This window comes from Sorex fumeus, unplaced genomic scaffold, assembly GCF_029834395.1.
Source record: "Sorex fumeus unplaced genomic scaffold, SorFum_2.1 ptg000008l, whole genome shotgun sequence".
NCBI classification, from domain to species: domain Eukaryota; kingdom Metazoa; phylum Chordata; class Mammalia; order Eulipotyphla; family Soricidae; genus Sorex; species Sorex fumeus.
In genome coordinates, this window is record NW_026606065.1 from 78096899 (window position 1) to 78222512 (window position 125614).

The 125614-nt window shown below is 43.3% G+C and overlaps 2 protein-coding genes and 1 non-coding gene across 4 annotated transcripts; 1 reads left to right on the top strand and 2 right to left on the bottom strand.

Annotated features, from left to right (window-relative positions):
* Positions 1 to 30611: 30611 nt before the first annotated feature.
* TRNAE-UUC (transfer RNA glutamic acid (anticodon UUC)) lies at positions 30612 to 30683 on the bottom strand. Its single transcript has one exon. It is a non-coding gene; the product is annotated as a tRNA-Glu (tRNA).
* Positions 30684 to 52447: 21764 nt separating this feature from the next.
* NUFIP1 (nuclear FMR1 interacting protein 1) lies at positions 52448 to 87407 on the bottom strand. Its single transcript, XM_056109862.1, has 10 exons — positions 86993 to 87407; positions 85823 to 85905; positions 83765 to 83863; positions 82198 to 82260; positions 81492 to 81568; positions 70430 to 70522; positions 68040 to 68233; positions 61354 to 61470; positions 56063 to 56301; positions 52448 to 53266 (listed from the first exon to the last, which is right to left on the bottom strand). Exons 1-10 carry the CDS (start codon positions 87393 to 87395, stop codon positions 53111 to 53113), a joined length of 1524 nt encoding a protein of 507 aa, XP_055965837.1. The 5' UTR covers positions 87396 to 87407; the 3' UTR covers positions 52448 to 53110.
* A 109-nt stretch (positions 87408 to 87516) lies between these two features.
* On the top strand, positions 87517 to 117655 carry GPALPP1 (GPALPP motifs containing 1). Of its 2 annotated transcripts, none has more exons than XM_056109864.1 (9): positions 87517 to 87698; positions 90852 to 90984; positions 94422 to 94538; positions 99931 to 100039; positions 103059 to 103193; positions 103814 to 103978; positions 107134 to 107232; positions 115258 to 115476; positions 117414 to 117655. In XM_056109864.1, exons 1-8 carry the CDS (start codon positions 87611 to 87613, stop codon positions 115474 to 115476), a joined length of 1065 nt encoding a protein of 354 aa, XP_055965839.1. In that variant the 5' UTR covers positions 87517 to 87610; the 3' UTR covers positions 117414 to 117655. The 2 variants fall into 2 exon arrangements, with proteins under 2 accessions (XP_055965839.1, XP_055965838.1); XM_056109863.1 differs by lacking the exon at positions 117414 to 117655 and adding an exon at positions 117241 to 117308.
* The last annotated feature ends 7959 nt before the right edge of the window (positions 117656 to 125614 follow it).

Below are 125614 nucleotides of genomic sequence, written 5' to 3' on the forward strand. Positions count from 1 at the left end.
CATCCCATATGGTCCCCTGAGCACAGCCAGGAGTGATTACTGAGTAGAGAGCCAGGAGTAATCCCTGAGCATCGCCAGGTGTGGCCTGAAAACAATCCCAAAAATAAAATAAATAAATAGCATGTTCTCTGAACTTCTCTAAACTCTTTAACATATCTTTCAAATTCAAAGAGAGAAGAAGCAGTCAACAGATGTATTTTCATGATCATATTCTTTGATCTCGAAGAATACTCACACAAACCTAATTTTCTCCCTTATACTTTATATCACTTGATCACTTGACTTCCCGTTAATCGTCGATTTGCTCAAGCGGGCACCAGTAATGTCTCCATTTGTCCTTGTCACGTGCTAGTGTAGCCCAATGGCGTCTGTTCACTCTAGGAACACGAAGAGCCTCAAACCGATCATTCATGATCTCGATGAAGAAGTCTGACCATCTGGTAGGTGGGCAGCCACATGGTCTTTTGAAATCCCGTGGAATCCACACTTTATATAAACACTGTGATTTACAAAATTGTGCATGATGATATCTTACAGGCATTCAATATTCTAGCACCAATCCCACCACCAATACACGTTGCCTCCACCATTGTCTCAAATTTTCCCAACCAACAAACCTAATTTAAATTCAGATGGTTCAGGAAAATTAATTTTGAGGTGTAGAGAGGTCAACAGGGGTTATGGCACTTGCCTTGTCTGAGGGCCACCACAGTCAGATCCCTGGCCCTGCCAGGTTTGACCCTGAGCACAGACCCAAGAGTAGTCCCGTGAACGTCTCCAGGTGTAGTTCAAAAGTTCCCACAAAATTAAGAAAATAAGTTTTCAAAACCACCTTCCATAGTTTTTTCCCTCCCATTTCACATATACGCTTTTTATCAGACAAGGGCTCTACCCTGCTCCACACTTTCCCGTCTGACACATGCGCGGGCTAAGAACAGAGGGGCAGCAAGGGGCTGAAGGGAAGCAGAAAGATCCTTGAAGATTTTGAAAGCCTCCTCTTAGCATGAATCAAAGCTTATTTGTATAAACTTTATGTGAGTTTTTCTTAAAAGAGTCAAAATAATCTTCACTAACTCGAGCTAATCATAGCCTCCTACTCACTTAAATTTCACCACTTATATGTGTATGTTCACAGTGAAAGAGGATGCCACAGTTACCAATACACTTGAGGGCCAGAATCAAAGAACACAAATGTGAAAACAGAGACAATTAAAACTCAATAATAACTACAACTGGGGCCCTGGGAAAGCTCAGTGCTTCAGTGACTGCTTTGCAGACACAGGAAGATTCTATCCCATCATCACTACATATTCCATTCACTGAGATTCCAGCACCACAGTTAACGGAGCCACTTCAGGGGCACCTCAGACAAGTGTGTAGAGACAACACAACTAGAGTGTGTGAATCGCAGTGAGCATGGCATGGCAACCCAGTGTGCAAGCACCAGTCAACACAGCAAGAGATGAAAAAGTAACACTGGTTCTTGGGTAGACAGAGAGTACAGCGGCTAAGCCATTTACTTTTCATCCTGCTGACCCTAGATTAAATCCCTACCACCACATATGGTACCCTGAGCACCACAGCATGGTCATTCCTGAACACAGATCAAGAGTTAACTGTGAGCACTATAGGGTGTGGCCCAAAAACAAACTAAAAAAGATGACTGGTTCTCAACCAGGAATCATTTCATTCTTTTACACCACACACCACACACACACACACACACACACACACACACACACACACACACAGAGGGGACATTTGGTAATAATACAAAAGTATTTTGATCCAACCAGAATCAAAGTTCTAATCATTGGGAAGTGAATGGATATGCAACAACCTCCTAGTGGTGAGCTCACACCATGAATGCATACCCTTCTTTCCCTCTTCTGACTTACATGTGAACAGTGTAGGATTGACCATGCCCAAAGAAAGCAGAACAAGGCAAAAAGAAATTGGAGCAATGACCTCATAATTGCCCCGAACTGCCTCAAGTCTGAGTTTTGTTTTGTTTTGTTTTTTTTACTAAAAAATAATCGGTCTTGTTTCTTTGCCTGTTGTGTAGGATTTTGTTCCAAATGCTGATCTGATAGCCTTGCCTTACCTTTCTTCCAGGAAAGACTGCAATGCCACCCACATATTGCCAAACTAGGGTAAAGAGGATGGTGCCCACATCATTTATTATATTCAGCAGAAAACTAGTGCTGAACCAGCAATTCCTGAGACATAGCTTTCTCAGTCTCCTTGTCACCCAGGCTTCTCATTACTGCCCATCCTTGATATTCTCTGACTCCTGCCAAACTTGGCCTGGGGCGCTGATCAGGTGGTTCAGTTTGATCTGAATCAAGGGATATTTTGAGAGACCCTAAACCCTGCCAGCACTGCTTTGACCTTCCCACGTGGAATTTGCCCCAGTCCTTTGACTCAGCTTTCCCCGAGGTTTCACTGTCTGCACCAAGATGCAGGTACAGTTCCTTCAGGGTAGAAATGTCTCTAGAACTTGTGATCTGAGTCTGGGGCTAAGGATTGTTTTCAGGTTATCAGAGGCCCCTCAAACATTAATATTTGATATCAGAGTGCTTCTTTCCAGAGGTCTCCATTCACCTCTCCCGCCCCCGCCCCTATTCACCGTTTATTGAAAATAGATGATCTTAGTGTCCTGCATGTTTTCAATGAAGGCTACCAAGAAAGAAAGTAGAGTAAGCTAATTTGTGTATCAGATACCTACCAAGTACCCTCCTGAACACTAAAAAATACGTCACTGAGCAAGACAGAAAATGTCCCTGCCTCTTTTTTTTTTTTTTTTTTATAATTTATTTATTTATTGAATCACTGTGGGAAAAGTTACAGAGCTTTCGGGTTTAGGTCTCAGTCATGTAGATACCGAACACATTTCCCTTTACCAATACTCATTTTTAACCCCGAACCCCAATAGACCCCCACCTCCCACCCCTCCCAATTCTTGTGAGGCAGATGAGTTCTAGTTAATACTCTATCTACTTTGACTAGATAGATTATTTCGATAGAAGATGCACAACTATTGTTTAGAGCTTACGACCCCCCCCCCCCATCAGACATGCTGAAACAGCGTTGTGAAATGATTTGCTTTCTACAACGTGGTTTAAGAATAAAATGATGGTTTTGAATTTCTGCTATTTTACTTATTGACCCTGGAAGAATTTCTATTAAAAGTTAGCTAGTTAAGAGATTGGTTTCTGTGCCCTGGAGTCGTGGCCGTGCCGGAGAGCCGCTCGTGGGGGGCAGCTGGCGACCTTGGTGGGGCGTGGGGGACGGCCCACAAAGCCCCCCTTCCCATGAGGTCCCCGCCGCTCCCCCGAGCCCGGCTCAAACCCGCTTTCCACAAGGCTCCCGTGCGACCGCCATCTTTCTTTCCAGAGAGGAGCAGGCGGGCTGGTCAACGCCCTTCCCCCTCCGGGCAGGCTTGGTGGCGCGGATCAACACAAGTCCATTTGCTTTTCTGCTCCAAGCGGCTGGTTCTCTGTGCTAAGTCCTTGTGCCTCCGGGGCCGTGGCCGTGCCGGAGAGCCGCTCGTGGGGGGCAGCTGGCGACCTTGGTGGGGCGTGGGGGACGGCCCACAAAGCCCCCCTTCCCATGAGGTCCCCGCCGCTCCCCCGAGCCCGGCTCAAACCCGCTTTCCACAAGGCTCCCGTGCGGCCGCCATCTTTCTTTCCAGAGAGGAGCAGGCGGGCTGGTCAACGCCCTTCCCCCTCCGGGCAGGCTTGGCCTGCCTCTTATTTGTGGGGAAGATAAGGAAGAAGTGGTGGCAAAGAAAAGAGAAAGAAGAAGAGAGAAAGAGAAGACTTTAAGTAAATTTTTTTGTGGAAACACTTGGGACTGAATCCAGGCTTCCCACAAGCAATGCATGTGCTTCAGACACTGAGCTATCTTTTGGCCCCAAAAGCCATTTTATATTGACATAAAAGGGCTATGAAGTAAGTATAATGGGGGAGGGGTTCAGAGAGCAAGCTATTCTTTTTTTTTTCTTTTTGGGTCACACTCAGCGATGCACAGGGATTACTCCTGGCTCATGCACTGAGGAATTACTCCTGGCAGTACTCGGGGGACCATATGGGATGCTGGGAATCGAACTCGTGTTGGCTGCATGCAAGGCAAACGCCCTACCCACAGTGCTGTCACTCCAGCCCCAGAGCAAGCTATTCTAAGTGCATGTTTTGAATGCAGGCGTGCAAGTATAATCCTTGATTAATTAGAAGATTCTAGAAATCTGAATTGGGAGCGATAGCGCAGCGGGTAGGGTGTTCGCCTTACAAGCGGCCAACATGGCCGACCCGAGTTCGATTCCTCCGCCCCTCTCGGAGAGCCCGGCAAGCTACCGAGAGTTTTCGATATGCCAGACACAGTAACAACAAAGTCTCCAATGGAGACGTTACTGGGCCCGCTCGAGCAAATCGACGATCAACGGGAGGGCCTTTACCTTTACCTTTACCTGGTCATCTCGGTGTCCTTTAAAAATGCTCAGTATTGGACATTGATTAGATGGATAAACTTCAATATTAAATGGATCCTCTTTTCCAACCCCCATAAAATTAGCACAAATGGCAAATAAAATTTCCTCTTCTACCAAGCCTAAATAATTAATGGAATGTAGCCCATTCTGAAAGTCGGGCCTAGGGCATGAGAAAGAAAATTTTGGCCTTGAAATATTATTTTTCTCCCATGTACTTAGGATACTGCAGTCCAGATGTCCCCATCTCAGCCTCTGTAGCCCAGAGGCTCCAGGAGAACTGTGACAAACTTACTTGACTCACTTTATATCTTAAGCTCTTTGTTTTATCTTTGAAATGACCATAAGTATCTCAGGGACTAGTGTCAGCTAGTTGGTAAATAGATTCTAGGACCGATCTTTTATCTTTTCCGATATATCATGACTTCTGCCTCCTCTGCGGCATCCCTCCCTTTGTTTATAACTTTACAAATGTGACTGCTGGCAAGTTTAAGGTCAGTAATTTACTCATTACTGAGTGGACAAGTGGAATACTCTGCTAGATAGGAGGGGATAGTCCCTGTCTTTGAGATGTTTAAATCTAGTGAGAAATAAAGATATTATCAAGCAAATAATTCTAGAGTGTGAGAACCCTGGAAAAGAGACCCAGATCTCTTGAAAACAGTCATCTGCGATGTCCAGGCCTGGGCCCTGATAACTAGACTCTCCGTGAAGATCTCATCCAGCTTGAGAAATTAATTCTATCATTTGAAGACTGTTCTTTCTGCTGAAGCATGAAGAAAATATAAGGGGAACTAGTTTCTCCTTCTATCTCTGGTTTGCATTGTACTGCCTTCCCACGCATGCCAAGCCTCTAACCCCCCTTCCACACACACATAATTTTCTCTAAATATACTTTTGAGCAATGTCACTGAAAATGATGTGGGTGATAGAAAGACCCAGCATTTGGCCTGAGATGATCTGGGCTCAAATCCCAGCTTTGCCTCTGAGAAGTCCCCACACACTCAGGATAATAACTCCTACCCCCTCCTAGGATTATTGTGAGGATCTATGGGATCATTTACATGAAAATGCTTTGCAAACTATGGAGCATTATTCTCATGTCAGCTGCTGTTTCACAAGTCTTAGCATATTCTGGACTTCAGTTTTTCCTGACACTAATATACAGATTCCTGCTATTCTTTTGTGTCACCCTTCATTACATGTCCCTCCTTCCAGCTTTTGTTTGTGTTCATTTAAAATCAGAGCTATAATGGCTTTCCCTCATGTCACCTTTTCTTCCTGGTGATTTTTGGGGAATAGCACACACAAGATGTCAATAACAGTTTCATAACTGTCCTGGGTCTTTCAGAGTATTCCTCCAATACAGAGTATTCCTCCAAATCCCAAATGTTTCCAATTCCATTTTGCCAACTAGGAAAGTTGGGAAAGTCTTTATAATCCTAATATTAGTTCTCTGCCTCAGCCTGGTGTCCAGAATAGATCGGGTAGTCCTCAGTGGGCCCACAAACTCTGTCTTGCCTAATGCTGAACCTAGAGGCACTAACTAACCCTGGAAGCCCTGGGCTCAGCAACATCCCCTTCTAAAATGCTACTTTGGACTGTTTCTGTGGGTACTTTTCAAATCCTAAAATTTTGTAGAGCTCCCGGGGGCGGGGGGCGGCAGGGGCCTCTTGGGAAGGGGGGCATTCTGGGCCGTCCTTCACGCCCGACCGAGGTTACCAGCTGCCCCCCACGAGCGGCTCTCCTGCATGGCCACGGCCCTGGAGGCACAAGGACTTAGCACAGAGAACCAGCCGCTTGGAGCAGAAAAGCAAATGGACTATGTGTTAAACCGCGCCACCATGCCTGCCCGGAGGGGAAAGGGTGTTGTCCCGCTCGCCCGCTCCTCTCTGCAAAGAAAGATGGCGGCCGCACGGGAGCCTTGTGGACAGCAGGTTTGAGCCAGGGGCAGGGGGCAGCGGGGGCCTCATGGGAAGGGGGGCGTTCTGGGCCGTCCTTCATGCCCGACCGAGGTCACCGGCTGCCCCCCACGAGCGGCTCTCCGGCACGGCCACGACTCCAGAGCACAGAAACCAATCTCTTAACTATCTACCTTTTAATAGAAATACTTCCAGGGTTAATAAGTGAAACAGCAGAAATCCAAAACCGCGCGGCCGCTATTGCGGCCGTGCGACATCATTTTATTCTTAAACCAAGCTGTAGAAAGCAAATCATTTGACAATGCTGTTTCAGCATATCTGATTGGGGGGTGGGGTCATAAACTCTAAACAATAATTGTGCATCTTCTATCGAAAAAATGTATCTAGTCAAAGTAGATAGAGTATTAACTAGAACTCATCTGCCACACAGGAATTGGGAGGGGTGGGAGGTGGGGTTCTATTGGGGTTCACAGTTAAAAATAAGTATTGGTAAAGGGAAATGTGTTTGATACTTACATGACTGAGACCTAAACCCGAAAGCTCTGTAACTTTTCCCACAGTGATTCAATAAAGAAATAAATTATTAAAAAAAAAATTTTGTAGAGCTCCAAGACCCACTTCCAAATGGGCTTCGTCAAACCAAGAGACTGAGTCCATGTTCAAACAGAACATCCTCTCAGTGTCCAAGAGTAGGTGAATGGATAAAGAAACTATGTCACATCTACACAATGGAATACTACGCAGCTATTAGAAAAAATGAAATAATGAAATTTGCCTATAAATGAATGCACAGAGAGAGTATCATGCTGAGTGAAATGAGTCAGAAAGAAAGGGACAGATATGAAATGACGGCACTCATTTGTGGTATAAAAACAATATGTATAGTAGGAGACATAACCATGGCCAGAGAAAACAGGATCTAGAAAGACTGGTCAGTGATTGGAATCAACCACAAGTATGTGTGGTTACGGAGGGTAGGGAAGAGGGTAGGTAAGCACAGGATGACAATAACTGAAAATGGTCATGCTGGACAAGAACTGAGGGTTAAAAGTAAGTAAAGGGATATACCAGATAACCTTTCAGTAACTGTATTGCAAACCACAACACAGAGAGAGAAAGAGAGAGAGAGAGAGAGAGAGAGACAGAGAGAGACAGAGACAGAGACAGAGGGAGAGAGAGAGAAAGTGAAAGTGAAAGTGAAACTGAAAAGGAAAATATCATAGAGGCAGACTGGGAAAGGGAGAGATGATGGGAGGGAAATTGGGGACTTTGGTGATGGGAAATGTACACTGGCGGAGGGATGAGGATAAGAACACTGTATGACTGAAACCAAACTATGAGCAGCTTTGTAAGGGTTCTTTGAATCTCACAGTGATTCAATTATAAAATCTTAATTTAAAAAAAAAAGAAGAACATCCCCTCAGCCTTTCAGACACTTTTTGGCAGGATGGGAGACCCATGGGGTGCCACATCACATGTGGTCTGGGAGGCAGAAGATTGCCCTCTTCTTTCAGGCCGGCCACCACTGCTCCTGGGTGGCAACAGTCGCTCTTTCTGTTCCTCGTAATCGCAGAAGGCTGTGCTCAGGGCATTGAGTGCCTTAATCCCCCCACAGGGGTAGCTGCCCAGGTTGCAGGTGACATCATAGTGGGGTTTGGGGAGATTCCTGAGGCAGGCTCTGAATTAATCTAAGGTTCAAGAACAAGCATGTGAGAACCCCCAAGAGGATATACAGATGGCCAATGAGCATAAGAAAAAGTGTTCTTTACCACTTTGTATTGGAGAAACACAAACCAAAATGTCCTCTCAGCTCAGACCAGTGAAAATGGCATATATCAAAAAAGAACAAAAACAACCATCTGCAGGAATGTGGTGAGAAAGGAACCCTCAGTCACTGTTGCTGGGAATGTCGTTTGATCCAATCTCTATGGAAAATGATATGGAGATTAATGATAATAATTATATATATATTTATAAAGAGGACTAGAGCAATAGCACAGTGGCTAGGGTGTTTGCCTTGCATGTGGCCGACCAGGCCAACCCAGGTTCTATTCCTCCGCCCCTCTTGGAGTGCCCGGCAAGCTACCGAGAGTATCTCACCCACACGGCAAAGCCCGGCAAGCTACCCGTGACATATTCGATATGCCAAACACAGTAACAAGTCTCACAATGTTACTGGGCCCACTTGAGCAAATCAATGAACAACAAAAGGACATGACAGTATTTATAAAGAAGGGAACTCTCAGTGAGATTTCACTTGGCCTCTTCAGAGGCTGTGAGTGAATTTCACCCAGGGACATTTCAATAAACACATTTCAGCCTGGAAAAAAAAGAAGAAGAATGGAACTTCCTTTGGCCCAGCTCTTCTGCTTCTAGGTATCCTCTTCCCAAACACAGAAACATTAATTCAAAAAGATATCTGTACAACTCTATTCATTGATGCTCTTAGTACAGTAGCCAAGATGAGGAAGCAACCCAAATGTCCAACAACAGATGAATGGGTAAAGAAATTATGACATATATATATATATATGAACACTATTCAGACACAATAAAAAAAATAAAGCCATGCAGTTTGCAGAAACTTGGATGGACTAAGAGGGTATCATTCTGAGTGAGATAACCCAGAGGCAGAAAGACAAATACAGGATAATCTGACTCATCTGTAGTAGATAGATAAACAAATCAAGAGCATGGACAATATCAACTGGCAATGAACCTTGGACACTGGGTTCCAGACTTGAGAGTACCAGATTGGGGGAAGGAATGGAAGGAACATTGATGTTGGCCGAAAGTAACACAAGAGCATAAGTGGAGGAGCTGAATCTGGCTGAGGGAGGAAACAGTATGCACCCAGAACCGGAACTATCACTATCACTATCCTCCTGTTGTTCATTGATTTGCTCGAGCGGGCCCAGTAACATTGTGAAACTTGTTACTGTGTTTGGCATATCGAATACGTCACGGGTAGCTTGTCAGGCTTTGCCATGAGGGCGACATACTCTCGGTAGCTTGCCGGGCTCTCCAAGTGGGGCGGAGGAATCCAAGGTGGAGGAATCGAACTCGGGTCGGTCATGTTGGCTGCGCACAAGGCAAACGCCCCACCCGCTGTGCTATCGCTCCAGCCTGGAACAGTCAATCAAAAAATAGTAAAGGTATGGGGAGTAAAGGAAGGTCAGACTAGATGTTTCATGGGGACAGCAATGTGGTAAAGGGGCATGGCAGTTAGGTGACAGTGGTGTGCAATAATTGTGAGGGTTTTTTTTTAATTTTATTTAACTTGCAGGCTATCGAATGTAGCCTGCCCACAGGGCAGAGTCTGGCAAACTCCCCTTGCCTTACAAATATGCCAAATACCAGTAACAATGATGGGTCTCATTCTCCTAAAGAGCCTTGAATATAATCTCAGGGCTAGGATGAAAGAGACGTTACTGGGGCCTGCTCGAGGCAATCGACGAATAACAGGATGATGAATGAATGAATGAATGAATGATTTATTTTTAAAAGTTGTTCACAATAATTTGTTACATTTAATATTCCAACACCAATCCCACCATCATTACCCCTACACACCACCATATTTCGAATGTTTCCAAACCAACCCCAAAACCCTGCCCCCAAAGCAGGACCTAAATAATTTATTTTGTATTGCTTGTTATGAATAATCCACTAAAAATGATCCAAAAAGGTTTCCTTAGAGAAAAGTGTGTGAAGATTGTATCTCATCCTAGTAAGCCCTTGTAGAAGAGATTACCAACATAGAAAATGTCCAGGAAATCTAAACTTTTAAATACTGTTATACAGCTGAGGTTAATTTAACTTTTTTTTAACTGGATGGTGACTTTGGGGTCCACAGACATCTCTGCAGCATATCATTCTGTGTTGTTCTCTTTTGAGAGCTTTATTTGAGCATCTCTGGATCATGGCCGTTAATGAGCTTAGAGGGCACCAGAGGCAGGTCCTGACATGAGAGCCAGGCTACCGGAAGCACAGGGAGATGGGGAGAGGTCACCCATTCCCAACTCCATGTATGCCTGAAGATTTCAGTCACAAATCCTGCATACCTGGGTTTTTCAGCAGATTCACTCATGGATGAGGCTGTCCAAGCCTTCAATAACTTTGTACATCAATTCTATACATTAAAACACCTTGATACCTCATTGCTGAAACTATAATTTTTTTTAAAATTAGCTATATAGAACTCAAGCACACAGATGGGAAATAAATATCCCTTTTCCCCATTCCAGTAAAAGAGTTGCTGGCTAACTGCGACTCTGACGTAATGTCTTCAGGGCAATTGTGCTCTGCCAATGACAACTGGCAAGGAAGCAGGTGGGAAGGATGTCAAAGCCCCGTGTGGTTCTCTGAGGGTACAGAAAGCCTGGTGATGCACTGCTCTAGAAACCCTCTTCCAAATGGTGGACAGCTCAAGCTAGGCTCATTGGAACCCACAGCTCACACCCCTGGCCAGGCATGTGTGACTCCCTGGAAACACAAGGAAACATACACAACAAGATTCACATCCAAGAGCCTGCAGCCTTTGGACCTGGGAGATCGCACAGAAGGTATTGTGCTTGGCTTGTGTGCAACCCATTGTTATTCAATCTCCAGCACAGCACAGTTCTCCCCCACTCGTATCCCCGCATCAAATGTGACCCCCATAGAAGCCCAGGAATGGGGTACAGAGGCCAGTGACTGGGCTGTACTCAGGTTCCACCTCTGACCTCTGCTTGGCCAGGCAGCAGCATCTTCCTCTGCAATGAATTAGAAGAGTATGGAGGGGGTGTGATCCTTCCCAAAGAGATCAACGCCCTCACTACTGGGCTGGACCAAGTTGTTACATGAATATTCTTTCGGTTGGAGGCACAGAGATAAAACACGTGAGAGGACTGTGAAGAGCATGGAGGGCCGAGGCGCGTTCTGGCTCCAGGCAAAGAACGATTGCCAGAGGCCACCTTTTATTCTATTTTTTTTACCAGTTACATCCTAATGACTTCATCGCAGAGAAATATTCACTAACGAGAGTACAAACAGTTATAGAATGAGCATTCGTCAAAGGAACATTGTCTTGTCAAAGCTATGCTGTCAAAGCTATATTGTTATGATTAAAAACATCAGAGAAAGATATGGAACTGAACATGTAGGCTCTACAGATTGATATAATCCCACATCCTTATGGTTGGTTGCACAGAGGGCAAAGAGAAGGCTCATACTGATACTTGAAGGTCAATCCAGATTAAGGATGTGTAAGAGAGGAGGAAACTGCTGCCTTGTACTGCCAAGATAATGTTTGACTAGGTGGGTGTATGAGAGCATGCTGTACTCCTCCAGGTCATTGGATCCACAAGCTTTAAGCTTGCTCACTTAGTGAGAAGTGGGGCCTCAGTTCTGCTTCCTGCTTGCAGGGCAGTGTCCAGAGGCTTGTCCTAATGTCCTGACTTAGCACCAACACCAAGTCTCCCTTCTTCTTTCCCTTTTTTCAAAAGCTATCTTTAGTCCATCTATCCATCTTCCACCATCTTCACCAGCAGCCTCCGAATTGCCCATGTCAGAAACAAGTCCTGTTTGCTTTAAACCCAGGTTTGCTTGCTTTTATGCTGCAATCTGAGATGTGGTCAATCAAGAAACGCTCTGAAAAATAAGTAGCACTGTAGCACTGTCCTCCTATTGTTCATTGATTTGCTCGAGCAGGCACCAGTAGCGTCTCCATTGTGAGACTTGTTGTTACTGTTTTTGGCATATCGAATATGCCACGGGGAGCTTGCCAGGTTCTGCCATGCGGGCAGGATACTCTCGGTAGCTTGCTGGGCTCTTCGAGAGAGACGGAGGAATCAAACCCAGGTCAGCCGTGTGCAAGGCCATCAAACACCCTAAATAAGTACAGGCATGAAAACGCAGCATAATTTTATATTGTCCCGACACTGCACTGGGAAATACTTCATTTTCACTCACTGCAGTCAGAACCACTCCTAGAACTTGGCTTTCAAATTTGAAGAACTTTTAAAACCATGCTCTCTTTTTGGACCTGGCATGAAAATTGACAATTGTCACTGCTTGGTGAAGACTGTCGGAGGGTTTCTTGAAGCTGTTTAAGAGAGTCCTAATTTTTTTCTTCTTTCTTTCTTTCTTTCTTTCTTTCTTTCTTTCTTTCTCTTTCTCTCTCTCTTTCTTTCTTTCTTTCTTTCTCTTTCTCTCTCTTTCTTTCTTTCTTTCTTTCTTTCTTTCCTTTCGTTCTTTTATTTAATGGAGATATTGACCCATGGGGATTTACTTAAATCCTCCTTGGTTATGGGCCTCCACTGACAAAGCCATATCCATGGCAACCACAGGCCACCCAGCAAAAAAAAAGAGGACACACATCAGACAGAGCATAATGGCCCTGCTGACTGATGACTCAAATCCTGAAAGCACGCTGTCCACTCTGACTCCCAGCCACGCTGCAGGCTGCCTGCACGCTCCTCAGCAGAGCAAAGGCCTTTCCCAGCCCCGGTGTTCCTCCTCCCTGCGGGGAGGGATGTGCCACTTCTCCCAATTCTCTCAAAGGATGGTCCCTTTGGGGAGGACACAGAGGCCAGCAGGAAAGGAGACAAGGCCAGAACAACTCAAGTGTGAGTGGCTGGGTGGGTGGGTGGGCTGTGCTAGGGCTTTCCTGCCAACACAGCCTCTGGGCTCTCCTTGAGGGTGCCATCTCTGGAGAAGAGGCTCTGCCTGCCTGAGCAGGTCCTGCTGGTGCCCAGAACTCAGCCAAATGGTTTTGCTTTGCTCCTGGACCCCCTTCCTGACCCCACAGGCCTAATTCCAGTTGTCTTTTCCATGAGTCCTTACAGAGCTGTTAAATACATAAGGCCCAAGGAAGGGCTGTAGACACCAACACCTCACTGCTTTCTGGCACATGGTTGTCAATACAGAGGGACCTGGTGAGTCTCTGGTGAGAGTGGCTTCACCGAACACTGGGTACCAGAGAGGATTCAAAGTTGCAAAGGAATGAAAGTTTGTTGAGAGTAAAGATAGGAAGGACTTCCATTTGAGAGAGGCAGGGGAGAGAGAGAGAGAGAGAGAGAGAGAGAGAGAGAGAGAGAGAGAGAGAGAGAGAGAGAGAGAGAGAGAGAGAGGAGAGTAACAAGGTTTCCATCTTGGAGGTTTCTGTCTGTGTGGTGTTCAGGTATCAGTCCTGGCCATATGTGGTACTAGGGATAGACTGGAGTTGATCTCATCAGCAAAAGTGCCTTAACCCCTGTGCTATCTCTCTGGAACCCTGTCTAGGGGTGTTTTAGGTTCTCTTCACAATAGCACTACCTCTGGTCCACTACTTGGCGACTAACGATGCTCTCTGTTTTTCTCTTAGTTGCCTGATTGAGTTAGAGTACCCTGACACCTCCAGATAGGAGTTTTGAGAGCAGCTCCAGCTGTTAAAATTGTTCAAAGATCACAATTCTCAGCCAAGAAACCAGGGAACAAGAAGATGAGGGGAGGGGAAGGAATGTCTGTGGTACCAGGGCTGCTTACTCAGTCATTGTCCCCTCCACCGAGCAGGGAGATTCGGCATCGTCTCTTCATTTATTTCTTGGTTGCAGGGCATGTGAAGTCGCTGGGCCCCCACAGGTGACTTATATGAGGCAGAGAGAAGAGAAACGGTCACTTTCTCCTGACCTGCCTCTGTCACCCTGGGACCTGCTAAGATGATCCAGTCTGATAAAGTCAATAGATGATCCCCTGCGCAGCACAGGGCAGAGCCCACCAGCCCCTTGTGGTAGCCATCAAGCCACAACTGACCGCTTGGTCTCTGCTTGGTCTCATTAATCCCCACCACCTGATTTCTCAGGGAGCCGAGGACTCAGGAGCGAGGAAGTGCTCTTTGCAGAAAAGGAAAACCAGTCCCAGGCCTTACCAGGCCATTCAGGTTCTTGTCTGTTTCACAGAGAAGAATTTCAGGAGGAGGCACAAGCAGTGACGAAAACAACACATTTTACTTGAAGGTTTTGAGAAAAGGGAAGGAGGGAGGGAAAAACGAGGGTAACATGTTCAACAGGAAGAGCCTCACACACATCTCAAGTGGGGAGATGTGGGCAGCACATGTGCTCAGCCACGTGGGTACAAGCAGTACATGGGCTCAGGCAGAATATGCACGTGCTTCATTTGTTCAAGTTGGCTTTTCTAGGGTTTTTCCCAAGCTGCCCCATGTGGGGCTTCTACTTAAAATAAGAGTTTGATGGTAGGTCATGCTAAGCGAAATGAGTCAGAAAGAGAGGGATAGATATAGAAATGATATAGGCAGGTAGATAGGGAAAGGCCCTTTGCGATCAAACAAAGTTTCTTGGAAGAAGAATTCTAGGAATGACCCACCTTATGGATACAGAAAACAAAGGCCTGATAAGACCACCATCCGCAGACCCTCAGGATATAGGCCTCCCCATGAAATTCCTCTTTTTGGACCTCCCTGGTAACCTCCTTAGCAACGAACTTTTACCTGGAAAGAAGCCCCATGTGGGGGCAGGTTGGAGAAACCCTATAAAGGCCACCTGGAACAAAGGAAGGGCGCGCATATGCTGCCTGAGCCCATGTGCTGCTTGCGCCCACATGGCCGAGCACATGTGTTGCCTGAGCACATGTGTTGCCCGCATCTCCCCTCTTGAGATGTGTACTTTCATGCTTTTGTGTCTAATGCTAGGATGTGGGTAAAGGCTCTCTCCACCCTCGGAGAAGCCCGCGTTCTCTCTGGACGCGTTACTCTCTCTCTTACTCTCCATTCCCCCGCTTATCTGCTTATCCCTTTCTCTCCCTCTCCAAAAATCCTCCAAGTAAAATCTATTTACTTCACTGCTTGTCTACTCCTGAAATTCCTTTCTGCGAGGCGAGACAAGAACCCAGCAACCCTGGGTCCCGGGTGGCAGAGGCGGGTGGGGAGAAAGTGACTGTCTTTCTCCTCCCCGCTTCACATAAGTCACCCGTGGGATTGCATTCATCTGGGGAACATAAAGTAACAAAATAGGAGACTAACACCCAAGAATAGTGGAGATAAGTACCAGGAGGGTTACTCCATGATTTGGAGGCCAGTCACACATGCTAGGGGAAAAGGCAGCTCAGATAGAGAAGGGAGCACCAAATAAAGGGTATTGGGAGGATCCTCCCAAGATGGGAGAAGCATGCTGAAAGTAGACTATAGACCGAACATGATTGCCACTCATTGCCTCTTTTGCAAACCACAGCACCCAAAAGAAGAGAGAGAACAAAAGGGAATGCCCTGCCACAGAGGCAGGGTGGGATGGGGGGGGATGGGGGGTGGGAAGGATACTGGGATCCGTGGTGGTGGAAAATGGGTACTGGTGGAAGGATGGGTACTTAATCATTGTATAATTGAAACCCAAGCACAAAAATGTGTAAGTCTACAACTGTACCTCTTGGTTTGTCACTAATAAAAATTTTAAAAAAAAACATTAATCTATGGTCAGAAAACCTGTAGAAAAAAATTCTCTAGGGAAAATTTTTGGAATAAAGTCAGAATTATCTAAAAAAAAAATAATAATAAGAGTTTGATGCTATGGTGGTTGCCGAGGAGGATAATTGGAATGGCCTTCTTTGAAAATTCCTTTTCTTGAACTTTTTTCCTGCCGGATCTTCTGTTGCAGGGTAGGTTCAGCCTTCTCTGGCCTGGGCTAGCTCCAGGTAAAGGTCTGACAATCCTAGGACTAGGTGGTTTTACTACACCCCAGGAATTAATTCCATTGCGTGGGGGAGGTGGGGGTGGGGGTGGGACTTCCTAGTCTACCTGCCTACATCACATGAAACCCAGGGCCTTGTACATGCAAGTCAGGTACTTGTCTGTTGAGCTTCATCCATGTAAGCTTTGCTTGGAATCACCCTGCCTCTTCCCCCCTAAAGGAGGACAAGAGGATATTCCACCAGGCGGCATTCCATCCGCCTCCCATGGGTAAAGGAGTGCCAGGCCAACGACACCATTCTTTCCTCCCTCCCACCAAAGAGCACACCTTCCTTTTGTTGCCTTTGTGCCAGAGAAACCACTTTGTTCCCCTTCACACCAGAGACTTTAAAAAAGCCCTGCTGGGGCTGGGGAGATAGCACAGCAAGTAGGGTGTTTGCCTTGCACGTGGCTGATCTGGGTTCGATTCCCAGCATCCCATATGGTCCCCTGAGCACCACCAGGAGTAATTCCTGAGTGCAGAGCCAGGAGTAACCCCTGTGCATTGCCGAGTGTCACAAAAAAAAAAAAAAAAAAAAAAAAAAAAAGCCCTGCTAAGCTCTCTCTCCCAGCAGCCATGGTCTTTTCCACCAGAGGTCAATTATGGCTTGCCCAGGAGCATACCCCATAAACCTTTCCTGTTTCTTCACTTATCTTGTCTCCAGCCCTCTTTCTATACCAGGTAGACTCCTCAAACCTATCAATTCATGGTCCCTGATTTCTATTTTTTAGATAAAAAACTGGGATTTGAAGAAAATACAGAAACCCTCTCCTCTGGGTTTCAAAGTCAAGGATCAAAATTGAAACTACAGGGCCTGAAGAAATAGGACAAGGGGTTAAGTCACTTGCTTCACACACTACCAATGCTGGTACAAATCTCGACACTGCATCTAGTTGGCCAACCACCACCAGGAGTGATTTCTGAGCTCTGCGCCAGGACCAAGTCCTGAATACCAACAGGTGTAACTCAAAAACTAAACTACAAAAAACAAAGCCATGGGGCTGGAGCGATAGCACAGCAGGTAGGGCATTTGCAGCCAACCCGGGTTCAATTCCCAGCATCCCATATGGTCCCCTAAGCACTGCCAGGAGTAATTCCTGAGTGCAGAGCCAGGAGTAACCCCTGTGCATCACCAGGTGTGACCCAAAAAGCCCCCCAAAAAAACAAAACAAAGAAAAAAATGCCATGAAGTCATGCCACAGGGCTCTGTGTTCTCTCCTCCTCCTAGTTTTACCCCCTTAGCGATAGCACAGCGGTAGGGCGTTTGCCTTCCACGCAGCCAACATAGCTGACCCGAGTTCGATTCCTCCGCCCCTCTCCGAGAGCCCGGCAAGCTACCAAGAGTATCTCGCCCGCACGGCAGAGCCTGGCAAGCTCCCCGTGAAGTATTCGATATGCCAAACACAGTAACAACAAAGTCTCCAATGGAGACATTACTGGGCCCGCTCGAGCAAATTGACAAACAACGGGAGGGCCTTTACCTTTACCTTTATCAAACTATCAGCTGTTGACATAAGTTTATAGATAACAAAAATAAAGAGGGACCCGAAAAACAGTACAGCAAATGGAGCATTTGCCTTGCACATGGTCAACCTGGGTTTGATGCCTGGCACCCTCTACGGTCTCCCGACTCTGCCAGAGGTGATCCCTGAGCACAGAGCCGTGAGTAAGCCCTGAACACTGCCAGGTGTAGCCCAAAAACAAAATCAAACTTAAAAAATCAAAATTAAAGAGATCAATTAGGCGATCTAAGACAGCTTTGTCAAAAAACACAGTATTTGGAGACCTGCTAAAGTTGCCACAGGACTCCAAGTGAAGGCGTCAGCGTGACCAAACCTTTCAGAGCCAGTGTATTCCAAACTAAATCCCCAGCACTAAGAACAGGACTCTGCTTTTTGCCATCAGCGCCCCAGGTACTTTAAGTTTCAGATCTCGGGCCTTTGGAGATCTTTGGGCTGCTTCCTCTGTGCCATTACAAGACAGAACTTCGTAGAATTGCTGGGAAACGAAGCCAGCTCTCTATGGGCCGGGAATTTTCCACTGCCTCCTTGCCAGAAAGGGAGAATGAGCTCAGGTTACGAGGCAAAGTGAAAAGGATTTTCGAAAGGCCCCATTCAGAGCTGTGGACTGGGCAACCACTTACTGGGCTGAACCAGCTTTGGAGCTCAAAAAGGCTAGTGGAAGTAGCCAACATTCTCTGGCCAGATCTGCTTAAGCTTGGGGCTGGGGGGGACAGAGAGGAGGGAGACCTTGTGCTGATTGGGAATTGCCCTAGAGAAAGTGGGGTGTCGCTCCAGACTCCCACACAGAGACCCAGTGTGCAGCGCCTTCAGCTGGGCCTCCCGTCTTTAAGATCATTCACTCACCCATGGCTTGTGGCCCAAGCACCGACACAATCAATCCATGCCCCAAGCTCCAGTAAAAATCTTCATTGGCTGCCACTTGAGCCCTGAGAACATCAGCATGAGTTGTTGAATGGGTTTGACCCGAATGGGCATGGAGCTAAGCAAGCGATCAGCCTCCGCTGAGCAAAGGAACAGCAGATCTCCACAGCAATAGCCGGGGCACAGGTTCTCCCTGGCTCCAGGAAAAGGGAGCAGCCCCAAGCAAACTAAACACAGGCCCAAGGACTTGCTCTCACAGCTCCCCTCTTTCTCATCCCTATTCCTCGCCCCGCCCCTCCAACGCAATTATTAATTATTAGTTTAATAATTATTATTAATTTAATATTATTATTAAATAATTCAATATTTAAGGAAATACATCTATGGCCTCCTTTGGCAGTGCGATAGAGGGACCCTGGGCTTCCTCTTCTAGTCTCTGCATCGTCCCTTCCAACTTCAGAAGCCCGCCCATTCACCAGCATCTAACTTTCCTTTCCAGCAGATACTGCAGAAGGTGCAGAGGGGCAAGCCCTGAGCACTGAACGTCCACAGCCCTGAGGCTCCTTATGTTTATTTCTCACCTCATGACTTTTCACTTCCTATTTGAAATTACAGACCCACAAGAAATTGCAAGAGCATTGAAAGCTTAATCGCGATTAGCCAGAAGGAAGCACAGTAGTCTTCCTGGCTGTGGCCATCTGTAGAGGGTTCTTGACCCTCAGGCCTGAGGAAAGGAAGACTTGGATAGGAACCAGATATCAACTAGATATTCATTAACTCAGAAGGTGTAATTTTCTATATGCCTACATGCAAATGTATAGTTATGTCATATCCTCAGAAGATCACATTTAAAAGGTAAAGAGTTCTCTCTAAATATACAAGCTTTTATTATGCTTTTATTGTGTCAAGCCTAAGATGGAACAAATCCTATTCTCCCTTTCTGTTATTTTATTTGTCATAGCTGACATTGGCCTCTTTCCAGCACGTCAAAGTACTGGTTATTTCTGCTACCCATCAAATAAAGATTTAAATTGTTGTGATTCTCAACATGGAAATTTCAGTTTGATCAATCTCCCCAGGGCCTTCCACGTCCAGCTAAAAATCAAAACTCCAACTGGAAAGAATAATTTTTTTTAAATAAAACTTTCAGTTTCATTTGCAAAAGCACAAGAAGAAGAAAAGGCAATCCTCTGACAAGGGGTACGTTGGAAGGAGTAAAGGGACTATCTCCGCCATACTTAAGTCTTTCAGTGCAAGAGGACTTTTGATGAAAAATGACAAACAACCCCAGTTCCCCGACGGACTGTCACACAGCTGAAATGTCACTTCCCATGCAAGACCCATGTCGATAGGTTACATTTCTGGACAAGACAAATTCACCACCTCATCGAAGTCTGAGCACATGGGTGGCATAGCTGACCTGCAATCTCATCCCTCCATTGCCAATCCTGTTATGACTGCAGTTAACTCAGGAATCCAAGTCTCAAGGATGAGAGCAAGAAAGCAAGATGCACAGAGAGAGGGGTCTGGGGGGTGAGGGGGGACACTCAGTGGCCTGCCTTATAACTTAAGGTAAAATCAATGCCCCCATGCCTCCCACATGCTGAGTAAGATTCTGTGCGCTCTGCAATCTGTGATCTCAGCATCACCACCCCACCTCGACTGAACCCCACACCACAGCCAGTGCAAGCACTGCAAGAAGGGAAGCACTAAGACCAGGAAGTGTGGGGCACAGCGGCCAACCAGGGTTCGATTCCCAGCACCCCATATGGTCCCCCAAGCACCGCCAGGGGTAATTCCTAAATGCATGAGCCAGTAGTAACCCCTGTGCATTGCTAGATGTGACTCAAAAAGAAAAAAAAAAAAAGACCTGAAAGTGTGAGACCTCCACCCAACCCCGGTGACCTCCTCCTGAGCACTACAACCAGAAAGTGTGTGAGCACCAAGACTAAAGGAGTCCAAGCTGCAGGGAGCACCGCAACATAAGCACCACTAGGCTATGTGTGGTCACTTCTGGCAGGGCTCAGGGGAGTGGTGTGTTCCTTCGGGTGATGTGGCTCAAACCCAGATGGGCTTCCTGCAAGGCAAGTGTCCTACCTGTTCGCTGGACTCTCTCTCCAGTCCTAACCACGACTAATTTTTTTTTAAGTCTTGCAAGCACCCTGGAGCTCCTGCCTTTGCACAAAATAGAAAAATTCCCACCTTCCTTAGGACACTTGGCTGCCACCTGCCAGAAAGTGATGATAGTGATAAAGAAATAGCCCGTGACAAGTGCAGCAGACGTGGAGGCCCTCTGAGCGCTGCGGAGCCTGCAAGCTGGTGCTCCCGAGGTTCCCCACACGGTGGTAAGAAGGGTCAGTCCAGGTGTGTTTGTGGAGCCGCTGGCAGGATACACCAGCAACCTCCCGCAGTGCCTGCACTCAGCGTGCCCTACCCCTTCTCCGCCTACTCAGCCTGCCAGCACCAGGAGCGGCTCCCGGAGAAAACCCCTCCGCCCCCGGGCTGTGGAAAGTGACAGTGGCCCTGGGTGAGAGCTTTGTGCTTGCACAGGTGTTCCGGACCCGGGTCCTGCACGCTCACATTGCTCCACTTAGATGTCCCTGCAGTGCCTCGGATCTGTCAGAGGAGACAAATCCCATTCTCTCTGCCCCACTTCTCTGTCTCTCTGGAGAGGCTTACCATCTTGGGGTTGTCAACAAATCATCCCTTCCCTTCACGCCCACCCGGGAGCTGTTGCCAAATTCTGATGATTCCTCCTTCACTTCACTTCGTGTGTGTTCACACCGCCTCCCCTGAATCCATTAACCCCAATCAGGACATTAACGAGCACAAGTTATGGAAAATTACTCCCGCTTCTGATCGCTGTCAGGCTGTGCTGTCAGGGACTCAATGAGCACGTAGGTCACTCACTGAACCTTCTGCTCCCTCTACCGCCCCCCCCCCCCCCCAGAAGTGCTGAGAATAGAAAACAATGCTAGTGAGGCCCAAAGGCTATCAATGGAAGTCACTGCTTTGGGAAGATTGGTTTGCTTAGGCACAAGGAGGGAGCCTGGGAATGAAGGGGAGTGTGGAACTGGAGCCATAGCACAGCGGGTAGGGCGTTTGCCTTGCATGTGGACGACCCAGCTTCAATTCCCAGCATCCTAATGGTCCCCTGAGCACTGCCAGGGAATTCCTGAGTGCAGAGCCAGGAGTGACCCCTATGCATTGCCGGGTGTGACCCAAAAAGCAAAGAAAAAAAGGGGCTGGGGGAATGTACTTGCATTGCCTCAAAGGAATAGCCCGGGAATGAGATAAACTCCTTTAGAGATAGTACAACCTGGAAGACCTTTGCTTTGCATGCAATCAACCCCTGCACTGGATACAGCCAGGTGTAAGCCCTGAGCACAGCCAGGTGTGCCCTAAACCCAATCAATAAATAAAAATAAGATTAACTCCCCCAGTTCCCTCTCAGGTGCTTCAAAATTCAGACAAAATCAAAAGCCTCTTTTGCGCTCAATTCTGTAACTTTGCTTTTGTGCTTCAAGTGGAAATCCTTAGGCAAGTACCAATCTTTTCGGCTGACTCACACTTCTCCTGAGGCAGAAATCCCCCTTCCATACACCTCAGAAACTCCCTAACAGCCCACCACTTCCATTTTAAGATCAGAGCATTATGCTGGGAGAATCCAACTGGAGTATGGGTGGGCCTCAGAAAAACCCTGCTACTCCCCAGAACCCTCTCTTTGCCCCTCCTCTGGGAATGTCTGGAGGAAAAAAAAAAAAACAGAACAGCACTAATGGACTGCGGCCAGGGGCTCCTGCCTGGGGTTTTGGTAAATAATTTCTGGCAGTGTTCAACCTTACTTCCTCCATCTCCATTAAAAGGGAAATCATGGGGGGGGGGGGGGGGAGAATGGTGCTCTTTGGTCATATCCAAAGAGATCTGGTTTTGACTTTCTACTTTGGGGACCTTCTATTTTACAATCACCTCTAGCATGGCTGTTGGGGATGCTTCTATTTAGGGCAAAAACTCATCACAAAACCTGCTAGTCAGGGCTGGAGCGATAACACAGTGGGTAGGGCGTTTGCCTTGCACGCAGCCGACCTGGATTTGATTCCCAGCATCCCATGTGGTCCCCCAAGCACCGCCCGAGCACCGCCAGGAGTAATTCCTGAGTGTATGAGCCAGGAGTAACCCCTGTGCATCTCTGGGTGTGACCCCAAAAAGCAAAGCAAAACAAAACAAAACAAAAAACCTACTAGTCTTAGAGAGGGACCTAGCTGTGCCAGAAAGATCAGCCATGGGACTTATTCTGGGCGCTTGGCTCTCGGTCCATCTAGCAACTAAGATCCGCCAAGTGAACCATGAAGCTGTTAACCAGGACTTCATAATGGAGCTCAAGTAGAAACCCCGACATGAGACAGAGAAGTTCTACCATAAGTAAGGGGCTTTCCTTGCTCATAGCCTAGTTTGTGCCCCACCACCTCATGTGGTCCCTCTAAGCACCTCCAGGAGTGAGCCCTGAGCAGAGTCAGGAGTAAGCCCTGGCCAGGGAGGCCTGCCACTCCTTTCCAACGAAAGCTCAGATGAATTTCTCTGATTGTTGCCGTCCATCCGTCCATCTGTTGCATGTTGCTGCACATCAAAACTGGGAGGATAATGAATTTCTATTCCAAGGCTGGGGGTGGGGGAGGGCGGGGGAAGAAGTGAGGCAGGGGCATGGGGGCAGGACAAAAGAAGTTTGGAGCTTGGCACCCTCCCAGACTCTGCCCTGTGTACATGCCTTTTCTCTTTAATGGATCTGTATCCTTTTCTATAATAAACTGTATCTGGGTACCACAGCTTTCAAGGAGTCTTCTTCTTTGGGCATTCTTTGAGAATTCTTTCCCTCTTCTTTGAGTACAATATCCAACCTGGAAACTGCCCCTTCCCACACACCGCCCAAATGAAGGTAGTGCTGGGGATTGTGCCTTAAAACGTTGCAATTTGGGGCTAGAGAAATAGAACAGCAGGTAAAACCTTGGCCTTGCTCATGACCAACCCACGTTTTACCCTTGGTCCCCCAAGCTCCACCTGAACACAGAGCCAGGAGCAAGCTTTGAACACCGCCAGGGGTGGCCCCTAAACAAAAAACACACAAAACCAAACCAAAAACCTACAATTTGGCCAATTATGGGCAAATATACAGGAAATTTATTTTAAGACAAAGTTGTCAAATTCTGCAAATTAGTTATGGATGCCATCTCAAAAGACTTTATGCATTCTCAGTTTGGACCCAGAGTTCTCTCAGTGGTGGAAGCAGCTGCCTAGCAGATAGGAGACTGAGAGTTGAATCCTTAGCAACATCCCATGAGCTGGTACAAGCCCAGTGGCACTGCTAGGTGGAGTCCCGGAAGTCACGACATTGCACACCATAAGCGAGTGTGTTCTCTCTACCTCCCCTGTCCTCGTCATCACAACAGTAAAGGGAAATAATAAACTCATCTCTCTGGGAATGACAGTCAGTGCAAGGACCAGACGAGCTGGTTTAAGCTCTATCCTTAAACCATTTGAGACTTTGCGTCATGTTTCAAATTAAATACACTTCATGCCCGCCTTATTTGTGTGCTTGCATTGTGTGTGGATCCCCCAACTAACAATGGAAATCAAGATCTGAGTTGGCATATTATGGGCCTACTATATATTTGTTCAACCCATGGCTAGATCGAGTAAAAAAAATATTAAAATGCTTATTTTTACCAGAAAGATGTTATCTCAGGCTTAATTTTGTGTGTTTTTCGCTTTGTGTATGGAAGAATGTAATTCAAAGATGACAAAATTCAGTCTTGTACAAGTTCCAAGTTTTCAGTATGTTTCCAGGTTTGTGCAACTTTCATCACTATTTACTGTCTCTGACTTCATTTTAACTAAGTATCTCCTTTCTGTCTACCCTGTGGTCCTAATGAGGGCTGTCAATCATCATTCCCCTGACACACAACCATTGGAAGAACCCAGGGCCCAGATTCTATCACATTCCTCCCATAACTTTCCCAAAGAAAAGAAGAAAAGAAAGGCCTTCCTTCTTCTTGGGGGAAATGTGAGGAAGGAGTAGGGAACTGGTAGGGCCCAAATCCATTTGCCACATAGAAGCAGCTGGTCTGGATTTAGGTGAGAACTAATCTGATAGAATAAGGAAACATTGGTTCCAGTGATTTCCAGGGGAGGCAGGCCCACCACCCACTTCCTACAGATTGATGTTATAAGCCAATGACATTCTCTCAGGTCCAAGCTGCTTCCAGTGCTCTCTGTAACTGAGAAAGTTAGGATGGTAGAACCCTGTGCAGCTCATACGTCCCATCCACACACATTTATTTATTAAGTAGTGCTCTGAGCACTGGCTTGGGTGTGAACTACTGGGTCCAGGACGAGTGTGGCAACTACAAGAGGGAAACATGTGGAGCATCTCACTCATTGTCAGGAGCAGGAGCAGGAACTTGACAGGAAACAGCCCTGAAGCTGAGGCTTGAAGGTAAAGAAGAGACATATTAGGAGTTCACAGGGCAAGGCAGGGAACAGCAGAGATTCCCTGAGGCTTGAGGGGCTGGGGAAGTTCTATGAAGGATGTGACATTCAAATTGAGTCTTAAGGGATGGATGAAATGCATATATTTAGAAAAGGAATGAAAGGGCATTTCAGGAGAAGGAAAAATGAACAAACACCAGATAACGGACAATAAAATAATAATAATAATAAAATAATTAAAAATAATAATAAAATATAAATAATAATAATAAACTGGCTTCTCTGGTACATACTGGGAAGGAGGAGGAATTTGACTACAAAATTAGGCTGGAAACAAAGGCAGGCAGGTCAAAGCCCTGAAAGATTAGGATTAGGGGAACAGTTTACTCAGTTCTAGCCTGGGACAGGCAGTAGAAAGTGAGGGGGCCAGAGAGATTGTACAAGAGTTAAGGAGGTTGCTTTGTATGCCACCAACACCGGTTTGATCCCTGCATCATATGTGGTTCCCCAGGGCCATCATGAGGGACCCCTGAACACAGAATCTGGAGTAATCCCTTAGCACAACTAGGCAAAATAAATAAATAAATAAAAGTGTGTGTATGATATAGAGGTTGAAAAGTCTATAAGAGTACCTACTGTTATAATCCAAGGAGCCAATGTGATTTGACCCAGCACAGAGGCAGGGGAAAGGGGAAGCCCGTGTGTTAACATCTGAGGAGGAAGAACTGATCAGATTTACCTTGGGACTTAGCTGGGGTAGAAGGGGAAGAGAAAGAAAAGCTCCACACCCTACCCATACTCCAAGAGTACTGTACCACATTTGATGGGATTCAAAATACGAGGAAATCAACCTTAGAGGGAAATATTATATAATTTCGGTTCTGCTTTGGGTTACAGATTGGTGTGCGGGATGGAAACACCCGAAATATGGTGGTGGTAAGGTGTAATGATGGTGGGATTGGTGTTTGAATATTAAATATTCAATAGAATAAATAATCAATATCAAAATAATCAAATTATTAAATAATCAAATATTGTGAACTACTTTATAAAACAAAGAAATTTAAAAAAAGAAAGAAAAAGAAAGAAATGGTCCACCCAGAAGAGGTGATGAGTTCCTGGCCTCGAACTCAGTCCAGGACTTCACAAGCATTAGCTCATCCAGTCTTCACAAGCCTATGAAATAGGTGGGCTATTACAGGGAAACTGAGTAAAAGGGAGATGAAATAATTTTATAAAGCTATCTGAAGGACACTTAAAATAAGGAATTGAGGCAGTAGAGACTTAGGAAAACAATGCCATAATTTACACAAGCTGGGTGAAGCTTAGTCTTTGTTTTGAATGTGTGACTACTAAAAAAGCATGATAGCCAGGACCAGACAGAGTTCAGCAGGTAGGGCATTTGCCTTGAATGACTGGCCCAGGTTCAGTCTCTGGAATCCCGTGTTGTTTCCCAAGTTTGCCAGGGTGTAACCCAAATGCCTCCCCCCCCAAAATGTAGGCATTTCTGACCATTGTCAGGTGTGACCCAAATGCCTAAAATAATTAAATAAAAGTAAAGGGCAATAGTCTTAGCTGTATTTCTTTGTGAGTACATAACATAGTACAGAGTGCTAAGCTTTCTGAATCAGGATCAGTAATTTGACTTCTCCATCTGCCTTGCCTATCCCTCTGTGACAGAAGGAAATTAGATTCATTTGATAAGCTTTGTTTTCCACAAAGCTATGTGGGATGATTACTCAGTACCCTGTGGTCTTCTAGGTATTTGCAAATTAATTTTTGATTATTTGTTCCAGTGATTTTCCAAGTATTGAGTATTTTTCCAAGTTATTCAGCTTTATAATGTGGATAAGATTCTAGCTTGCTTTCTCTCTCTTGGACTAATATAAAGTTTTAATATTCTGATTATTTAGTATTTTTGTGCGACATCTGAGGGAACATGCTACAAATCTATGTAACTATACATGCACATGTATGAAGTGATACTCATAAAGACTCCCAAATATCAATATTTTTGTTCTAACCCAAAATATTGACAATCTATGAGTAACCCAAACATTTCAATAAAGATGATCACTAGCCAGAAATGTTTATGTGGCCAGTTAAAAAAATTCCTCAAACCTTCAACCAAAAAAAAGTATCACAACTGTGTTCATGCGAATGCCAGTCAAAAGCAAGACCCCCAACAAAAATGTTTAAATTCATCTATTCTGCTTACAACTTTTTTCCCCAAAGCCAGGATTTATAAGGAAAAATATGTGTTCAGGACATCAGGCAAATATTCCTTTCTGTTGTAGTATTGGTGGATATAATCAGGTACTCCAAAGAATAAAATCCTGACCCAGTCCAACACTTCAAGGGTAAAATGAGAGGCTTGATTAAGTGACTGCTAAGGGCCTTTACTGCTCAAACAGCCTAGTAATCTAAATACTGATTATGAATATGATTAATAAGAATTGCAGTTAGATGTTTTTGCAAAAATGTAAGGCTGGGGGCTGGAGCAACCGCACAGCTGGTAGGGCATTTACCTTGCACATGGCCAAACTGGGTACAATTCCCAGCATTCCATATGGTCCCCTGAGCACCACCAGGGGTAATTCCTGAGTGCAGAGCCAGTAGTAACCCTGTGTATCGCCGGGTGTGACCCAAAAAGCAAAAAATAAAAAAGCGAGGTTAGGTCAGAGCTGGGGTTATAGCTTAGCAATGAGCATATGTGTTGCATGTATAAGACCCTGGTTAGATTCCTGGGAGAGCAAACAAAAATATTAAAAAAGTGAAGCTTGCGCCAGAGAGACAGCACAGGAGTTAGGTGTATGTGGTCAACCCCAGTTGAATGCTCAGCAATTGCATTTGATCCCCTGAGTACAGCAAGTGTGGCCTGAGCCACCCCTGTCCCAAAATAAATGGCTATGTACACAGAATGGACTATTACTTGGCTATTAGTCTGTGAGAGAAATGAGAACTCAAGAAGCTTCTACTAGATGATTTTTATTTGTATGTGAAATATAAACTAACAAAGCAAGGGCTGGAGAAATAGTACAGCAAGGAGGGGTTGCCTTGCATGTGGTCAACCCCAGCTTCTACCCCACACACCTGCTATGGTTCCCCCAAGCATGCCAGGAGTGATCCCTGAGCTCAAAGCCAGGAGTAAGCTCTGAACTCCTCTGGGTGTGGCCCAAATGCCCTCCCTCATGATTCCCCCCAACCTACTGGCAAATTTTAACAAGACAAAGAGTGGTCAAAACAAAAAGGAAAAAGCATTTTGGATTCTGACATCAGAACTCAGATTACAGGGGACAAAGGAGAAGAGGATCCATGGACCAGAATGGACTAGATTGGACTGGACTGACTGGATGGGGGGTTATTAGTTAGCACTTTGATGGCATGGGCTAACTCACATGAGAAAATAAGAAATTTAGAGGGAGGGGTTGTGGGGGGAGGGAGGGAAACTGGGAACCCTGGTGCTGGAAAATTACACCGGTAGAGGGATGGGTGTTGGAATATTGAAAACCAATTATGAATAGCTTTGCAACGCTCTATTTCACAGTGATTCGATTTAAAAAAAAGAAAGAAAAGGAACTCCAGAAGAAAAAAAAATAAACTTGTAATCCTAAAGCATACATGTCAAATGTTTTGTGATATAAAACAATGTTACTTTAGTTTTTTAAAAAAGACTTTAAAATAAATGCCTGACATAACTAAAGCAACCATCTCCCCTCGAAGGTCAACTTTTATTAAGCCCTCATCCCTAGAATGAAGTTCTGGGTATCTTTGGTATCATAAACATTTAAGAAAAGCTTTTGTTGTCAGAGAGACAGGACGGTGGGTAAGGCACTTGGGTTGGGTTTGATCCCCAGCACCTCATAAGGTTCTCCTGAGCCACACCAGGGGCCCAGAGTAAGCCCTGAGCACAGCCTGGTGTGGCCCCCAGACCAAAAAAAAAAAAATCTCACTTATTTGGAGGCTAGAGTCATAGTACAGAGGGTAGCATGTTCTGAGGGAGTTCAAAAACCAAAAATAAAACACAAAGCTTTTGTCAAATCCTTGAAGCCAAAAATTCATTTTATAAAAATGATTGTTAGGATGAGTAGTAGGGTTGGTGCTTCAGATGAATGGAACTCACCTACTGGATGAAAGTAAATTAAAAAAAAAAAAAAGAATTTCAAAGCAATTGGAGAGAAACACACAGCTCTTCCACAGCCATTCCTCCACCTGCTACCCCACTTCCCAATGGCAGGTGGAAATATTGGAGCCTTCCTCCTGAATTCTGCCTCCTTCCCCTCCACCCTAAATAATCCCTCCTCTTTCCAGGAAAGGTCTCTGCTAAGACTGTGTAGGTGATTTCCTAGTAGGCCTTGGACTGATCCATGATAGTATCTAATAACCAAATAAGGATCACATTGGAAAGGTTGGAAAGGAGCTCTTAATCTGCTTCAACAGTGCAATGCTCAAGACAGATCACCTATTTTTTAAAATACGCTTTTTTCTTTCTCTGCTAATTCAGCCTTGCTTGATTTTATAAAAACTAATTACCTGCTGGTTTGATGGATTTCCGCCCCCCTCCAAACTTTTTTTTTTAGGAATTTTTGAATCATTTAATAGTTATTCATAATTTTTAAATAATAGCCTAGAATTTTTCTCATGAAAAATGACGGTTGTTTTTGCGCTCTTAAAGTCCTGAAGGACCTGGAAGGGAAAATAAAATAATAAAATCAAAAAGTTTCAGGCAGTCATCTGGACGCCAAGTCTTTTCAAAGTCCCTTCTTGGTGTTTTTGGCAGCCAGTTGAAGAAGTTTCAAAGGGTTCCATACCCGTGGGAAAGACCTGGTGAGGCTCAAACATCTTTGAGTTTTCGCCTAACGGCAAATGTTTGCAGAGGTAAGGTACCGGGTACAGGATTACAGCGTTCACTCATCTGCGTAACATTTAGAAACTGTCTTGCCACACATCAGCCCAGAGAGATCTAATTCCAGTAGAGCCTAATAATGAATTCTTCCAGTTTTCTTCCACGCAGTGTGTCAAGTAAGTGGCACGGGATGAGAAAAAAAGTGATTTTTTTTTTGTATTGCCAACCACGATATTTGTCATAAACTGCTTTCCCCCACCCCCTTTCTCCCCGACGATTGGTTTCTTGAGCTCTTTGAATCGCACACAATAGACTGATTGTACACCCAAGTACTTTGCTCCCGAGAATATGTCTTTTATGGAAATCTGTTGTCCTTTGCAAATGACTGGCGTGAGGCAGCTTAAAAGGCAACTCGTCAAGTCCTGCAATGCGTATTTAACTTTCAAAGAGCGGCACTTTGGCCAAGGAGCAATTACTGCGGACAGATCAGCCTCGGGCAGGTGGGCTCCCTGTTTTTCTTCAACATAAAATGCAATCCCTTCTTTCAAAAGCTAGATTCCCATTGCAGCGAGTCTGGCATCTCAGCCGTACAGAGTTTGGGGGAACGACTTCGATCTCACGCCCGCTGCAGGGGAAGATCCTGGGTTCCTTTCAGCCCCGGTCTCTGTGGGCTGCTTTCAACGAACTTAAAGCATATTTAAAAAGCAAAACATAAAAAGAAAGCAGTCTTAGCCTTGCTGTCGGGGCCCTGAGTGAGATTCAGTTTCCTAGTTAAAAATAAAAGGTTTGGCGTTCCCACACCGGGAGTCGAACCCGGGCCGCCTGGGTGAAAACCAGGAATCCTAACCGCTAGACCATGTGGGAGACGACGAAAGTAGATGCAAGTCTAAGCTAATTGAGTCCTTTGCATTGGCTTCCGCCCGTCCTGCCCAACCCGCTCTCTGGCCTCAGGTCCGCTTCTGCGCCTGCGCAGTAGGTACTATTTAACCCCTTCGGTCCCACACACGTTTTCTTCTTTCCTTTTCCTTTCTCCCGGTGGCATATCCTGGCCGCTTTTTTTTTTCTGATCTTGAGAAGCCAGCTTCCTACCCCCGAAGCAGGTTCAGAACTGTTTTGCGCCCTTTAGTCTCAGCGCGTCCCTAGGATACCTGCTCGAGCACAAAAAGGATCGTGGATCGTGGTTTTCCTTACTTCGGAGTAAGGAAGAAGTGCCGAGTGGACTCGAGGGACCCGCCACGCAGAGGCCACAGTTGGGTTGGCGCCACAGTCCCTGGCCTCCGACCGAGCTATGCACCCGGCAGGCGGCAGCCGGGCCGTCGCTCCGAGTGCCTCAGACCCTGGCCAGGGAAACGCCTGTCCCCGCGGCCCCAGAAATTTCCTTTCCCATGCATAAAACTCCAAGCGGAGTGGGGGTCGCTTGCAAGGCTGAAACCTTCCAGGATCTGTTGACTTGATGACCCATCGCAGTGAACGAGGAAACCTTGTTTCTGCCAGTTCAATTTTAGCTGTAGATGGCTACGGCTTTAACTTTCTTGCAAAATTCCTGGATTCCGTCTCTGAACCTGGAGAAGTTTACAATTTCCCATTGACCATAAATTCTGCCCCAGACCTCGGGCTCACAGGAGACCATGAAACAGTGGAGCAAAAATTGGGCAATAATATGTTGAAGTCTAACACTTAAAAGGCCTTAACTAGACAGTGCCCACAGGCCCCAGTGGGAATGCAAGATGTTAATCTTTTCTTTGCAACATAAATGGACCCTAAACTAACAAGGCACCCCTGGGAAACAAATGGGAATCCTCTGAGACTCTTGGACGAGTAACACAAAGACCAGTTTTCCTGCAAAATCTCCCCAAAAGGAGCCACACTTAATCCTGATACCAAGTTCCTCCCCCTTCTGGGTTGCTTCTTTCTCGTGCACTTTCCAATCAACTTTTCTGTTTTTTGAGTCTGAGCCTCTTTAGGGCACAAGATTCTCAAGACGTTGAAGCGCCCGAGAACCGTGGACGCACTCGCAGTCGCAACTTCTGCACCCAGGCGTGGGTGTGTGTGTCCCTGCGAGTGGGCTGGGGTGAAGCCCTGGCCCAGGGTCCTTCCCCGCGGCCCTCGGACCCGGGTCCCCGCCGGGCTGCGTCCCTCGGCGGCGGGGGCCTGCGGCTGTTTGCTGTAGCTAAGGACAAAGAATCGGTTACTCTGGGAAGCGCGTGGGAGGGGGGACCTCCCGGCGGCGTCAATCACGCACACGTGCAGGTGGGGTGCAGCCGGCCCCGGGAGCCCGGTCCACACCCTGGTTCTGGTTCTCGTGATCCCGAGCGAACGCGCACCACGTGCTCTGGGCTCCACTCCCCACCTGCCCGAGGCTCCCCTGGGTCCTCACTGGCCGCCTGGCATTAACACCGCTGTCTCGGGCTTCCGGGGTGACTTTCATCAGCCAAATGAAATTTAAAAAACTTAAGTTCCTTGCGCTGAGTAGCTCATCGAATCCAACACGATGCTTTGAAGGCACTGGCTGCAAATCTGTCTTAGGCACCTTCCTATTTCTGGGCTCCTTAGATCCTCATCTTGGGTGGTTCTCCCTGAACTGTCAGCTCCCATGATGAACAGTTTCTTTGTTTTCATTTTAATCAGCGAAACCCGCTGCCGCCTGTTTGAAGGACATCTGCTTTGGAACACTAAAGAAAAACTCTCCAAAACAAACTTCAGCTACCGGATACCCTACTCCATGACTGCAGTTCTTATTTTGGGGGCCCAAATTCAGTTTCAACTTTTCCAATTGGTAGTTTTTGTTTGTTTGTTTAATATACCTTACCTGCTCTAAAGATAGGTTCCCAATATATAATCCATACATTAGACAAGTACCATCCTTACTTAGGACATGACCAAAATGCACCTTTTATCTTTTGCTAGCCTCAAATTGAAATTAGTTCATTTTCCCTTTTTGCCACTACATAAAATTTCAACAGTGTGGAATCCAGAAGATCATTTTAAGTGAGTAGAGGAAACTACTGTTCAACCACTCGTCTTTCTTATCCTTATCAATCACTCTTCCTCGAGTTCCAGCTCAGGCATGAATTTCAAGGGCAGGGTGGTAAGGACTCATGGGAGTCTTTCCAGTTAACATGATGTTCCTACCCCATGCCCCACCCTGTCCTCAGTGGCCCCAGGAACACAGGTTAGTGGTTACCCCCCTGGACTTTCCTGCTGGGAACTTCGGTGGGCCAGGGTCTGCTGTGCAGGATGGTGATCCACTTCTCATGTCTGTGAACTGCTTCTCTTCTCTGTGATCCACATTTTGTTTCTCTGACTCTCTTCCCTTCAAGCCCTTCAGGATAGGAGTATAGGGCTGGGTCAAAGGTCATTCACAGAGCACTTGCCTTGCATTGGTGACCCTCCCCACACACCAGCACACACACTCACAACACACACACCTCGGAGTGTAGCTCAGACCAGAAAAAAAGGGCACAGAAAATATCTTCTCCCTGCCAGGCCAGGCTGGCTTCCTTGTCTCCTGAGCCTGAGAGTGGCAGCGCTGACATGGTCAGTGGTTCTCTGCAGCTGTTGTCCTTCAAGCAGGCTCCCCTCAGGCTGTCCCTTACACATGTTCTCAGGGGCCCAGTCAGGTCCCCTCAGTGTGGGCTCTCAGGCTGGTGGGAAAGATTACTAGTGGCTTTGTTACCCATCTCCCCCAGATCTTCCAAAGGAAAACAGCTGGGTGCAGGGTTGGGGGGGAGGGGGAGGGAATCTGGATCTTTTTGTTTCTTTGTTTTCAGGTCACACTCAACACTGCTCAGGGCTTATTCCTGGCTCAGCACTTAGAGATCACTCCCTATGGGGCTTGGGGGACTCTATGTGGTACCAGCTTTGTGCAAGGCAAGAGCCCTACCCGCTGGACTCTCTGGCCCCGCGGATGTGAGCTTTTATAAACATTCTCCCTCTCTCCAGTTACCTGATCTGAGTGTCCCCAGAGCTTGGGAAATGCTGATGCTCACATCCATGAGTCCTTCTCTCCACCACCATCACTGCAGCAGGGCGCCTGGCTCTAAAACCTAGGGGAGAAAATGGCTTCTGGTTGCCCGTTGAGGAAAGTCTAACTTTTTCAATCCCAGCCTTCAAGGTTTTTCACAGCCCAGGCCTCACCCAAGCAGCTGCTCTCCAAGACCTCTCTTAAAGATGCCTCATTCATGGGGCTGGAGCGATAGCACAGCAGGTAGGGCATTTGCCTTGCACGTGGCCGACCTGGATTCAATTCCCAGTGTCCCATATGGTCCCCTGAGTGCAGAGCCAGGAGTAACCCCTGTGCATAGCTGGGTGTGACCTCCCCCCCAAAAATAATAATAATAAAATAAAGGAATTTAAAAAAATGCTTCATTCCAAATCACCCCACTTTCCTCATCCCACATGTCTTGCCACAATCCTTTGCGTCTTTTTCTAGGTTGCCCTCACCACCAGTCTTCTCTCATCTCAACCACTCCAAGGCCGCTGATGCTGCCTCAGGTTCTTCTTTTCCTCTGAATCGCAAAGCACAGATATTAAAAAAAAAAAAAGTGAGGCACTTCAGTTATTCCCTAGGACAGCACATAAGCCCAAATGGATTCTTACAATCCTCAACCCCAGCCCCTACACTGGAATCCCACCCTGCATTCAATTAATCTCCAAGTAGTTCTTCCCTTTATATAACTTAAATAACTCCTGCTGTACTTCTATGTGAAAGCTGTCACCTTTTAGCCACCAACATGGACAAAATGTTCCTGGGGAGAGGTGGGGGGTGGGGGGGCACAGATTTTTGAAGTTTAGCCAAACCAGTAAGTGAGCTGCATTTCTTTAGTTCCACCACACACAAAAAAAGCCTCTTGTTGACACAAGGAACAGCTATTCCTGTTCCCAGGCATCTGAGGCTATTCTCACTGGGCAGCTCTCCCACTTCATCCACTCTTTGACACTGGAAAAAAGCCCCAAACATATTGTACTTGCTGGGCATCCACATTAGCCAAAGCGATGGCTGTGAGTCAGGACCCTGGCTGCCACTCATGGAGGGGGTAGGATGGTTTCCATTTCAACGGACCCAACTGTCCCCCTGTCTCAGGGCATTGAAAAATAAGTGCCCATTGAATCCCACTCTCCCAGGGAGAGCTCTGGCCAGCACAGACCCAGCCTGCTATACTGTCAACCTCAAAACATTTTTGGTAACAGCATTTGCCTCTGCTGACCACTTGAGATGAGTCCATCTTCATGGACTAACCCTAGGTCTAGTTCCTAAAACTTGCTCTGAGTTCAGAAGGCTTCCACAGGGCTTGTTTAAATCACAGAACTCTGTCCTTCTCCTCTACTTTGAATCTGGCAGCTCCTACCTATCCGATGACTCAGGGAACACAGCCCAACTTTATGCAAAACTGGGTTAAGTGCTGTTTGTGAGTGCAGTTGGACTTCCCTGTGTGTCTCTCCAGATAGACGCACTACCTGATGACTGAACTGGGGTCTTACTGTCTTGTCTTTCTAGATTCTAGCTCAGTACTCAGCACACATAATTATTTACTGAATGAATTAAGTTCCTGAAATATCTTTCTCTGGAAACTCTCTGATAAAAGCTACCTTTCCTCTCAAACATGCCAGTCACATAAGGAATTATCCCTCATCCAGGTAAAAGTGAATGAGTATTGGAAGACTCCTCTGACACGAGCAATTGCTCGAGCGGGCCCAGTAATGTCTCCATTGGAGACTTTGTTGTTACTGTGTCTGGCATATCAAATACTCTCGGTAGCTTGCTGGGCTCTCCAAGAGGGGTGGAGGAATCGAACTCGGGTCGGCCATGTTGGCTGCGTTCAAGGCAGACGCCCTACCCACTGTGCTATCGCTCCAGCCAGCAAATATTTAAGTGATTGCTTTATTAGTTTATTCAATAATGAATACATCTCAGAAGAATTGTCAATTGACAATCATGTCCTTCACCGTTTATAGTTCTCATTTTCACCTTAAGGGAAAGAGATTTAATTCTTCTCCATCTTAATTCATGTGGCACCAGAGCAATATACAGAGAGCAGGGCCCTTCCATACATGCAATGGACCCAGGTTTGATCCCAGAACTACCTATGTTCTCTTGAGCCCTTCCAGGAGTGATTCTGAGTGTAGAGCCTGGAGTAAGCCCTGAGCAAAGCCGGGTGTGGGCCAGAAAAACAACAAAAGGTAGTTCATATAGGGGATAAGGGACCATGGGACAGACAGGCAGGTCACTAGTGGTAGAGGGGAAATCCCATTGCAAGTACTAAATAATAACATGAGAACTGTCATGAGCCCTGTTACCTTGGTAAAAATGGGGGAGGGGGAAGGGACTATTTCTGGTTCATTGTTCATTTCAGAACTGCCTGCCAGCAGTCCAGAGTTGAGTGAGCTTTCGGAACTCATTTCCCTCTTTCCCTGTGAGATAATCCATCTCAATTACTCTCAGTGAGTCCACGGCCAGGGATTATGTCAGATTCAATGTTCATCGCCAGCACCCAGTTCATAGCTGACAGTATTTGCTATAATAACTATCACATGTAGAATTCACTGTGCCAGAAAATTCTAAACCCCTTTAATATATTGATTTTATCCTCACAGTGACTCAATGAGATAGGCACTAAAGTTATGACCACTTATACAGATAAAATAATGAAACACAGAGTATGGTGGGAGTCTTACAATTGATAAGTTGTAGAATCAGAATTCAAAGCCAGTCAATTTTTTTTTCTTTTTGACTTTTTGGGTCACTCCCAGCAATGCACAGGAGTTATTCCTGGCTCTGCACTCAGGAATTACTTCTGGCAGTGCTCAGGAGACCATATGGATGCTAGAAATTGAACCCAGGTTGGCCGCGTGCAAGACAAATGCCCTACCCGCTGTGCTATCACTCCAGCCCCAAAGCCAGTCATTTAATTTGTCTCTAGAATCTAAACTAAAATTAGCTGACTGTCTCTACTATTATACATATTGTATAAACTAGGGGACTGTCATTGGTAATAAATATTGATAATGCCTCACCCACAATGACAATATATTAACCCAAGATCTGACAGCATCTCCAGGGGAGAGGGAATTATCATTATGACTATTTTAAAGCCAATGACAATATTTCTCTTTGGGAGGGGCCTGCTCAGCTGCTCAGGAACCAAAGCCTGCTGGAGCAAGGCTCAATAAGAGCCTGAGGGTGAAACCTGCTCAGGCCCTGCGGGGTCAGGGACTTCCTGGTTACGCCAGTGGTCATTGGGAGAGCAAAACCAGGTCATTCTCATGCCAGGCAAGTGCTCTAACCACTGTACTATTTCCGAGTCCCTGCCAATAAACATTTCACCTCCCAAGACTTCACAGATACTAACCTTGAGACAAAGAAGACACGGGTGACCTCTTCTTCCTCAGTCACCCATTACTGACTTGTCTTTCATGATTGTCCCCAAATTCGTTACTGTCTTCCCTCTCCCAACCCAGTCGAGCGTTAGATACATCCAATCTTTTCTCCTACAGCCATTGAGGAAACAACAGAGTTTGTTCCTCTGGTGGTTGATTCATTCATGCAGTCAAACTAGGCACAAAATTCATGGAAACTTAAGGAGCATTCTATCCTTCTGAAGTTACAACCTATCTGACACCTGTACATGAAGATTAATGATACATCAAGCTTCATATGTTTAAACTAAGCTCTTGAGGCTGGAGTGACAGAACAATTGAGGTTAAGGCGTTTGTCTTGCATGCTGAGCCTGGGTTGATCCTGGCAGCATATACGGTCCCAAGCACTGCCAGGAGTGACCCTTGAGCACAGTTCGTGGCTGCCCCTGTCCCTAATGTTTTAACTACAAATAAACTTTGCCTTAAACCTGCTCCACTGTGCTCCACTATCTTTCCCCGTCAGTTCCCTTCTCCCAAGTGCCTCATCCCAAATCCTGTTTCACCTTTGACATATATATATATATATATATATATATATATATATATATATATATAGGGCTGGAGCGATAGCACAGCGGTAGGGCGTTTGCCTTGCACGCAGCCAACATGGCCGACCCGAATTCAATTCCTCAGCCCCTCTCGGAGAGCCTGGCAAACTACCCATGACATATTCGATATGCCAAACACAGTAACAACAAGTCTCACGATGGAGACGTTACTGGGCCCACTCGAGCAAGTCGATGAACAACAGGAGGACCGTGATATATAATTTTATAAAGTAGTTCACAATATTACATTGAATATTTGAACACCAGTCCCACCACCATTACAGCTTCCCACCACCATATTTCGGATGTTTCCATCCTGAACCCCAATCCCTGCCCCAAAGCAGAACCAAAATAATATATTTTGTATTGTTTGTTATGAAAAATCACTGGAAATGCTACAAAAAAATACCCTTAGAGGAAAGAGGGTGAGGATTGTTGTATTCCACCTAGGGATGATTAAGCCCTTCTGTGAAAGATCACTAACACGTTGTTAGAAGTTGCATACACACACACACACACACAGACACACACACATATATACACATATCTGTAAAAAAATATTTCCCTCTAAGAATTGTTGTCTCCTACTTTGAACCCTATCAAATGTGGTGCAGTACTCTTGGAGTATGGGTAGGGTGTGTGGTGTGAAATGTCCAGGAAAAGGTTCACTCAAAGGTGAGGCTCCACTTAAGTGTGTGGAGAGCAGATGAGAGCAGGGCTGTGACTGAGTTCGATTGCCGGGGCTGGGTCCCTTGGGGTGGGGAGGGGTTTCATCCAGCCCCCTCCAGAGCACCCCGAGTCAAACAGACTGGTGCGGAGTCCATGGGAATGGTTATGGCAAGTATCATGCTATGCTCCCTTCTGGGAGAGAAGGACATGTGATCTAGATGGTGGCCGATGACAAGGTTATCTGGCACCAAACAGAAGTGGCTTATGGGCATGACTGCTGAGTCACTGAAGACAGCAGGATACAGGCAGGGGATCTCCTTATGGGTCCCATTGAACCTAGAGTTCTCCTCATGGGTAAGGCTCAGCCTGAGCGTGTGGAGAGTGGCTGTAACTGTGGAAGCGGTTGAGTTCTGGAGATTTTTGGCTGCTGGGGCTGGGTCCCTTGGAAGGGGAGAGCTCTCACCTGCCTCTCTGGGGCGCCCCAAGTGAAACAGTCTGGCGGGGGTCCAGCAACACGGTTATGGCGAGCATTTGACTTCCTTCTTTCTTCTCTCTCTTCAGTCAGTCTCTCAGGAAATAACATTGACCTTTCATAAAAATCTACACCAAATTTGATCATTTTCTACCCATTTCTCTGGGTCAAGCCAATACTAAGTCTCATCTATACTACTGATATGGTCTCACTCCTGCCCACAACCAAATGCTCAACACTGCAGCCCTGGAGACTCTTTGAAGACAAACTGGGTCATGTCACTTCTCAGATCTTCCAATTAGTATCCTACAGAAGAGAAGTTAAAAATCCCAACTAAAACCTATGAGACCATTGGCTTGAGAAGGCTAAAGGTGGGATAACTAGAAGTTGTGATTGGGTGATTGGTTCCTTCTCTCGAGGGGTCCTTACTTGGAAGAGAAGCTGGGGGCCTGGGTGACAGCATAGTAGGTAGAGTGCAAATGGCTGCCGGCACCCCATAAGGTCCCCTAAGCAGAGCTAAGAGTGATTCCTGAGCGCAGAGCCAGGAGTAAACCCTGAGCATCACTGGGTGTGGCCCAAACTGCTCCCCCACCCCAAAATAGAGAAGCTGTCATTTATAAAACCCAGCTCCTGGAAGAGAACAGCACAGAGTCTCCTGCCTCCACACCTGGCTGTCCTCACCGGGGCCCCTTGGAGGGGGGTGGGTTGAGTTTCCCTCCCCGCCCCGACCAGAGCTCCGGCAGCCGAAGACCTCCAGAACCAGCCACAACCATGCCGAGACCACTCTCCACACACATGAAGGTACCGGCAAAGGAACAAAGGCATGTGGGTCCCGGGGCTGAGATCTCCAAGCCTGCTCAGATCGGAGCTGAGCATCTTTCACCCAGATCCTCCATCTTCCAGTAGGCAGGGGTCACACCCACCAACTGGCCCCCTGGCGGCCGTGTAATCCCATCAACGGCCAAGACCCAGAGACTATAAAACCCAGTTCCCGGAAGCGCACGGCTGCAAATGAGACATCTTATTATCTCATTCTTGCTTTGGACAACCTGGCAGGCTCCCGAATGTGACCTGCCCGCATGGCAGAGTCTGGTAAACTCCCCGTGGCATACCCAATATGCCAAATACCAGTAACAATGATGGGTCTCATTCTCCTAACCCTGAAAGAACCTTGAATATGGCACTTTTTAAAATCTCAGGGCTAGGACGAAGGAGACATTACTGGTGCCTGCTCAAGGCAATCGACGAACAACAGGATGATCATGATTGTCATTTATCAAGCCTTTGCTATGGGTGTAGTTGTTGGTCACAGAAGCTATTCTTTTGTTTCCTGGGCAGTTAGGAGAGAAAGCTGCCTGATTTCCTATGAGCCTAATTTACAGAAGACTGGTCCCCCCCGCCCCCCGCCCCCTCCAAGCCCTGCAGAAGTGATCCCTGAGCAGAGCCAGGAGTAAACCCTGAACACCCTTGGGTGTGGCCTCCCAAAACAAAACAAACAAACAAAACAGGATAAAACAAAGCAATACAAACAAAACTAAAGTCACATGGAAACCAGGCCTTCTGCATACACAGTCTGAATGACAGGATCAAGTGGATACAGATAATAAAGGCTGACAGAAGGGCCTGCCAACATGACAATGCCTCTCCCGAGACACAGTTCCACTCCTCACTTATCCCTCTTGTGGCAGAGTGTAAGTAATTTCCATTAAATTAAAATGCAATTAAAATAGGTAATCTTGAAAAAATATGCAACCCTTATAAAACCTTCAAATACTTCTATGATCAGAGTTAGTCACTGCTATTTTAAAGCAATGACTACTCTTGAGATCATTGTCGTCTTCAACTCGGTTCAAATCCTGGCTCTGAAAAGAATAGCCAGGAGGACAACTATTTGTAACACCAAATCTTTCTGTTGTTCCTTTTTGGGGGGTATCAGTTGATGTTTCTGGACCATGGTCCTATGGTACGGGTACTCCCAGCAGTGCTGGGATGCCATGTGGTATCAGGGATCAATTCCAGGACTTTGGCATGAAAAGCACGAATTTAAGCTCTTTGAGTCAACTCCCCAGTGCTAAACACCAAAACTTAAAAAGTGTGAAACCATGCTGTTAATTTAGTAAGTTCTGAACTTTTGCACTTTAATCTCTTTATCTCTTCTGAAAGCCTCCCTTGAATACAGAAATTCACCATCTCCCTGGAACTCGGTCAAGGACCAGAAAGGAGACAAATAATAAATAGCAGCTCTTATCTGTACCATGCTTCTAAGTTTATAAATCAGCTCATATTCTGAAGTCTTGTGAACCACAAATTGTAGGTACGGTCATAGCAAATATTTGTGGTGTTCTCTCTCTTAAACGATCTCAATCCTTACCAGGTTTGAGGCTCATGTGGGGATTTTCACAAGCTCTACAAAAGCATAAAATTGTATGCAATTTAATAGATGCCAATGAGCACATCTAACTGGGTTACATGGACATGATTTTGCTGCATCCATATGGTTTTGCCTGCCCCCCCACCACAAAAAAAAAAAAGGATTGTCCATGATACCAAGAAAGAAGATAGATTTCCTCTATCCTATAGTTTGGTAGATTGTTTTCAAGGTCTGGGAATGTTAATTTTTTTCATACAAAGTAGTGGTGATGGTATTCCCATAGCCCCCAAGTAACCTACCAAACCATACCAAACAGAAGCATTCTACTTTGTGGAGTGTGTAGCAATCTTTCCCAAAGTTTGGCCACGGCCACTGCACACTCCTCCATCCTGGCAGTAGTCCTTGCTTCTACTACTTCCAGACCCAGTCCGTCCCTTCCCCAGACCCTCTCCCTGCTCAGAGAACTAGCAACCAATCCGTCTCCAGCCTCCGGAGGCCAGAGTGCCAGCCCTACAGCCTCTTCACGAAGTTCCTGAGAAACCAAGACTAGCCAGAGAGCATCTCCTCCAGCCCAGAGTTTAGAGTTGGTTTGTAGGGCCTTGCTCTAAGCTCCCAAATACTAAAAAATCTCAGATTTTCTCCCTTTTATTGGGGGAAGGGTGGGAGGAAACGACCCTGGCTTTTGTTTCTCAAGCTCTAGAGGTGATTGCTGCCTCTGATCAATCTTACCTCTGTGACACCCCAGGGTCTCTTCTTCGCTTTTCTCTTCCCTTGCTAATATTTTGCCCCATTTAGTTCTTTGCTAAAAGATCTGTAGTGTTTTCTGTCTCCTGACTGGACTCCGAATGATCAAACCCAATTTGTCTGGTTTGGTATTCGCCATTTCTTAAAAACAGAGGTGCTGTTTGCTCTCTTCCAGTCTTTGATTAATTCATGATCCAAAATCGGAGACCAGTTCTTAGTTTAGTAGATTCAGAATTGACTGCCAGCACATCTAAGCCAATCTGCAGCACATGTTACTGCCCCAAGGACAGAGACATCTGGCCAGCAGGACCACAGGTTAGCCTGCCAGTTTCATGACTGCTGAAAGACACAAACTCCTGGACAGAGACAAAGGACTTTTCTGCTCATGGCCATAGCGACAGCCAGAGGCCAGCTTTGGCCCTAGCTCTTCAAGTCAAGTCCCAAGACATTAGGTGACAGTGCACACTCAGTGGGTTGCGAAAGACTCCCGACCCCTGGAACCTGCATCTTTGGTAAGTGTGGCATCTCCATGTTCCAGAGACTCCCTTCTCAAGGCTTTTAATATAGCCCAAAGATGGTCTAGAACAGAAGAAACATTTTCGAGAAGGTCTCCCAAAATTCATCTGAAGCTTAAACATAAATGTAGACAGAGAGCAAGGATTATGATTAGCTGATAACTGAGTGCTTACATTTCCACACCAGCAATCTACAAGACCTGGAATAGTTCTTTGGGCCACAGTCCTCTCAATATATTTGGTACCATTTTGTCTCTCTGAAACTCTATTTTTCTAAATTACAGGCTGCTGATTTCTTTCTTCTTTGAATGTCGTTATCTATAGTATACACATATACTACAGTCTTAGGTGGATAAATAAACCATCCTTTATTACTGGAGAGCATTCTCCAGCTGTCACCCATCATGAGATTTTATTCTACTGGGAAGGCAGTTATTCCTGCAAATAGTTGGAAATTACCTTATACTCCTTTGTTGTATCCATGCCCAATCCCATAAACCAGTAATATCTCTATAAGTCTGAGCATAAACTTGCTTTCTGTTGGCTTTTCTTTTCATTACTCATTTCTGCTGATTTTATCTTTACAATAGTTTTTTTAGAATCTCAGAAAAGGTAATGCCCTATATATCAGTACATTAATACCTAAATCAATGTCAAGTATAAGATTACAGCTGATGACATATACAGGAGCATTCAAAAGTTGACCACATTGCCAGGGATCTAGCAGATAATACAAACCAATAAGGACAATTGTGCCAAATGGGGAATTTACTTATTAGAATAATGAGTGCCTTCTAGAAACTCACAGGCAGGCACACAGCCAATTTCTGAATGCCTCTCCGATCTCATCACTATTTGGGATAATGAGATTCTACTTATTCAACAACTATAAGCCAGGCACAGTGCTAACAGCTGGAGCACAACAAACTAAGTTGATAGTCTGAAGCTCCAGAGCATAGAATCCAGTGGAAGATCATCACAGAAGCAGTGTTACCCTGCTGCTGTGGAGGCACCAAGGGCAGGTATGCAGTGTGTAGGGTACCCCGCAAAGGAGCACCTGACCTACTCAGGGAAGAGAGGAAGGTGAGGAAGATTTTCCCAAGGAAGAGATGAAGCAAGCAGATTTAAATTTACAGAAGCAATAACAGGACATGAGGGAAAAGGGAAGTATACTGCAGACATGAAGTGTACATTTTGCTTGTCAGGAAGCCTGGTGAGGAGCAGGGCTGAGCACTGGACCAAGCACCCAGGCTGAAAGGCCCAAATCCCCATCAACTAGGGCTGAGAATGGGGCTGTGGGCCAGTCTGCACAACTCCTGCCACCTGCCTCCAAGTCATCCTGAAAATCAAACATCTTTGCACTCACTGCAAACTTTCCACTGGAACTGAGGTCCATCAACTCAAGTTCACTGCAAATAAGAAAATCTGCCTATCATCTACTCCACCAGCATGATAGCTAAATAAGTTCAGATCAACTTTTAGCCATATTTTTATTATGGTCTAAAACTGTTCTTGGAAATGTCTCTAAGTTTCCAAATATCCAAAAAGGCAAACACCCAGTCTTGTCATACAAGTATGTCCCCAACAGGAAACACTTTTTTTTTTGTTTCTGCAAGGAAACAGATTTTCTGTTGTTATGACTAAGCACTGTTTTAAGTAAACATATAAATATGGGAGGAACTGAGACAATATTAAGTCAAAAACAAAACCCAGAAAACACTTTGAGATGCAAGAAAAGTTATCCTAGATTTACTTTCAAAGTGTTTTCCAGCATTTTCCCAATGTACAGTTCTTTCATATTCTGTGTCTTATGCAGCACATCTGTAAATATCGGTGTGCCTATCATGGATTTTACATGTCTCAGCTCTCAAACAAGATAAAGCTGTAAGATATAAGAAGGCTACACTTACAGTGAGCAATAGAGGCCTCAATTATTGGTTATCTTCAATTTAGTGGTTGAGGTCAACAACCTTTGATTGTGCAAAATCAAAATCCAGTAAGTAGCTGCTGCCATCACCAAAAAACAGGAAGCAGCTTCAGTAGTTAAGAAAATGGAAAAGAGACACAGCAGTGAATCCCGGAAGACAGCATCTTGCCAGAGATCTCTCCAAGCCCGTTCCGAGACAATTCCACCAGGGCACCTCAGATGGGGTGGGTGTGCCCTCTCCTTCCACTCCAGATGAAACCCTGGCAGCCACAAGCTTCCAGAAGAAACACCCTGGGTTCAGAGACTAAGACTCCAGGATACATGGCGGCAGCAGAGATAGGTGTCGTCCCTTCCCATCTCCCTACCAGTGTGGGGTCCTGGTTGGCACGCCCACGAACTGCCTCCGAGTGCCATCTCAGTGCATCAACGGCCTTGATCCAGAGACTCCCAAATGAATCTCAAAATGGGTTAGCTCCCTACAGAGATGTCTCTGGACCCCAGCCATTTTCAGTTTTAGAATTTCAGAAGCGTGTGGCTGCTTTCGCGACCGTGCAACCTCTCATGATATTATAATAGGCAATAGAAAATAAATGATCTGGCAGCTGCCTCTGGCAGGCAGGCTTGAATGGTGATGGAAAAATTCAAAATAATGGTGGTGAGGTTGGTGTTGAAATATTGAATGTAATCAATGTGAACAACCTTATAAAAATATTTAAAAAAATAGAAAAAAAATGAAAATGGAAAAGCCATGCTGAGGTATAGCTCAGCGGGAGGGTACTTGCTGTGCAAATGTGAAGGCTTGGGTCTGAGCTTCTATACCACACACAAGAAATGGGAAAGTGCACCGGAAGAAGATAACTGATCTGATAACTTTCCTTGAAGGAATCAAAAAGAAACTACTAACCGTAAATCCGTGCAATAGTGTATCTGTAACCCATTATGTGGCATCATCATCTACACTGGAAAAAAAAAAAAGACACTTTTCTACAGAACGTAATACTCAAAAAAAGCTGTATTAAGGTGAACTACTGGCTGTAAAAATAAACCTTTCCCCAAAGTGCAGAATACTTTTACATGATAATATATTCTATCACATAACAAAAAAGATTAACGACCAAAATATAAAAAGCACAAAAGGATTAGAAAGAGGAAATCATATCTGCATTTGGGGATGGCACAAAATCCAAGTCATGAAAGGAAAAACTGAATCCAGAGAGATCAGGGTGTGGCCAAAGGGCAGACCAGACACCAGCATGGAGCGCTGCCTCGAACAGCTCCACTGTGGGGTCTATCTAAACAGAACTAGCAAGTTCTGCAAGTTTCAGCACTGGGGGCTCCTTTACTCACTGCTGTTCTGGTGTGGGGGCTGCTGATGGAGTCAACACACAAAGCTGTGGGTATTCTGAAGGGAAGCCTGGCACCAAACTCTACTTTCCAGTTTCACATCTCCCTTTGCAACCTGAAGGGTAAACCTAGAGCAACTTCAGGAAAATATTTACCTTATTTTAAAAACAAGGAGTTAAGGTGCTTGCCTTGCACATGATCAACCCTGATTCGATCCTGGGTATCACTTATGGTCCCCTGAACCCCACTAGGAGAGATACTTGAGCACAGAGCCAGAAGGAAGCCCTGAGCACTGCTGTGTGTGGCCCCCGAACCAGAACAACTAAGAGCTGGGTAAGTCTTACACAAAATATGCATCAACAAACCTAGTTGAAAAAGATTTGAAACACTTTGCGAAGAATAAAGATAAGAAATTCTTAAATATTTGTCAAAGAATAATTTTCAAAAATGTTGCAAAAAACATTATTACACACAAGTCAATAATAGATACATTACCAAGGATCTGGACAAAGGTAGTTAAAAGAATGCTAGAATAAGATTGCAAAACTTATGTTAAAATGACTAATGTCACAGTTGACAAACTAACACATTTTCCAGTAGAGAAAAATTAACAAATTAAAAAAAAATAAGTCATTTGTAGGTTCTTAGTATTGTAAAAATGAATGTCTGGCTTTACAGTGAAGGGCCCCAATCAATCTCAAAGCACAAGGATGAGATGACCATGGAACAGGTGGGCCAGCGCTTTGTCTAGACTCCTTCACACTCCTAAAAACAACTGGGGTAGGATGAAGGAGAGAACTGGAGAGAAAGTACAGTGGGTAGTGCTTTGCATTCAGCTGACCCAGGTTCATTCCCTGGCGTCCAATATGGTAAACTAGGCACAGCCAGGAGTAATTCCTGAGCACCACTGGGTATGGTTAAAAACAAAAAAAATGGTTCGGGTTCATCCAGAAGTTTTGCGCATGTGAGTTAACTCTTACTATTCACATCCTTAGAAACTAAAGAAAGATATGAACATATTGATTCATTTAAAAACTCATTTACATATTAACTATTTTCTTAACCCATTTTTCCAGTACAAAAATATTAGGGAGTGGCGTCATTTGAAAAGCAAACATTGTGATTTCAAAAATACTACTGACAATAATTACAGAGTTTAGAGATCTTTGGTAAGATAGTAAGGGGACAGCATAAGGACTGAGAACAGCCTGAGTTAACTCTGCAAACTCACAGTTTATCTTTATTCTATAAAAATTTCAGAAAAGGTCGTGGCCAAGCACATGGCTCCTGAGCTGTCAGAGTGGTGAGGATGCAGTTTTGGGAAAACTTCACTGTGCATTCTTCTAACTGAAAAAGGCAAACATCTCCTAGAATGAGGTAATAGTTTTTTAACTTCACAGACCCCAGGAAAAATCTTGAACTCCTGAGAGGTACACTTTGAGAACCACAACTCTAGGGAGACATTTATAAGGGCATGGGATAATCTATTTTCATTTCAAGCTTTGACAGTGGAGGGCCGGAGCAACAGTACAGTACAGTGGGTAGGACGTTTGCCTTGGTTCAACCCAGGTTCAATCCCCAGCAACCTATATGGTCCCCCAAGCACCATCAGGAGTAATTCCTGAGTGCAGAGCCAGGAGTAACCCCAGGGGCATCACTGAGTGTGACCAAAAACCAAAAACCAAAAAAAAAAAAAAAAAAAGAATGTAATTTGGCATAGCCTTATAAAGGCCACTGGAGCTCTGATCCTCAGCCTTCTGTTCATACATTTAGATAATGTTTCTGTTTATTCAGTAGTGTTCATTATAGTAGCATTAATATTAGAAAACACTGGAAACAAATTTCTCCATAGGGAAATGATTTGAAAAGAGAAAGCAAGTATGCACACATGCATGTACACTTACACACACATTTATACACAAACACAAATATTCATAATGTTTTCACTTGATAAAGTGAAAAAATTTGCAAAGCATTAAATGTAGACTTTTCTATTTAAAACAAATCGATATGAGCAGCTTAGATATTTTTTAAAGCTGAAAATACAAACCAGGCTGTTAATAGTGTCATCTCTGGGGAATAAAAGAACAAAGGATAGAGCAAAACAACCTTCTCTATTTTATATATGATTAATTCTCATAAAGGGCACAATTCTGTTGTCATTTCTTCTTAAAAAACAAATTAAGAAAAGATTGAATGCCTGTCATAAGAATTAGTCATATCTTGGATTAAATGACCAGAAAGACATTTATGGGAAACTGATGAATTAGCCTGGGTTTGCTCAGCACCACATGGCACCAAGCACCGCCATAAGTCATTGGAGCACTGAGCTGGGAGCAATCTCTGTGCACTACCAGGCATAGGGATAGCTCCAAAAACAACCCTAAATAGTAATGAGTCAAATAGAAACTGCAGGAAACACACTTCCCTGCTCACAACCAGAGATAAGACTGCCATTCACAGAAAGGCAGACGTCTTCACAGAGCCCATGGTCAGTCCTGAAGTGAAGAGGTGGGTGTGGACAGAGATGGATTTCAATCAACTGGTAAAGATCAATAGAAGACATTTGTTGATCTCTTTGAGAAGCCCCCTGCACACATCCCAGTTTAGCCATAAGCAGGGTTCTGCTGGAAGCACTGCACTGCAGGGCAGGGTGTACCCAAGAGCCATGAAGAACACAACTCAGCCTGGCGTCTTCTCTTCCCTGTACACTCTGAGTAGCCGAGTATCTGTCTTCACTCTTACTTCATTTATTCACTTTCACTGATCTTCTCCTCTTCTCAATTTTGAAGAAACAATCATTTATCCCATTTGCCACATCCAAGAGGCCAAAGGGAGATTGTTCTGGGCACGTCAGCTCTCTGAAGCTTGGTTCCCCAGTCCAGGCAGATTCTCCTCTCCAGGGACCATCCAGTCCATTTAATTCTGGTGGATCAGTAAAATCACTGCTGTAAGGAAGCTTTCAAACACTGGTTCAAAGAAGGGGTGTAGCAGGTAAAACAAAACAAAACAAAACGAAAAAACCACTACTAAACCGGCTGCGGTGCTCACTGAAGCTCAGGAGAGAGGGAACTCAGCCTGTAAGTTTCTGGGATCCATACTCTGGCCCTGAACAAAATAAAGCCCCCCCCCCCCCCCAAACCAAACCATAAGAAGAAAAACTTCCCTGGTCCAGATTATGAATGGAGGTTTCCCTGTGCCTAACCACTGGGAAGCAGCTTTTTGCTGGCAATACCATTTCCACGTTGAAATAAAAATATATTGTGCATTTCAGAATTTAGGTCTAGGTCTTAAGGGAAATGAGCTCTATGATGAATATAACAAATAGGCTAAGTTTTAAAATATATTCAAATATAGTTTTTCCAGTATGGCAGCTTTGAGTTACAAGGCACAAGAGAAGTAACTAAAGGAACAGAAAAATACCATTTTTAAAAAATCAATATATATAAATTGCCCTTAGTTTATGGAATCATGAAGTTCACTGCAACCTGGATGGACCTGGAAGGTATTGTGTCAGTGGAGTCAGCCGGAGGGAAGACAAATACCAGAGGCTCTCACTTATCTGTGGCACATATCAAATGAAGGCAAAACCTTGGCCCTGGATCACAGAAATGGGAATGCCAAGGCAGGATTGTGGGGTGGTGGGGGGAGTGTGGGGAGTGACAGTGAGGAATGAGGAGGCACTGGTCAAGGTTCTCAGACAGTGTGGGAAGGGAGAGAAGCTGGAAATAGAAAGGAAAAGGGAGAAGCTGCCTTACTTCAAGAATGGTGTGATTCTTCAGTGTGGAAGGACCACAGGACGAGCCTAATGAAAGACAAATATTCGACATTCCCACACACAAAATGGTAGAATTTTACAACTCTAAGCATAAACAAAACAAAAACAGATTATTTTTCACAAACAAGCCTGCTCATTCTTTTAACTACTGAAGAAAAAAGAGAATCTGACTGATGTCTGACTTCTAATTAGTAATACTGGATGTTAGAAAAAGTTCTGTTGATAGCTTCAGAACTCTGAAAGGAAGTTTTGTTTCATTCTGCAGCCACACCCAGCAATGCTCAGGGGTTACTCCTGATTTCTACACTCAGAAATTATTCCTAGCATGCTTGGAGGACCATATGGAATAGCAAGGATTGAAACCCGGTTGGTCACGTGCAATGTAAATGCCCTACATCCAGGTCCAAGGAATGGTTTTGAATCCAACACCCCTAACTCAATAAAAAAAATTTCAAGAGGAGGATTGAGCATTTGACTACTTGAAGACAGGCTGGAGAAAAAAACAAAAAACAAAAAAATTTAAGAAAACCCTAATCTGGAGTGCAAAAATAGCAGTGTAAAGGAAACAGTAAATCCAACAGTAGCCTAAGTGACTGTCTAATGTTGAAATACATGCAGACACACAGGAAACACAGTGCAAACAGAGTACTCCAAAACAAAGCCCAATGATCACACCAAGAAAAGTTGATAAAACAGGTAAAGAAGGTGGAGGCCTCGACTTCAGGGGGAGATAACGGAAGGTACAGACACTGCTGAACTCTTGATCAGAACGTGTATTCACCAAGAAAGGACATCAGGCTTGTGAAGAAAAAGCAAGAAAGAAAATGAAGATAAAACAATGTTCAAGAAAACAAAGTGCTGATACAAACAAAAAGCCAGGTATAGAAAACAAGGTGCAGGCATAGCCTAAATAACCCAACAATTTCAATTAGCATAAATGGATTAAATCCCCAGGTATCCTAGCTTGAACTCTGTCAAAAGCTGTTTTGACTACATTAAGTGGGGGAAACACAAGCCAATGTATAAAGTATCAGGACAAATAAGGAGTAGGTGAGTTATAAAAGGCATAATATCAATATTCACATAATACTTTTACATCTCAGAAATAGATCAATTAAATGAACAATAAGGTAAGAATGTGGAAGTTTGAATAATACGCTAAATACAAAAACCCTTGTAAAAGCCCAGACAGGCAATCCTCCCTAAACTCAATGAATATTTAAAAATAATTCATGCATTCTCTAAATTAGAAAGCATACAGGCTACATTTTATCTGCTTGGAAATTCTGAACATATTAAATAGTTCCTATTTAGTATAAAAGGGTATTTAGTTAAATCGTACAAACAAACGAGTCACCACATCTAAAGTCTCAAACAGCAAAGGCAGCAGCAAAAGAACATTTTTACTAATGCATTTATTAAAAAACAAGAAATATTAAAAATAAAACTTTGTACAATACACCTTACACCTTATTACCATCTCTGGAGATCAAATAGTCTGTGAAAACAAGAAGAATCTTCAATTTACATGTGTAAAAATGCAAACTAAACTGTGTTTTAGAAAACCAACTCAATGTCTAAGATTGGTTACATCAACCTGATGAAATGAATTGAGCTTAGTGTTAAATCTTTGAAAAGTATCAGAATTAATCTGAGTTCTTGACATCAGGCAAGGCATGATTCACTTTTCTATCTCTAATTCCTATACAACAGTGCCATGTAGGCACACAACAGTACTTCATGAATGAAATTAACGTACTGGATAGGTAGTTTCCCAATACAGGCCTCATCAGTGGAACAGAGTAAATCATAACTGAGTGTTTTGAATGGCTACAAGACTGGGCAACACTCACCAACCCAGGTCTGTGATAGAAGAGTGGTGCTTGTCAGGAGTTCCAGCATTCGAGAAAGGACCTTCCACACAGGAACAGAGTCTGTCCTGAGAGCCACACCCATCCTTCTTAGAGGCAAGTCATAGACTTCAACAATCACAGTGTCAGTGAACATGTTTCAAGTACAATAGACTAATTTTTAAAAACATAGCTCCCTCTTAGCTTTATATTAAAGCAATAAAAGCTTGAGTTCTTAGTATAAGCACAAGTGACAAGGGCATGAAATCAAAATCTCTGGTATTAATGGGAAAGCTAAACAACTTAAGTAGTTTTTATTTATCTATAAAGGGCTCAATTATGCTCTTTAAAGGATGAATTTTTAATTTAATTGCAAAAATAAATAATCAGCACTAATTTACTACTGTCTGTTATAAAAATCAGTACTTGAAGGAGGTAAAGGGCTATACATGATTACCTCACCTCAGGCCCTGTACCACAAAGGGTGGTGGTGGGGAGTGAGGGGGAGAGGGAGTGTGTGTGTGTGTGTGTGTGTGTGCAGGGAGCGGAAAGGGAGAGAGAGAGAGAGAGAGAGAGAGAGAGAGAGAGAGAGAGAGAGAGAGAGAGAATGTCTGCTAGAGGCAGGTGTGGAGGATGTTGATGGGAGGCAAACTGGGGACACTGGTAGTGGGAAAAGTGCACTGGTGAAGGATGGGTATTGGAACTTTATATGATTGAAACCCAATCATGAACAACTTTGTGGATGTGCATCTCACGGTGATTCAACTTAAAAAAAAAATTAGCACTTGAATTTATCAAGTACTTTACATACTTTTTCACAGGAAAATGAAAAAGTCCATTTTTAAGCCATCCCCCAAGAAGCAATTCAACTAAATCCAAGCATGTACAGAGGCCACACCTGCATTAATACTTCAAGAGGTGAAATATTATTATTATTTTTAGTTGCCATGTTGAGACTCAAACCCAGGGACCCAGACATTCAAGGCAAGTCATCTAGACTAAATCACGTCCCTGACCCTCTTGTATTAATATTTCAAAATTCAGTATTTGAGTATCATAATGCAGAAAGATGAATTTCAATATGTGCTTCAAAATAATGTAGGAAATTTTAAGACCTCTTGATTATATATGATCTAGACGATTTTTAAAACACTGTATCCTCTTGCCAGCTAGGGGTCAGTGCTATTTAGAATGGCTCTCTTAATTAAAACAAAATGATTACATTTCTCTCCCCAAACAACTGATTCCTCAGGTGAAAGGTTTTTTTTTGTTTTTGTTTTTTTTTCCCCTTTGGGCCAAACTTGACAGTGCTCAAGAGCTTGTGCTCTGGGACTGAACCCAAGTCAACACATGTTCAAGGCAAGTTCCTTACCTGCTGTACTTTCTCCAGCCTGTAAGTCACTAAACTAGAATTTTCAATAATGGCACCAAAGCATACTTTCCAGGTAACAGCAGTACATATAAATAAATACAAATAAAAAAAATTCTGCCAGCAAATATCCTATGATCCAGATAACATAGTCTTAAAAACTAGTCATATTTATTTGCATAGGATGGACTTTAAAATTCAACATCGTATCTTCTGAGGTTTACGATTTAATTCCTAATCCATTTTTTTTTAAAGCTTTTCCTCTGCCAACTTGAGGACATAACTATATTACACTGCTTCAGTTTCATGTGCTGAAACATCAGGCACTACTACATCCTTAGTCTTTACAGAATTAGTATTAAGTCCAAAAAAGTCTTTTTTGATGATGTACCGAACACACTGCAAAATCACATTTCTTTCATGTCGGATGTCCGGAGCTAAAAGCTAAAACAAAACAAAACAAAACAAAACAAAAACACACAATAAATACAAAGATTAGCTGGTAGATGAAACATAGCCAAGAAACATAATCTAAAAACATTATGTGTCCTCCCTATATAAACACAGTAACACTGAAGATCAAATATACTATTTTGCTATAGTACAAGGCAGGAACATTTTCTTTTAACTTATACCAAACCAGCTGTTTTAGACAGTACAAATGTGCATGTTTAGAGTATTCTCTAAGGGTATATGGAATAAGAAACAGATAAAACAGGCTTAAAAGCTTGAAGTTCTTGGGGTCAGAGTGATCAACAAAAGGGCGGAAGTACAAGACTTACACCCTAGTGCCACACCAAGGTGTGTAGCTTGGCCCAGAGGCCCCCCGTATGATGCTGCTGATCTGAGCTTTGAATCATCTGTTAGCCCCATACATTATCCAGCGCAGCACTGCTTAGGGGCATTTGGGGGAGCAATGCAGTGCAGCAACACTGCACAGGAGCAGCCTCACCACTGTCAAAAAAGTAATACATAAAATAAAAGGCGACAATTTTGAAATTCAAATTAGGGGGTCTTAAAGGCCCAATAAAATCAGCAGTAGAGCACCTATCTTGAAAGGGTGAAGGTGTAAGTTCGATCCTTAGCACTGCCCTACATGCTGAGTATAACCCCAGAGGCTCAGCTGGTTAGGATCCTCAGTGTCAAATCACGGCATGCACATGACCGTCAGGAAATCACAACCCAGTGTGTTCGAGCCCACAACTAAAGTTCCCGCCCTCTACTGAGCCCAGAAAACAACAAAGGACAAACTTCCTGACCCTGTGCTAGGCTGTTGTCACCAGGACAACTCAGAGGGGGGGTGGGCTGAGTTTCCCTTCCCACCCCTGCAGAACCCTGGCAGCTGAAAACCTCCAGAACCCAACTACACAGCCATGCTCAAGGCCACTCTCCACAGGCTCTGACAAGCCTTACCTATGAGGAAACCTGTAGAAAAACCCAGGTTTGCGGGACCTGTGACTGAGATCTCCAAGCTTGCTCGGAATGGGACTGGGCCTCCTCCCCCAGCTCCCCAGTTTTCCAGTAGCTTGGCAGTCACACCCACAAACTGCCTCTGGCACCATATAGTCTCATCAACAGCCAAGATCCAGAGACTATGAAATAAAGCTCCTGGAAAAGAGCTGTATAGAATGTCCTGGAACTTGCAGCCGCATTTGTGGCCATGCAACCTCTTATACTCTAGCCCACTGATGTACCAATAGTAGCACACATTTGTATGGATTTAACATACATGCTTGTAGTCTCTTATACAAGGACTTTAATGGCTCCAGGACAAAATACAACAATCTTCACACATTTTTAACTCTTGTGGTGGTGGGATTGGCATTTGAATATTAACTGTAATAAACTATTGTGAACAACTTTATAAAAATAAAATTAAATTAAAATGTTAAAAAAATTTAAACAAAACAAATTTAAACAAAAATGATATTGGAGAGTTTCAAACCCCACTCTAGGAACAGTTTAAAACTTGGTAAGGAGATAAAGTAAAAAAGGTAATAAAACCAGTAGTTCAAAAACAATATATCAACATTCCTGGGCTTTCACAGCTTCCCATTTTTGTGTTTACTGAAACAGAAAAACTGTAAAAATAACTATATAACCAAGGAATCACACATTATTTGACAAAAAAATAAAGTGACTACTGAATTTACTTTCTGATGTCATTAATAAATTTCAGAAGCAACTCACATAATCTGTGGGTAGAATGATAATTTACCAATCATAAGATGTTTAAAATGTATATTTACTTTATAAAGTGCTGAAACTTATAACAATAATACATTTCACATCAATTTTAATTAAAGCAACTATAGGGGGTCAGAGCCAGAGTACAGTGGGTGAAGCACTTTCCTTGCACACTGCCAACCTGGACCCTACGAGGAGAGAGCCCTGGGCCTCCAATGGCCTGTGAAGAGAGAGAACTGAACAGGAAGCCAGGAGTAAACTCCAAGCACTGCTGGGTGGTCACTACTTTAACACTTGAGAATGCAGCCACAGAAAACTTTAGCTACAACTTAAGTACTTACCTAAACAAGACAAAAATCAAACTCCTTACAGAATGTCAACAGTTTTATAACTCCATTAAAATAATTGGAATTGTTCTATCATAAGAAAGTCTTCCAATTTATTTTTAAAATAGCTTCATGCCCATTCCTTTAGCACTTGAATATAATGCATTTTAAGCATATTTCACTATAAATAAGGTGATAATGCACAAAATAAAAACATAAATCTCTTCCTCCCTCGTTTGCCCTTGTATGTCAATAAAACTTCCAAATGACCTTTATAGAGCTCAATATGAGCTTCCTTTCCACTAGTTAAACTCAGATTATTTATTTTTTTTTGCTTTTTGGGTCACACCCAGCGATGCACAGGGGTTACTCCTGGCTCACCAACTCAGGAATTACTCCTGGTGGTGCTTAGGGGACCATATGGGATGCTGGGAATCAAACCCAGGTCGGCCTCGTACAAGACAAACGCCCTTACCCACTGTGCTATATTGCTCTCAGCTCCAAACTCAGATTATTTTAATCATTAGTCTTCTTTATATAGCAGCTATATCTATGTACCAAAGCAGCTACAGAGTTACCATACAAAAAAGGCATCGAGATACCAAGCATATAGTTCCAAGAGCTTTAAAACGCATGAACGCACATATCCTGTCCCACATAACCCCCAAGCTCTATCTTCGTGACACAAGAAGATTTGAAAAAACGCATGAGAAGAAAAAACATTCACCATTTCCAGGAGGTATGGGTGGTGTGTCCTCGGTTCGAATAATGTTTTATAGTTGGGACAATTTCTTTTCCTCTTAGGGTTTGTCTTTTTAAAACTTTTCTTTGGGCTCTCATTCTTTGTTCCTGAGACATTCTTAGCAGTCCTGGCCTGCTGAACCTCTTGATCTGGATTCTGAGGAGCACTGCTATGAAGAATCTGGTCTTCCACGAGAACATCAGCTTCAGTCTTGATAGGAACTTCTAGATGCGATTAAAAAAAAAAAAAAGAAGACAAAAAAAACAAGGTAAAACTTCCAAAAATAACCCCTTACCCCAGTCACAATACTGAGTAATTAAAACTAGGCACTCACAAGTACTACAATACTTTTTGAAGATCTGACATAACTGAATGACACTGGCAGTGATGAAGGAAAGAGATGAGGAATACAACCATAACAGAATGAAACAAAGAATTCACAATGTGGTTTTAGATTTTAAACCTAAAAGAAAGGGGGCCAGGAAAATGGCTCAAAGGGCAGGGCTAGAAACATGTTTTGCAAGCAAGAAATGAAGACATACATAGAAATGTATTAAATGTTGTCTTAGAGAACATTTCTACAGCTTGTTTTTATGGGTTAGAATAATCAAGCAATGCTTTCTTCACTGATACCTGTCATAAATACAACTGATAAGCTGGAAACAAAATATGTGTTTAAAGAATAACTCTACTTTTACATCACTGTATTGGAAACAAGAGTAAAGAAATAAAATACTGTTATTTTTCAACTAAGAAAAAAAAATAGGTAATCATGTTAGGTAATAACTCTGATAAAGCCAAAGTAGTTTCTATTTCAAAATTCAAGTATCACTTAACTAGCCACCACAGACTCCTTAATTAAATAAGAAAATCCTGTTACAGACTAAACATCTTTCATACGAAAGCTCAACTACCCCTCCAACCTTTCCCAACGAAACAAACACTGATTTTCTGTAGCTAGTCAATGCTAAAAGTACTACCAGTGTCACCCAGTTACATGAGGTCTTCTCTTCATTCTACAATTAAACTTTTAAGCCCCCAATTCTGCAGAACAGCCACTATTGTGATTATACACCATGCCTTGTACCTACATACCAACTTCTCACAGCTGGTAATACCAAAATAAATTACCCTGAAAAGTCAACTGCCATAACAATAGAACACATGCCTATTTACTAAATTAATGTCATAAACCTTAGGTTAAGAACTGCCCATGCTGACAGACTGCACTCATTTGTGAAATATATATACATATTAAAAAAAAATAGTGTACCAAGACAATAAAACTGTAAGTACACACAAAGAAAAAAAAATAGCATAAGACTAATATCCAAGGCCAGAAAAGACAGAGGCCAGGAGGACTGGTCAACGGTTGGAAGAATGCCACGTGTGTGTGTGTGTGTGTGTGTGTGTGTGTGTAGGACTAGAGGGGAGCTGGGACAGGGGAGGACGGCAAAGGGCAGTCAGGAGAGAGAAGGACCAATATGACAATAACAATTATAAATGATTACTGGATTATAGTTCTAAGCATTCTAGGTTTAACTTTGGTTTGTCCTTTCTCCTCTAGCAGGGAGCTTAGGTGTACTGAGTCACTCCCACCACAGTGCTCCCGAAACACACCCAATTCCATCAGGCATTCCCAGTCCTGTGTTTATCTTTAACCTCTCCTTTGTGCTCTTTTCGTCCTATCTGTTAATCATTTATATCCTCAAATCAGAACCTGTTACTTGTAAATTCAAATTCTTCTGAGGGCTCTGGATTTTTTGTATGTAAGTGAAATATTGCCTCTCTCTTTCCTTAATGCCCTTTGCACACTTTATTTTAGAGCAACGTCCTTTTTGGATAGACACAGGACGACAGTTAATCCTGTGCTTTTATAACATGGAAGTTAATTGACTGCAAATAATATTTACTCCTGGGCACCCATCATATTTACTTGACTTAAGCCTCCGTTGCCCTTAGACTGACCTTCAGTTCCTAACACCCCAAAAGGTGGGTCCCAACTGGGACTTGGATGAACCTCAGGCAAGCCGTAGGCTACCTGGCTTCAAAAGGGACAGCCCAAGCACCAGAAGAAGCATGATAAATTAGCATGGTCATGAGAGCTCTATCCTGACCTTAAAAAAAAAGAACAACTGAATAAGGAATTTGATGGGGTGAGGGAAAACTAACCTGGCTTGAGGACTGCAGTCTGGGAAATACAGTGAGGTGCCCTCCCACAGGAAAACCCACACCCTTTACCATGAGTCCAGAGAGACCATTTACGCTTAATTTAGGGTATAGATAAAAGCCTCATCTCTGTTTATACAAAATGATTAGAATTATTATTAAGAACAGCGATAACACAGCGGTAGGGCGTTTGCCTTGCACGCAGCCAACATGGCCGACCCGAGTTCGATTCCTCCGCCCCTCTCGGAGAGCCCAGCAAGCTACCGAGAGTATCTCGCCCACACGGCAGCCCCTGGCAAGCTCCCCGTGACATATTTGATATGCCAAACACAGTAACAACAAAGTCTCCAATGGAGACGTTACTGGGCCCGCTCGAGCAAATCAACGATCAACGGGAGGGCCTTTACCTTTTAAATTTAGTATGATTGCTTAAATGGATCACCAGCAAAAGAAAGAAGAATGACAAGTGATCATTCTGGACAAGAACTAGGTGTTTAAAGTCGGTAAAGGGATATACATGATAACCTTTCAGTATCTGTATTGCCAAGTCATAACGCCCAAAAGGGGAGGGGGGGGAGAGAGAGAGAGAGAGAGAGAGGGAGACGGAAAGAGGGAGTCAGGGAGAAGGGGAGAGGGAAAGGAAGAGAGCGTGAGAAAGCATGAGAGTGGGGGGGGAAGAGAGAGAGAGAGAGAGAGAGAGAGAGAGAGAGAGAGAAGTATCTGACAGGCAGGCAGGGATGGAGGGACTAGAGAGGGAAACTGGGGACATTGATGGTGGGAAATGTACACTGGTCAAGGGATGGGTGTTGGAACATTGTTTAACTGAATCCCAATCATGAACAACCTTGTAACTGTGTAGCTCACTGTTATTTAATAAAAAAAATTTTTTTAAAAAAAGGAAAGAGGAAAAAGAGGAATGGACCTAATCTCTTATTTAAAGGTACTGGAGAAAACACAACACAACAAAACAAAACAGGAAGGCCTACGCCAGGACTGGAATGATAGTAAGCAGGCACAACATTTGCCTTATGGATGGCCAACCTGGTTTTGATTCCTGGCACCTCCATAGTCCCCCCAAGTCCACCAGCAGCAATTTCTGAGTGCAGAGCCAGGAGTACACTCTGAATACCACTGGATCTGGCTCCAAACCCAAAACAAAACATGCTGAGTGACAGTACAGCGGATAGGGTGCTTGCTTTGCATGTGGTTATTGCACGTTTGAACCCTGGCATTCGATAGGTCCCAAGCACCCCCAAAAACAATTCCTAAGTGCAGAGCCAAGAGTAACCTCTGAGCATCGCTAGGTGTGGCCCCAAAACAACAGCAACAAAAAATACTGTCCAAGCTACTGATGAACAATCTATCACAACTCTTGTAGGTGGCCTTAAGAGATGTTACAGCTCTAGAATCTGGAAAAACCCTGAATGCCCAAGAACAGATGACTGGTTGAAGAAACTTTGGTACATCTATGCAATGGAGTACTATGCAGCTGTTAGAAAAGATGAAGTCATGAAATTTATATACAAGTGGTACTACATGGAAAGTATCATGCTAAGCGAAATGAGTCAGAAAGAGAGGGACAGACATAGAAAGATTGCATTCATCTGGGAAACATAAAGTAACAAAATAGGAGAGGAACACCCAAGAATAACAGAGGTAAGTACCAGGAGGTTTACTGCATGGCTTGGAGGATAGCTGCACATGCCAGAGGCAGCTCAGATAGAGAAGGGAGGACCAAATAAAGGGTGTAGGGAGGATCCTCACAGGATGGGAGATGCGTGCTGAGAGTAGAATTTAGACCGAATATGATTGCCACTCAATGCCTCTTTTGCAAACCACAGCACCCAAAAGGAGAGAGAGAACAAAGGGGAATGCCCTGCCACAGAGGCAGGGTAGGATGGGGGGATGAGGGGTGGGAGGGGTACTGGGATCAGTGGTGGTGGAAAATGGGCACTGGTGGAGGGATGGGTATTTGATCATTGTATAATTGAAACCCAAGCACAAAAATTTGTAAATCTACAACTGTACCTCATGGTGTTTCACTAATAAAAATCTTAAAAAAAAAAAGATACTACAGCTAAGGTCATCATCTTTAAATGAAATATCATTCAGTAATGGGCTGGAGTGATAGCAAAGCGGGTAGGGCGTTTGCCTTGCACGCGGCCAACCCAGGTTTGTGTCCTTCGTTCCTCTCAGAGAGCCTGGCAAGCTACCAAGAGTATCCCGCCCATACGGCAGAGCCTGGCAAGCTCCCTGTGGTGTATTCGATATGCCAAAAACAGTAACGAGTCTCACAATGGAGATGTTACTGGTGCCTGCTCAAGCAAATCGATGAACAACAGGATAATGCTACAGTGCATCACCCAGTAACCTGAAATTTTCTGACTTCTTCAAAAGATTCTTTGAAGGATTCCATCCCTTCCAGTCTTTGAAACACAGGACTAATGGAAACACAAGGATAGGGCTGCTACTCTCCCCATGGAGGCATTTTGGAGCACACACCAAATATGCTCCATAGAGATCTGTGCCCAATCTACACAAAAGGAATTCTTTTTCTGCCTACAAAAGGTGACAGAGGGGCCAGAGCACTAGCACAGCGGGTAGGGCGTTTGCCTCACACGTGGCCGACCTGCGTTCAATCCCCGGCATCCCATATGGTCCCCCAAGCACCTCCAGGAGTAATTCCTGAGTGCGGAGCCAGGAATAACTCCTGAACATTGCTGGGTGTGACCCAAAAAGCAAAAAAAAAAAAAAAAAAGTGACAGAAAACGTTGGGAAAAGGTTTGTGACAGGAGGAAAGAAATGAATTTCCTCTGCTCCATTCTTCAGTATCATTAGTGGATATTACCTCCTTCCTATTGCTTAATGGTATTATTTTTGCCCTTTGCTCCAGAGTACCAAACACATTCCCCACAGTTTTTAGTTTTTCTCTAGTCTGCGTTGATTTCTGAGACAAAAGAATTATCACTGGGAATTCCATTTGAGAAGATCAAATAAAGAATGCACGCACAACAGTGTGTCGTTAAAGGTATCCACACGAATGGATGCCACTAAGGCCTCAGATACATCAAGGGAGGAAACAAGTACCAGCGGAGGCCATGGCTTACCTTCTGGCTCACTCTCTGACCCGGACAGGTCGCCATAGCTGCTCATAAGAGAGCACAGGGCTGGTGTCACCTCCTTGGGTATGACAGTACTTTGGGGTTTCTCCTCTTTGTCAGACTCTGAAAGAGAAGAGGGGAAAAGACCATCAAAAACACTCATCTTATAAAAGAAAGCTGGCAGCCCTGCAGTTCTTTGCGCTAGTGGAAGTTTATACAGTCACTTCCTGAATCTTCCCTTCTCCCACAAATGAGATCCTGGGTCAGTGTTTCTCAAACTGGGTGACGTTCTGATCCCCCCCGCCCATAACAGGGGACAATAGAATGATGAGGGGGGACTGGGGACTGGATGAGGAGGTGTTAGCAGACTCAGATGCAATTTAAACAAAAATAAATAAAAACAGTGGCTGTACTTTCTCACAAGGGGGACAGTAAGTCAAATAAGTCTGGAACACTTGGGCCTAAATCTTCAGTCAGAAGTTATTTGTTTCAAAGAGAAGTCAGAAGAACAAGTGAAAGTCATACACAACTCAGTGACTTATGAGGCGTCACAAATTAGGCCTTTTTGAGATGAAGTAAATTTAAAATACTTTTACTGATGCCACCTAATTTTAGTAAAGTTACAGGCAGACTAAAAAAGTTTATTAACCATTGAACTGAACTAAGGATTACTAATTCTGAAAATCAGATTTAAGGATAAATAAAATATAAACATCTTCACCTTGGGGTGAGAGTGACAGTACTGCAGGTCAGGTACACGCCTTAAATGTCACCCACCCAGGTTCAATGCCCTGCATCCTGCAATGCCTCCAGAGCACCTCCGGGAGTAATTCCCAAATTCAGAACCAGGAGTAATTCCTGAGCACCACTGAGTGTAACACACACACACACACACCTTTTTTATGTCTATGAGATGGTTCAAGAGTAATTCTGGAGCACCACTGGGTGTAACACACACACACACACACACACACACACACACACACACACACAACCTTTTTTTTATGTCTATGAGATGGTTCAGGGAACATGAATGTTTAAACTATTCCAGAAAGCCTCAGTCAAAAAGCTCTGCTGAGATGCTCCAAGCTTTATTACTTAAGACTTCGAAGAACTTAGGTAAATAAGCCAAGCATGAGTATTTAGCAAGTACTAACTAGAGAGTCTGCCAGAGATAAAGTGTTTGATCAGGGCCCAAAAGCATAATTGCAGCCAAGAGACACCACCTTTACATTTATTGTTGGCAGCTTTACATCTTTTCTAAACAACCAATAAAAATAAAATCTGGCTTAAAAATAAAGAGAATTAAGTAACCTGTCTGTATAATAAACTAACTCAATGCCAGATAAGAGGAACCACTTAAGACTACTCAATGTTCACCATGGTCATGCAGGGGAAAAAAAAAAACACCAGTCTGTTAGAAACACAAAGATGCTTTAATGTAGACACGAACCTACCATGTTGTGGAAGACAAAGCTCAATTCTCCCTCTTCTACTGACCTACACCACTACTACTTCAGCATACATCACACCCTGCAAAAACTGCTCCTTGTTAATTTTTAACATTGTCTCTGTTATCAGTCAAAGGAAAGCAAAATGGGCCACTTTACATACATGAATTACTAGTGAGATAAATAGGATTTACAACAATGACCACAACCCGGGATCTTGTGTGCTCATCACCAGGAGGAATAACATGGGTTGAGACCCTAACAACCTCTCCCTCTGCAAAGGCGAATCAGGCTCACATAGTTCCAGCAGTGGCACTGAATGAAGAGCTTTAGCAGACACACACAGACACAGACACAGAGACACAGACACACACACACACAAACCCAGAAAGATCTAATTTGTAGGACAACTCTTTCCCTATTTTGTTCCCCCACAGTTTTGTTCTGGGGCCTCACCACATCTAAAGTAACACTTTGAAAGGGTCACCATTTTGGGGGCACAATGTCATGTTTGTCACATCCTCTATGTCAACTTTTTATCAAAAAAAAATACAAAAACCCCAAAATATTATTCCCAAAGCCCCTTGGATTTCTCTAGCATGTCTCTCACAGACACTTCTAGTCGCTACTTTAGAAAGACTACACTGCAGGCATTATGCTGAATGAAAACAGCCCAGGCATCTCCCTAACTAAAACAATAGTTGCAGTGTAAATGACAAAATCAAACTGTTAAATGTTTATAAAATACCAACTCATCTTATCGAAGTAAATCTCGCCCCTCTCTCATACATGCACATCATTTCTCACCAACCCAAACAACAACAAAGTTAACTTTTTAAAAGCGTTTATTTCATTCAAAACAGTATCCAAAACCATCAAGTATCTAGAAATCAACTTTAAAAAGAAGTGGGAGATCTCCACCAGGAAAACCTGAAATCACTTAAGAAAGAAACAAAAGACCTTTAAAAAGGAAAAATACTACAGGCTTGTGGAGTAAAGAATCAATACTTCAAAATGATCATCCTACTTCATTACAGAAATCCAACTCAATTCCCATCCAAATTCAGACCTTTTTTTCAGCTTAGAATAGTCAGTAATAAAGTTCGGAAGGAATCATAAAAGAACCCAAATGGCCAAAAACCAAAATGAAAAATAAGAAACTGGGAGATATCTCATTACCTAACATGAAACAACATTCCAAAGCTACAGTGATCAGAACAGCATGGTACTGAAATAAGGAGAGGATCTCTGACCAATAGACTAGAATCAAGTTCCCAAGGACAAATCCCCATATTTATGGACAGCTGTATTTCAAAAAAGAGGCTGAGAATGTGAAATGGAGTAGATAGCCTCTTCAACAAATGGTGCTGAGCAAACTTGATAATTAGATGTAAAAAATTAAAGCTGAATCCAAATCTCACACTTCACATAAAAGCCAACTGAAAGTGAATCAAAGATCTTGCGATCAGACCAAAATCTATAAAGTTCATGGTGGAAAATATAGGCAGAATGCTCCAAGGTTCAGACCTCAAAGGGGTCTTAAATGTTACGATGCCATTGGCAGATGCAATGGATCAAAAAGAAACAAAAGGAACTACATCAAATTAAAGTTTCAGCATGACAAAAAAGCTTGAGCTAAAACTAAGACATTTGTTGGTGGAGGGATGGGTACTTGATCATTGTATAACTGAAACCCAAGCACAAAAATTTCTAAGTCTATAACTGTACCTCATGGTGTTTCACTAAAAAAAAAAAAAAAAAAAAATCAAAAACAAACCTAAGACATTCAATTAAATGGGAGAAAATACTTGCACTCATCACAACAGGTACAGGGTTAAAATCCAGGATATATAAAGTACTTACAAAGAATAACAAACTTCAAAACCCTATCAAAAAATGGAAAGAGGAATGAAAGGTACTTTTCTGAAGACAGACGGATGGCCAGATCGCCATGAGGCACAGGAAAATGTTCTCATCACTGGGGCTGGAGAGACACTACAGTGGGTAGGGCGTTTGCCTTGCATACAGCTGACCTGGGTTCAATCCTAATACCCCATATAGTGTTCCAAGTCCACCAGGAGTGATCCCTGAACATAGAGCCAGGAGTAGAACCTGTGTACTGCTGGTGTGCCCCATCCCTCAGAGAAAAAAGCTGTCATCATCACTTATTAAAAGTTCAAACCAAGATAATAATGAGATATTATCTCACAAGACTGACAATGGCATTTATCAAAAATACTGGGAACAACCTGTATTGGCAGTGATGTGGTGAAAACAGAACTGTCAACCATAGCTGGTGGGAAAGTTGCCTGGTTTAATCCCTATGTAAAATAGTAGATGAGAAGGGAGGGCAGGGCTCAAGGGCCTCGGGCACATTGGTGGCGTAGAGGAGCAGTATAGCAATTATATCTGAACCACAGTCAACAGTAAGAGCATGTGACCCAAACTACGTGAAAACTTAAAAATTGTACCTGTCAAAGAGACAGGCTAGGGTGGAGGGAGAAACCTGGAGGTTTTGGTGGAGGGAAGCTAACACTGGTGGTGGACTGGTGCTGGGAGACTGTATGCCTAAAACTCAACTATGAGTAACTTTAGAAAACAGGGTACCTTGACATTTGAAAAACTCTGATCCCAGGGCTAGGAGACAACAGTTAGGGCAGTTGCCTAGCACACACCCAGCCCAGGTTCAATCCTGGGTATAACATGGTTCCTTAAGAAATACCGGGTGCAGCCCTTAACCCCCCAGCATCGCCAGGGCGGCTGGGGTAATCCCGATGCCACGAGGTCCGAGCAGCACCCCATTCCCAGTCCGACTGGCCTAGAATTCCTGGTAGGATTCCTGGGCCTCCTGAGCACAGCTTGGAAGGTCCCCAAGACAAAGATAAAAATGATCATTAGGCTAAGACTTTCCTGAAGGCATAGAGAGGATTCTATTATGGTGCTGGCAAGCACAGTACAGAATCTCAATAAAGTGTTACTGAAACTTAAAAAAAGAAGAAAAACCACTTTGGACAACTTGCCCAATCCTAAATGTTAGTTGTAAAAACTTCCCATCTGGTTTCTTTCTTTTCTCTTTTATAGTTTTTTATTTCCAGGGGGCATGCTTGGAGGTGCTTACCTCCCTGCTGGCAGTGCCAGGGTCAGGGCCTGGGCCTGGCCTCCCACCTGCAAACCATGCCCCCAGCTTGTTAAGCTATCTCTCCAGCCCTCAATCTGGCTTCTCTTTTCAACTTGTCTCTTTGTCTCTCCTCACTCCTCCCTCCCACTCTTTCCTATTGGCTTTACTGAAAACAAAACACAATACTATGGTCTACCTCCAAGAATAGCTATAAATTAAAGACGCCTAAAGAAGACGCCAGATATTTTAAAAGCCATTCTAAAGAGAAGTCACTTTGCTTTACAGTTTCCAGTTCTCAAAAACAGACATCTGTGATTGCTGATAAGCTATGTCAGCTTATTTTCTTACTTTTGCTTGTACTTTGAAACAACAGACGCCACCAAGCAATGGCCGATGCCCGTGTTCTCTATGACAATAGTTCTATTTTTATTACAGTAAGTGACTAACAACTAGCTCTTTAGCTTTGTGGATGCTGGAGAATTTCAGGCAGGCTGCCACATGACTGACGAGCTCCTTTCTTTTCTTTTTGCTCAGACAATACTTACTAAGATCACAGGCCAGGAAAGCCAAAAAACATGTTTTATCTATTTAAAACAATGGCAACAAAATTAACTTGCCTCTAGCTAATGACACACAAACACACATAATAAAATGAATAAACATCAGTTATAGTCAATATGGCAAAGACCAGCATACTCAAAACTGACAAACTGTGGGGACTCCAAATGATAGGCTTCCCTCTGAAATGATGTCAGCCCCCCGATTTAAAACATGCAGTCACTGAGTTCACAGTACCCACTATCACGGAAGATAATCTTTAAAGATAATCACTACTTTGTTTAAAATGTGAGTGCTGATGCCTAGATTAGATTCTAAGCTGTAAAATGGGCCAAAGAACAAGCAAATAGGGAGTTCAGTGTCAATTGTATGTGAGAATATGAACAAGGCTACAAGCTGATGAAAGTTGCTTTGAAAAAAATGATTGACACATCAGAGTCTGGAGATGACATAATTATTATGGGCAGATAAAAAAAATGGGACATAGTTTTTGTAGCCTTACCTGAGTGAAATGTTAAAGAACAGTAGTTGTTGTCAGTATACATATATATTTTCTTACTTTTAGACACCGTGCTTTGTATGTTGCTAACATGTAGTTTTATGTATACAATATTTTAACACTACACCCTCCACCAACGTTCCCCAGTTACTCTCTCCATTCCACCCCACGTATATCCACCAAGGTAAGTTTCGTTTTCTAGACCAGTTCTCGGTTCTGCTGCTTTGGACATTTGTTTTAAATTTTATTTGTTTTAGACTGGAAAATGTAGAAGTCCAGGGATAAGATACAATAATTTAGATAGAAAGTAAAATGAAACAACTAGAATCTGATCATTGATGTTTTGGTTGGTGTCATTCTTAGCCATCATCTCCTTATGCCAAGATGCCTTTCCATCCTAATGTAATAAATTTGGGTTCAATCTTTGGCACCACATGTCCCTATATGTCCCAAAGAATAGCAGGAGTCATTGCCTGAGCACTAAACTAGGAGTAGCACACCACCAGGTATGATCCAAAAAAAATAGATAAGTGACTTCCTCAAATGACTTCCTCAAAGATTATCTTCATGATCAGAAGCATAAATATATCCTTGCACCTGCTGGACTTAGCACTTTATAGATATTGGGAAATTCACACACTAGGCAAACCTGAATTTACAAATTCAGTATGTTCAGACAATCTTAAGAACAAGATGGCTCCGAGGGCTGACGTGCAAGCTCTGCAGGTGGGAGCCCGGGTTCATTATCCAGTGCTGTATGGTCTTCCAAGAACCACTGGGCATGGCCCTGGGAATTCCCGGCACCCCTGTACTTCAAGTACTGCCCTCTGGAACCAAGCACTGAACTATCAGCTTGCAGTATCATGCTAAATATTTAAGGTTTTTTTTTTTGGGGGGGGCTGTTAAAAAATGAAAATGTCCAAGATTATATCAATATATAGAAATTATACAACAAAAGCCACAATCTGCTCACCTCTCACACACAAAGATTAAAACAAGATATCCTAAAATAGAATAAATTTCAGCACTGTTACTAATACTCTTAGAAACTGGTTGTTTTCCTTACCAGAGTCAGTGTTGACCAAAACACCGAGAGGGTCCGAGTTCGCTTCAGGTGGACCTAAGGGCTTTAAATCGCTGCCACGATCATCCAATCTATTGGCTGCTCGCTGCCCAGCCTGGTGATTTTTCCATTTCTGGTGTTTGCCGGGGCTTCTGATCTTTGCCATCTGTGAATGCCTGGACATCCCTTTCATCTTGCTGAAAAAAAAAAATGCAACTCAAAAGTGTTAGAAGTATTATTCTTTCAAGAAAAACTTGTATTCTGCCCACTGAATAACTTAGCTATTATAGAGTAGGTAAATTCCTGTCTACTCTTCTTAAGGAGACTAGGCTACTGGTGCATTTCTAAATACGCTGCCTTCTCTAATCTGCCTGACAACTCTCTAAACTAGACAGACACAGTTCACTATCCAGGATAAACTCGAAGATCATAAACCAAATAAAATTTCACAGCTAGCTCAAATCCAGAAACCTCCCAATCACTGTAATTATTTATCTTAGAAATAAAACATTTATATGAGCATATTCTAATACAATTACAAATAGAAAAAAAAAATAAGGAACACTTTTTAGAAGACTCATTACATATATCCCCTATAATATAAGGTATCCTTTTGGTGATGCCAAGTTTTTGTAAAAATACATGAATTTTTTTTTGCACTCATCAGACATTAATTCATTCTTTCACTAATAATAGAGGCTACAGTCAGGAATACGGAAATCAGAAATCTGGACTCAAATGCCAATTCTGACATGAGCCATGTCTTTTGGACAATATGAGTATCTTGAGTCTGTTTACTCTCCCATAAAAGAGGGATTCACAGAGATATATAATTAATATAAAGTGCTGTATGCCTAGAGCAAGGTAAGCCTTAATACACAGCAGTTATTTATCACGACACCGTCAAGTAATTCTCTAAACGCACAGTTATCTAAGCCATCCGGATCCTCTCCCTCCTTTATGGTGGGCAGGAGAGCACCCAGCAGGCTAGGGCCGGAGAGCCAGGTCCGATCCGCAGCACTGCAGGAAGTCCCAACACTGCCAGGAGTGATCCCCAAGCAACCCCTGCCTTAAGATCCTGGGTGGGGATCACAAGTCAGATAACAAATCCTTTACAGTCCCCGTGACCTTCAGACCACCTCAATCCAAAGATGCAGGTGCCCACAGCAGTAGGCACACATATGTACACCTGAATTCTGCAGGTAACCATGGGGTAATTCCCAATGTCCACCCACAAGTGATAAATACTTTAACAGCATCATCACAGGACATGTAATACACACGTTTCACCTCTGGGCAACCATGCCCAGGAGAGTAAAGAGGAGACTGCACTATTCTGAGCCTTTTGCTCAAAGGTGCTTTTCTAGTATCTTGCAACTACAGTACTGGACAGAAAACCTGGCTTTTCAATATTCATCTGGTCCTGGACACTGGCAGTGCTCAGGGCAACTAGTGCTAAACCTGCCAGTGCTCAGAGTCATGAGGTGCCAGGAACCAAACCTGGGGCTGCATGTAGATAAGGGATGTGCTCCAGCAACTCGATCCTTTTTCCTCAGGAAAAACCCTGAGCACCACCAGGAGCTGGTCCTTTCCCCACCCACAATAAATTTTAATTTCTCAAATTGATAAAAACTACGAAGCCATAACTCCCAATATCCATAGACCTATTAAGTATAAGAAACACAGAGACTATCATATCAAGTCCTCTCATAACCAAACTGCTCAAAGAGAAAATCTTCAAGTAGCCTAAGAAGGGCAGGAGAGATAAATACAATGAGTAAGGCGCTTACCTTGCACACAACCAACTTGAATTTGATCCCTGGTATCCCATGTGGTCCCCTGAACCTAGCCAGGAGTGATCCCTGAGTGCAGAGCCCTAAACACCATTAGGTGTAGCCCAAAAACCAAAGCTAAAAAGGGTATCAATTTATTAATATCTTTGTCTTCTAGGGTCACACCCAGCAAGGTTCAGGGGTTATTCCTGGCTCTGTACTCAAGAATTACTCCTGGCAGTGCTTGGAGGACAATATGAGATGCTGAGGATCAAACACGTGCAAGGCCAGGTGCAAGGCAACGCTCTACTGCTGTACTATCGTTCTGGCCCCAGGAAACTGGGGCCACACTTAGTAGCATAGGGAGGGGCTATTCAGTGCTAGGGATCTAATTCAGGGCCTTGTTAACCACTTGAGCTAACTTCCTGGTCCCAGGAGCAACACGTTTATTATACACAAATAAATTGAAATCCTGCCTTGTTCCTCTCTGAGCCCAGGTCAGAGTCCCTATTCCAGACCAGCCGGCCCTGTTAATGGAGCTGAGCATTCTTTGGGAAGATACCAGCCCGATGCAGACCCCTGCCCCAAGTTTTCAGAGTCAGAACAACCTTAAGAACTTACCCGTACTGGGTTGTGGTCAATACTGCTCCTCGCTTTTCCTTTTCCAGCTTTAATTTTTTCTTCCTTTCAATATTGGCCAGAGTTGGGTAGTTTCTAGGAAAAAATAGTTTTTAAAAATTAGGGAAAAAAGCATAAGAAACTAGTGACAAATAAAATAATTGTAAACATTTCATTGCTTCTAGAATTTTTTTTTTTTTTTGCTTTTGGGATCATACTTGGTGATGCTCAGGGTTTACTCCTGGCTCCGCATTCAGGAATTACTTCTGGTATTGCTCAGGGCACCATATGGAAACCCAGGTGTGTGGGACCCAGGACTGAAATCTCCAAGCCTGCTTGGATTGGGACTGGGCCTCTTCCACCCAGATCCCCCATCTTCCTGTAATTAGACAGTTATACCCACCAACTGTTCCCGACGCCGTGTAATTCCATCAACGGCCAAGACCCAGAAACTATAAAACCAAGCTCCTGGAAGAGAACAACACAGTCTCCTGCCCCCGTGTCTAGCTGTCCCCACGGGGCCTCTTGGAGGGGTCCAGGTTGAGTTTCCCTCCCCGCCCCGAGCAGAGCCCCAGGCAGCTGAACCAAGCTCCTGACCTCTTGCTGTCCAGTCCTCGCTCTCAGAGAACCCGGCAGGCTACCGAGAGTATCCTGCCCACACGGCAGAGTCTGGCAAGCTCCCTGTGGCATATTCGATACGCCAAAACCCAGGAACAATGATGGGTCTCATTCCCCTGACCCTGAAAGAGCCTCCAATGTGGCACTTGCTAAAATGTCAGGTACACTTTTGGAAAACAGTATGGATGATCCTCAAAAAATTAGAAATTGAGAACAAGGGGGGATGCCCTGCCAAAGAAGCAGGGTGGGATGGGGGGATGGGGGGGTGGGAGGGATGCTGGGACCCATGGTGGTGGAGGATGGGCGCTGGTGGAGGGATGGGTACTTGATCATTGTATAACTGAAACCCAAGCACAAAAATTTATAAGTCTATAACTGTACCTCATGGTGTTTCACTAATAAAAAAAATTAATTAATTAATTAAAAAAATTAGAAATTGAGCTCCCATTTGACCCAGCAATACCACTCCTGGGAATATATCCCAGAGAGGCAAAAAAGTATAGTCGAAGTGACATCTGCACTTGTTTGTTCATTGCAGCACTCTTTACAATAGCCAGAATCTGGAAAAAACCTGAGTGCCCAAGAACATATGACTGGTTAAAGAAACTTTGGTACATTTACACAATGGAGTACTATGTAGCTGTTAGAAAAGATGAAGTCATGAAATTTACATACAAGTGGTACTACATGGAAAGTATCATGTTAAGTGAAATGAGTCAGAAAGAGGGGGAGAGACACAGAAAGACTGCATTCATCTGGGGAACATAAAGTAACATAAGTGACCGAGATTAGCACCAGGAATTTTGCTCCATGACTTGGAGGCCAGCCACAAGTGCTAGGGAAAAAGGAAGCTCAGATAGAGAAGGGAGCACCAAATAAAGGATGTTGGGAGGTTCCTCTCAGGATGGGAAATACGTGATGAGAGTAGACTATAGACCGAACAAGATTGCCACTCAGTGTCTCTTTTGCAAACCACAGCACCCAAAAGGAAAGAGATTACAAAAGGGAATGCTCTGCCACAGAGGTAGGGTGGGATGAGGGTATGGGGGATGGGAGGGATACTGGGACTGGTGGTGGTGGAGAATGGGCACTGGTGGAGGGATGGGTATTCGATCATTGTATAACTGAAACCCAAGCACAAAAATTTGTAAGTCTACAACTGTACCTCATAATGTTTCACTAATAAAAATTTAAGGAAAATAAATAAATAAATAAATAAATAAATAACCAACAACAAAAAAAATCTCAGAGCCAGAATGAATGGAGACATTACTGGTGCCTGCTGGAGGAAATCGATGAACAATGGGATGACAGTGACAGTGACAGTGACCATATGGGATGCTGGGCACTGAACCCAGGTCGAACCTTACCTGTTGTATTATTAATATTGTTCCAGACCCAATTTATTGAAAATTTTTGAGCAAAGAAAGTACACCATTAACAATGCTACAATGAAAGAGATAAGCTGCCAGTGCACAAACTTCTACAAGTATGAAATTAAGGGGCTGGAGCGATAGCACAGCGGAAGGGCGTTTGCCTTGCACGCAGCCAACATGGCCGACCCGAGTTCGATTCCTCCACCCCTCTCGGAGAGCCCGGCAAGCTACTGAGAGTATCTCGCCTGCATGGCAGAGCCTGGCAAGCTACCCGTGATGTATTCGATATGCCAAGCACAGTAACAACAAAGTCTCCAATGGGCCCGCTCGAGCAAATCGATGAACGGGAGGACAGCGACAGCAGAATTTAAATTTATCATAGAAGATGCTCAAATTGATCTAACTCCAATCTCTGGTAAACACCCATAAACTCTGCTAGGAAAAAAATTAAGATCATGCAACTATTCAAATACATGCACTACGTACCACCATAATTACTAACGTGAGGAAGAGGTAGTACTTAAAAAAAATCTACCAAGGAGAATAAGAAAAGCTTAAGGAGAATCAATAATTGCTACAATACAAGGAGTATCTCGCCCACACAGTAAAGCCTGGCAAGCTACCCATGACATACTCGCTATACCAAACACAGTAAGAAAGTATCTAGTACCTTAAAAAAAAAAAAGACTAAGAGGGTAGGAGGGAAAGTGGTATCTGGATCTGGCTAGAGAAATTCAGAAAGGAACGTGGACCAGCTTCAGTGCTCTAAGTAGAGAAAAACCATGCACATAAACCCAAGTCTCAAAGTGAGAGGTACTGAGGGGATGGCAAGTGATTTGTTTTGTAGAAAACATGACACACTTAGGGCAAACAGACAAAAACAGGAAACCGAAACCAAATGTGCCTCAAAGGCCAGATCAGAAAGCAAGTACTTAAGTTAGCAGTGGTGGGGAGTCCCTGAGAGCTATGTGCAGGGAGAGGAAGTACACGAGGCAGTGACTGAGACTCAATCTGATGGCAGTGTGCAGGATGAGCTGCCCTGACAAAGCTTTCTTTGTTCACTGGCAGAGTTGTATGGTGACACAGACACCAAGCTCAGGGCATGAGGGGCAGAGATCTTAGGAGTATTCTAAGGAGGACACAATGTTCTACAACTCTGTTGATTGCTCACGAGAACAAATTTTGAGAAACATGAACAACTATGTCTTGCAAACTTCATTTCCTCCCCTTTCTTTCCTTTTCTAACATCTGAACCATTGACCCAAGTGGCATAGACTGCATTAAAGTCCACGGGCTTATGGGAAATTTATAGGTAACACTCAAAGACAACAATGGAAATGACATTGAGCAAGTGGTATGGTGAAGCAATCAAAAAAAAAATAGGGCAACGAATTTCAATGAGGACAGTGCAAAGCAATCTAGTCAGCCAAGAAAAATAAACCCCATAAATAAAAGATGATGAATGTACAAGCTATAAATAAACATAAGAGGAAAAGATCAAGGTCACAGCAGATAAAAATCTAACAGCCACTCAGCACCGTATGACTACACTTTTGGAAAGCAAACATAATCTAAGATTATATGAAATGAACTTTGGCACATGTAGCAGTGTGAAATCTCCCTCTCATGATAGTCAAAGTGTGTGTCAAAAACTCAGGGTACTGTGTCAAATTTTGTACTTCTAAACCAAACAGGCATGCTGAAGAAAAGGAAAAGTTGTAAGGATCCAGAACATACTGAAAGATAATTAGAAGGATGATAAAATAAAACCTTTGAGGAAAAGAAGAAAGAATGGGAACTACTTGCAGTCTTTAAAAGAGAAGAAGTGACAGTATGATCTATACAGGCGGGCAGCCAGCTGTTCTCCAAAGGTGATGACTCTCACAGGCCTGCAAGTACCCATGCACGGAACTCACAGCTCCTCATCACTCTCCACAGCTCCCCAGAGTCACTGCTGCCTTCCACTCCTTTGCAGAACAGTTTCTGGCCAGCCTGCGTGCTGCAGCCCCATTGCCAGTGAGGCCCTCAGTGAAATAACACAAATCTGATGCTGAGGCGCACCATGTCCCAGCAGGCAGATGCTGCTCCACGGGTGCTTCTCGGTATTATAAGAGTTCCTTAAGGAAGACATAAAGAACACGAAACTTCTTTCACGGAAGGCCCTTTAAACAGGTCACTGCCCTGAAGGCAGGAGTGTTTTCATTAAGCCTTCCAAACTCTGAGGTTACATATGCCAGAGAAGTTTAAGTTCTCACTTCCAAACGGTATTCTTATTTACCTAGAATCTAGAGATGGAAAGCTAGAGGAGGTATAGGTGCCGGAAGGCAAATCATCCCCCAAAGAAAGAGATCAGAAACCTGAGTCCCAGTTACACATATATGACCCTTTCCAAAAAGCACCAGAAACATCCTCCCCAGATAGAAGGAGAAGGAACACCTGGCACTTTGAACAAGGGTACAGTTTGGGTTCCCAAAGTGCACCTGAAACAACAAATCCAAAACAATTGCTTTGGAAAGGCATGATGTGTCTTACATAACACACTCACAGACAGATAAAACAGAATTCAACATCTACTGTTGGAGAACAGACGTTAGGCCCCAGCTTCCTCTATTTTCATCTGCGAAAACCAGCTTTCTCCCTGCATTTCCATCTTTCCCTGATACTCCCTGCCACCAAAAGGTCCTGGCCCTGGGCCCTGTGCCAACTATCCCTTTCTCCTCTTCCCCTCTTCTGCCTCCCTGTACATGTGGTCAGCCTCTACTGGCAATCCGTCGGCAGGGGAGCAAGCGAGCAGGCAACCAGGGCCAAGCGGTATCTAAGCACCCATCACCCTGGCCATGGCATGTGTCTAAAGCTCACCCTACAGCCCATCACATCTCTATATAAACAACCCCTTCCCCCACTCTCCCACTCCACGCCCTGCACTGCACTGCACAAGACACACCATTCTATTTTCATTTCAAACTTTTCCTGAACTTCAAGAAGATGCAGCATTTGCAAGGTGCAGGCTCCCTCTGTTGGGAGTTCTGCAAGAAGGGAGGGGGAGGGGGGGTGGAGTTATAATTTCAAAGGATTTCCTCCCTGACCCCAAGTGACAGCGGTGGAGGGCACTGGGCAACGGGTGACAGTGAAGTGACTTTACACATCAAGATCATGAAAATCATACCACTGTAACCAGGTTACCAAACATCAAAAAAAAAAAAAAAGAAATTAATTTGACTTAGAAGGGATTTCCTCCATCATGGTAACAACAAAAACAAGTATCACAAAACTACGCCACCTAGTGGGTGTCTAATCTGCTGTTGAAATAGGCCTCAAAGATTCTGAACTGACTTCTAGCATTGGTTTCCCTAAAGTCAATCAATCACGCAGCATTGAGACGCCATGAGGATCTAAGAAAGAAAAACCTGTAGGCAGATGGAGGCTGATGGCTTTTGCACAAAAATCAATGGAAACTTTACTTTTTTTTTTTAATTCATCCCAGAGTGAATACCATTTTTTTAGGGCCACGTGCAGCTGTGTGCAGGGCTTAGTCCTGGCAGTGCTTAGGCAGCCATATGTGTTGCCAGGGATTAAACCCGAGCCAGCTGTATGCCAGGCAACTGTCTTAATCACGGTCCTATCGCTCCATCCCATGATGCACTTTCTTTAAGGATAAAGGAGCAATACGTCAAGTAAATTTTTGGAGGAGTCAGGGTCGGGGTTGGCGGCATCTGGTAGTTCTTGGAGGCTATTCTTGGCTCTCTGCTAATCCTAATGGTGCTCAGGAGCCCATGAGGTGCTAGGGATCAAACTGCGGTCAACCAAATGCAAGTCAAGTACCTTAAACCCTGCAAAATCTCTCTGGTTCCCTTTCAAGTTTTAGGGGTTTTTTTGGAAGCAAATTTTAAGAACTTGCCTTTGGCTCTCCAATTTTTACTGAGTGAAAATATTTGATTACATTTTCTAACAATTACACGATGCTTTATTTTATCTGCAAGTCACAGAATGCAGTGGCAGCTTTTCAGAAGACTGTTACATTCACAATAAAGATCAAATTCAAGTTGTTCTGCTTTATCAGTGTGACATATACATTTTTCAGGAGTTCAAATAAAATTTTTTTAAAAATTGAGAATGAGGGGCTGGAGTGATAAGTACAATGGGTAGAGCTTGCCTTGTATGCACCTGAGCCAGGTTCAGTCTCTGGCACCACATATGGTCTGCCAAGCATCACTAGGAGTAATTCCTGAGCACTGCCAGGTGTGGCCCCAAAATCAAAACAAAACAAAACAAAAAACCAAATTGCAAATGTGATTCCAGGGACCAGCCATGTGTAAAGCCCTAAGTTCCATCCTCAGTACCTCAGGGCCTAAAGAGCACCGCACTTGAGGGCTGTGTACAGATCCATTTTGGTGACTCAGTCAGCCCAAGTGTCATCCAAATGGCCTCCCTGAGCACTGCTCGAGAGATCGTACCCACCCTCCAAAAGAGAATATTAAGGAAGTAAATACATTTTCATAAGATTATTTAAAACTGGAGCTTAAACAATATACAGCAGGTAGAGCACTCACTCTGCACACAGCCTACCTGGGTTCAATCCCCGGCACCACATATGGTTCCCTGCGGAGCCAGAAATGATCCCCAAGTGCAGAGCCAGGAGTAACCCCTGAGCACTGCCAGGTGTGCTGCCCCCTCCAAAAAGAACTTATTCAAAGAGCTTTTTCACATACATGTGAGCATGGATTCTATATATACCACACTACATTCACTTAAATCCAAGGCTGCTGAGACGTCTGTCAAGTGAAAATTGAACTAGTCTTCTATTAAGTCCTATATGTAAACTACATAAACACTACCTAAGCTACTTTGCATCTTTAAGCTTCTTCAAGTTTGCAGCTTAAGTTCCACTAGCTAGGGGGATTTTCCCCTTTAAAGTACCTGTACACGGGCTGGAGCGATAGTACAGAGGGTAGGGCATTTGCCTTGCAAGCAGCCAACCCGGGTTCGATTCCCAGCATCCCATATCATCCCCAGAGCACTGCCAGGAGTAATTCCTGAGTGAAGAGTCAGGAATAACCCCTGTGCATCGCTGGGTGTGACCCAGAAAGGAAAAGAAAAAAAAGAACTTGTACAAAAAAATCACAAGGGGGCATCGTACACATCGCTACAAGAAAAGTCAGTTAGAAATCAACACATTTAAATATCTATGGGTTTGGCTTGTCTTGGTGATGATGGTCTGTTCTGTGTGGTGAGAACTTAACGCTCCAAACCACAATAGTTCAAGTACTACTAGTTAAATTCTGATTTTAACCACAGATTTTAATCAGATCAACACATTTCTAATTTCTTTAAAAACAATGGTATGGATAGCATGAATTAAAAATGTGTTTTAACAAGATTTCTCCAACCACTTTCTAATGTGTACCAAAACAGGTTTAACTATTATAAAAACATCTTCAAGTTTCATTTACACGCATCAACATTTGCCAGTATCCTTTTTCTCTAAGGCCCCAGAGGATATACACAGCCTTATGAAGATCATTCTTTTGTTTGTGAAGCTTGAAATTTTAAAAAGACATGAATGCAAAAACAACATAATCTTCCATAATGAGGTACATCTATGCTTAAAAAAAAAGCAGGGAAGATTAAAACAGGGCAAAGTAATATCCTCCCACAAATAAACAGATAATGAAAAATATCCTCAAAGTATTATTTTAAGTTGGATTAAAGCAATGAGCAGAACTTCAATGACAAGAAAATTTAAAGAAGTTTTAAAAACCGAAGCTGAATGCCCAAAAATCTTGTTTAGATATGATCTACCATAAAACTATAAAAGACAAAAGCTCCTATAAGCAAGTTATGGGGGAAAATTCAGAAGAGATATGGTAAGCCACCTACAGAATCCTGATCACCAGTTCTAAGGTACTGTTTTCACTGGCATTTCTACTTGGTAAATTAAAACCAGTTGAAAATTTAGTTGTAGATTTTATTCTACATAGTCATCTACCAACCCAAGAGAAATGTGTATCAAGCACTAAATACTGCACAACAGAAGAAGAACAACAACAAAAAAATCAAGTCAGTTAACTGGACAGTACTACTATTCCCTTGCAGGGTACATTTCCACTATGTGGCTTCCCGAAGAGCACGTAGTAATTGAGTTGGAGATGATTTTGCCAGATGGATGCAACGAAGATTGAAGGAATAAAGGAGTCAAGCTATTAAAAGGGGCTGACATGATGTGAACTGGGTAGGACAGTGACAAGATAAGGGGAATGACAGAAAAATAAGGTAGTGGAATTCAGCGACTGGAGATCTCAACTAGTTCAATACTGGGTAGAAGAGACCGTGAGAAAACTTGATGAGATACAAGTTATGATTAAAGTGGAATAAGCCCACCAAATTTAAGATTTCTGGGGTAATAGCCAGGATATGGAATCAACCAGATAACCAATGACATAAATGGATTAAAAAAAAAAAGTTGTGGTATGGGGCCAGAGCAATAGTATACAGCAGGTAGGGCATATGCCTTGACTGCAGTCAACCAGGTTTGATCCCCAGCTTCTATATGGTCCCCGAGTCTGCCAGGAGTAATCCCTGAATGCAGAGCCAGGAGTATGCCCTAAGCACCACAGGGTGTGGCTCAAAAATAAAAAACGAGAGTTCTGATGTACACAAAGGAGAAAAAAGAACTGGGACACAAAGTCCAGAAGACCCGGAGTATGAAAAGAAATGGTTCCCACTGCACTGAGCTGAATGAAGGTCACTGGAAATGTGAACGTGAAAAACACTGAATAAACCATTCACACTATGTGTCTCAAGAGTCAAGGAAATTCAAAGCACACACACTTCAGCTGGTGTATCTAACATACTAGAGCAAGTGGCAAAGATAACCGCAATGTGTCTCATTAGGATCACTGGAGTGTGGGAGCTGAGAACTGTGCAGACAGATGGCAGGAACTCACAGGAAAAGTGCAGAGAAAGATTCATCTGGGACCTGTACCACGGAAGGCCCAGATGATATAAAACCCAGCAGTCACTATCTGTTCCTGTTTTATTTGACCTGCCTAAAGCAATCTATACTGCTCACCAATCCTCCATAAATTCTCCTTCACCAGCTTCTATGTATGTATATATTAGCTTTCTTCAAAGTCTCTGGCTCCACTGTTAGCTTTTGTTCTCTCTTCACTCTACCTTTTTCTGTGGCTGTGTCCTCCACATCCATGCTTTCACGATTTGAGAAGAACCACCTTCGGGGCCAGAGCAATAGTACAAGTGGGTAGGGTGTTTGCCTTGCATGTATCCAACTGGGTTTGATCCCCGGTACCCCATACAGTTCACCAAGCCTGCCAGGAGCTTTTTAAAGATGGCAGTGGGAATTGTAGTGGGTGTAGAGGGCCTAAGGCATTTCATCCTGCCAACCCCAGTTCAAACCCCTGGCACTGATAGGGTTCCTCAAGCACCTCCAGGAGTCGCCCCTGAGCATTACCCAGAAGGTCCACCCCTGTAAAAGAAAGTGATGGCAGTAGTGGGAACGTAACTTAAGTTGATACTAGACATTTAGAAGATATAAATGAACACTGTTTGGTAACTGAATGATTGTAAAGTTGAACTTTTGAGAAAGCTCCTATCATCTCCTCAGTTCTTTTTTTTTTTTTTTTTTTGCTTTTTGGGTTACACCCAGCAATGCTCAGGGATTCCTCCTGGCTTTGCACTCAAGAATTACTCCTGGCAGTGCTTGGGCGATCATATGGAATGCCGGGGATCAAACCCGGGTTGGCCATGTGCAAAGCAAATGCCCTACCCGCTGTGCTATGGCTCCGGCCCCATCTTCTCAGTTCTTAGAACTCAAGTTCCTTGAACACGTCCATCATGCCTGTGGGGACATGTCTACTCAGACACTAATCCATGTCTCCCCTTATTTTTCCCACTTCGGACTGAATTCAGCATGGAATTCCAGATAAAGCTGGAGAACCCAGTTCCCGATTAGAAGAGTTCTTTTTGATGTGCTAGAAAGGGCAGTGTGCTAGATGTGCTAGAAACAGCCACAGACACAGCAGAACAGAAATGCTAAAGCGGGCTATCTCTCACTTACAGTGATGTCAATTGCTCAGGAGCTTATGTAACATTTAACGTACACGCTGGCTAGAGATGAAAAGAACCAAAGTTGGCAAATTACGAATTCGTTTCAGACCTTTCCTATTGCCTGAAATAGTCAACAACTAAGTATATTCAGTTAATTTCTTAGTTGCTTTTTAACTGACTTAGCAGTTAGCCCATTCCACTCCATGCTGCTGGCTAGTCTTCAATACCAGCTCTTTAGTAACATGACCTGAAGTAATCTCAACTTTTCTCATTTGATTACTCCTCTGTGTAAAATAATAAATAAATAAAAAGATTTAATGGGGGAGGGGCAAGAGGGGGAAGAAGAGAGAGGGGGAAAAAAAGAGAGAAACAGAAAAAAAAATCCAATACTCAGAGAGTAGAATTGTAAGGAGAAAAATCTGAACCTGTATAGAAGATACCTAGAGGCAGGAAATTCACACACAGTACAAAATTCAAGTAAAACCTCTTTATGGCCCCAACTCCTTCACTTTCAAATTTGACCTTGTACTTGGTTATAGCCTCTTGATCAATGCTAAGATGAGTTTCCATTTTACACCATGAAACCTTAATTCAGTCAAATATTTTTGTACTACCTACTAAATTCAGGGCGCTGTGCTGAAGAAAATAATTAAAATTAGTCATTTTGAGTATTGAAACATTATGAAAGATCAAATATTCTTTTAAAAAGTATTCATTATGATTGTAACAGTACTATTTTTGAAGCACTCAGTCCTAAAGTTACAAGAAAAAAAAAAGAGGCTGTAGTGGGTAGTACTGGGGTTAAGGTGCTTCCCTTGCAGTGGTCAACGCGGGTCCTGGTTCGATCCCCGGCACTGTGTGTGGCTCCCCAAGCACTGCAGGAGGAATACCTGAGTACAGAGCCACGAGTAAGCCCTGAGCACTGCTGGGTATGGGCCAAGTAAACTAAAAAAAGGTAATTAATAAATAAATAAGAAAGCTATTTTACTACTTCACTTTTTACTCACTTTCTTCTTTCTTCCCTCCACCTTGCAATCTCCTCGGGAGTGTCTAACTTGATCTTCTTCATCCCAGGAGCGTGCATCTACAAGGAAAGTGTGCTGCATATCAGGAAGCATATAATGTGCTTTAGACTAAACCTCAAGCATTATGAAGATAATCAAGGTTTCTTGATTATCATTTCAGACATCATTTAAATTCAGACATCATTTAAAACTAAAAACTATGTAGTCTTACTATTACTTGTAAAGGAAAAAAGGGTTAATTTTTTAGTTATTTAGGTAAGTGCTATCGATTAGGAAAAAAAAGTAACAGATCTGATGGCAGATTAGATACCAGTAATTTTTGTATTGGATTTTAAATAACCAAATGAATGATTTTCCAATCAAAGTTGAAGGCAGAAGCTAAAGCAGCAAATGAACATGATTTAAAGTAGCACAGCGTAATAAAATTACACAGAACTTAGACTCAAGAAACTCAAGGGCAAGACTCAGTTCTAATGTCAGATGCAAATAATTTATAATTTCTTTTATCTGTTAAACAAATTTGATATTTATCAACTTCATATAGTGACCTTAAGGACAAACTAAATGAAATGTTTAAAAAAATGTACAAACATCTCATAAACATTATTAGCACATTTAAACTAATACTGTGTGTAACAGATTAATGAAATAAAAGCATGATGTATCAATAAAAAAAACACAAACTTACATTTTTCCAATGAAACTGGACAATCTTCTCGTGAGCACTAAAAGAGCAATCAACTTCAGGGCACTGTAAAAGTTTTTTGTAATGAGAAAATTGTAACATCTCTATACTAAAATTCACTCTTAGAACAAATACAGACATTTTCTGATTATGTTTCATAGCTATTTCATTCATGTGGTATGGGTGTGATCACTACACACTGATGTCAAAAGTGAAACATTCTAAAACAGGGGAATGACAATCTCAATACACATATATTTACTTCGCCACTTAACGTCACTTAAATGTCAGCTCCTATAAAGCTAAGGAATGTTTCATTAAATGCTTTTCAATTTAAGAACATTCTGGTTTGACTTCTGGGAATATATCCCAAGGGTGCAAAAAAGCATAGCAGAAATGACATCTGCACCTGTATGTTCATTGCAGCACTGTTCACAATAACTAGAATCTGGAAACAACCCAATGGAATTCCAACACAATGGAATACTATGCAGCTATTAGAAAAGATGAAGTCATGAAATTTGCATATAGGTGGATCAACGTGGAACGTATCCTGTTAAGTGAAATGAGTCAGAAACAGAGGGACAAAGAATGACTGCACTCATTTGTGGAATATAAAATATCATAATAGACTAGCACCCAAGGACAGTAGAGACAAGGGCCAGGAAGATTGTTCCACGGTTGGAAGCCTGCCTCATGAGCTAAGGGACAAGGCAGCTGGAATAGAGAAGGGATCACTAAGTCAATGATGGTTGGAGGGATCACTTAGGATGGGAGATGTGTGCTGAAAGCAGCTAAAGGACCGAACTTGATGGCCTCTCAGTATCTGTATTGCAAATCATAATGCCCATAACTAGAGAGATAGTAAGAGGGAAATTGTCTGCCATAGAGGTAAGAGTGGGAGCGGGAGAGGGATACTGTGGACCTCGGTGATGGAAAATGTACACAGGTGGAGGGATGGGTCATTGTATGACTGACACTCAAACATGAATGCTTTGTAAGCGTAGCTCACAGTGATTCAATAGTAAATAAAAAGAACATTCTGGTTTGGCATGGAGATAAGGTGCCTGCATTACACGCAGCCAACCCTGATTCAATCCCCAGGACCACATATGATACCCCAAGCAGTGAGTCAAAAGTTAAGTCCTGAGCACCACCAGATGTCCCCACCTCAAACAAAAAAAATATTCTGGCTTCTTTTTATACCACATATCTAAGGTTCTATTAATCTTCTGAGGGTGAATGTCATGTCAAATTCCAGTCTGGTATTTAAATAATCAAGGCAACCTTGTAGAGAAAAGCACAGGAAGCAGCAGGGAGAAGCAATCCTTAGGAAGCTAAGGGGGCACACACATGGCACAGTGGCCTGACCCCAGATTAGCAACCAAAGCATAGAGCTTGCCACCCTCAAACTTCAAACCAGAGAGCCACCATTTCAATCTGTCAAGTCATCAAGCAATATTTCTGTGAAAACTGAACACTTCTCAGAAAATAAATTTGAGAATTTCTAAATTACATAAGCATTCTTGCATTAGCAAATAAATACTGAAACAACCAAAAAAAAACATACTTTTGTGTGTTCAGACATGTGCTGATCATACTTTTCTTGATTTTTAAAACCACGATCACAGGTATCACAAAAATAGTGAAAAACTGGTTCCTTCCTTCTCTGCAAACAAAAACAACAGGCATTAGGCTTATGGTGAAAAACCTTTAATAACAAAGAGAGAACTATCCTTCTAGCAACATATACTTCTGACCTTTTGTAATACCTTTATATAGAAGAGAAACTTGTGAATACACTTCTACTGCAAGAACAATTTTTTTTCTTTTATTTTAGCAAGAAATTAGGAAAAGAGATGTGATAAAAGTTCAATCTGAGTGACCAGTGATTTGGCTCAGCAGTAGAGGCATGCCTCACCTATGTGAAGCTTTAACCCAGGCACCAAACATCTGAACAGAACTAACATAAACTGCCAAGTGGAAGTTTACACTAGTAAGCTAATAAGGACCTTAAAAAGCCTATTATCAAAATTAACTATTTTTAATCTAAATTTGCAACTTTATGCTGAAATATAAAGCAAAAAAAAAAGACACTGTGGAGGAAATGATCTCAGATTGTCTGATGTTATTATATTCCACTGCTCAATATATTAGCTACAGAGTTTTCATGCCAAAATCAAAGATACAAATTTTATACTGTAAACATTCCTCACCTCATTCTAAATGAATGATATTAACAAATCTTAAAATGGAAAGATCAAGGAAGGCTTTTCATAAATTGTCAGTTATTTTCACACACACACAAACACACACACACACACACACACACACACACAGAAACACACTATTTTTTTGCACTGACAATTTTTTCAAAGCCTGTATCTTTTTTTAAAAGATTTTTTATTGAATCACTGACAGATCTTTACAAAGTATTCTCACTCTGTTTCTCTATTTTTCTTCCCCCCTTTTCTTCTCTCCCTCCCCCTGCCCCCCACACACACTTTTGGGCACTGTAGTTTGCAATACTGATACTAAAAAGTTGTCACTGTCCTATCCTCCCGTTGTTCATCGATTTGCTTGAGTAGGTTCAGTAATGTCTCCATTGTGAGACTTGTTACAGTGTTTGGCATATCATCGAACATGTCACAGGTAGCGTGCCAGGCTTTGCTATGCAGGCGAGATACTCTCGGTAGCTTGCCGGGCTCTCCGAGAGGGGCAGAGGAATCAAACCCAGGTTGGCCAACCCAGCCTCGTGAAAGGCAAACACTGTGCTATAACTCCAGCCCACTGAAAAGTTACCAGGTATAATCCCTTCACCTACTTTTAACACTCAGTTCTTGTCCAGTGTGATCATTTCCAGCTATTATTGTCAACAGGTCCCTTCTCTCTTACCTACTCTCTACCACACACAAACTTGTGGTTGATTCCAACCACTTAGCCCATTTTCCCTGACCACACATACTTTTTTAACTCTGAAAGACTTAAGAGAGCACTGACGTGTATCAATAATTAATATATTTACTTCTGCTACTATAATAAATGGAGTTAGTTTCTTTTTCTACAATTTCTCTATCTCTCAAAAAAGATGATATCTGAAGTGTTTCTGTTGTATAGGTAAGACCCTTAAGTAACCTATTCTGCAAGGTTCTTCTGTGGCAGTAAATGAACATCAAGCACTGAATCACGTTTGTTTTGGGTCCACATCTGATGGCGCTCAGGGTTAACTACTGGCTCTGCACTCAAGAATCACTCCTGACGGTGATCAGGGGACCACACGGAATGCCAGGTATCGGACCCAGGTTTGCTATGTGCAAGGTAAGTGCCCTACCCGCTGTACTAACTCTCCAGCCCAGCACTGATTTACTTATGACTGAACTCTACATAAGGAATGATGACATAAAATCAAAATGCCACACTCAAAAATAACTTTAGGAGCTGGAGAGTTACATAGTGTGTAAGGCATTTGCCTTGGATAGAGCTGACTCAGGTTCGATTCCTGACACCATAACAGTGGTCTCCCAAGCATGCCAGGAGTGAGCACAGAGCGAGGAATAAGCCCCGAGCACCAAAAGGTGTGGCTCCGAGATAAACCAAACAAAACCAAACAAAAAAGCTTTAAACATACCTTTTTTTTCTGTTTTCTATTTGCTGGGAAGTTGTAGTCAGTTGACTGTGCTGCATAATTTTTTTGAAAATTAGAATGATTAACTGAAAAACAAAATGAGTTGCACCAACATTTACAATTATACAATTGAATTCTTATTTGCTAAGACATATAACAGTATTTGAGTGCAGACAATGGTAAATTACTTAGGGACGATTAGTAATTCAAACATATTAACAAAGATAAATGACTACTAAATAGACATTTGTTAAATGAATACTTACTGCTAAGATTATGTGCCCATGATGCCCTAGGCATCTAGGTAAAGGAATGAAAAAGTTAATCTGATTATACTACTTGTTCTTACAAGCATTAGAAATGTAAGCTATAAAATCCCTAATAAAGCTCTTTCAACACCAATTATCATCAGCAAAACAGAAACTTGCAAATCCGGTTATACCCACCAAACTCCACAACTTACCCAGAAACTCATCACCTCCTGCCCTCCACCCTGGTCTAAGTCTCCCATCTCTCTCACCTGTAACTGTAACACAATTCCTAACAGACCTTCCTTCTGGTTAATTCCCACGGTACCAAATTATTCCATTTAATTCCATAAATCAAATCTGGGCATTCTCCTGCACTGCCTCTATCACAGCAAAGTCAAAATCCCACGATCTCCCAGACTCCAGCAGGTCTCCCGTCTTTCCCACAAACTTCTACAATTCTGCTCCAGGCTCAGTGCTCTGTAATCATGGGATCCCATTCCGCCCGAGAGCTTCGGCCAGAAGGTCTTTGCATTTGCCTGTATCGCTATTACCCAAGACGTATCCACTCCCCTGATTCCCACGCCAGGCTCAAATCGTTTGCTTTGGGCTTAAGACTGACATGGACATTTGGAAACTGCACTCTCATTGTTCTTTGCCTCTCTCTCTTTCCACACCGGTCACTGCTCTAAGAACCAACACTTTTGCTGACTGACGATCTTCCTACACCACATGTCAAGCCCCAGGCGAAAGTGAAGACTTTGGTGCATTCTCCGTTATGTTCCCAGACTCAGGCAAGGAAAACCGATCTGCTGATCAAATTACGAGACATCCATGACCTGGTTCCACGAGTAAAATTAGACAAAAAAGAAAGGCGAAATGGGGGGGGGGGGGGGAGCAACACCGAAAAGTACAAACAACCTACCCCGAGGACTGTGCGACTTCGGATGCTGCGGGTAAATACCAGGAGAGGGTCCCCAGTACCATGAGGTCGAAGCCTGGAAATTCCAGGGTGGCTGGCCACTGAGTTGAGGCTGAGTGTCCAAGGGGGACTTGGCGTCAAAGGGGGGCTGTGCCCCGGCAAGAAGCTGGGTATCGAAGGGTGGCGGCGCCTCTGGGAGAAGACGGGCCTCCGAGGAGGGCAGCGCCTTGGAAGCTGAGCCGGCAGCCGAAGGCGACGACGAAGGCGGCGGCGGTGGCTTCAAGGACCAGAACATACAATTGCCCGTCAGTGGCGCCGTGTCATTTCGAGGTCTCAACGTAGGGGTCATCTCCGGAGCGGGAAACCACGGCGTGGAAGTCACAAAACCCCCAGCGGACTCACCCATGCCTCCCGCCAGCAAGGGAAGGCAGCGTGCGACTGCGGAACACACTAGTGGCGTCACTTCCGCTCTGGTGTCAGGCGGCTCGGCCAATCACAGGCTGGTGCGTCATCAGTTGGCGCCGGAACAAAACTCCCAGCCTTTGCGGTGGTTCCTTTGAGGTTGCTTAGACTTGGCTTTTATCGGCTTTTAATATACGTGACCGTTGTCTAGCGCCGCAGATGGCGAGGGATCTGATCGGGCCGGCTCTACCCCCCGGCTTCAAGACCCACGGGACAGCGGAGGACGAAGAGCGGGACCCCAGCCCGGGTGAGCCGCGGCGTCTCTGCCGACCGCTAGACCCGCCCACTCCTTTTCTGGCCCTGCCCTGCTCGCTTACCATAAAGGGCCCAGGCCCGGGTGGCCTGGCCCGAGCCAGTTCCCTTTGCGAATGTACCTGTAGGAAGGGGACCAGAGTGTGGGGGTGGGGGACTCGTCAATGAGTTTGGGCTTGGTTATCCTATAAAGATGTATTCTCAGTTGGACGTTATGGTCAACGATCGGTCCGATCCATAGGCATTCAGTTACTAAATTCTAGCAACTGTGTAAGACGGTGGTCTTCAACCCCCTCGACCCACGGACCAGTGTGGGTCAGCAGCGGGTGTAGCTAGATGGAAAACCACGGATCCGCCGCCTTGATTATAACTGCTGATCTGTGGACTGGTAAATGCAGGACAGATATAAAAAGGTTGAAGGACCCTAATATTTATATTAGATTGAAATAAGAACGATTATTATTTCCATTCGACAAACTTGGACTCTGGTACCTAGGTTGTTACCCAGATCACACAGCTAGGAGGTGATTGAGTCCGATTTAGAATGCTCTTCTTAATCCGTGTGCCATCTTGCCTTCAGGTCTACAGTATCCTTAGCTCTTGCCCAAGATACTTTGTTTTAAATTCCCACTTTGCCTTCCTAACTTCTCATCTGTCTTTGCATTTAACACATACACCCCAGAACAGGGCCCTCCCAGCCTCATAGCTGCTGCTTCTTAATAAATCTGTACCTCATTCTCCCAAACCCAGCTAAAATGTCACTTCATGAAGACCTTTCCAAGCACTTCAAGCATTGTTATGCTTTAATGTTTGTGTTACTTTGTAGACTGGAAGTGATACAAGTTGGAAAAATGTGAAACTGAAAGTGTAATTAACACTCCCACTTCTGAAGATTTTTTTCCCTTCTTTGCTAGTTAAAATGTCCATCTTCTAAGTAGATTTCTTTTCTTGTTATTATTTTTTTTTTAAGTTGAGATTCTGTGAGTGTGTTGTTTTCAGTTTACCACTTCAGGGATCACTCCTGGTTGGATTCATGGAGTAGAGGGTGATGAGAGAGGATCATATGGGGTACCAGAAACCAAACCCTGTTTAGCTGCTTGCAAGGAAAGCACCCTGCTCATCATACTGTCTCTCCAGCCCCATAATTTGATTTTGTTCTTTGTTTTGTTTCTGTTTGGGGATGACATCTGGTGGTGCTGAGAGCTTACACATGACTCTGTGCTCATGGATCTCTCCTAGTGGGGCATGGGGGACTCTCTGGGGTGCTGGTGATCAAACCTGAGTCGACCATGTACAAGACAAATGCCCTATATGATGTACCATCTTTCTATCCCCCGCATTTTATTTTATTGTCACAAGCTCCCCGGTATTGTTCAAGAGGTTGGGGGGACTCACCAATGCTTCTGGGCAATTATGATAGCTTTCATAATCTACCAGCATTTTCTTCACATGCTCCTTTCTCTGTCCATTCTCTCTTTTTTTTCCCTTTTGTTCATTTGCTCACCCTCAGCACTTAACACTGTGTATTTGTGTGTTTCTTCTCTGCATTGACCAAGTTTTGCTCCAGTTTGCCTAGCAAGTAAAGATTCTTGGTAGGATTTTGGTGAATGACTGCCTCTTCAGTAAGCACAGTATCTCATGCACAACTTATAAAAGAAAAAAACACATAAACTCATTCCTATAATAACCTCCTAGATGGATGGTCTTAAATACTTGGCAAAAAAAAAAAATGTTGGGATATGTTTTATCTCATCGTTCTTCTAGTTGGACTTTTAAGAGAAGTTTGTCAGTACCAGTATCTTGAGAGTCACTATATCACACCAAGGAAATACCCTTTGTTGGCATCTTCTACTCACAACCTACCCCTATGATCTTCATTCAGCTAAAGAATAAGCGTTTCCCTAATAGCATAAAAGATTAGTTTTACAAGCTTCAGTGCGTTGCCACTAAGCTATCCCCAGGTCCCTCAGAATTCTTTTACTTATTTATTTTTAATATTTTGACAGTTTGAACCTCCATGCTTGGGAACTGTGGCAGCAGAGTTGAACATCTGTGCTCATTATCAACATAGATAATTGTATCTGTGACATGAGATCAGGCAATAATGTGTAATCTTGCTGAAATATAAAATGAGCACAAGTCACCGTGGTTAATGACCCAGAAAACCCTGGCCCCTTTCAACAATTCCATTGTGGCCATATTCACCTGTATGTAACTCTATTAGTAAGCAGTATAACCTAGACTGACTCATTTTGTTCCAGCTTAAAAAGAAAACTATGAAGATACCATTAAGTGGTGACTCTTAGAAACCAGAATAGACTTTTAAAATTTTTTGACATATGAAATTAGAAATCTTTGAGCGTGGGGTGATGAATTTGTTGTTTGGTTGACTTAGATAAATTCTGCCTATAAGGGGGGGGGGGTCTGTTTTAGAGGCCAGAGCGATATAGTACAACAGTAAGTCACTTTCCTTACACACAGCCAACCTGGGTTCAATCCCCAGCACTCTATATGGTTCCCCAGGCCAGCCAGGAGTTATCCCTGAGCATATAGTCAGAGTAAGCCCTAAGCACTGCTAGGAATAGCCCAAAAAAAGAAAGAAAAAAAAAGTTTTAGCAGTTGCAAAACCAAAATTGCAACCAGTGTAAAATTTGCATGATGTCAGGGAAATTGTATGTTATTGTTAAAACTATTAATTAAAGTCTTTGTTACTTTCATCCTGGGTAAGACATTGTTCCTGCCTACCTGAAGTTATAAAGACAAAACCCGTGTTCATGCAACAGGACTGATATTAAGTGATATTAAAGTCCATAGTAAGGGCTGGAGCTATAGCTCAATGGTAGAGCACCTGCGTCATGTAAGAGGCCACAAGCAGATCCCCTGCACTGCCACCACATCACTGAGTGCAGTCCTCAGTATACTGCAGCCAGTTGTTCAGCCCTCAGTAGATCGTAAGCAAGTGTACAAGAACAGCAGCAAGTGCAGAGTCTCCCTCCTCCACTACCACCACCACCCTGACGAAATATAAAGTCCATAATAATGATAGACAACCAGTGCTGTGGATTTCAGTAAAGAAAGCATAAAATGCAGACTTGGGGCTTCATTGAAACAGTGGTGGCTAATTACAACAGTTCAAAAAATTCTTTAGTTGCAGGACCAGCCCTTCCCCCTAATTACAAAAGGAGTAGTTCCGAGTCATCAGACAGTGATGAAGACAGCAGCTCTCTATCTGAAGAAGGAAATCAAGAATCCGAAGAAGATGACAGTGGCCCAACTCCCAGGTCAGTCTTTCAAACAGTGAACCACGTTTCAAATTCAGAACACACTGGCTGGACCTGATCACTTGTCAGGGGGTATCCTTTTTGCGTTTGTACAGTACTGGGAGAAATCATTTCAGATAGCACTTCCTGTATCTTTTTGTTTTGTTTTGAAGCCACACTTGGCAGTGCTCAGGGACTGCTCCCAGTGTGGTGCTTGAGAACTCACTTCTAAAAGTGCTCAGGAGACCATGGGTGCCGGGGATCATACCCAGGCTGAGTTCCTTACCTTTTACATAGACATCTATTCTTCACCCACATAGCTATGGAGATACCTAGAATTTCCAGCATTCTTTATAAAGGCTTTTCCCTTAAGGTATTATTTCCTGTGAGCAGGGATTGGTAGGGCCTCCCAAACTGTGCTCTAGGACCGATCCCTAAAATCTCAGCCAGCAAACGAATGATTCAGGGTGAGGTCCCCACGATGCAGTGCTGCGTGGGTCCTCTGTACCAGGTATATTGGGGTCTCCAGGGATGCACCCACCATGGTCTCAGGGATTGAATCAGCATCAGCTGCATGTAAGGCATATGCCCTCAGCCCGAGACTGTCTCTCCAGGTCTCTTTAAGGTATTATTGAAATGACTATTATGAATTAGCCATGAACTTTGTTTTTAAAAGCTATTTACATAATGTATGCTTTAAAATAAGCTGATTATTCTAATCTAGCCTTACCGTAGATCCTTATAAATAAAAAGTTGGAATCTTTGTTTATAATTGAATAGCCGTGTATATATTTTCACACTCTACAGATACATAAACGCATATATATGTATATATATACAGGGCACATTTATTATTATATAGAAAGAGCTCGAGCGGGCCCAGTAACGTCTCCATAGAAAGAGCAATTAAAATTTGTCTTTAAAAACTGGAGAGATAGCACAAGGGTTAAGATACTTGCCTTGCATGGTTCATTCCCTAGAGTACCATCAGGAGTGATCCACAGGCACCACCAGATATGGCCCAAACGCCAAAAATAGGAGGGAAAAAATGTTTTTTTGAAATTAAAGTCATAAGCTTTTTGTTCAGAAGCATTGACTACTCTGTTAGACTCTTTAAAACTACAGAGAGAATTATTACTATAACGAAGTAATTAAACTATTTTACTTATTTGGGAGACTGGATGTACCAGTGATTGAATCCAGAGCCTCACACATGCAAAGGCCAATACTCTGCCACTGAGCTGCCTCCCCAGCCCAGGCTTATACTATTTTGGCCAAAAATAATTCTATCCAGAGATTAGTATAAGATTGATAGTAATGCCCTTTTAAAAATGCTCTTTTCAGTTTGGCAAGTTTAAATAAAATTTAATATTTATATAATTGTTTCCTTTTTTTAATTTTTTATGTAGGAGTACTGCTATTTATTCAGCCACTGATTAGCTGACTGAATTGTGCATGAACTCCACCTTACATTTTTTTTCATTTTTTATAATTTTATTTATTGAATCACCGTGAGAGCAGTTACAAAGCTTCTGGGTCTAATTCTCGGTCATAGAATGAAACACCCGTACCTTCACCAGTGCCCACCCCCAACAACCCCGGTATACCCCTATCCCACACCCTCCCCCTACCTGTGGGGCAGATGATTTCCACATTACTCTCTCTCTACTTTGATCACATTCAATATTTTGACACCAGGCCCACCATTATTATTTGAGATTTTACCCCAACACTCAGATCTGCTGAAAATGCAACAGTAGACAATTTGTTTTCTGTTGCTGGTTATGAATAACATATGATGTCGTGTGGCTGCAGTAGTGGCCGTGCGATTTTGAAATTTCAAAATTTTAACACTTAAATCTGGAGGGATTTCTGCCAAAGCCTGCTGGGTTCCAAGATTTGCTCCTGAGTCTCTGGAATCATGGCTGTTACGCAGCTTGATCAGGAGCCAGAAAGGCCGTTCGTGGGCGATGACTTGGGGTCTCATTGGGGTGGGGAGGACAGGACCGGCTCCACCCCCATCCCATGAGGCCCAAAATCTCTCGTCACTGTGGGCCCAAACCTGACTGTCCAATGGCCTCTGGAGGATGACAGCCACCGAGCCACCAGGGGGAAGTAGGCAGAGGGACAACACCCTTTCCCCCCTGGGGTGGCTCAGCAACAGTAACCTACTGCGTGGTCCAGACGCATTTTGCCAAAAGCTGCTGGGTTTCAAGATTTGTTTCAGAATCTCTGGGATCATGGCCGTTAAGCAGCTTGGTCAGGAGCCAGAGGCCGTTTGTGGGCGATGACTTGGGGTCTCATTGGGACGGGGAGGACAGGACCGGCTCCACCCCCATCCCATGAGATCCAACAGTTTCGTCACTGTGGGCCCAAGTCTGACTGTCCAGTGGCCTCTAGAGGATGATGGCCACCGAGCCGCCAAGGGGGAGCAGGCGGAGTGACAACACCCTTTCCCCCCTGGGGTGGACCGGCGACAGTTACCTACTGTGGGGTCCAGATGCATTTCTGCCAAAAGCCAGTGGGTTTTGAGATTTGTTTCTGAATCTCTGGGATCATGGCCATTAAGCAGCTTGATCAGGAGCCAGAGAGGCCGTTCGTGGGCGATGACTTGGGGTCTCGTTGGGGTGGGGAGGACAGGACTGGCTCCACCCATCCCTTGAGGCCCTGCGTGTCTCATCACTATGGGCCCAAACCTGACTGTCCAGTGGCCTCTGGAGGATGGCAGCCACCGGGCCACCAGGGGGAACAGGCCAAGGCACGAAACCTATTCCCACCTGGGTTAGCCCAGCACTGGTAACGTACTGCAGGGACTGGACGCATTTCTGTCAAAAGCTGCTAGGTTTCAAGATTCGTTTCTGAGTCTCTGGGATCATGGCCATTAAGCAGTTCAATCAGGAACCAGAGAGGCTATACCTCCAGTTATATAGCTGAGCCGGAGGTGGCTTGTGGGTGTGCTTCCCACATACCTAACTTTTGGCCGTTTACTTTTTTGGTAAACTTTGCCCCAAGTTTTTGGGGTCTGGCCAAAGGCACAGCAGCAATTTTGGGGCATCTGGAAGTCTGAAGGCGCCATCAGGCTGCTGATGCACTCGCCTCACAGGTACAGATTGACCTGCTGGCGGCACCATACCCCCAATTGTTTTCTTTTAAAATCAAAATTTCTCATGACTAAAGAGATAACGTACGGTTAAGGTGCCTGCCTTAGAGTGCAGCCAATGCAAGTTTCGTCTCTGTCACCATTTACGTTCCCCTGACCGCTCCCAGGAGTGAACCCTGAGCACAGATGAAGAATAACCCCTGATGACTGGCTTGGTGTGGCACTCCAACCAAAACAAACAAAATAAATTATTCTGTTTTTTAAAGATCGAAATTTTCCTATGAAAAGATTTTTGATGCATATGCATAAAGTCACAGTATGGGGTATTTTATTTGCCTTCTTTCCCTCCCCCCCCAAGAAAACAGAAGAGAAATCAGGATGATGACAACGATGATGATGATAACGATGACGATGAAGGGTTTTTTGGACCAGCCCTTCCTCCTGGATTTAAAAAGCAGGATGATTCTCCTCCAAGGTAATCATGTGTATTATTTCAGGCCGTTCTTTGCTTTTCTCTCTCTCTCTTTTTTTTTAGTTTTATTTTCCCCTTACACTTTATATAAACACTGTGGTTTACAAAGTTGTTCATGATAATTTGTTACAGACAATCAGTATTCCAGCACCTATCCCGCCACTGTTGCACCTTCCCACTACCATTATTTCCAATTTTCCCAGCCACCCCTTGTGCCTGCCTCCATAGCAGGCCCTCAATAATTTTTTATATTGCTTGTTATAAAAAATTTGCTAAAATAATGATCCAAAAATGCTTCCTTAGGAGAAAATTAGTGAAATTGTTGTATCTCACCCTGGAGCCATTAAGCCCTGGTGTAAGATATTATTATAAAAAGGTAAAGGTAAGGTAAAGGCCCTCCCGTTGATCGTCGATTTGCTCGAGCGGGCCCAGTAACATCTCCATTGGAGACTTTGTTGTTACTGTGTCTGGCATATCGAATACTCTCGGTAGCTTGCCAGGCTCTCCGAGAGGGGCGGAGGAATCGAACTCGGGTTGGCCATGTTGGCCGCTTGTAAGGCGAACGCCCTACCCGCTGTGCTATCGCTCCAGCCCAAGATATTATTATAACAATACTAAAATACTGTTACAGGTTAAGCCTTTTGTGTTTATATTTTGTTAATCGAGATTTGTTGCCTTCTACATTGTCTCTCGTTGAATCTGGTGTGCTACTCCAGGTTTATCAGTGTTGTAGAGTTAGAGACGTTGTTCCACAAAGTCCAGAATTTTTCACAGGGTGATACAGCTGGAGTTAAATTATTAACTGTGTGGCAGCTTAAGGGTGTGTATGTGACTGCTGGGTTTCCAGAAGTACAGGGAAGTGGGAGGAGGTAGCCCATCCTGACTCCATGAAAGCCTGGAAATTTAAGTCACAACATCCGCATACCTGAGTTTTTCAACAGATTAATTTCTGGATGAGGCTCATCCAGACCATGGAGTCCAGCTGGGAGCATGGTGGTGACTGTGGAGTTTAGAGGTTTTTGGCTGCCAGGGCTCTGTTTGGGTGGGCACTGGGCTCACCCACCCTACCTTCAAGGTGTCCAGACCACTCAGCCTTGATGGGATCTGGAAGAAATTCTGCAGGTTGTTCTTTTCTAAATATTGCGAGGTGTCTCTTAATTCTTTAAAGAATTAGTTGAAATGGTGTTGAAACGAGAAGAGACTGCACAGAAAGTAAGTGACCTACAGCAGCTTCAAGCTGCTAAGAGTTTTCAGTCAAGTGTAATAGCTAATGTGCCCATTTTCCCTGTAATTGTCAGGTCAGTGGCACAGCACCTCTTACCCTGAAGCTCTGCTATTAATTAGGGTATTGGTGTTTGCTGGCACCTACTATGCTGTATTTGCAAACTCTTGCCCACCTGGGGAAGTCATGAGCTACTACCCTGAATTTGACCTGCTTTGGGTTCTGCCAAATGGGTACTTCCAGGCAGAGGTAGGTCTGCTGCCACCTTCCTCTCGTGTCTATGGAGCATCTCCTTTCAATCCACTGCCCGCACTCCTTCAGCTGTGGGCTCAGGGGAGGGGAAATGGTTAGTTTGTGGCCCAATTTTTTTTTTTTTTTTTTTTTTGCCTAGGGTGCTAGGGGATAGTTTGTCTAAAAGAACTTGTTCCTCTAAAACATTAAAAGTAGAAGAACTTTTCCCTCTAGCTTCTGGCTACTCTAAAATGGTTCAGTGGGCCAGAGTGATAGCACAGTGGGTAGGGTGTTTGCCTTGCATGCGGCCGACCTGGGTTAGATCCCTGGCATCCCATATGGTTCCCCGAGTACTACCAGGAGTAATTTCTGAGTGCAGAGCCAGGAGTAACCCCTGAGCATTGCCGGGTGTGACCCCAAAGGAAAAAATAATAATAATAATAAAATGGTTCAGACCAGGCTGTCTTCACCAGGACAATTCGGAGGGGGCAGGTTGAGTTTCCCTCCCCACCGCAGCAGAACCCCGGCAGCTGAAAACCTCCAAAACCCAACCGCACAGCCATGCTCAAGGCCGCTCTCCACAGGCTCAGAGGAACCTCACCTATGAGGGAACCTGCAGAAAAACCAGGTGTGCAGGACCCATGGCTTAGGTCCCCAAGCTGGCTTGGAAAGGGACTGGCCTTCCTCCCCCCAGCTCCCCAGTTTTTTAGTAGCCTCACCTATGAGGGAACCTGCAGAAAAACCCAGCTATGTGAGACCCATGACTGAGCTCTCCAAGCTCGCTCAAAATGGGACTGGGCCTCCTCCCCCAGCTCCCCAGTTTTCCAGTAGCTTGGCAGTCACACCACAAACTGCTTCTGGCACCATATAATCTCAACAGCCAAGATCCAGAGACTATGAAATAAAATTCTTGAAAGGGAATAACATAGAATGCCCTGGAGCACAGGCCACATTTACAGAGTGACCTCTTTTTTTTTTTAGGTAATTTATTTTTATTTTATTTGTTGCTTTTTGGGCTGGAGCGATAGCAGAGCGGTAGGGCGTTTGCCTTGCATGCAGCCAACATGCCCGACTCGAGTTCGATTCCTCCACCCCTCTCGGAGAGCCCGGCAAGCTACCGGGAGTATCTCGCCCACACGGCAGAGCCTGGCAAGCTACCCGTGATGTACTCGATATGCCAAACACAGTAACAACAAGTCTCATGATGGAGACGTTACTGGGCCCGCTCAAGCAAATCGATGAACAACGGGAGGACCGTGACCGTGACCGTGTTGCTTTTTGAGTCACCGTGGTGATGCTCAGGGGTTTCTCCTGGCAGTGCTTGCAGGGCCATATGGGATGCCAGGGATAGAACCCAGGTCGGCCGCATGCAAGGCAAACGCCCTACCTGCTGTACTATCACTCCAGCCCTGCAGTGCGACCTCTTATACCCTAGCTACCAAGCACACATTTGTGTGGATTTAACATACATGCTTGTAATCTCTGTGTTAACACACAAAAAATAAAAGGCCGGCGGTCTTGCCGTTTCCCCACTCCAGGGAGGTCGAAGGCGATGGTCAGGTGAAGGAAGGAAACGAGGCCAAGCTAGTTGGTCTTAGTAGCCGTTTATTACATGGAAGAGATGTATGTCATGGAGGCCTCAGGAATCCTCGAGCACGTGCGCACTTGAGACTCCCAAAGATCCCCTTATATAGATCATAGACCCTCTAAAAGGCGCATTACAGTGATGTCATCAAAAGGAGTTACAGAAAGAACGTTGAGGCGGCAAACCATACATTGTTTCTTTACATCCACATTGTTTCCTTACATCCGAAGGCCAGTAACACTGGCCTCCGGAAAGAAGATACAAAGCCAAGCTGAAACCTTTCACAAGCACTTTCACAAGCTGCAAGCACCTTGATTTGCATCCCAAAGACCAGCCTGGCTAGAGCTGTGAATCTACATCCTAAAGATCAATCCTGGCTACCACCTGAGTTCTGCATATCTAAGACCAGCTAGGGCTCTGAGAGAAAGGGGAAACTGTCTCAATATACTGGAATCATTTACTGAAGACAGTTTGAAGGGGAGAAAGCAGTCTCATCCAAGCTAGTCAGGACACACGGGAAAACTGCTTCTAGGACGTGTTTCTCCTCTCCTTGTCCAACCAACATATAAGCATACATAATATTAATCATTTTGTATGGACACAGTAAGAAATACTTTGGGCTTATAGAATTGCTCTCCTAGGGCCATCTCGATCTCAGACTGCAGTGCTCAGGCCAGATATCTTCCCTATTCCTAGCAGCAGGGCCCTAGTCTCATCGTTACTATTGGATCATGACATAATGCCTATGATCAACCTCTTAACTTATAGTTAAGAATCGTGGCACCTTGGCCTGGCCCATCGCGATGCCAGGGTAGCACATAACTTACCGGCTTGCCCTGGTTCCATCCAGTCCCACGGCGGGACCCTGCTCTTGGAGTGCTAGGAAGTGAGGGCAACTGAGGCTTAAGTTGAGAAGGCAGATGCCCAGGAGTGAATAATATTCAAAGCCAATCAATTCCTAAGTTACGGAGCATATTAATTAATTGCCTTCCTGTATCTATACAAAAGGACATTGCATTAAAGTAAACTGCTCAAAAGACATAAGGAGAGGAGAAAGACAATATTAACTTACAGTACAGCTTCAGTGTCTAAGAAGGATGAGACCTTACAAATTGGTTGGGGAAGAGAGCATAGAAGAGGTTACAGGCAGACAAAGTAATGGGAGTGATTCGGGAGCACTGTGATGAGTGCGATTCCGATAAACCTAAACTCCGTGTACTCCAACAATCTCTTATACAAGGGCTTAATGGCTCCAGGATGAAATACAACAATCTTCACACACTTTCCTCTTTTGGTGCTGGGAAGGTGCATGGTGGTGGGATTGGTGTTTCAATATTATTTGCAATGAACTATTGTGAGCAACTTTATAAAAATAAAATAAAATTTTAAAAAAATTTTAAATAAAATAAAATGGTTCAGAGCCAGCTTCCAAGGTACCGCAGAGGGCCATGAATCTCTTGCCGTCCTTACTGCTTTCTGAGGTTGGGCAGAGGAGATTTCCGTCCACTCTCCAACTTCCACTCACCAGAGCAAAGTGCCAGGCTTTCTAAACTGCTTCCCCCCTCCCAGACTCTGGGCTCTGGTTCCTTAGCTCTGAAATGAGCCAGGCTTCATGTTCCACTGTAGGAAGCTCTGAAGTTGGTGGCTGGCTGCTCCAGCAGATTTTCTCACAGGGGCTCCACGGGGTCAGCTGTGCCGGTGTCTCTGCGTTGAATCCTGCATGCTTGGTGTTTAATGCTGTTGCACTCTCAGACTCTTCTCTTTCTGCACATCTTGGCCCTGTACTCTGGATTTTCATTATTTTAAATGCGATCATTTCTATTTAGCATTGTTCTTTGAGGAGGTTGGTACAGGCCAGTGCCACAAAGCCTGAGAATTGCTGGCTAGTATCTGATTATTTACTACCAAGTAGCACTGTCCTCCCGTTGTTCATCAGTTTGCTCAAGCGGGCACCAGAAACATCTCACAACAAATTGTGAGACTTGTTGTTATTGTTTTTGGCATATTGAGTACATCATGGGTAGCTTGCCAGGCTTTGCCGTGCAGGCGAGATACTCTCGGTAGCTTGTCGGGCTCTCTGAGAGGGGCGGAGGAATCGAACCCGGGTCAGCCATGTTGGCCGCGTGCTAGGCAAACGCCTTACCTGCTGTGCTATCACTCAAGTAGAAAGTTAAAATGCAAACATTAGTCTTTTTCAGGAAGTGAAAAATACCGGAGAATTTAGCAAAAATAACATGTTAAATAAAACCCTGATCTCCAATATTTGTTCTGTGACTTTTGGTTATTTTTATAAACTTGTATTTTGAAAACTGATTTTTAAAGATAGAGAGAATGATAAAGATCATTTTATTTTTCAGGCCTATAATTGGTCCTGCACTACCTCCTGGTTTTATTAAATCTACTCAGAAGAGTGAGAAAAGCAGAGAGGATCCTGGACAACAGTTACCATCACATCTCAACTCTGAGGTTTGGGTGGATCTTGATTATAGGATAATATATGGCAAACTCAGAAATTTATGTAGTAATAATGGCATTCTTTTGATTCACATGTAATGAGAAGTTCAGCCCTGATTAGATTAAGATTTTAACTTAGGTTAAATGAAATAAAAAATTTACCACAGATCTGAAGTTTTGCTAGAAAAATAACAAGGTAGTTGATATACAAACATGGTATAACATATTAATAGCCTTCATCATCAACGGGAATTGGTAAAAGCTAGAAAATAGAATATGATGAAAAGTTGAAGGAATCATTTGATGTGATCTGGAAAAAAGAAAACAGAGGAACTTGATGGTTATTATCTTCTCCTGGAAATGAATTCTCCCCTAGCCAGCTTTGGGGCCGGTCTGGAATAAAGGCACTGGTGGCTACATGACTTTTCAACAAGTTAGATAATTTTGAAGTCAAATGCAAAGGTTATTTTATTGGTAGAGGCTTGGTTTTTAGCAACAGATGATATTTGTACAGTACTTTTGTAATTTGCAATGCATTCCCCCCATAGAGTAATATAATTTTTCCTGACCTTACAAAATAGATACTACTTATATTTTTATTTTTATTTTTATTTTTATTTTTTTGCTTTTTGGGTCACACCCGGTGATGCACAGGAGTTACTCCTGGTTCATGCAGTCAGGAATTACTCCTGGCGGTGCTCGGGGACCATATGGGATGCTGGGACTCGAACCTAGGTTGTCTGTGTGCAAGGCAAACGCCCTACCCACTGTGCTATTGCTCCAGCCCCATTTTTTTTATTTTTTAATGACTTACCTTGAGGTACAATTACAGACTTACAAACTCTCATGCTTATATTTCAGTCATACAATGATCAAGTACCCATCCCTCCACCAGTGCCCATTCTCCACCACCAATGTTCCCAGTATCCGTTCCACCCACTCCCACTCCATCCCCCTGCCTCTGTGGCAGGCATATCACCTGCCACATTTACTCTCTGTCTTCTTTAGGGTGTTATGGTTTGCAATGCGGGTATTAAGTTGCCATCATGTTCGGTCATGTTTGTCATGTTCGGTCTATGATACTTCTCATATTTTAACAGATACTAAACCTCAGGGAAATTGGGGAACTTACTCAAGATCAAACAACCTACACTTATCAAAGCCAAATCTAGTTTTTAGGACTTTAACCCACCTGTTCAGTTCATTTTTCTGCAAGTCCTTTGTATGTTGTTTGATGAAATCAAGAGACTCCTTTACCTCTTCACTGGGAATTTAGCATTCCTATTGAAGTCATTCCTAAAAGAAATGTGATCATTGGTTAAGATCATAAATTTCAGTCATTTACTCTTTCTTTCAGCAGATACTTAGAGAGTACCTGCAGTGTATCACATGCTATCACAGAAATGAGTTAACAAATTAGCCATCCTGACTTCCACCACTTCTGCTCCCACCCTGGCCCAAATCATCACCAGGTTTCTCCTATTTCACTTGTTCTGTTTGCTCTAGCCCTTGTTTCTCTACTCCATCTTTCAATAAAGCAGCTAGAGGGCTCCAGTGAAACCATGACATGTCCTGTCACCTATCATATCAGGAAGAAAAATAAAAATTTCTTTGGCCAAAACATATCATATGCTCAACCTAAACTTACCAGTTAGATAGGAGTCGGGAGATGAAGGTGGTCAGCTTAGAATTATCAGCATTTTCCCCCAAGGATCAGAGAAGGTCATCTCAGTTTCCTGAAAGGGACTTGTTCCAAAGAGAATGAATAAAACCCAGGATTCTCTCAGTAATGGACTACTTAGTGTTATATAATTCCTGATTCGAATTGTAAAGATAAAACTACGTCCAGAAAAATTAAAAAACATGCTTGCAATCATAGGCTAAGAGTGGTAAGCTTTAGTCTTGAAACTAAATTTTAACTGCATCCAAAAATATAAATTTGTAGAGAACATAATTTCTGTTACATTTTTGAGTAAAATAAATCTTCTTAAAAGATGATAATAAAATATCTGGGGACAGAGTGGTGACACAACAGATATTTACCGTGCATGGGATGCATGGGACCCACCCGGGTTTGATCCCTGGCATCCCACATGGTCCCCTGAGTCCAGACAGGAGTAATTCCTGAGAGCAGAACCAGAAATAAGTCTTGAGCACCACTGGATGTGGCCCCCCCAAAAAAAAACAAAAAAAATATCTATGGGTCTGGAGCAATAGTAGAGCAGACAAGTACTTGCCTTGCACATTGCCAACCCAGGTTTGATCCGTGGCAACCTATATGGTTCCTTGAGCCCACAGGCATCATCCCTAAGTGCAGAGCCGGGAGTAAGCCCTGAGCACCATCAGGGATGGACTACAAATAAATAAGTAAAAGAATAAATATCTAGGAAAACAAAATGACTTAATACCAAAAATGGATTTGGGTTTTTGAGCCTTTCACTGTTAACAGGTAACATAAAATCTTGGATTAAAACCTGTTTTAAAATTATTTTAAAAAAGAACAAACAGCATTCTCTTAACACTAATCTGTGGGTGAAGTATGATATTTTTGAGAACCAAATGAACCCATTTGACCAGGATTTCTAAGCTATTACATAGAATTTTGTCTCAGTGGGCTAGCCTGAATCATAACAGCTTCCAAGAATTATAATTGCTCCTCTTATTCCAGAGAGTGTTTGAATTACCAGGAATTAACGTGCTCTTAATGTGTCATCTCCTGCCAACCTCTAATAATTAGCTGGAATATCACAGTCAAAGAATGGTGAGGCCACGCTTGTGTTTACCAGGAAGAGAGTTGAAACAGTTGAGGGCTCCAGAGGGGCAGTAGTTCGGGCCTGCATGGGTTTGTCATCTTTGCTCCGTGTACTGCAGGGAGGTGGGTAAAGGGGTAAGAGTCATTGCTGGATTAGCCAGCAGTACACTCTTCCTTTTGTGGGTTTGTGTCTGATCATTGGTTTGGACTAAAATTTGGAACCTGGGATCATTTCCGATAAGCTGCAGCCCTTGGTTTGAAGGTGATGTCTTGTTGCAGAAGGAAACAGATAGCAGCGAAGAGGAGGACATCGTGGGCCCAATGCCGGCAAAGGGACCAGTCAACTATAGCGTAACGGCAGAGTTTGAAAAGAGGGCCCAGAGAATGAAAGAAAAACTCACCAAAGGGGATGACGTAAGTTTGAAATACATTTTTCTCTGAGAAGTAGATCAGATTTAAGCTGCTAATTTTAAAAATTGTTATTAATACATTTATGTGTAGGCATGTAAAAGATTTAGGAGCTGGAGCAGTAGGAGATCAGGTAGGCCATGTGCGTTTCATGTGGCTGACCTGGGTTTGATCCCTGGCATCCCACATGGTCCCCCAAACACTGCCAGGAATAACCCCTGCCATGTGTGGCCCCAAAACAAAATAAAACGAAAGATTAAATTTTTTAAAAATGTACATATAGGGGCTAGAGCGATAGCACAGCGGGTAGTGCATTTGCCTTGCACATGACCAACCCAGGTTCGATTTCCAGCATCCCGTATGGTCCCCCGCACATTGCCAGGAGTAATTCTTGAGTGTATGAGCTGGGAATAACCCCTGTGCATTGCCGGGTATGACCCAAAAAGCAAAAAAAATTAAATATATATATATAGCCCTTTATCACCAGTGTCAAATGATACCTCATTGTAGTTTTGATTTTTATTTTCCTAGTAATTGGTGATGTTGAGCATTTTGTCACGTGCTTTAGTATTTTATGCTTTTCTAGACTACTTTTTTGTTTTTTAAACTTTTTATGTCTCTTAAAGGATTCATCTAAACCATTTGTGAGAGAATCATGGATGACTGAGCTTCCTCCAGAAATGAAAGACTTTGGCTTGGGGCCCAGGACATTTAAAAGAAAAGCTGATGACAAATCCGGAGACCGGTCAGTCTGGACAGACACCCCAGCTGACAGGGAAAGGAAGGCCAAGGTGAGGCACTTTAATTCTTTGCTCATGATTCTTTTGTTACTGTTTTTTGTTCATACTGGCTTGGTTTTGAAAAGATAGAGGACAAAGTGACTTAAGACGGGGCTATTGTTTTTGTTTTGGGGCCACAGCCAGCAGTGCTCAGGGGCTGCTCACAGCTCGGGTAACACTGCAGTGCCTGGCACCAGAGCAGAGCCCCCTGCATATAAAGCATGCACTTGAGCCAGGAGATGTCACTCTGCCCAGGTGCTGCTGTAAAATCCTGATTCCTTGAAGGAAAATTTGAAGACAGGTGCCTTTTTGTGGCTTTCTCTCCCTCGGCATTCCTCACACAATCATGGAGGTGCTGAACCAGTCGATGGTATTCTTCGTCAATATCATCATTGACGGCATCTTTCCAAATGCTGGCCGACTTCAACTGTGAGTGTGGAAAGGTGGAAAGGTCAGACTGCAGCTGAATCTCACGAAAACAGTATTCATGAGAAATGGACTCGTTCCTGACATTCCATTCGCTCTCAACAGAACGAACATCTCTGAATGCAGCAGTTATGTGTACCTAGATCGAGAACTAAACATGACGAACAACCTGGCACCTGAGTTGCGCAGGAGGAAAAGAGCAGCATGGAATGCCCTCAAGAGCATCGAAGAAACAGCTAAGAGGACGAAGAACCTCTGGCTTGGGGCACAGCTCTTCGACTCCACTGTTCTTTCTGCATTAACATATGCTTCAGGGACCTGGGCCCTATGAAAACAGGATGAGAACGCTATTCAGGTCTCCCAAAGAGGAATTGAAAGAGCTATGCTTGGAGTATCACGTTTCACTCAAGTGAGAGAAGGAATCTGGAGTTCCGACCTCAGTCTCCCATACTGTTAACGTTCAAAAACTCTCGAGCTCATTCGCCAACATGGCTGGGTGCGAGCCTCAGGCAACCACAAGCTAACATCCAAGCTCACAAATCAGTGCAGAGAAGCGATAAAGGAAGACCTCGAAGAGAGAAGAGCAGCAGTGCTGGCAGATGCGGCAGAAGTCGGAAAAAGCATTCGCAACGCCTGCCTGTCCTTTACCAACTACAAGACCAAGATGACTGCCCGACGTCCTGATGGATCTATCACATCTTCCAGAAGGGCAATGGAGAAGATTATCCATGAATTCTACTCTAATCTCTTTTATAGCCACGTCCACCTGCCCACATACAAAATTCCACAGGATAGACATGTCGTTCCCAATGTTCTCCCTTCCGAAATCTGACATGCCATTTCGTCAGTAAAGAAGTGAACAGCACCCAAGAAGTGTTCAGCCCGGACAAGGTCAGACCTGAACATCTGAAGAACCTGCCGTCAGTACTCATCAATACGCTGGCTCGGCTCTTTACACGCTACCTGTCTGGATGCAAGGTTCCGTCCCAATGGAAAACCAGCAGGACTGTTCTACTGTACAAAAAGGGAGACATCCACGACATTGACAACTATTGCCCGATCTGCCTTTTGTCTGTCATCTACAAGCTGTTCACTCGAGTCATCCTGAATAGGATTGGCAGAACACTAGATGAAGGACAACCATGCGAGCAAGCCGAGTTCTGAAAAGGATTCAGCATGATCCACCATATCCACACGTTAACCAAACTTATTGAGGTTTCTCGGGAGTTCAAGATGCCGCTCTATCTAACGTTCATTGATTTAAAGAAGGCCTTTGATTCTGTTGAGATGGAAGCAGTCACTGAAGCCCAAGCCAAAGAGGGCATTCATACTCAATACATCAGGATCCTTCATGAGCTGTATTGCGGATTCACCACCAGGATCTCGCCATTCTACAAGGAAGTGATCATCGACGTCAAGAGAGGGGTTGGGTAGGGTGATACATTTCACTGAAACTCTTCAGTGCCACCCTCGAGAACGTCATGCGATGACTGGAATGGGAAAGAATGGGAGTGAAGATAGATGGTCGGCAACTACACCACCTCTGCTTAGCTGATGGCATTGTTCTAATAAGACCAAACATTAGCCAAGTGGCACAAATGCTGGCCAACTTCGACTGTGAGTGTGAAAAGGTCAGACTGCAGCTAAATCAAGTTGACTAAATCTACTAATTCTCATATCAGAGTATTAGTTTTTTGAAGTCAAAAAACTTTGCTGAATCCACTGTTACTTTCAACCATTCTTTAGATTAAAGTTGTATAAGGTGAAGTTGTACTGATTTCTCTGTTGCAGCTGGATAAAAATAAGGGTTGACGTTCAGTTGTTGTGGGAAGGACTTATTTTTGCAGCCTCTCTCCCTTCCCTCTGTCAATGATGTTGCAGTGACTTGGGGGTGCTCACACATCACTTTGTTGTACTCACCAGAGGCCACATTCTTTACTTAGGGTCTGTGCACATATTCTGGTTGTAGTGCTCGCTTGGCAGCGCAGTGGGTTTCATACACGTCTTCCCAGGGCTTATAGTCCTATAGACCTGGCGGGAGTGCCCACACAATCTGTTTAGTTGCAGTGCTCATACACACCTGGCTGTGCTGTGGTTGGAAATCATGAGAGGCATTTTGGGGCTCAGACAGCAGAAAGGATCACACACCGCTGACTGGACAGAGGCAGGCGCTCTGGTGGTGGGAGGCAGCACCTTGACCCCGGCTTCTTCATTGTCCAATTTCAAATCCCAATTCTTTGTGGCTGATTTGTTTTATATTCATGAACTGGTATTCTTTAGCTTTGCTGTACTTGCTTTTTAGTTCCAGGATTTTACACACACACACACACACACACACACACACGAATTCTTTGAAATTTATATAGTCATCTGTGAATAAAGATAGTATTATTTTTTTCCCTTTCAATCTGCTTACCTTTTCATAAGTCATTATTTCTGCCCCTCAGCTGTGATTTTACAACTTTTGAAAACAGACAATGAAGGATTTCTTTTCAAGTCTTATCTCTCCAACATTTCATCATGTCTGGGTTTGATAAATAGGGTAATTTCTTCCAACTAGTTGGTTAGGTAATTTTTCTTATTTTCAGGAAAATCACAGCATATGTTTTGAATGGGAGGAGATTGAAGTAACAAGTACGGCTTAATTTCATCTCATTACTCAATGAGAAAAGTCATAGTGCTTCTTTTTATTTTCTCTTAATTATATGGTTCTTTAATGTATTATCTGGTTCATTTCTCAGGAGACACAAGAAGCAAGGAAGTTGTTTAATAAGAAGGATGAAGAGCATGTCTTGTCAGGAAGGGAAAAGAGATTGGCTGAGCAGGTGTCCTCGTACAATGTAAGTAAGAGAATAGAATATATGACTTTTAATGAACTCATTTTCTTCTTTTATTTTCTTTTTTATGTCTTCCTCTTTACCTCAGTCTTTTTCTATACATCTTCATGAAAAATACTCATTTATGTTGTATATGTTTTATATAAAATCCTTTAGTGTAGAGTATTTTAATGTATTTCATATAATGTTTTTGTTTCTATTTTACTAAATGTCACATATCAAAACTTTACTTCCTAGAAATCAGAAATTAAGAGTTCTGCCAAGTTCTGGAGGTCTTTAGTTGATTTGTTTATAAATCATAAGCAGATTTGGAAGTTTATAGAAAGATTTAAATCTGGGGACCAGAGAGATAATACAGCAGGTAGGGCACTTGCCCTACTCACAGTCAACCAGATTCAATTCCCAGTTCCCATATGGTCCCCTGAGTCCTTGCCAGGAGTGATCTCTGGGCACATAGCCAGGGGTATACCCTGAGTACAGCCAGGTATAGCTCCAAATTGGAAAAAACAAAACAAAAAACTCCAAATACATTAGAGTTAGAAAATACCTAAACCTTAATGATATCAAAAGTGAAATATATGTCAGGGATACAATTCAGTGGCAAAGTGCATGCTTACAATTTATGAGCCCCAGGTTCTATTGTTGGATTTTGTAAAAAAAAAAAAAAAAAGTGGGGGGAGAGTGGGAGAGAGGGAGGGAGGGAGGGAAGAGGGGAAAAAGGGAGGGAGAGAGGGAGGGATGGAGACAGTGAGGAATGAAGGAAGGAAGGAAAGAAGGAAGATGAGAAGCAATAAAGCACTGTAGCACTGTCCTCCATTGTTCATTGATTTGCTTGAGCAGGTACCAGTAACGTCTCCATTGTGAGACTTATTGTTACTGTTTTTGGCATATCGAGTACGCCATGGGGAGCTTGCCAGGCTCTGCCGTGTGGGTGGGATACTCTCAGTAGCTTGCTGGGCTCTCAGAGAGAGAGAGAGAGAGAGAGAGAGAGAGAGAGAGAGAGAGAGAGAGAGGAAGTATAACATTATATAAAGCATTCTTAGAGCCAAAATGTGTAGCCATATTCAGTTACGTTAAAAAAAGAATAGGGGCCAGAGAGAGTGCAGCAGGTAAGACACTTGCCTTGCTTGCAGCTAAATCGAAATCGATCCCTGGCATCCCATATGATCACATAGAACTGCCAGGAGTAATTCCTGAGTACAGAGTTAAGAGCAAACCCTGAGCGTTGGTGTGGCCCAAAAACAAAAACAAAAAGAGAGAATGAAAAGAATACCTGAAGAAGAATGCATTGTGCTTTTTCCAAGTGGGCATTTCTTATAAAACTTAGGGCTGGAGAGATAACTCAGAGGGCTAAGTGCATGCTTTAGGCTGGGTTCAGTCCCCAGTGTCTTGTGGTCCCCTGTGCACCACTGGGAATGACCTCCAAGCAACTGACCTTCAAAAGGCTTGTAAAAAAATGTTCATGGATGTTTAAGTAGATTAGGTTGAATGGAAAAAGCTTCATACCACAATGCATTCTTAGGATTACGCTTATATACGTTACACTGTACAGTCTCCAATGGAGACGTTACTGGGCCCGCTTGAGCAAATCGATTCACCAATGGGAAGACAGTGATAGTGACACTATACAGATACCATTTTATACCGTTTATAAGCACTGTCACATACAAAATGAACCTGGTGAGGAAAAAATTTAGTGTTTGTTGGAGAGGAAAGATTCACTAGGAAGGGTGGCCTAGAGAACTTTAGGGGTTGGTAGAATGTTCCTCATCTTGCTGAGAATCTGAATTGCAACACTCAGCGAATATACATTATCTCTGGATTTTGAGTGAATCTCACTAGTGAAATAAGTGAAATCAATTATCAGATAGTTTCACTCAAATGTGAAATGTAACTGAAGCCAACAAGCTGGCAGAACAAACAGAAACAACAGAACTAACTCAGAGACTCAGTGAAAACTGGTGGTTTCCCCCTGAGTGCGATAGTATAGTGGGAGGGCATACAGTGGATCTGATCTTATATGGAAACTTTGGTTGCTTCTAAGATTTGCTTTTAATATAATGGTATGTATAGCCTGAAGACTAAGCCATTATATAACTCCTAGTTTGATGCACTGAAAAATTGGTGGTGGAAGGATTTGAGCCACACTCAGCAGTGCTCAGGTGTCATTCCTGCTGGTGCTCGGGGAACATCTGTGATGCCAGGATCAGACCGGCAGTGGGTAGGGTGTTTTCCTTGCACGCAGCTCACCCGGGCAACCCGGGTTCGATTCCTCTGCCTCTCTCGGAGAGTCTGGCAGGCCACTGAGAGTATCTCGCCCACACAGCAAAGCCTGGCAAACTACCCGTGACACATTCGATATGCCAAACACAGTAACAAGTCTCACAATGGAGACATTACTGGTGCCTGCTCGAGCAAATCAATGAACAACGGAAGGACAGTGCTACAGTGCTACAGTTACGTTAGACAAGAATAGGCACCAGAGAGAGTGCAGTGGGTAGGATGCTTGCCTTGTTCTCAGCTAAACCGAATTCCATCGCTGGCATCCCATATGGTCATCAGCACCCTCGTGTCCATACTGTGACTCTGCCCAAGTTAAAATGAGGATCATGAAGATAAAATGCAAACAACTCAAATTTTAGTATGGATTTTCAAAAACTAGTAGCAGACCATTCCATCCAAAATAAATCACATTAAATTTTATAAATTATTACAAAAGTGTACTTTTCTATTAAATACTTCAATTTAAAAATTGGTTATTTAGGGCTTGCAGTAATAGTACAGCAGGTAGGGAGTTTGCCTTGCATGTGGCCGGCCTGGATTCGATTCCCAGCATCCCATATGATCCGTCAAGTATCGCCAGGAGTAATTCTTGAGTCCAAAGCTAGGAGTAACCCCTGTGCATTGCCAGGTATTATCCAAAAAGCCTAATAGCAAAAAAAAATATATATATATATATATATTTAGCAGATTGTTCTCTGTGTGAATTGACTTTCAGGATATGAATTTTAGTGACTTGACAACTTTAAATATTTCAATTTTATTGTTTTAGCATTAGTTTGGTCATGCACTATACACATTATTTGAAACTAGACAGACCAGGGTACACCTTGAACAACAGATAAAACAGTTTCCCTTATCATTACAAGTCTGAGTACTTGAACTGTTAAAGTAACCCAGTGGTTTCATGTATTTTTTACATCTTTACCATTACTTGCTAGGTTAATATAGGAAATTGGTGTATTAAAACTCCTCATTTTTATTTCTCCATTTGCTTTTAGTTACTTTTGTGCACTTTGCTCCTGAGTGTCACTTTCTTTCATAGTGGCTTTAAGAAAAATAAGACATCTATAATTTCTTTTTCACAGTTAACCAGCTCTTTCTTTTATCTTCAGAAGTCCTTGTTAATAGCATGCCTGCCTTCATCATTAAAACTTCATTAATGAATTATACTAACTAATTAGCAAAGAAAGAAAAGAATGTAGAAAATGGTGTTTAAAATATCAGATTCAGGCCAGAGCGATAGTATAGTGGGAGGGCATTTGCCTTCTGTGCAGCTGATTTGGGTTCAATCCATGGTACCCCATATGGTCCCCTGACCTTATGCACTGCAGCACTGTAGGACTGTCATCCTGTTGTTCATTGATTTGCTCGAGCGGGCACCAGTAATGTCTCACAACAAATTGTGAGACTTGTTACTGTTTTGGGCATATCAAATATGTCACGGGTAGCTTGCCAGGCTTTGCCATGCGGGCGGAATACTCTCGGTAGCTTATCGGGCTCTCCAAGAGGGATGGAGGAATCAAACCTGGTCAGCCGCGTGCAAGGCAATGCCCTATCCATGGCGCTATCGTCCTTATATGGATTCAAACATGGGGTTGAAGGGACAGTACTGGGTTTAGGATGTGTGCCCATGTAGTTGACCCTGGTTTGATCCCTTGGACCAAGGGGATCAAGAAAGGGTCTGGCTACTCAGGAATTGTCAAGTGTAGTCCTGGAAGGCCTGAAGCACTGCAGGTCTGACTTTTGTACCTATAGGACCCTTCCACACCACGTCCTTGGGCACTCATATTGAATCACTAAGTGGTTTGGCTGAGAATTCCCTCTCTCGGGGCAAGAGTTTCTTGAACAACAGATAAAACAGTTTCCCTTATCATTACTAGTAGTAAGTAGGAGAGTACTCTCTATTACTTACTACAAATTTAAAGTATAGCAAAAATGATTCTTGAGGAGAGTCCCTAAACCAGCCGGGAATAATTCCTGAGTTCATAGCCAGGAATAACCCCTGAGCATTGCTGGGTGTGGCCCCCAAAACTAAAAAATAAAATTTAAAAAAATCAGATTTCTACAATATAGCTTTTTGGTATCTATATGTTCTTATGTGGGTTGGAGCGATTGCACAGCGGTAGGGTGTTTACCTTGCGTGCAGCCGACCCAGCCGAGCCAGGTTCGATTCCTCCGCCACTCTCAGAGAGCCCAGCAAGTTACCGAGAGTATCTCACCTGCATGGCAAAGCCTGGCAAGCTACCCATGACGTATTCAATATGCCAAACACAATAACAACAAGTCTCACAATGGAGACGTTACCGGGCCTGCTCAAGCAAATTGATGAACAACGGGAGGTCCGTGACCGTGACATGTTCTTATGTAATCTTATCTGTATTATAGTTCTCCATCTTAAAATTAACCTGTACTACATTTCTTCTTGTGTCATCTTTTATTTTCTTTATTAATACCAAACTACCAAAAAGAATGACTTACATGGTGCATTCCTCATCCTGTGGTTTCCCTATATAAGAAAATGTTGGTTTTTAAAAGCCAAGGTTTCTGCTCCCCCTCCCAGCCCCCCAACCCCCATATGCAATTGACAGGTTGTTGTTGTTTGTTTGTTTGTTTTTCACTAAATCTAGGTTGGGACTCAGAAATCTATATTTCTTTTCAACTAGTCAAGGGTGGAAACCAGGGGTCTTCGAGTATTTTTTTTGGTTTCCCCTAAAAGAAATATTTCATTTGATAATCCAAAATCTCTTATAAATTTCAAAAGTTACCAAAGATGTAATTTATAGCATATTATTTACCTTTTTATTACCTATTTCAAATGGAGCATAAATGCCATAGCAATTCAGTATCTCTTATTACCCATTAAGAATATAAAAGGCACTTCCTTAACAGTTGGAAGTAGTATTTCATCTCTTTTTCTCCTTGAATTCATAGCTTCATTTCTCCCCTGCTACAGAATCTTATCCTAATGGAATTCACTTTTATGCTTGAAAGTCTTTTATGATTATATTTGATGTTATCTTTCACTGCAACTGGATTATGCACATAAATTGATATTGAAAATACTTTATTTGCCTGCATCTTTAAATGTAGTTTTTCCCCTCTGAACTAAACTGTAACTTCAGTTCATTAAACAACATTTTAAATTTTATTTGTATACAGATTATAAATACACATATGAATTTTGATAATTAGTAATATAAAAAGCAAATTATTAATTTAATCTTCAAATGAAGACTTATTTTTCCCCAGCTAATTCCTGGGCTTGGATGTTCTTAATAATATAGGTGTCATAACACCCAAAAGGAGAGAGAGAGTAAGAGGGAATGTGCCTTCCACAGAGGCAGGGGACGGGAGGATGGGGTGGGGGTGGCGGGAGGGGTACTGGGAACATTGGTGGTGGGGAATGGGCACTGGTGGAGGGATGGGTACTTGGGCATTGTATGACTGAAACATAATCATGTTTGTAAGTCTACAACTATCTCTCAGTGATTCATTAGAATAAAATTAAAAAAAAATAATGTAGGTGTCACAAGTGTTCTTTTGTTACTGTGCTTTTATAAGTGAGAGAGTTAAAAACAATGTTTATGCAGAGAAGTGGGTGAGAACTTCGTAGTGAGGTCATTCTGTCCTTTAAACAATTTTTGAGTTATTTCCTTAGGCCTCGTGAGATCTGTTAACAAAAATTGCACGCGAAATACAGAACAGGGGCTAAGGCACGCCCCATGCTTGCTGCCAACCCTGGTTTGATCCCTGCCACTGCATATGGTGGTTACTAAGCCCTACCAGGAAGGATCCCTGAGCACTGAGCACCACTAGGTGTGACCCAAAATTGAATACAATGTGTATATATGTATCTTTCAATTGTTAAATTGAAATCGTTTGTTTTTCACATTGTTCCCATTTATTTTCTCATTCTTTTCAAATGTTAATTTAGAGATATTATCAGGGTTATGTTGTAGCAAGTACTCAGTGAATTTAATACTTGGTTGAGTAATTTTCATGTACCCAGCACAGTTATAAATTCTTGGTATTTGGTAGAATATTTTACTCCTCACTTACCCAAACATCTAGATACTATTGCTATCATTTTGTTGTTGAGAAAGAGAATTATTTGCCTCACATTCACTGTATCACTGTATCACTGTCATCCCGTTGTTCGTAGATTTACTCGAGCGGGCGCCAGTAACGTCTCTGTTCTTCCCTGTCCTGAGATTTTAGCAGCTTCTCCTTACTCATCTTTCCAAATGATTGGAGGCTCTTTCAGGGTCAGGGAAATGAGACCTGTTATAGTTACTGTTTTTGGCATATTGAATACACCACTGGGAGCTTGCCAGGCTCTATCCGTGCAGGCAGGATACTCTCAGTAGCTTGCCGGGCTCTCCGAGAGGCATATATATATATATATATTTTTTTTTTCTCTCTCTCTATGATTTGTTGCCTACTGTCTGAACCTCATCAAACATGATGTGGTAATTATGGAAAATGTGTAGGAAGTGTCTTATGATGTGTTGCCTGGCCGCGAAGCAGTCCAGAAAGTGGCCCGGAGTGTGGTGGCGGTTGGATAGTGGAGGTCAGCTGCTGGGGCTGGGTTCCTTGGGGCAGGAAGGGCTCTCACCCGCCCCCCTCTGGGATGCCCCAAGTGAAAACAGCCTGGCACGGAGTCCGGTGGCATGGTTATATGGGGAACTCATTTTATGCTCCCTTCCAGGAGAAGCAGCCGTGAGTTCTGCCCCATTTGCCCCACATTACCAGTGTTGAAAGCTGCAGAACCATCATTGCAATCCAGACTTTTCTGAATTTAGAACTTAAGTTCCTTACCATCCTCCCATACTAAATGTATGGATAGCTTATTTTAAACAATAACTTATAAGTACTCAAATCCTTTAAGTTTGTGGAAAATGGAGAATAAGAAGTCACTTGACTTGTAAATCAGTTTGCTCCCAAAAGACTTGAACAGACTGGAGAGATTGTTCCAGAGGCTGAGCATACACTTTGCTTATGGGTTGCCTGGGCTTGGGCCCTGGCACTGTTTGGTGCCCAAAGTACCACCATGAGCATCCCCCACGCATTTCCAGGCGTGACCAAAAGACCAGAAAAGACATTAGAGACAGATACAGATTGATCTCTCTTATAGGCGGGACGTAAAGATATCAAGGGACAAAGGTACAAACTGAAAGAAACAATGAAGGAGTGAGAAGGATAGAAAACTGGTGGGAGTGAAGGGCCTTTCCCCATGGGCATATGCCAGCAGCCCCTTCACAGGCCTTGGATGCTGTCGCCTCTATGCCATGATGTTTCTGATTTATATTCTGGCTTGTGCTTCAGCCTAGCAAGCACTCTTTCCCTCCTACTCACCCATCCGGGCATCACAGCACATCCAGGACATTTTAACCAGCTCCCAAGTGACAGCATTCTTGCTCTTCCTCTCTCATCTGGTCTGACACATCCTACTGTGTTTTCTCTGTGACTGTTTAAATATGGTTTCTCCTCTGTCTTTTAAAAAAATGGTCTGATAAGTAATTGGTGGCTACTTTCATTTTCATGAAATTGAATTCACCTCTGATGCATAATTTTCTCCACAGATGCTGTCTTGGATTTGGAAAAACTTTAACTGGTCTTATAAATAGGCCTCCTTTGTGTTCTGTACTTCAGTGTTCCCTGATTATTTGCTGTCAATAATCTGTACATGCTATATTGTAATGTTTGTTTGTTTATTTTTAATCTCTATTTTCTTGCTCTCTCCAGGAATTAAAAAGGTCAGAATCTCTTATGGACATTCATCACAAAAAATTAAAGAATAAAGCTGCTGAAGAGAAAAATAAGCCCCAAGAAAGAATACCATTTGACCGTGATAAGGACCTCAAAGTCAATCGGTTTGATGAAGCTCAGAAAAAAGCTCTAATAAAGAAATCTAGAGAACTGAACAGCAGATTTTCACATGGCAAAGACAATATGTTTTTATAAGTAAGTATTATTTCATTGAGATATATTTTCATACCAATGAATTTGAACTTTTCAAAATATTTGTAATTACAAAATCTATTTCCTTTCCTAATAAAGTAGATTACTAGTTTGCAAATCTTTTTATATGTAAACTGATTTTTTTTCATTCATTTTTGTAGGAGTAAAAATTGGTTTCTTGGAGAAAAAAAAAGAGTTTTGTCCCCTTTTTAGTAATGGAACAGGGCATTGCTATTCAGAATGCTAGTGTGGGAACTGTTCTTGAGACAGACAGCTGAAGAACAAGCACATGTGGAGCTGGAGCGATAGCACACCAGACAGGGCGTTTGCCTTGCACGAGACCGACCTGGGTTCAATTCCCAGAATGCCATATGGGATCCCCTGCGCACCGCCAGGAGTAATTCCTGAGTGCATGAGCCAGGAGTAACCCGTGTGCAACGCCAGGTGTGACCCAAAAAAAAGAAAAAGAATGAGCATATGTGCTCTGCCCTGATTTGGCTCAAACACCACGGCTCCCCCATCGTAGCCCCCCAGCACTGCAGCATGGCCTGTCACCAGACTGAACATCCGAACAAGTGCCCCCAGGGGCTCCTAGTATCACTGAGTATGAGACTTGGACAAAAAAAAAAAGGAATTCTGACCACATCGGAGTGCTTGGTCCTTACTCCCTTCCACCGTGGTGCTCTGTCTGGAGTTGTTCCCAGCCACATCAAGGTGTCATGTCATGCAGGGAATTGAACCCAAGGCTCCAACATAAGAAGCCATGTGCTCTAGCCCTTTGAGTCATCATTCTAGCCCATAAAAATAAATAAATAAATAAATAATCATCATAATTGTTTAATCCCCAAATAAAAGTTCATTTTATTCAAAATGACATCGTTTAAAGGCTGGTTAAAAAGCCATGCTTTACAAAATATTTTTAATGAGATTTTTCTATTGGCCTTTAATAAAAATACACAAAATGCATAATTTTATGCTGTATTTGATATTAAAAGAGAAAACATTTGTTGTGCCGGGATATGGCTTAGGAGTAGATTGTCTGCCATGGATTGCTGAGGCCCTGGGCTCCATACTTGGTACCAGGGTAAAAGGAAAGAAAGATAATCATTGCTTTGCAGGATTCTCTGTAAGTTAAATCATTCGGCGCGAGCCTAGTCTGACTTCATACCGGCCATAGGGCTTCATAGTGATGGCCAGGAAGAACATAAAAGTGAAATTGTGGACTGGAGAGATATTACAGCTTGTAAGGCATTTGCATTGCACATGGCCAACCCATGTTCCATCCCTGGCATCCTGTGTATTCCCTTGAACCCCACTGGGTGTGATTCCTAAGCACAGAGCCAGGAGTAAGCCCTGAGCATCACTGGGAGTGATCCCAAAACAAAAGGAAAAGGCTGAGATTGCTGCTTGTTATTTGTATGGTTTGTTGTTGTTGTTGTTGTTTTTAAATAGAGGATGACAGTTTATTTTTTTACATTTTTTTTTTAGTTTTGGGGCCATAGTCAGTGATGCTTAGGAGTTACTCCTAACTCTGCGCTCAAGAATCACTCCTGGCAGTGCTCAGGGATCATCTGGGATGCCAGGGATCAAAGTCAGATCAGCTGCCTGCAAAGCAGACACCCTACCCACTGTTCTATTGCTCTGTCCCTCTGTATGGTTTCTAGTTATATGGAACTTATATCCATTCTAAACTGTGGTGTTAAGGGGAAATACAGTTAAAATTAGAAATATTTTTCAGCTTACTGAATTTTCTTATTCTTACTTCAGGGGGACTTCCCTGTGTAATGAAGAAAACGTGAAGAATACTCTTATTCCTATGATTTGAGTTTCTTTTTTTTTTAAGTATATGTATTTCTTTTTTCTTCTTCTTCTTTGTTTATTTGTTTTGTTTGAGGGCCATACCCTGCGTGCTCAAGGGTTACTCCTGGCTCTGCACTCAGGGGGACCTGATGAGATGCTGGGGATCAAATCCAAGTCGGCTGTGTGCACGGCAAGTGCCCTACCTGCTGTACTATTGTTCCAGCCTCTGATTTGACTTTCTCAAGATTAAAGACTGCTTTCGTCTCAAAAACCATAAGAACACCCCTTGTTCTGTATGACCATTGAAGTCTTATGGAAATGTGAAATCAATATTCCTTATGTAGAATAGACTTTTCTATCTAGCTTCTAAGGAAGCATGGTCCTTTTTTCCAGACAATTTTGAGGATTTTGTGGCGTCTTCCCCTCCCCCACCCACTCACCATCCCTCGTTTTTGCAGTGTCTCATAAATAACCTCATACATTTGGGCAGGAGGAGCCCTTTACTTTCTGCAACCTGAATGTCCTCATCAAGTGTCATTAATTTGCCCTGAATATCTGCTCCAGGACATAGCAGTTGGTTCACGAATTCAGAATTGCTGATTTGGTTTTTTTTTTCTTTCTGAACTACAAGCATTCAGTGTACACTTACTTGAGTAAAGGGAATGTGGGCATTTTGTCTAGGCAATGTGGGCATTTTGTCTGTTCTGTTCATCAGTTTGCTTGCTTCAACACTCAGGACTTTTGTGTTGTTTGGGGCTTTAGTTTAAGTCAGACAGAGTGATCTCTGTGTTAGCTTGTGTGCTAAGCTTCGAAAAACTTTCAGTTTTTCCCATGTCGGTTAGTGTTTCTAGAGGAGGCAGCTAGAGGGACAAGAGAAGCCGTTACCCAGTAGCTGTGGCAAGCCTGAGATTCAGACTTTTGGGATCTCAGCCAAAGTCCTCTAAGTCTTTAACTTTGCTATAGGGTGATCTCATTTTGCCTATTTATATTTGATAGTTTTTAGCTTCATTTATTAAGGACTGGTTTTTATATTAACCATAAATAGCCTTTTAGAAAGTAGACAATAGTTTCTGCCTACAGAAATATAAATAGGGCCCCTGTATTCACAAGCTTCCTAATTAGAGTATCATAAGTTTGCCATGCTTTTGAGCACTACCTTGTGTAAGATGTAGAACAGAAAATGTCTTAAGTGGTTAAATCCTAAATTCAGATTCGTAAGTTACAGTTTCTTACAAATCAGCCTCAGTTGGTCTGCTGCTTGCTGTTCTTGTTTTGATAAAGCACAAGGTTTTAACGGAGAAAAATTCTGAGTCTTAACTGACTAAAGCTTTATGAGTAAATTGTTCAAATCATGATATAAAATACTCTTCGAATCCAAGCAGTGTGGAGGGGCCAAGAGGTTAGCTCAAAGGGCAGTACCCCTACTGTGCTGTGAGGTGTCTGTTTCAGGAGCGCTGCCTGGAGTGACCCCGAAGCACCATACCAGAAGTAGCCCTCAAGCATCTCCAAGTGTGGCCAAAAAAGGACAAAAACAGACCAAAACATAATGGTACAAGGATATTTTCTGTAACATTGGTGTAAACTTGAGGAGTGGTGCTGTTCAAAAAAATGTATGTTTGGACCACACGCAGCAGTGCTCAGGGCTTACTCCTGGTTCTGCACTCAGGGATCATTCCTGGAGGGCCCAGGGGATCATATGGGATCTCAGGGATCCAATCCAGGTTGGCTGCATACAAGCAAGCACCCTACCCACTGGGCTATCCGCCCCGTCCCAGAGATGAGACATTCTTCTAAGCAAAGTTTTCAAACTTCCTATCTAAGAAGAATTAAACATAGCTGCCTTTTCAATAACAATGGCATCTTTAGTGGGTAATAAATTATGCGCACAAATTGATTAAGTCCACCCTTTGCTTTCATTTAATTGTGTTATAGTCATTGCCTTCTGCCACCACCCAGCCCATTGCAGTGAAAGGAACAAGTGTTTCCTTATTCTCCATCCTTGGTGTAAGATCCTAACAGGTTTTGTGGAAATTTGATGCTTTAGAGTAAAAATGTCACCTTTTGCTTTGCTATTCTCTCTTGAGGGGAACTGGAATTTTTTGAATTACCTATTTAACTTTTTGATTTCACTCTGGACTATCTGTGACCTTACTGAAAAGGAAAAAAGTTGCCTCATCGTGTCTAGTACTTCCCGCAGGCTTTACCACAGTACTGACTGGCACCTTAGATTCTCATGCCACCTGGGAAGAATTTTAACAACACATAAGGCCAATCCATACATTTTTTTGGATCCGTAGAGCATTTCACCCAATGCAGAATCACAGATAATAAGAAGAATCAGAGTAACTATTTGTGCAGAGTGGGAGTGTGTTCTTGGTTTCCTCTCTCCCCTCTTCCAACACTGCTGAAGGCTTATTTTAATCCGGGCACCTTCTGATGTCCAAAGATTGAGGTGTTGGCATTTTCTGTTGTCAGCTTCTTAATTTCTTACCTTTCTTGGTCCAGTGTTACAGAATTCTGACCTCTTTTGAAACTTCAAGTTGAAGTAAAAAAGAATAATTTTCGCAAGATGGAGCATTCTTTAATGCTCTTTAGTATTAAAAGTTCATCATACCTACAGTTACTTGATTTTGTTGAACTCTTAGTTGTCATCTGAGATAGAGATGCCTTAAATAGTCACCATGTTACTGGTAAATAAATGATGCCTTTAGGAAGAAGAGGCCACTGGGGATAGGAGATGAAAGATGGTATTTACACCCATTATATACTGTTTTACCAGGTAGATTAAGTTCTTGTATTGAGCAAAGCATTACAAATTAAGCCCTGCTTTCAAAGAGAGGAAAAAGGGGAGGGAGAGGGAGAGGGACGGGAGGGAGGGGAGAGAGAGAGAGAGAGAGAGAGAGAGAGAGAGAGAGATCATCATCTTACAAAGATTTTTTTTCATCTTGTTTGATGTGTCAACCATTTGATATTTGCCACTTGAATACTTGAATTATTTGGTTCTTTTAGTTACCTATTTTATTTTAAGGAGAGATTTACATAGCACTCAGACTTGCATGCTCCAGAGTAAATTTGATCCTAAAATATGATGCTACTTTTTTCTCTTACACAAGATGAGGTTAATACCCTTTCTCAGAAATTTATTACAGAAGATAGTTTTTAGATGATCTACAAAGAGCTTTCTTTTATCACTTTTTTTAAATGGTAGTGATAAGTATTATCCAGGAAAAAATATTCTTCTTTGGGTTATTCCTAAGAAGTATTAACATGCAGAGAAGTATTCAAGATAAAAAAAAATAACATGTAAGATAAAAGCCACATTTTCAATTTTGGGATATTCTTTTTTTTTTTTTTGCATTTATTTTTTGTGCCACCATAAGATTTAAGCCTGCGACTACAAAAGGTCATGCATTCCCCACTACAGGAGAGGTATATTTTGTGCGGCTTACAAAAATATTTTAAATGTGACTATGTTCAAAGTGTAAAAGCTATCAACTGCCCTTTCAATCTTTTCTTTTGAAATTTGAAGTTAAAAGACTGTTTTCAGAAAAAAAAAATTCTGAAGCATTTATTTTTTATGTGTAAATAAAGTTGTCTTTGTATCCAAGTTGTGGTCTTTTTTTTTTCTTTTTGTAATTTTAAATTCTGTTGGCGTATATGAAGAAAGCAGCATTGGTAAGAAGCGTATTTTACCCACAGCACCCTAAAGGAGAGAGAGAGCAAAAGGGAATGCCCTGCCACAGAAGTGGGGCGGGGTAGGGGGTTACTGGAATTATTGATGGTAGAGAATGGGCACTGGTGGAGGGATGGGTACTCGATCATTGTATAACTGAAAGCCAAGCATGAAAGTTCGTAAATCTACAGTTGTACCTCATGGTGTTTCACTAATAAAAATTTTAAAAAATAAAATTAAAAAAGAAGCATGTTTTACAAGAATTGATGCTGGCAAACCAGATCATTGTGGGCTACTTTGGGAAACGTCTTCTGCCCCAACTTACTTGCCAAATTTTTGTTATTCTTGTATAACTTTGAGTATGACCTGCTTATTTGGAAACAGAATACAAACAAATTGGAATGTTTGTAAGAGCACCATGACATACAAGGTTTATAATCAAGACTCCATTGTTCCATAACTCATAGGATTATGTAACAATGGATGGGAAATGTCTGGATTATTTGATTATAAATTAAGGTTTCCTTGTTCATCTGTTTTTTATATAGAGAGGGGTTGCCTTCTTTTGTCAGCATGACCCAGATAACTTAATTCCTTCTCATACACTCCAAAATAGCTCTCTTGGCCAGAACCAAGAGACTGGAGAGATAATATAGGACTTAAACACTGCCTTGCATGTGGCTAACTCTGGTTCTGTCACCAATACTACATGTTGGTGAGCACCTTCCGGAGTAGTCCCTGAGCACAGAGCCAGGAGTAAGCCCTGAGCATCACTGGGTGAGGCCCAAAAATGAACAAAAATTTTAAAATGTGCACCCAAACATGGCATGTGAAGAATTGTAGAATGAAAAATGTCAAGTTGCCTCATCCCATGACCACTTAGCCTCTTGATTCAAAGGGTGGAAAGAAAAATTCACCTTCCCAGGCTCTGGCTGATAGAGTGCATGTATGTATGGCTTGGGTGATGTCAATGAGATGTGCTCATGTTGGTTTGGAAGTCCAAGAAAAGTAAGGAAACAGACATTGCCATAATCATCTTAGAGTGGCTGTGATGTCACTCAGACCCGGTCCTCTAACATCTCCAGAGTGAACTGCCATCTGGGAGACTGGTGTAGTGGGTGTCTCTTTAAAGGAGCAACGCTATGTCAGTGTTATATACAACTAGCAGGTAAGAACTTCCTTTGTATAAGTCCTCAGTAACAGAAGGGAGCTATACTATGCTAATTAGGAGTATCCACTTTGGAGACAGCAGGGATTCTGGAATCAACTCTACCAATGGTTATACAAACCTAAGACATTTCTTAATCTAGCTCAATGTTAATTTGTCTCGAAAATGAGGACAATACAGTAGTCACAGAGTGTGGATGAGTATCCCATGAGATGACACATTGAAGCAGTTATTGCACAATCTGCCCATATGTGTTGACTATCATGATCATCACACCGTGAATAACCAGCCCAGTCATAACTTCTGTAGACTCTCTCCTTCCTTCTGACCTCAGAAAAATCTCTATTTTTATCAGGACTTGGGGGGCAGTAAATAGAAACATAACAAACTGATTTAAGAAAAAAATCAATTCACTCATGGAATGAAAAGTCTAAAAGTTAGTCTAGTTTTAGATAAAATGATACCTGTGTCTCCCTGACTACTGTACTCTGAATTCTGACCTACCACTCCACTGGCTTTCTTTTACAGAGGGTTCTCGATTTCATCTCCTGAGCACCAGGAGATCCAGGTCTAGAGGAGGTGCTCCAGGGCCTCCGAAAAGACAGGTTCACCCATCCCTCTGAATGTGAGCTTACTTGGCATGAGGGTCTCAGTAGATGCAAATAAGGATGTCAAGTTCAGCTGATTGGGTAGGTCTTGCATCCAATGGCTGTATCCTATAAGAGAAGGGAAAGGAAGATTGCAGATAGTTGACTAGGGAAGAAGTTCCTGAGAAGATGGAAATGGTTACCCGGCCACATACAGGGAAACTCCAGACGCTGGAAGGACTTTTCTCTAGAGCCTTCATTGGAACATGACCCTGCTGATATCCTGGTTGGAACTTCTGCCCACCACACTGAGGATTCCTGCCATTTTAATCTACCAAGTTCATGGCAGATTTTTGTTTTGTTTTGTTTTCTTTGGCATCCACTCTAGGACACAAATATAAATCCACAGCCAGTTTCACCACTTCCAAGCCCAAGAAGGGGCTGTTGGCAATTTGTACTTGATCTTCATTGATGGAGGGCGCTGTTGAGTCACCTAGTAGAGCAGGTCTACAAGAAGCAAGACTGAATGGATTAACTGCTGTCTATAAATAAGTAGACAGTGGTTTGGCAGGTCTCTTGCCTTTCCCAAAGGAACTTAATTGCTGTTACCAAAAGACAAATACTTGGGCAGATAAAAAACAGACAAAAATTGGAAACAAGACACTGCAGTCAGCTGAAGGCTTGACACGAAGTGGTTAGAAATTGATTTTAAAGTGGTATCTTGTGGGGTTTGTTCTTGACTTAGTTGTAGAAAATTAGACATCTGCTTTGTTTGCAGATGCCCTACCATCCCTGGCGGTCAGATCACTGTATCCTTGGAAAGAATGTCCGGATGTCTTTCCTCCTATTCGGAGGCAACTTCTTGAATAGGTCTATGCGGCAGGAAAGCAATGACACTGCCCTGGGTGGTGACAGCTTTAGGTGAGATGTTAATAACCCAAATTATACTTGCTATAATGTTCTATTTTAATGCAGATGAGGGTTCAAGAGACCAATTTCATATGTGGTTATAGCAAAAAAATCTAGTAGAGTATCAGGCAGTCACTGTCACTGTCCTCCCGTTGTTCATCAATTTGCTCGAGCGGGCCTAGTAATGTCTCCATTGTGACACTTGTTACTGTGTTTGGCATGTCAAATACGTCACGGGTAGCTTGCCAGGCTTTGCTGTGCAGGGCGAGATACTCTCAGTAGCTTGCTGGGCTCTCTGAGAGGGGCAGAGGAATTGAACTTGGGTTGGCCATGTTGGCTGCATGCAAGGCAAACGCCCTACCTCCTATGCTATTGCTCCAGCCCATACCAGGCAGTAGAAGATATAAAAGAGATGCAAAGGTACTTCGTTAGGCTGCATTTGAACAAACCTCTGCTGTGTCTACCTATAAAATTTTGTCTATTTTTTTGGCATTGGGGTGAGGTCATTGGGCTATGCATTGCTCAAGGCTTTCTCCTGACTGTGCTTAGGAATCACTTGGAGACCATATGGGATGCCAGGATTCAAACGGGTTAGTAGAGTGCAAGGCAAATGCTCTACCTGCTATACTATCTCTCTAGCCCCCTTCTTTTTTGCGGGAGGGGGGGCACACTCAGCTCTGCTCAGAGATTGCTGCTGGCTCTGCTCAGGGATCACTGATATAGGTTCTTGGGGTACTATGTGTGGTACCAGGGATGGAATGAGGTCAGATGGCATGAAAGGCAAGTTCCTTAATCCTTGTGTTATCTCTCTGACACTAACTTATTTAGGAAGGAAAATCCTTCCTTCAGAAGGTTTACAGAAGAAAAACTAAATGAATTAACTCCTGTCTACAATGAAGTATTGAGTTCCCACAGTGAATGAGACGGCGGTTTAGCGATGTAAGAATAGGTAAGATGCGGTCCTCAGCCTCCCACCTGAATGGAAATGACAGAGGCCCAGAAGGAGTTCCAAGAACGTGGTGTGGCGGCACAGGATGAGGATGGGACAGCGTGAGCTCACCCAGCAGGGCATAAGGCTCCCTGAGGGAGAGCTGAGAACAAAGCAGAGGGCACAAGAAAGGTCAGCTAGTGAAGTGGCCGCTTTGTGGGTGTTTAGGAATGAGAAAGACCAGTAGGAAAGAAAGAGTAGAAGGTCTGGAATGATGGAGAGAAAATAATCTTGCCAGAAGGGTGGAATTAAAGGATGATGAAAGAGTGAACTTTGAATAGCCAGGATGAGAAATGCCACACCTTTGAGTAGAAGTAAGGAAGTGAAGATGGTTGCAGGTACAGTTTAGGTTTTGGGTAGAGTGACCAAAAGTTGAGGGGAATTGTACCTGGCATAGTCAATTTACTAATATAGAAGTGTTTTTTCCCCAACATTTTGTGGTGTTGAGGATCTAATGAAACTCTGCCCGTCTTCTTTAGAATGCACATTGGGACAAGGGAGCAAAGAGCTGGAACACATACACTGCGGGCACAAGGCTGGAGTTCAATCCCTTCCTGATTCCTATGTCCTCCCCCACAGCACCTGATGGTCTCCAGGTTCCCTGAGAACAGCTTGGGAGAACCCCCTCCCCAAATAGGTATATAAATAAAAGAATGCACAGTACCCAAACATTTTCAAATAATTTCAGATTCTCAAACTCAAACCTGGTCATGGATTTCTGATAAGCTCAGAGGTGTTTGGAATAAACACTGAAGGCCTTTGAGGGGACTAACAAGGTCAGTGGGTCACAGGGTTGATCCGGGCTGGAGGGATTAACTGTGGACAAGTAGATGCTCAGAAGAGAGCCTGACCCACAGACTCCAGAGGGTGGGGAAGAAGACAAGTCGTTGGAAATGGGCAAACTGAAGAGAGGGCACAGAGAACTAGCAGGGAAGCTACTCGGATTGTTTTTTGTTTTTTTAAAGACCTTGAACAATTCAGAGCTGGAACTTCCTTGCAGACACAAGTAGCACTTT

Bases quoted from the DNA above. Each gene is read 5' to 3' on its own strand.
- NUFIP1 (XM_056109862.1), bottom strand. From the start codon at position 87,395: ATGGGTGAGTCCGCTGGGGGTTTTGTGACTTCCACGCCGTGGTTTCCC. The intron at 81,569-82,197 runs GTAAGTTTGTGT...CTTTCCTTGTAG, and splicing joins TCCAGTTTCATTGGAAAAAT to ATGCACGCTCCTGGGATGAA. The intron at 70,523-81,491 runs GTGAGTAAAAAG...ATTTTTTCCTAG, and splicing joins TGGAGGGAAGAAAGAAGAAA to AAACTACCCAACTCTGGCCA.
- GPALPP1 (XM_056109864.1), top strand. From the start codon at position 87,611: ATGGCGAGGGATCTGATCGGGCCGGCTCTACCCCCCGGCTTCAAGACC. The intron at 103,979-107,133 runs GTGAGGCACTTT...TTCATTTCTCAG, and splicing joins ACAGGGAAAGGAAGGCCAAG to GAGACACAAGAAGCAAGGAA. The intron at 107,233-115,257 runs GTAAGTAAGAGA...TGCTCTCTCCAG, and splicing joins AGCAGGTGTCCTCGTACAAT to GAATTAAAAAGGTCAGAATC.